The 123,426-nt window shown below is 45.0% G+C and overlaps 4 protein-coding genes across 4 annotated transcripts in view; 3 read left to right on the top strand and 1 right to left on the bottom strand.

The window, feature by feature from the left end:
• Positions 1-3,872: 3,872 nt before the first annotated feature.
• LOC129707305 (deoxynucleoside triphosphate triphosphohydrolase SAMHD1-like) lies at positions 3,873-47,606 on the bottom strand. The gene is made up of 19 exons (XM_055652242.1): positions 47,384-47,606; positions 47,027-47,157; positions 46,406-46,478; positions 42,561-42,635; positions 39,086-39,599; positions 35,669-35,738; positions 31,844-32,004; positions 29,955-30,070; positions 29,276-29,343; positions 25,274-25,441; positions 23,125-23,225; positions 20,998-21,106; positions 18,668-18,759; positions 17,075-17,190; positions 15,731-15,870; positions 12,850-12,942; positions 12,327-12,431; positions 10,978-11,115; positions 3,873-8,721 (listed from the first exon to the last, which is right to left on the bottom strand). The coding sequence occupies exons 5-19, from the start codon at positions 39,235-39,237 to the stop codon at positions 8,572-8,574; spliced, it is 1,779 nt and encodes a 592-aa protein (XP_055508217.1). The 5' UTR covers positions 39,238-39,599; positions 42,561-42,635; positions 46,406-46,478; positions 47,027-47,157; positions 47,384-47,606; the 3' UTR covers positions 3,873-8,571.
• A 131-nt stretch (positions 47,607-47,737) lies between these two features.
• On the top strand, positions 47,738-78,405 carry gss (glutathione synthetase). The gene is made up of 13 exons (XM_055652240.1): positions 47,738-47,942; positions 59,673-59,807; positions 61,095-61,240; positions 61,962-62,037; positions 62,827-62,966; positions 65,047-65,163; positions 66,566-66,646; positions 68,307-68,384; positions 70,114-70,183; positions 71,497-71,691; positions 75,629-75,710; positions 76,916-77,105; positions 78,047-78,405. Exons 1-13 carry the CDS (start codon positions 47,856-47,858, stop codon positions 78,168-78,170), a joined length of 1,521 nt encoding a protein of 506 aa, XP_055508215.1. The 5' UTR covers positions 47,738-47,855; the 3' UTR covers positions 78,171-78,405.
• A 9,290-nt stretch (positions 78,406-87,695) lies between these two features.
• Positions 87,696-115,024, top strand: LOC129707584 (glutathione synthetase-like). The gene is made up of 14 exons (XM_055652732.1): positions 87,696-87,725; positions 93,380-93,520; positions 94,245-94,376; positions 95,273-95,418; positions 97,666-97,741; positions 98,814-98,953; positions 99,347-99,463; positions 101,324-101,404; positions 103,019-103,096; positions 104,585-104,654; positions 106,421-106,615; positions 110,240-110,321; positions 110,541-110,730; positions 112,399-115,024. The coding sequence occupies exons 1-14, from the start codon at positions 87,696-87,698 to the stop codon at positions 112,520-112,522; spliced, it is 1,602 nt and encodes a 533-aa protein (XP_055508707.1). The 3' UTR covers positions 112,523-115,024.
• A 3,733-nt stretch (positions 115,025-118,757) lies between these two features.
• LOC129707300 (E3 ubiquitin-protein ligase Itchy-like) overlaps positions 118,758-123,426 on the top strand; it is an 82,887-nt gene continuing 78,218 nt past the window's right edge. Inside the window, exon 1 of the mRNA XM_055652238.1 lies at positions 118,758-118,921. The gene's annotated coding sequence lies outside the window, so the exon portion shown is untranslated. The remainder of the gene's footprint in view (positions 118,922-123,426) is intronic.

The following is a 123,426-nucleotide window of genomic DNA, read 5'->3' as shown; positions in this document are numbered from 1 at the left end:
TGGAAAAGCAGGAAGGCATGTGATGGGGGGTGAAAAGAGAGGGGGGAGGGGGGGGGAGGCCGCCCAAAACTCACAGGTGGGGGGAGGGGGGTGATGAGAAGAGGGGAGGAGGAGGAGGAAACGGGACAGATTTGGGAGGGAACAAGAGCAGGGTAGGGGGTGAGAGAGGGGGAGATGGGGAGAGAGATGTGGGGGAGGGGGGATGTGGAGGGAGGGATTGGGAGAGGGGTGGGGGGAGAGAGGGGGAAAGAGTGGGAAGGGAGAGTGGAGGGGGAAGGGGGAGACAGGGAAGAGTGGGGAGGGAGTAGGAGAGGGGTAGGGGGAGTGATGGAAGAGGGACAGAGGGGTAGGAGGAAGGGGGTGGGTGGAGAGAGAGAGAGAAGGGGTGGGGTAGAGAGGGAAGGGGGGTGGGGTGGGGGAGAGTGGGATGGGTGGGAGAGGGGGAGAGGGAGAGGGGTGAGGAGAGCAAAACATAGAAATTAAGTGCAGTAGTAGGCCATTCAGCCCTTTGAGCCTGCACCTCCATTCAATATGATCATGGCTGATCATCCAACTCAGTAACCTGTACCTGCCTTCTCTCCATACCCCCTGATCCCTTTAGCCACAAGGGCCACATCTAACTCCCTCTTAAATCTAGCCAATGAACTGGCCTCAACTACCTTCTGTGGCGGAGAATTCCAGAGATTCACCTCTCTCTGTGTGAAACATGTTTTTCTCATCTCTGTCCTAAAGGATTTCCACCTTATCTTTAAACTGTGACCCCTTGTTCTGGACTTCCCCAACATCTGGAACAATCTTCCTGCATCTAGCCTGTCCAACCCCTTAAGAATTTTTTACGTTTCCATAAGATCTGCCCTCAATCTTCTAAATTCTAGCGAGTACAAGCCGAGTCTTGTCTTTCTTCATACGAAAGTCCTGACATCCCAGAATAAGTTTGGTGAACCTTCTCTGTACTCCCTCTATGGCAAGAATGTCTTTGAGCATTGGACATTGTGACATCACATGATGGAACGTTCAGCGGGTGCTGGTGCTCCTGCAAAGGCATATGTAAATGATTCCATACCGATTGGACATATGTGAACATTGGGCATTGTGACATCACACGATGGAACGTTCACCAGGGACTGGGGCTGATTCTATGGGTGAGATGCCAGTTTTTCTTTTTGAAATATTGGGAGGGGGGGGGGGAGAAGGATTTGATTAAAAATGTCTACATAAATACGACAAAATGTAATCTGGAGTTTCTATAAGATCCTCCCTCAATCTTCTAAAATCTAGCGAGTACAAGCCGAGTCTATCCAGTCTTTCTTCATATGAAAGTCCTGACATCTCAGGAATCAGTCTGGTGAACCTTAACCATATAACCATATAACATTTACAGCACGGAAACAGGCCATCTTGACCCTTCTAGTCCGTGCCGAACACGTATTCTCCCATAGTCCCATATACCTGCGCTCAGACCATAACCTTCCATTCCTTTCCCGTCCATATAACTATCCAATTTATTTTTAAATTATAAAAACGAACATGCCTCCACCACCTTCACTGGAAGCTCATTCCACACCGCTACCACTCTCTGAGTAAAGAAGTTCCCCCTCATGTTACCCCTAAACCTCTGTCCCTTAATTCTCAAGTCATGTCCCCTTGTTTGCATCTTCCCTCCTCTCAGTGGGAAAAGCTTATCCACGTCAATTCTGTCTATCCCTCTCATCATTTTAAAGACCTCTATCAAGTCCCCCCTTAACCTTCTGCGCTCCAAAGAATAAAGCCCTAACTTGTTCAACCTTTCTCTGTAACTTAGTTGCTGAAACCCAGGCAACATTCTAGTAAATCTCCTCTGTACTCTCTCTATTTTGTTGACATGGCAGAGGGAGAGGGGTGAGGAGAGGGACACATAGAAACATAGAAATTAAGTGCAGGAGTAGGCCATTCGGCCCTTCGAGTCTGCACCGCCATTCAATATGATCACGGCTGATCATCCAACTCAGTATCCCGTAACTGCCTTCTCTCCATACCCCCTGATCCCTTTAGCCGCAAGGGCCGCATCTAACTCCCTCTTAAATATAGCCAATGAACTGGCCTCAACTACCTTCTGTGGCAGAGAGTTCCAGAGATTCACCACTCTCTGTGTGAAAAATGTTCTTCTCATGTCAGAATGACAGTTAGTGAAGAATTTGAATAATCGCTGAGCGTTCTCTATGGCAACAATGTATTTGAGCATTGGGCATTGTGACATCACACGATGGAACGTTCACTGGGGCTGTGGCTCCTGCAAAGGCATATGTAAATGAATCCATTCCGATTGGCCATCTGTGAGCATCGGGCATTGTGACATCACACGATGGAACGTTCACAGGGGGCTGCTTGTGTGGGTTAGAATCCAGTTTCTTTTTGAAATATTGAGGTGGTGGGGGGGGGGGGGGGGGGGTGTAGGATTTGATTAAAAAAGTGTACCTAAACACGACGAAATGTAATGAGGAGCGGATACTTAGAAAGAAAAGCGAAATCTCTACCGAAATGGAAAAGACGTCGGCGATTCTGGGTCCGGTTTCGGAGTTGCGGAGCATCAAAGGAAGAAACGCGGCCGGAAAGCCGTACATGCAAATGGATCCATTCCGATTGGACGTCCGCGAGCATCGGGCATTGTGACATCGCACGGCGGGAACGAATCGAAAGGCAGGAAGGGATCCGTACTGCAGGCAGGCGGACGGATTTGACTTTTATATAATAGATAGATATGATATGATGATAGATAGATAGATAGATATGTATATATATATACATCTATATCACATTTTGTACATAAATTGGTCATCAAAACTAAGAAACTGAGCCATCTTCAATTTGGCAACATACTGTCTCATCGGTCATCTATGTCACTCAGATCCATAAGGTAATATACAATTTAGATCACATACAGTGTCCACTCAGATGGTGCAGTATTCTACTACATGATCAGTGAATGAAGTGGAAATGGTGTTTACAATTTTATTGTTTCATGTGGTATTCATCAACATAGAATGGAATAATAAATACGTGCACTTACTGTGCCAACCAGGTCTGTGTGTGACAACTGTCACACAAAATGTATTAGTGTATTCTGATGCCATTTTAGGAAACTTGCCATCAATGTGCTATCTTTTCTTATATTTGTTGTTGATACTATGTTAGTCATGAACCCAATAAAGTGCTTGATAAGGAATTTGAAATTTGACCCATGTCATTTTTGTGTGTAACTTTGTAAATATATATATATGTGCATATATTTATATGTATATAATTATAAATATAATTGCCTTTATGGTTTATGTACATCATCTGACAAATAAGATAAAGAGAAAAATAGTATTGCTTTAAATCAAAGTTGCTTCTGATCCATGAGAAGGAACTTTATCTATTCATTTCTAACTTGCCTCTCACGCAGGCACACACACAAACACACATTCATATATTTATATATGTTAAATTTAATTTTGTGCGCAGTGTGTGTTAAAGCAATACAATAGAAACTGCACGATACAGTGCAAGGGAAACCGCAAAGGAGGGGGCTGGGGAGGAAGGATGGGAGGGAAATGGGCAAAAACAGGGGGAAACATTTACAATAAAATTAACTAAAATATGTGAAGTGATAGATGAGCTAAATCACACACTGAAGAAGGGTTTCAGCCCAAAATGTTGCCTATTTCCTTCGCTCCATAGATGCTGCTGCACCCACTGAGTTTCCCCAGCACTTTTGTCTACCTTTGATTTTCCAGCATCTGCAGTTCCTTCTTAAACACGGATTATTCCAAAGTTGGTAGAGCAAGCTATAGGATCTTTGGATTACACTGCGAGAGGCATAACGGAAGTCGCGTTTTGCATTGACAATGGTGGCCGTGACGCTCCGTTAAGTACTACATCTCAGTACGTTGGATTACGTAGGATTGGAGTATCTTGCTCCGCTCTATGATCTTTGGTTAGCAGCGGCCCTGGGGCCTTGTGCAGTGGGAGAGTGGGCACTGGGCTGGGAACGGCCGGGGCGCAACTGCAGGGCCGGGGCCTTGTGGGTGTCAATAAGCGTTTTAAAGCAAGTAGAGGGAGTGTGAGCCCTGGTGATCAGAGGGGAGAGTCTCTGTAAGTGTGAGTAAAGGTGATGGGACGTCCGTGAGTGTGAGCAGTGAGCAGTGAGTGGGTTCTCTGTGTGTATGTGAGCAGTGAGGGGGTTCTCTGTGTGTATGTGAGCAGTGAGGGAGTCCCTGTGTGAGAAAAGGTAAGGAGGGGAGGTCCCTGTGAGTGTGAGCAGTGAAGGATTCCCTGTGAGTGGGGGAGACCCTGCGAGAAATTAAGGGTAAACAGGCAAGAAAACTGTCATTGCAAGATACAATTATCAAAACAAATCTGCATAAAGCTGCCCCTTTTACACCCGCCAGTGGCGTTGCACCTTGCAATCCTTCCAGGAGGCGATGCCCCATCTCTCTTCCTCTTTTTTTCAGTTTATTCCTCTCTCATGCCTGAAGATAGATCAGCCACGATTGAATGGCAGAGTAGACTCGATGGGCTGAATGGCCTAACTCTGCTCCTATGACATGAATATATCGAATGACTCAACCTTCACAGATGTCAAGGTAAAGAACGCCAGACATTAATGATGGTCAAGAGGGGAAAAATAAATTCCAGTATTCTGTCCTTTGTAACGGAGCACTTAGTCTGATTGTGTTAAGGAACTTTTAATGTAATCACTGCTATAATGCAAATATCCCAGATAAATTGCACACAATAAGTTCTCAAAATGACATGGTTATGAGCAGATAAATGCAATTTTATTGATATTCCACAACCTTTCACGATATCTGCATACAGTTTAAGTAAGAAAAGATTACCATATTGCATTGTGACAAATAAAATGCCATAAACTATTAAATGACCCCGCAAACCTCAGTCAAATAAAGTACTCCAGAGGGAGTAGAACATAAAGTGTTGGAGTAACTCAGCGGGTCAGACAGCATCTTTGGAGAACATGGACTTTGGGTCGGGACCACGGTGTAAGTCGGGACCCTTCTTCAGACTGATTGTCAGTCATAGGGAGGAGGAAACTGAGAGTTGGGGGCAAAAGAAAGCCTGGCAAGTTATAAGTTTGAGTTTAGTTTATTGTCATGTGTACCATAGGTACAAGTGAGGGGAGAATGCAGAAATAATGAACTGCAGATGCTGGTTTATACACAAAGTGCTGGAGTAACTCAGCAGGTCAGACAGCATCTCTAGAGAACACAGGTAAGTGACGTTTCAGGTTCAGACCCTTGAGACTGTTGGGGGGCGGGGGAGAAAGCTGAAAAAGGAGAGAGGTAGGAAAAAGCCTGGCAGGTAATAGATCTGTGGGGGCAGAGTTAGTATGTAGATGGTTGGAACAAAGGCCAGAGATAAGAACAGAAGGCATGAGACAGGTTTGAAGAGTTGCAGATGGTGAAGCCAGAGGGATGAAAGTAGCAGAGGAGGGATGGGTGCAAGAAATAAGACAGTGAAGGGGAGAAGGAAGGGAAGATGTTACTTAAAGTTGGAGAATTCAATGTTCATACCATTAGGTTGTAAGCTACCCAGGTGAGGGAAGTTTGTTTGGTAGCTGGATGGTGTAAGTGACAAAGGCAAGAGATGAAAAGAAGACAAAGGTGTCAGATAAGGAATGAAGAAGAGTGTAAAGGCAGAGGGTGGATTGGGTGGAGGGGCATGGGGGCAGTGAAGAAGGGGACTCCAGAAAACAGGACTGATGGATGTCATCCAAGGTCGATCAGGATATATTTCCCACTGTTCCACAAAATGAAGGAAAGAAAATAAAGCATTCAGTTGTACAATGGTAAAACCTTGTACATCGTACAGACAACCCTCATTATAGCGGACCACAGGGGAGGAGAATGCTGTCCATTATTGCCGATTGTCCTCTATAACTAAGTAAGGGATTTGCTGTAAAACAGCAAGTTGTTTTCAAATACAAAGTTCTTTTTAACAGCTAAAAATATATTTTAGTTACTGCAAGGTAAAAATACAAAAGGCTGGTTGAAGCAATTGCTTGTCAATGTTATCTCACACTGTAACTGGCAGCCTGTGTTCCTACAGAGACAGTGGTATCTGATTACTGTGGGGACACTCCGTCCACTATAACTAAAATAAGTTATAAAGATAGTCACAAAATGCTGGAGTAACTCAGCGGGTCAGGCTATGTAAAGGTCTAAAGAGGACAGAAGGCCATCCGGGGAGGTCCAAGAGGAAGGGGACCAGTGAAGACAGAAAAATGAGTCGTCACTGGGTGGTGAGGACTCTTTTGCACAGAAAAAGGTACGGAGGCAGAGGAAGAAAATCAATATGTTATGGAAGACCTGTGGAGTTATAAAGAGATCAGTAATAACAAGGGTAAATGGGACCCTCCCTGAGATATCCCGACAATGCAAATATATGTACACAAGGTTTCAACCAGAGATATTACTTCCCCATCCCCTGCAATAAACTGAGACAGGCAGAGTAAACACACTGTTGCATCTCTCTCGCTGAACCTCCTCGATAAAAGCCAACTTCAGCTGGTTTTCACAAACTAGAAGAACACCTTTGTTTGAGTAAATAGTTATATAGTGCATTTAAAATCCTCAGGCAATTTGAGGAGGGGGTAGAACCTCAGCAAGTACCAGAGCATGTGCTCTTTAGGGAATCACGTGCTCCACATGGTTTTATCCAGTGAGCCAGTATAGTGTACAAACCTAACGTGCTAACATTCATTCCACCCACAGAGTTCTTGCACTAGTCAGTCAAAACATTCTCCTTTCTCCCACTTGGAACCAGGTTTAAACAAAACATTTTGATTGCAAGACGCAGCGTGGATATAGGCCCTTTGGCCCACCGAGTCCACAATGATCACATATTCACACTCGTTCTATGTTATCCCACTTTTCCATCCACTTCCTACACACCAGGGATAATTAACTTTCCAACCGACTGCCATGCTGAATCTCCAAACTAAACTAAAATAAAGACACATTGAATAAAAAAACCTCCATTATTGATCAGGAATCAATAGTTGGACACCCTGCAAGCATTGATCTTGTTCCAACTATCAGTTTGGATCAAAACAAAAGTGGGAGGAGAAAAATAAATGTAGTTCAATTTTCAACCGATTGAAATTGTATAAAAGCCATGTTTTAAAATACTTACAATTTTCAACCCTACACTTAGGGTGAAGCAATTTGCATAAAATATGTTTAGTGCACTGACTTCTTTATTGCAAAGTCAGCATATTAAAAATGCCCCGAGTACACCATGTCATGCTAAAAGTAGGTCTTTCCACCTAATATCATAAAAAAGTGGCATAGCAAAACGGAGCCCTGAAAGTGATTGTTTAATCAAACCTTGATTCTATCTATCTGCCCTGACTCATGTAGTGTGATTCAAATGGACACACAGCACCAAGTAGGATAGTGACAAGACCTGCCGCAGTAGAGAGGTATCTAATGCTAGGATCTGGACCACCATTACTGGTCCCAGTCTCCCACAGCAACATTCATGTATTAGGCAGCAGCAAGTCAACTATACTGGGGAAACCCCACTGCAATCAGCCTCTCTCTATTTGGGTCTTTATCCTGCACTGTAGACAAAGGTGATTTCCCCCAACATTTCTGTTGAGTTGAATATTGTTTTAAGTTTGTATTAATATATAGGCACCTCACGCTTTAAGCATGATTGATTTATGGGTTTTTGAAATAACGTGCTAGTGTCCTTAATACCAAAGCTTGGTTTACACACTGGTATTTTTGGAATAATGCACCTCAAATTTACTGCTGACCGTGTAGTCGAGTATATGTTTCATTTATGTGTCTTTGAATTACACGCTGCTTTTCAAGCACATATTCCCCACATAAATTGCGAGGTGCCTGTATGTTAAACTGTGGACTGAAGTAATAATATTTTAAGCAGCATTACATTCATGGTACCAACCATAATCCCTCGAAGCAATAAAGTGTATAGTTACAAGCATATATGTCCATCACACTCGCACAACTTTTTTTCCATGATAAAAAGGCAAAACGGTGACGTGTTCCTTCCCAGCCTGTAAAGGCATTATTCCTGCAAGCAGGAATCACTGGGCATAGTGATCCTTTGTAGAAATTCAAAGCTCATTGCCTCGATGTAACACATACAGTCCTGTTCCTGTGTTTTAGTTGCCATTTGGCCAGAGGTATCCAGAGTCATTACAATCAGAGTTGGGTAAAATGAAGCTTTATCCTTTGGTGTGAGCACAATTCGCACTCTTCCAACATTTGTGTGGAAGATCTTTCAGATAAATCTAGCTACGTGGCTTCAAACTTGTCAGGTGCCGATTGGGAAAAAAAGTCAATCATTCAATAACTCGTTTCAAAAAAACGAATCCATTCTTCTCTACCGACCAAGACATTTAGACTTGGATTTCTTTGCATGAAGACTGCTTTTCTCCATTCAAGCAAGAGTTTGGGAAACTGCTAATTGGAAAAAAACCAAGGAAGCTAGGAGATTATACCATCGCAGGGACTGCAAGGAGAAAAAAGATCCAGGATTCACAGAAAATTCCCACGTTTCCTACTGAAAAAGCTTTGTCTTGGATTTATAGCTGTTTGCCCGACGAGAAGACTGAAGCTCTTCTCTGGGATTGGAGTCATCGCTGTCACTATTGCCGCTGTTCCATTCAGACTTTAGTGGTGTCAGCTCAGGGGCAACAATATCCCCATCCTGTAGGTAGGAACAAACATACACTGGTTCACCACCATGTAGGAGGGATAGGAAAATCATTATCAGCCTATTTAAAATTAATACGTTAAATGGCTAGAGAAAAACTTCTTCTTCTTGCGTATGGCGTGCACAGCCTAAAGTTGTCGGACAACTTGTTCTATTTGATCTTATTTGATTGTGCACGCCGGGTTGATTGCATTTGTCGAAACAGGGCGAACCACGTGAAGGTTGCAATCTCCCACCCCAGAAAAATTTCAAAATGTATGAAACTACAGATGCCGATTTACAAAAGGACCCAAAGTGCCAGAGTAACTCAGTGGGTCAGGCAGCATCTCTGGAGAACATGGACAGTTGAAATTTTGGGTCAGGCCTCTTCTTCCATGTGCCTTATGAGTTAACAACAGAGCCAATCTGGAATAAATGAGTGTGCCTTTAAATATTTCTATGTAGATACAAGGAGCTGAAGAAGCTGGTGTACAAAAATGACACAATGTGCTGGAGGTGCAGCAGGTCAGGCAGCATCTCTGGAGAGCATGAATAGGTGATGTTTTGGTTCAGGACCCACTGATTGTGGGAGGTCGGGGGGGGGGGGGGGGAAAGAAAGCTGTGAGGAGAAGAAAGGCTGGGCAAAACAGCAGGTAATAGGTGAACACAGGTGAAGGGGAAGTTTCACAGGAAGATGGTTGAAACATTGAATTCTCCAATTTTAGGTAACCTCTAACGAGCCCCCACTCCTTCCTTTCTCCCCCACACTACACCCCTCCCCCTCATCCCCTCCCAAGTGCCCTTCCTGAACTCGCACCTATTTCTCCACTTCCACCCATATTCCTTCCTCTGGCTTCACAATTCGCATCTCTTCAATCCTTCTGTCTCACACCTGTTGTATTCTCTGGCCTTTGCTCGGAACATATGCCTATCAAATAACCCCCTCACCTATGTCCACCAATTACCTGCCACGCTTTATCCTGTCCCCCCTCTCTCCTAGTTTTCTCACACCCCCCCGCCACTAATGTACGAAGAAGGCCCCGACCCGAAACGTCGCCTATACATGTTCTACAGAGATGCTGCCGGACCCGCTGAGTTACTCCAGCACTTTGTCTCCTTTTTTTGATAGAGAAAAACTTCCTTTCCTGTCACACATCGTTAAAACCCACGCCCATGTCATCCATCAACCATGGTCCGATCCAACCTAGACACAAGGAACTGCAGATGTGCTGGAGTGACTCAGCGGGTCAGGCAGCATCTCAGGAAGACATGGGTAGGCAAATTTTGAAGAAGGGCCCTGATCCGAAAAGTCACCTATGTTCCACCAACAGAATATTTGTCCTTTATGGAATTACATTATTAGGACTCAGCACAGACTTGATGGATCTGCGATCTCTAACAATTTTATGATTCCTGTATGAAGGCAATGAGGAACTGGTTCTTATCAACAACGTTATTGGTGGAAGCAGATTTGATAGTGACGATTAAGTGGCATTTAGACAGGCACATGAACAGAAGTGATGGAGGGAATGCAGAAATAAAGAAATGCAGATGCTGATTTACCCCAAAGATAGATGCAAATGTATAAGGAATGGAGGCACATGGGTCAGGAATGGAAGGATATGGATCACGTGCAGGCAGATGGGATTAGTTTAAATTGGCATCTTGTTCGGCACAGATTGAAGAGTTAGTTATTAATTGATTGTTGTCATATTTAAGCTTTCCTGTTGTAAAAGGCCAATTGTAATGCATGATGGGATTTGGACAACTTCCATTGTGACAAGGGTTTTTTTTTTAACTTCCAAGGTGAAATGTTTGCAGCTCTCTTGCAAGGTTTTTTATGTAAGTTGAAGAGGTTAATCAGATAAGAAGGGGCCCAGAGGATTCCATTGGGTGGCTAGCTTTTGGCAGAGTGAAAAACAACTCCATATTTGGAGGTGGATGATGGTTTTTGTATATTACATCGTGCATTTGATTTTATTTCAGTATGTATATAAACTTGCTTGTTCTGGTATTCCTTTGTGTGTGCTGCTGGAGATTCAGACGTGAAACTGTTGCCTCTGAGTCTCTCAGTCCACACCCGTCAGACGTTAAATTAAAGCTTTGTATGGTCTTAAGAATTTGTACTTTGTCTATCTTTTAAGTGAATATTTTCACAGACACGGTGGGCCAAACAGCATGTTACTGTGCAGTAATGTCCCAGGAGCACAACACAGCCAAGGAAAGATGCAGAAACTGTTACTGCAAATGGAAGCATCATCCTCTCCCTACCCTTGGTTTGGTAAAGTCCCTGTTGATGCACCACTGGACAAAGAGCTTCTGGGCGGCCTGCACACTCTGGTCGTCGGTCTTCTTGCAGTAGACTTGGATCAGTTGCTCTGTGAATCTCACCGGGAGCATCTGAGATACCTGGAGGTGGACAATAAAATTATTTTTGCATAGATCACACATGCACGAGTTGCCATATTTTGGCACTATTTACTAAAAGTCCAAAGTCCAGTCCACTCGCCTGGTGTACCAGAGCGGTTACCGAACCAGGCAAGCCCCAGGCTGCTGCAGTGCCTCATCCTGCCGGGTCGTCCTAACAACCCACAACCACAAGGAGACAAACAGTGCGAGCAATGTAGATGGCCATTCATCCCCTCGCGCCATCTGCACAACTTAATAAGTTTGTGGCTGATTTGTTGTAACTTCACAATTTAACGTAACAAGTATCTATCTACACCTCTCTGCTCTCATGTTAACTAATGACCAGGTGACCATTTTATATTAATACCCTTGAAGATAAGATTTATACAAGGAAACCATAATTCTAGATTCTCCCAAAAGAAACATTATCAACATCAATCCTGCCAATATCATGCATGTTCTGAAGAGTTTCAGAGGGACACAAAGTACTGGAGTAACTCAGCAGGTCAGGCAATATCTCTGGAGAACATGGATGGGTGACGTTTTGAGTCGAGACCCTTCTAGTTTCTGTAGAGTTCCTCTTACTCTAAGCTCCAATAGATACAAGTCCAGCCTCTCTAACCTCTCCTGCAAAGACGACCAAATCATAACAGGCCCTCTACCCCATTGGACTAAGGTCCAGTTCCAAGTCACACCGAGGTGATAGTTGGATCCCAGCTTAGACCTTGACAGTAGGCATGGTAACCAAACCCAAAGCAAAGGGCAAGGCAGTGATGGGCGCCCTTGGCAGCCTCTGAGCAACACAGTCAGTTGAGGGCGGCACGGTGTTGCAGAGGTTGAATTGCTGCCTTACAGCACCAGAGACCCGGGTTCGATCCTGGCTACGGGTGCTGTCTGTATGGAGTTTGCACATTCTCACTGTGACCACGTGGGTTTTCTCCAGGTGCTCCCGTTTCCTCCCACACTCCAAAGCCATGTGGGTTTGTAGGATAATTGGCGTCCATAATTTACCCACAGTGGGTAGGACATCGAACGGGCAATTGTTGGTCAGCGTGGACTCGATGAGCCAAAGGACCTGTTGCAACAGCGTATCTCTAAAATTAAACATTAAAGTTATATCCCCAGTGTTGGCCCATGCACAGCTTGAGGGAGATGTTTACGTACAGCTTCAGATAAAAGATATGTTTCCACCTCAGGCCTGGAAAACGTACCTGGCCCTTGCGGATTTTGATGGCCAAGTTGGGATCACTCTTGCAGTAGAACCGCATCTTGTTAATGGGATTCTTCTCCTTCATGCCGTAGTCCATACGCACCACCTAGAGTGCAGAATATTAAATACATTCATTAGTCGGGAAATCATGACCCACTATCATTTGGATATTTTCCGTTATATTTTCCTTTTCTCCAGAGATGCTGCCTGACCCGCTGAGTTACTCCAGCATTTTGTGTCTATCTTCCATTTATATATACACGTTCGTTATTGCCGATCGTCGCACATAACCGAGAGGGGTGTAAAGTTTAACCCAAGGCCGGGAGGGAAGAAACACGGTGTGAAGAGAGAAGGGGTGAGGGTGGGGTTAAACCAGCAGGATTTTGCAGGCCGGTGCCGCCTTTGTGTTGCTCGCTCTCTCCCCTCCCGCAAACGGTAACTCCCACCATGTGGCACCAGCTCAATGAGACTATCTGCCACTGTAGGGAGGAGGTCCCTCCACATGCTAAACATCCATTACTCACATTTACAATAAAATCTTCTGCACAGAGTTGAACGTCCAGAGGTGTCGATGGGAAAGCTGCAGCCACCTCATCAGACAACTCCTCAAACTCTTCCTGAAACAAAAAGCATATTGAAGTTGTCAATGAAATGTGGTAAATGGGAAATTATCCATTTTGATACAAAAAGTGGGCTATCTATCTAGATATACAACTAAGACTCTCATCTTTTTTGTTTGTTTGATTTTATGGATGCGTGTGTGTGATTTCCCAAAACACAGCTAAAACGGTACACAATAACGCTACAGTTTTTGGCCCACCGTACTTACCATTGTCCTGGGGTGTGCATTAGCCAAGTTTCGTTCAGGTTTATGTTATATTTTACAAGTTATTGACATTTTAAACTTTACCAAAACCCACTTTACAAAAGCACTTTTCCACTTGCCCTGACCTCCCTGCACGTCAGCTGCGTTCGACGTCACAATGGGATCCTGAATTTCATTTGCATTTTTAAAAAATTGCGATTTTCATTGACATTGATTTTATTCTAAAGAAAACTCAGTTTTAATCAAGTTCCGTTTTCATTGACAGCTAACATTGTGTTTAGGTTATTTTATAGAGAAAACGCGATTTCATTGAGAATTTCCATGAAAAAAAAAATTGTAATTGCGATTTTCATTGCGGGGGGTGGGGGTGGGATAGGGGGGAGGCATCATTTAAAAAAAAAAACATGGAGATTTTCATCGTCGGGGGCGGGGGGGGGGGTAGGATAGGGGGGGAAGTGAGGAGCATTTTTTTTTGCGGTACTTGCCTGGACTCACAACGGGGACCCAACGGCTCCACGGGTAAGTTTCCCTCTACTTTACAAACGCCCCACGGGTCCTCTATTCACTTTATTAACTTTAACTTAATTTCAGCCGTCAATGGCACAACTTTGAACGCAGCAGCCGTGCACACGCAGTTTGGTGGAATATTGCGTTGGGGGAGCGGGCCCGAACAGGTCCGCACTTGGTCTAGTCGTTTTTAAAATGGTGACAGACTGTGTTTAATGTTGATGTTCAAAGGCTCCTAGTTGTCCTTGCACACAAGTCACTGAGAGTTAATGCGAAGGTACAAAATAATGTCTTGACCATCATCATGTTCATATGTTGCCACTGTGAAGGGCCTTGATGTAACTGCATCCGAAGTACAGCAAATATTCACCATATTGGGTGCAGGGATGGTAGAAACATTAAATTCAATTGAAAGATAGGGCGTGGAAACAGGCCCTTAGTCAGACACAGTGGACAAAGGTACTTTGGCCCAACTTGCCAACATTGACCAACATGCCCCATCTACACTAGTCCCACCTGCCCGCACTTGACCCATATCCCTCTAAACCCGTCCTATCTATGTACGTGTCCAAGTGTGTCAAACATTACAACAGTACCTGCCTGCTTCAACTACCTCCTCTGGCAGCTCATTCCCATACACCCACCATCCTTTGTGTCAATAAAGTTACCCCTCAGGTTTGATAAATCTCTCCCACCTCACCTTAATCTGGTTCTCGATTCCCCTACTCTGGGCAAAAGACTATGCATTTACCTGATCTATTCCCCTCATGATTTTGAACACCTTTATAAGATCACCCGTTATCCCCTACACAAGGAATAAAGCCCTAGCCTGCTCAACCTCTCCTTCAGCTCAGTCCCTCGGGTTCTGGCAACATCCTCGTAAATCTTCTCTGCACCCTTTCCAGCTTGAAAGCATATTTCCCAAAACATGATGCCAGAAACCCTTCTACCCACCGAGTCCACACAAACCATCGATCACCCATTCTACACCCATATTCTTTATGTTTGGATGAATAAGAGGTCAGATTAAAACCCACAAAGTTCTAACAGGCCGGATGGAGGAACAATGTTGCGTCCAGTTGAAGAATCGAGTGGGGCTACAGATTCAGGATAAGTGGGAAGGTATTTGACTGAAATTTCTTTGCTCAGAGAGGATGAATCTGTGGAATTCGCCAAACTGATCAGACACTCAGCCATCGTTCATTCACAACAAAGGTTTGCTGGGCATTGAGTGAAGGAAAAATGTGCTCAGGTAGAAGATCCGCCATGATCTTGAAGAGGAAAGGAGACTCAAAGACTATGCCTGATTACTATGTTATCTTGTTTAAGCAGACAGGCGAGGAGTATAAACACTGGCACAGGCTAGTTGTGTAAATGACCCATTCCTCAACTTTTACCTGCCCTGCGTTATATGTAGTTTAGTTTAGAGACATAGCTTGGGCGCTTCAGCCCACGCTGACCATTGATCACACAAGAGCTGGAGTAACTCAGCGGGTAAGGAGAATCTCTGGAGAATGTATATAGGTGACGTTTCGAGATGATTCTTCAGACTCACCGTTCACATGAAGTCAGTTTTATATAATTAGTCATAGTTACGCAGCGTGTAAACAGGCCCTTCGGCCCTGCTTGCCTTATAAACAGGCCCTTCAGCCCATATCCCTCTAAACCAATCCTATCCATGTACCTGTTCCAACTGTTCTTTTAAACATTGCGATAGCACCTGCCTCAACTACTTCTTCCATCAGCTTGTTTCATACACCTGTGTGATAATGTTACCCCTCAGGCTCCTATAAAATCTATCCCCCCTCACCTTAAACCTGTGTCCTAGATCTAGTCAAACTAGTTCACAATTATCCCACTTTCTCATCCACTCCCTAAATACAAGGGGCAATTTTACAGAGGCTGATTAACCTGCAAACCTGCACATTTTCGGGGTGTGAGGGGAAACCGGAGCACCCGACAGAAACACACGCAGTGTCAGGGAGAACATACAAACTCCACATAGGCAGCACTTGAAGTCAGGATTGAACCCAGGTCTCAACACATGCCACTGTGTTGTCCTGTTTGATTACCGGATCAATTTTCGTCCCTGGTGCAGGCTGCGTCTCCCCGATCCATTTGTACAACTTGCGGCAAATGATGTTATTCAAAATCTCTCGTGCTTTTTGTAGCTCAGGCTTGGAAGAATTCAGAATCTGTTCAAAGATATTGTCTGGAAAAACAATAATCCAAGGTCACAGAAATAAAATAAAACTAACACGCTAAGATATGAGAGGATATTTATTCGTGGGAGAGTCTAGGACCAGAGCACAGCCTCAGAACACAAAGATGTATCTTTCGAAGATGGTGGATGGGTGATGGGGGTCCCTCTTCAAACAAGTCTGAAGAAGGGTCTCGATCCGAAAAGTTATCAATTCCTTTTCTCCAGAGATGCTGCCTGTCCCGCTGAGTTACTCCAGCATTTTGTGTCTATCTTTGGTGTAAACCAACATCTACAGTTCCTTCCTCTACACAGGGTGATGCTCCAAATTTGTAAAACCTTGGTCAGACCTCAGCCGGAGTAACAGGTGCAGTTCTGGCCATTGTGGGCTGAAGAGCTGTTCCTCTGCTGCATTGACCTTCGTTCAACATGCACTCCACCAGGGGCGCCACACGATTGGCAGCCCCGCCAATAGTCTGCCTGTTTTTTTTAGTGCGTTTTAAAAGTCTGTGTAAATGTTCTCCGGTTTGTTTTATGTGGGGGAAGGGGTTCGGGGGAAACTTTTTTTCAGTTTCTTACCTTGCCAGAGATGCGATTTTGTTTCCGGATCGCATCTCCGGTCGCTCTGCGGCCTACCATCGATGGAGCTGGAGATCTCCTCGGACTGACCTTGTGCCCCACCGCGGGGCGTGGACTTAACATCGGAGTTGATCCCTAGCCTGGGATCGCTTCAACCACGGCCTGCAGATCTTACCATCGAGAGCTCGCAGTCTCGGGAGAGGCTAGTCGGGAGCTCCAACAACGCAGAGGCTCGACCAGCCCCGACGTGGGGTTTGATCGCCTGGCGCGGGGGAAGCTGACATCCCCCCCCGATGCAGGAGCTGATCGCCCCGATTCGGAGGAACAAAACGCCGCTGGCTACGGGAGTCAAGATCGTCCCGTCAACGGAGGGCTCGAGGCCCCGGATCGCAGGAGAACAATGAAGGGAAGAGATTTGAACCTCTTTTTCGGCTTCCATCACAGTGAGGAATGTGGAGGAGTCACTGTGGTGGATGTTTATGTTAAAATGTATTTTGTGTGTTCCGTTGCTTTTTATTTGTATGACTGACTTGGCAAATGAAATTCCTCGTATGTTGCAAAACATACTTGGCTAATAAAGTAATATTGTGTTTGTGAAGAGTAGACTTAGGTCGGACTGAATGACAAGAGTGTTCACCTGTGAGCTTGGTGTAGGCCTCCATGTCTTCGATCGACTCGGAGATGGTGTACTTTTCTTTATTTTTTCCAACGATCTGGATGTGTGGATCTGCCAGCACCAGGGCTTCAGTGATCCTGACGGAGTAAACATGTTCAGAAACATGTCAGCACTTGTCTGAACCAAGTGGCACAGAGACGCAGCTGGCAGAGCCGCTTGCTCACAGCGCTAGGGACCGTGGGTCATTCCCGACCGCAGATGCTGTCTGCATAGAGTTTGCATGTTCTCCCTGTGACCGCAAGTTTCCTCCCACATCCCAAAGGCATGCGGGTTTGTCAGTTAATTGGCCTCTAAATTGCCCCCCAGTATGCAGGGATGAATGGAGGAGTGGGACAACATGGGGATTAGCTTTTTGTTGCATGCTATCCAGTCACAGATTATGTGAGTGGGTGATCGATGGTTGCCGTGGACTTGGTGAGCCTATTTTCATGCTGCATCTTCCGCTCAAACATTGTTGCCCGCACTACTTCTTCACAACAACTTGACAGGGAAAACACTGGAAACAGATCTGCATTGGTTTCAACACCCTTGGGACAGGGCAAAGGAAGTTTAAAAGAAACATTATTAGGCTCAAGACCTGAGCAAAGGGTCGATGCAATGTAAACACGTCACGGTCCGGTAACATGAGGGTGCGACTGAAATATTAGTTTGTTTTATTGTCACATGTATCGAGGTACAGTGATAATGTTTTTTGTTGCGTGCTATCCAGTCAGTAGAAAGACTAGGCATGATTACAATCAAGCCGTCCACAGCGTATAGATACAGGATGAAGGGAATAATGGTCAGTGCAGGATAAAGTCCAATAATGTCATATTAATGATTGTCTGAGGGTCTTCTATGAGGTAGATGGTATATCAGGTCTGCTCTCTAGTTGGTGATAGTATGGCTCAGTTGCCTGATAACAGCTGGGGAGAAACAGTCCCTGAATCTGGAGGTGTGCGTTTTCACACCTCCATGCCTCTTGCCTGATGGGAGGAGAGAAGCGGGAGTGACCGTGGTGAGACTGGCACTTGATTATGCTGGTGGCCTTGCTGAGGTAGCATGAAGTGTGAATGGAGTTGATGGAAGGGAGGTTGGTTTGCATGATGGTCTGGGCTACGTCCACAATATCCGTAATACTTCACACACATCAGTTGCTTGCAGAAACATTTGTGGAGGTGGAGGGGTTTAAGGTTGAGGATGTGTGGAAGGGTGCAAGGTAATAATATGGAGAAAGGGGCAGCATGGTGGCACAGTAGTAGAGTTGCTGCCTTACAGCGCCAGAGACCCAGGTTCGATCCTGACTATTGGTGATTGACTGAACGGAGATTGTACAGTCTCCCCGTGACCTGCGTGGGTTTGCTCCAGGATCTCCAGTTTCCTCCTACACGCCAAAGATGAATGTTGGAAGGTTAATTAGCTTGGTATCATTGTAAATTGTCTCTAGTGTGTACATGACAGTGTACGTGTGTGGGGAACGCTGGTCAGCATGGACTCGGTGGGCCGAAGTGCCTGTTTCTGTGCAGTAACACTAAACTGAAGGCTCCTTACCAGCCATACTGCAGGAGTACTCACATGCTCTCAATAATGTTAACCACTCGGTGTTGATAGGCCCTGCGGTGTAGCGTGTTGCGTGTGTGAAACATGTTGTACAGGTCACCAACCTCCTGTGGACAGAAAACGAGAGGTCACTTCTCCCTCCTCACACTGCACGTCAGGAACAGCAGTTCTGAAGCACGGAGTGATTCAGTTGATGGGGCAGAGCGATGTTTCAGAATAAGGAGGCAGTGGCGCAGCGGTAGAGTTGCTGCCTTGTAGCATCAGAGATCCAGTCTCGATCTTATTATGGGTGCTGCCTGTAAGGAGCTTGTACATTCTCCCTGTGGCCGTGTGGAATTTCCAAGGGAGCTCCTGCTTCCTTCCACACTACAAAGATTTGTTGGTTAATTTACTTTGGTAAAGATTGTAAATTGTACCTTGTGTGTGGATAATGCTAGTGTATAAGATGATCATTAGTTGGCAGGGATTCAGTGGGCCCAAGGGCCTGTTTCTGGTGCTTGACTGCAAGGAGTTTGTATGTTCTCCAAGTGTCTTCCGTGGGTTTGCCCAAAGTAAACTAAGTACAATAAACCCTCATTATAACAGGCCATGTGGTGGGGAGGTGAAATGGGTTCTGTTATTGCTGATTGTTCAAAGGTTATTTTGGCAATAGAGAGGTCAGATGGCTGTTCTATCTGTCCCTCTCAATCCTATTCTCCTCCCTTCGCCCCATAGCCCTTGACACCCTTACTAATCAACAGTCTATCAACACAGCAACTGTCTGCTGTATCAAAGGAAAGGATTACTAAGAGTGACATTGCATTAGTATTAAAAATAGAATGGCAGATGCTGGTTACAAAGTGCTGGAGCAACATCCTTTCTCGGTCTGGAACTGGGCCTGGGATCCAGGTGAGTTGCAACCAGGAGGGTAGAGGCAAGGATCGGCGGAGTCAATGGTCGCCAGAGCTTAGGTAAGGGTTGGCGGTGGTGGTGGGAAGCGTGGCCTAGAGGGGGCTGTGTGGGCCAGCGGTGATGGCAGTGGGTCCTGCCTGGAAGCAGCTACAACCGAAAACTGTGATAAAGATATCCGTAATAAAGAGGGTTTACTGTACTGACCTACGAGATATTCACTGATCACAAAGCAACAGCACAGTGGAGGCCGTCTAGCGCATCAGAGGCGTCAATACCTCGGCATGGACACGGTGGGCCAAAGGGCCTGTCTCCATGTTGTATTTCAAAACTAAATTTAACAATGACTCGTTCTGAACTGTCCTTGCCTGTATGCCCAGCTTCAGCTTACAAAACTCCAGTGTGCCCGTTAATGCTGACAAGATTACTATCTGTTGGTTTTATAGAACTACAAGGATGCCTGTGGTCTTTGGATTTGGATGCATCAATGGAAAAATGTCCTTGATTCATCGACTGGGGAACCTGCTTCAGACCTCACTGGTCTTTTAGAAATTCAATTATAAAAGAGATGAAAAAGTTTAACTTAAGACGATGTAACTCAATTGCATGAATAGGAGGATGGGCAATTAGTGACCGAGGCAGTCTAGTCCTTGTATGAAGGGCGCAGAACATCTCCAAAAGCAAATGGAGATAAAAATCTTGGAATGGTTGCAGTTATGTGTTAGGTGGAGGTATTGATGCCTCTGATGCACTAAACCGTGCTGAGAGGCAGCAGCTCCACACGCTGCATCACTCTGCTGCGCTTTTGCTGGTCGTTTCCTCAGAGGACAGAAAACAGAGGAGAGAAGTTCTGAAGGCCGCTTCATGAACTAGAAGGCAAGACACAAAATGCTGGTGTAACTCAGTGGCAGCATCTCTGGAGAAAAGGAATAGGTGACGTTTGGGTCAAGACCCTTCTTTAGACTGAGAGTCGGGGAAACTAGAGGTATGAAAAGGTTCAGAACAAATCAGAGCAGGCTCTGATGACCAAATGAAGGTGGAGCCCACAATGATCCATTCTAAGCTGTGGAAGGGGAGATCACAAAGGGATACGAACAGTGAAACTAGCTGGAAGACTGGGATGAGGGAGGGAATGCAAGGGTTACTTGAAATTAAATAAATCAACATTCACACCGCTGGGCTGTAAGCTGCCCAAGCAAAATACGAGGTGCTGTTCCTCCCATTAGCGTGTGGCCTCACTCTGACAGTAGAAGAGGCTCAGGACAGGTCAGTACGGAAAAGAAGTTAAAATGTTTGGCAACCTAGGGATTGCTTATGCCAAGATGGGCCGAGCGTAGGTGTTCAGCGAAACAATCACCTTGTCTGCTCTTGGTCTCGCCGATATACAGATCAAAATCAAGCAGGGCTTCTCAAAAACACATTCAAGAAACTCCTCGGCTTCTCACAACATTCATCACCTTATCTCGAGTGCAAATGCGCTTCATGTCGCCGACTTCACAAACTCGAGCGAACTTAAGGAAGCGTTCAAAGTCAAAGTTGTTCCGGATCCCCAGGTGGTGACAGTCCCTTCAGAAACAAGAGCAGACATCAATGGCAATTTCCGGCAGCCAGCGTTAAAGCATTTTCATGTCCGACTGATCACTCACACGGAACGTGCCCCGCTGCTGAGATCTATGGGCTCACATCTCAATGTTTTAAAGTCCCTGGCGAGGATTAGGCAATCAACTCCTGATCAGTGACGAGTTAACTTCACTAGACTCGATACAGATACAGAATTTGTCATTTTAATTGGGGAAAACTGTCAATAGATTGACATTACTTAAAATCAGAGTGCAATAGCCAATCTGAAGAATGGTCCTGGCCCGAAACATTTCCTGTCCATTCCCTCCACATACTGCGTGGCCTGCTAAGTTCTTCCAGCATGTGTTTTTGCTTGTGATAGGCAGGCAACACATTCAAGGTAGCGTGTGGGTGAGGGAGAGAAGCACATACACTCAGCAGTACAGCACAGGAACGGGCCCTTCGGCCCACAATGTTTGTGCCAAACATAATGCCACGTTAAACTGATCTCATCCGTCTGCACACAACCCATATCCCTCTACTCCCTGTACTTCCATGTGCCAACCATTGGTTGGCGGGGACGTTGAGTTAAAAGACCTGTTTCCACGCTGTATCTCTAAATTAAACTAAAACTAAACTATCTGCCTCCAACATGAATGAATGAATGAATGAATGCATGATTGAATGCATGAATGAATGATGAATGAATGAATGAATGCATGAATTTCTTTATTGTCATTGCACATGGTACAACGAAATTTAAAATCAATCCCACGGTGCGATTCACAAGAGCAGTTTAAATATACAAGATAAGGTAAAAATACATACATATAATAAAAAAATTACAGATAAATTACAATAGCAGCTGAGGTAGAGCCATTCAGTTGAATGTGAGTGTTATTTCTTATTTTGCATTATTAAGTTCACGTATGGCTATGGGGTAGAAGCTGTCTCTGAGTGTTTTTTGCGAGTTTTGAAAGACCTGTACCGTCTGCCAGAGGGCAGCAGGTGGAACAGGTTGTGTCCAGGGTGGGAAGTGTCCTTTAGGATGTTGGCTGTCCTGCCAAGGCAGCGAGAGCTGAAGATGTCCTTCAGGGAGGGCAGTGGGCAGCCAGTGATTTTTTGTGCGGTGTTGATGACCCTTTGAAGGGCTCTCCTGTCCGCTGCAGAGCAGCTGGCATACCCTTGGCATCACCCCTGGCAATGGGTTCCAGACCCCCAACATTCTATGTAACAAAAAAAACCTGCCCCGCACATCTCCATTAAACTTTTCCCAGTTCACATGATAACCTTCCTGTGTTGGACACTCTCAACCTGGGAACAAGGTTTTGACTGTCTACCCTAACTATGCCTCTCAGAATTTTATATCCTTCTACCAAGTCTCACTACAAGCCCTGACGTTCCAGATGTCGATCGGTTCAGTTCTCAAACAGATCGCTTTCATCAGAAGCAGTCGTCAAGGTCCCAGCGAGCCGCACGCGGCAGAAGGTCCCAGCAATCTGTGGCTACACCCTGACTGCAAGCCTGGCATGCCCGTGGTGTAACCAGGAACCCACCTGTAGTGGGAGCTTTGTCTGAGGCTCGTCTCATGCTCGCCCCGGAGAACTGGGAATTGGAGGGAGGGTGGACGGAGTCGGCAAAGGCAGTGGATGCTGGACGTAGGGACAGTAAGAATCAGAGGTTCTTACCTTCCGCCCTCTCGAGGTCGACTGCAATAGGCAGCCACGGGGCACGAAAGCTCCAGGTGTCCAGGCGAGGGGCAATGGTTCACAGATGATGGAATAGAGGCAATGGGCCTTTATGGCCAGCTGCAGCTGGGACGTTGAAAATGGTGCCAAAACCTGATGACTATTGCATATGGACTCTGCCATTTTCCATGCATTCTGTACTTAAGCAGGGATTGCGTGTACCTTGGTACATGGGGTAATAAAGAACAATCGGTTTAAACAAATGTCCCAGGAGAGCTCCGACTGAGAAAAGTCATGGATCAAGGAACGTCTAATCAAGATCACGCACACACTTACCTGGCAAAGTAATCCCACTTATCGACATCAATCCCGCTTCTCTTATTGGCAACGATTTCATACAGAAAGCCTTTCTCCTGAGTACGGCCCTTGTATGGCCACTGAAAAGGTGAGATAGCAAAGTTTACTTTGGGGTTTAGAGATACAGCACGGAAACAGGCCCTTCGGCCCACACCGACCTACAATCTGCTCAAACACTAGCACGATCGTACACGCTGGGGACATCTTACAATTTTACCGAAGCCAATTAACCTACAAACCTGTACATCTTTAGAGTGTGGGAGGAAGCCAGAGCACATGGAGAAAATCCATGTGGTCACAGGGAGAACGTACAAAGTACGTACAGGCAGCACCCAAGGTCAGATCGAACCCGGGTCTCTGGGGGCTGTGAGGCAGCAACTTTACCGCTGCGCCACTGTGCCGTCCTAAAATCCACAGATAAAGGATACATTCAATGCAAAGATATAACACTGAAGCTCGATTAAAGTTCAGAGGTCCAAACTCTGTGCAGAAAGCACCCATAATCATGATCAAGCCTGGGTCTCTCGCGCCATAAGCCAGCAACTTTACCACTGTGCCGCCCTAAGTCCGTGATAGACACAGAGTGGAGAAATAGGGAACAGATGATGCTAACTTACAAAAACATAAAAACACCTGGATGAAAATCTGTCGTATCACCCGTTTGATTCCAGGTACATCACCGAGATTGACCCATAAATATCCCCTAAGTGCAGAGACAAACAAGGACAACCGATAGTGCCAGCATTGGCAACGACAGCAGCATCATGTGAATGAATAAAAGCAACGAGGGTTCAAAAATCCAGCTCCAGCGCTGTGCCGCCACCGAAGCCGAGGTGCTGGGCGCTCCACGCCCGCTGGTAGGCCACGAGGACGGGTCGACGGGGCAGCCCGGAGAAAAAGCTGCCTCACCGACCAGGTAGGGACCTAGAAATATTGTTACCCCCTACCCCCCACATTAAAAAGTAATTTCTCCCACAGACAAGGCACAGGACTCAGTAAAACTGCAAAAAAAAAGTGAATTAAACGGACGGCTGCTGGTTAGCAGCCGCTCCCCAAGATGGCTCCTCCTACACTTGGCTCGGCTGACCCTACTACACCGCCAGGATAACGGGCCTTCATGGGTAGGTTAAGAGCTCTACACCTAGACCAACTGGGACTTGAAATGGCAGCAAATCTGAGACTCTGTATACTGTCTCAGTTTACGATCACTTCTACTGTATGCGAGATTGTTATCTAAGATGCATCTAAATGCTTATGTATAGTGATAATTGTACTGAACTATGTACAAAAATGAATTTCACTGTTCCACAGTACATTTCACGCTATCTCGGCAAGGCCACCAGCATAATCAAGGATGGGTCTCACTCCGGACACTTCCTTTTCTCCCCCTCTCCCATCAGACAAAAGGCACATAAATACAAGAGGTACAGAAAACGCACACCTCCAGATTCAGGGATCATTTCTTTCCAGCTGTTATCAGGCAACTGAACCATCCTATCAACTACTAGAGAGCGGTCCTGATCTCCCATCTACCTCATTGGAGACCCTAAGACTATCTTTAACTGGAATTTACTGGACTTTATCTTGCACTTAACTTTATTCCCTTTATCATGTATCTGCACACTGTGGACGACTCGATTGTAATCATATATAGTTTTTCCGTTGACTGGATAGCATGCCACATAAGCTTTTCACTGTACCTCCGTACACGTGACAATAAAGTAAACGTGATGAATAGGGAACCATTGCTCCAGTGTAAAACAGAAAATATTGCACTAAAATGTTCCAGTTTTTATTCCCCTCCCTTGGATCAACAGTATCAGTTTAGTTTTTGGAACTACAGCAGGGATACAGGCATTTTGGCCCACTGAATCCACGCCAACCAGCGATCCCCACACACTAACACTATCCTACACTAGGGACAATTTACAATTTTACCAATCCAATTAGCATACAAACCTGCATGTCATTGGAGTGTGGGAGGAAACTGGAGCAATTGGGGCAAACCCACACAGGTCACAGGGAGAACGTACAAACTACGTACAGACTGCACCCGTAGTCAGGATCGAACCCGGGTCTCTAGCGCTGCAAGGCAGCAACTCTACAACTGCGCCACTGTATCACTTACCGCTTCAGAACCGTCACCAGCTGCATTTCCTTTTGTTGGTCGGCCTTGGATCTGTTCTTTTATAAACTCCACGTCTTCTGGTAACACCAAGCCATAGCTCAATAGCACAACTTCCAGCCCGTTGGTGTTGATCAAGTGGTCAAACATGGCCAACGAAGCATCTTCATGCTGCACCAAGTTAAAGTTTAGTTTAGAAGCTCAATTCAGAGAAGGGAATGAAACATCATTCAATGCACATTAGTAGCAATTAAAGTTTAGGCAAAGTGCTGGAGGAACAGCGGTTCAGGCAACATGTGTAGAGGGAATGGACAGACAACATTTTGGGTCAGGACCCTTCTTCAGGCCGATCAAGACCATTGATCGAGGGTGCAAAGCAACATACACAGATTTAACGAGTGCAAACTGCTTTAGTCAGTCATACAGCACAGGAACAGGCCCTTCAGCTCAACTTGCCTACGACCAAGACCCACTGGTCCCACCTGGCTGTATTTGGCCCACATCCCATTAAAGAGAGAGAAAGAGAGAGAGAGAGAGAGAGAGGGAGAGAGAGAGAGAGAGAGAAAAAAAAGGAGAGAGTAAAAGAGAGAAAAAAAGTGTGTGTGTGGGTGCATACGCACATCTTCGCGAAAAAACGTGGTAATGGTAAAATTTTTTACATATTCCGGTAGATTTTTCCCGTGGATTCAAAACTCGCCTTATCTCAAAATTACGTGCTTTATTTCTCGGGTCATTACTGAACAAATCTGACCAAACTTTGAATTTAAAACCCACTGTTTTTCGCTGACGTCACTTTGGGTCTGCTCCGTGCGCCCTTCTTCCATGCGCTGCGAGTGACACCCCCCCCCCTCCCCGACCCCTCCCCCACCAGTTATTCAAAAGACTCGGCTTCTATGTGTGGGGTGGTTAGTGTGTATGTGTGTGGGGGGTGGTTATTTTGTGTGACGCCGCAGCCCCCCCCCCCACCGGGACCCAACGGGTCCCACTTGGTCTAGTCTATATTACTAAAAGTCTGTTCTTGACCGGTTTTGGCGATCTGTGCTGCGATTTCCGAAAGAACGCCGCCACCTACGGCCGTCATTTTTGGCCACCTCGCTCAGAGCCCCCATCCGCCGCATGTGTGCCGAGGATTTTTCCAGTCGATGAAAAATGACAGAGATATTAATGATTTTACAAAATTCCCCATTCTCTCTGCTGCCCCCGCTGGCGGCAGGGGGGATGGACTATAAAACCAGGAAGTGGTGTGCCTCAATTGGTCTGCAAGCTGGAGGAAGGCAGAGGGTCACGTTTCTCCGAGCTGTGAATAACACTGAACACATGGCCACACAACTGTGAGTAAGTACCCTTAATATGGTTTGAAAATGAAAATATGGTTAAAGTAAAAAAGCACTGCCTGCAAATGGTTGTTTGGGGGGTTTGGGTTGAAATAAAAAGGCACTCACTCTTCCCCCCCCCCCCCTCTCCCCCTTTTTCTCCCCCTCGTCCCCTCCCCCACCGTCCCTCCCCTAAAACCCCCCTCCCTTCCACACACCCCTACCCTTCCCTCCACCCCCTTCCCCTACCTCACCCCCCCCCTCACCACACCCCCTCTCCTCCCTCCCGTCCTCAACCTCCTCTCCTCTCCCCTCCTCTTTTCTCCCACTCCTCCCCTCCCCCACCATCTCCCTCCCCTAAACCCCCCTCCCCTCCACACACCCCTACCCCCTTCCCCCCTCCAACTCTCCCCCCCCCCCTCACCTCTCCCCCCCTCCTCCCCTCAAACCCCCTCCCTTCCACACACCCCTACCCTCCACCCCCTCCCTGCTCCCCACCTCTCCCCCTCCCCTCACCTCCCTCTCAGCACACCCCCTCACTCCCCCCCTCCCCCCCCCCCCCCCCTTTTCTCCAACTCCTCCCCTCCATCGCCTCCCCCACAATCCCTCCCCTAAACCCCCCCACCCTCCACACACCCCTACCCCCTTCCCCCACCCCCCCCCTCCCCACCTCACCCCCTCTCAGCACACCCCCTCACTCCCCCCTCCCCTCTTTTTATCCCACTCCTCCCCTTCATCCCCTCCCCCACTGTCCCTCCCCTAAACCCCCCCTCCCCTCCACACCCCTACCCCCTTCCCTCCACCCTCCCTGCTCCCCACCTCCCCTCTCCCCCTCACTCTCTCTCTCCCCTCCACCCCCACATTTCCCCTCTCACCCACCCTCCCTCTTCTCCTCCTCGCCACCCCCTCTCCCTCTTGCCCCTCTCTCTGTGTCTCTGCCCCATCTCTCTCTGCACTCACTCTCTACCCCTCCTCCCCTCTCTAGATGTGACTGCAAGTTGGGGGCTATGCGTCAGTAGATAGGGTGGTTATGGGGTAAAAGGAGCAAATTAATATTAATATATCAAGGAGGGTAATTAGCGTGGGTGCGGGGGGATAGTTAGTGTGTGAGACGCTGCATGCCGCCTCCCCCCCCCCACAACCGCACGTTGGGGGAACAGACCCAACGAGTCTGCACTTGGTCTAGTATTATACTAAACCTGTTCTCTTTGTTCTCAACATTCTAAATTTCCGTGTGTATGCAGGGTTGTGGTGACTTTCTTTTAATCTCCTTAATTCGTACCTTCTTCCAAAACACTTGGCCACAGCCTTCCCATTTTCACACATGCTACTCCCATTTTTTCCCTCGACGGGATGAATATCCCGTCGCGTTTCCACTTATATTTCCAAATGTTTTTTAAGTTTTAATCGTTTATTTCAAAAAATTAACTTATTTTCAGTGGGAGACTCTCGCAGCACTCTCCATTGAATCTCATGGACGTCCAATCACAATGGATCTCATTTACATATGACATCACAGTAGGACAGGGGTGGGAGATTGCAACCAAAGATGGTGGAAATGACGTTCCGTTGCGTACTACACGTCAGTCCATTGGATTTTGCAGGATTGGTCTATCTTGGTCCTCTAGTATCTTGGATTGCAACCTTCACGTGTTCCACGAATGCCGCGCCCCCCTCACCCCCACCCCTCAATCTCTACCCCCTTCATCCTCTTCCTCTCTAACCGCGCATGCGCAGTTGGGGGCTAGCGCGAGTGGATAGGGTGGGGGAAATCGGGGAAAAGGAGCAACTGAATAATATTAATATATCATGGGGGGGGGTTAGTGTGTGGGGGGGGGGGGGGTAGTGTGTGTGTGTGTGTGTGTGGGTTAGTGTGCGTGTGTGACGACACAGGCCGCCCCCACCCCAACCGCGCATTGAGGGGACGGGACCCAACGGGTCCCACTTGGTCTAGTCATGTCATAAAAGTTTTGTGATAGGAGTAGAATACTGCCAGTCGGCCCAACAAGTCCACTTCGCCATTCAATCATGGCTGATCTACTGTATCTCTCCCTCCAAACCCCATTCTCCTGCCTTATCCCCACAACCTCTGACACCTGCACTAATCAAGAATCTATCTGCCTTATAAATATCCATTGACTTGGCCCCCACAGCCGTCTGCGGCAAAGAATTCCACAGATTCACCACCCTCTGACCAAAGACATTTCTCCTCACCACCTTTAATTCTGAGGCTTGGACCTCTAATCTTAGACTCTCCCACTAGTGGAAACTACCTATACACATCCACTCTATCCAAGCCTTTCACTATTCAGTATGTTTCAATGAGGTCCTCCCTCATTCTTCTAAAATCCAGCGAGTTCAGTCCCTGTGCCGATAAACTCTCATCATAGGTTAACCTACTAATTACTGGGATAATTCTTGTAAACCTCCTCTGGACCCTCTCCAGGGCCAGCACATCCTTCCTTAGATATGGTGCCCAAAATTGCGCACAATATTCAAAATGCGGCCTGACCAGCGCCTTATAGAGCTTCAGCATTACATCCCTGTTTTCGTATACAAGCACTCTTTAAATAAATGCTAGCATTGAGTTTGCTTTCTTTACTACCATCGCTGGAGATGGGATCACTGCATGCGCCCATTGCCACGTTTCACGTAACACGCACCCGTAAACGGAGCCTGCAGATTGCATTACCTTCCAATTACCTTTCCTCCTCTGAGGAATAAATTTTCCATCAAACAGGTGTGAGAAAGGCCCATGACCTGGAGAACACAAAGAAAAGTCAATGTTGAAGGAAGGAACTGCAGATATTGATTTAAACCGAAGATAGACACAAAATGCTGGAGTAACTCTATGGGACAGAGAGATAGAGCGAATGGGTGATGTTTCGGGTTGAGACCTTTCAGACTTCTGAAGAAAGGTCTCAACCCGAAACGTCACCCATTCCTTCTATCCAGAAATGCTGCCCGTCCTGCAGAGTTACTCCAACATTTTGTCTAAAGGTCAATGTTGAGATGGAAAGAAACTTGAATCAGTAGAAGGAGCAGAATTTAAAATGTCATCTCCTCCAACAGTACAGCCCGCCCTCAACAATGCACAGGGATGAGAGTCCAGGTCACTGTGTCAGGTAACTAGGCCTGGTTGTGCATCATTTTGCCTGGAATACCATAAGCTGTATACTGGATTTGAGGTCTTTCCCTTCATAAGTTCAAGGAACAGCATTCGGCCTTTCAGTCCATCAAGTCTACTCCGCCATTCAATCATGGCTGATCTCTCTTTCCCTCTCAACCTCACTCTCCTGCCTCCTCCCCATAACCCAGACACCCTTACTAATCACCCTTATTTCTCTTGCGCTAAAGAGCCACTCCCTCACCTAGATCGTGGCAGAGTCCGGCGATCTGAACACACAGGATGTCTCGATGGTTAATCTGAAGTTCTGGTTGCCGACCACAGAGTGCTTTGACCAGCTGTCCTGCCAGGTGTGCCACACTGCGGGACAAAGACACAACTATAGAATAAAGACACACAAGCTTTTATTCATCAACAACCTTCAAATGTAGATTTTCAAAAAATTGATCCCTCCGTTCAGGTTTATTATTGTCACGTGTTCAATCGTCCTGCAAAAAGCCTCTGTTTGCATACAATTAAATCAGATGATATTGTGAATAAATATGCATAGGGGGTGGCACAGCTGGAAAAGCATTGCACTCTGGATGAATAAATACTCTCAGATAGGAAAGATAGTGCAAGCAATACACGCCACATTCCACAATACCTCACCTGAATGTTTCCACTCTAACTTTTTTTAGTTTAGTTTGGAGATACAGTGCGAAAAAGGCCCTTCGGCCCAACGGGTCCAAGCCGACCAGCGATCACCCCGCATATTAACACTACCCTACTAGGGACAACTTTTACATTTACCAAGTCAATTAACCTACAAACCTGTACGTCTCTGGAGTGTGGGAGGAAACTGACGATCTCGGAGAAAACCCACGCAGGTCACATAACAACTTCGTACAGACAGCACCCGCAGTCGGGATCGAACCCGGGTCCGGCGCTGCATTCGCCGTAAGGCAGCAACTCTACCCCTGCGCCACCGTGACCGCCCCACTCTGATAAGAGTTGGGATGCTTTGCAGAAGAGCAATAAAGCTCTGCACCAGGGGAGGTTTAAAGGAGTAGCCTAAGATGACAAAAGGGCAATAAAACTGGAGAAGCTGTGGGAGACAATGCTAGATCTTTGCAACTTGGCACACGAAGAGAGAGCCATTAACCTTAGATCAAAGGAATCCACACACTCAGAGGTGAGGTGAGACAAAGAGTTCTTGAAAAGGACCAGAGAATGAGAATTTTATAGCAAGATAAAACACTCAGGTTGCAGACATAAGGTTGCAGACAGATCAGATATATTGGAACAAATAGGTCACAATGCAAGTTAAAATACATGTTGAATGAGACGGTGGAAGGTGGCTGACCCGCAAACTGGAGGAAGAACACCTCATATTCCTTATGAGCACTTTAGCTAGCTTACAACGGAATAAACATTGAAGTCTCCAATTTTAGGTAACCTCAAACCAACTCCCTCCACACCCCTCTCCTTCCTACCCCGCACCCCTCTCCTTCCTCCCCCACACACCTTCTTCACCTCCCACCACCCCCACCCCACCTGGACTACCACCTATTTCAAGGCCCTTGTATTGTGTTTGATTTATATTAACCATCTGTTGTTGAATAAGATTAACATAAGCAAAAGTATGTTATGAATGACTAATGAAACCAATGTAGTTAATAGAATATTTTCGTAGAGTGGTATCTAACAAAAGTTGTTTACTGCACAGTATAACTGTCGGCTAATTCTGTTGTGAAGTCAGAGAATTGGTGAGCAGTTTACTGCAGCTATCTCTCCATGATATCATGCAGTAAAATCTCGAAGCAAATCTGCAAAGACTCCACTTTTCATTGTCCATTAATTTCCCTCTAAATTAATTTCTTCACACTGCAGGTGCTGTCTGTACGGAGTTTGTAGGTTTCCCAATGGCCGCGCGGGTTTTCACCAAGTGCCCCGGTTTCCTCCCACTTCCCAAAGACATGTGTGTTTGTAGGATAATTGGCTTTCAGTCTGATGAAGGGTTCCGATCCAAAATGCCTCCTAATCTTTATCTCCAGAGATGCTGCCTGACCCAGCTTTTGTGTCTATCTTCCATATAAACCAGCATCTGCAGTTCCTTCCTACACATTCCAGAATTGCTCGCCTGGTCCTTACCCGATGGAGTGCTCAAAGCGGTTGTGGGAAGCCCCAGGGTAGACAAAGTAGACCCCTCCGAGCTGCTTAATGAAGCGGAGCCTCTGGAACTGCGGGGTGTCAATGATGCGGACGAGCAATGGGTGCATCTCAATGTGGCCGTGAATCGGATCGTTGAACACCTGCAGGGAAGTCAATGCTCTCTGTTAATCTTTTTAAGTGATCTGTAAGAGTCATTGTCTCAGAAAGATAGCCAGCATCATCAGAGGCCCACACCACCGTGGCCCATTTCACTCCTGCCATCGGAGTACAGGAGCCTGAAAACTGCAACGTCCAGGTTCAGGAGAAGCTTCTTCCCTGCAACCATCAGGCTTTTAAACACTACAACCTCCAAATAAGCTTCAAACTACATAGACTTGGGGGCATTGTTTTTGACTTAGCAGTATTAGTTATTATGGTGTTTACAAAGTTCTATATTTAAATATCCAATATAGACACAAGGTGCTGGAGTAACTCAGCGGGTCAGGCAGCATCTTCTAGGCTGTGGGCCGAGGAACTTTTTCGTTTAGTTTCGTGACCCAACTCACAGAACTACCTGAATTTTTAATATATTGTGTAAAAATATTATATAAATCATACCTGAAAATCGTCAAGAACAAAACCTGCCAATTTTTAAGAAATATGCTAAACAACTCAAATTTTCTGAGTAGTAATTGCCCAATCAATGCATGTTTGCCATTGAGGTCAGACGCAAATTGGTCAATCTCGCACTTTGTTTTATGGTCGCTAGGCAGCGAGGACACTGGGATAATGGCTGCCTCCTCATTACATCACTAGCAATAGCAAGGTTTCCAAGCATAAAGGTAATGCTAACCTTGCTGATAATTTCGTTTTTCATTTGATTTATCTTTATAATGCGTACTGGTAAATAAAAACGATAAATAACAAACGTAGAGCTATGGTTAGGATTAGGGTCTGTCTGTCTGGCCGGTGGTGAGCGTTGGGCTGGGCCTCCGGGAAGTGAGTGTTGGGCCGGGCCTCCGGTTAGTGCTGCTAGGAGTCGGTCGGGCTGTCGGCCGGCCGGTGTTGCAGCAAGCGAGCGGGCGGTCTGATGGAGTCGGCGCTATCTGGGTGCTGAAGGCGGCCCGGGCAACGTGCAAGGCAGTGCTGCCCCCCTCCATCGCCACCGCATGCTTGCCGAGATGGACGCGCTGCGGGGCCACAGTACGGAGCACGCAGCCGGTCCCAAAGCGACTCCATCTCCAGCCTTGGGCAGCTCTGGGAGGGGGGCGAGTTAGGGTTAGGCATTTTTCTGCCTTAGCCTTCCCCCACCCTGGCACTGCCCCAGTCCCACTATGGCCGTGACCCCCACTCTGCACACCGGCAGTCAGTGGAGTTCATTAAACGGGGAAACCTCGAACTGCCCTGACCTATTAATTAGGCTGGTTCAGGAGCAGGACCTCTGCGGCAGTCTCATTAAAAAAAAACTTACAATTATATTAATTATATTATTTTTATAGAATACAATTATACATAATTATATATGATTATAGTCATATTCACAAGATATCAAGTCAAGTCAAGTTTATTTGTCACATACACATACGAGATATGTAGTGAAATGAAAGTGGCAATGCTCGCGGACTTTTGTGCAAAAGACAAACAACCAAACAAACTATAAACACAATCATAACACACATATTCTTTTACATAATAAATAATGGAAGGAAAAACGTTCAGTAGAGTTAGTCCCTGGTGAGATAGGCGTTTACAGTCCGAATGGCCTCTGGGGAGAAACTCCTTCTCAACCTCTCCGTTCTCACTGCATGGCAACGGAGGCGTTTGCCTACCGTAGCAGCTGGAACAGTCCGTTGCAGGGGTGGAAGGGGTCTCTCATGATATTGTTGGCTCTGGAGTTGCACCTCCTGATGTATAGTTCCTGCAGGGGGGGGGCAAGTGAAATTCCCATAGTGCGTTCGACCGAACGCACTACTCTCTGCAGAGCCTTCTTGTCCTTGGCAGAGCAATTCCCAAACCAGATGGTAATGTTCCCGGACAAGATGTTTTCCACCGCCGCTGCGTAGAAGCACTGGAGGATCCTCGGAGACACTCTGAATTTCCTCAATTGCCTGAGGTGGTAAAGGCGCTGCTTTGCTTTTGCTCACGAGTGCTGAGGCGTGTGATGCCCATGTCATATCCTCGGAGATGTGGACTCCCAGATATTTAAAACAGTTCACCCTATCCACAGGATCCCCATTTATCCTCAATGGAGTGTACGTCCTCGGATGATGTGCCCTCCTAAAGTCCATGATCAGCTCCTTCGTTTTTGATGTTCAAGAGGAGGCTGTTATCCTGGCACCAGAGTGCTAGATCAGCCACCTCCTCCTGGTAGGCCTTCTCGTCGTTGTCTGAGATCAGGCCCACCACCACAGTGTCATCAGCAAACTTAATTAATGAGTTGAAGCTGAACCTAGCCACACAGTCGATGTATTCCCTCCCATCTTGACTACCTGGGGCCTGGTACATATATCTGGTATAATAATATAGTTTAAATAGACTGCAACAGGGAAATAGGCTCCCCATGGTGTAATATGGGCATTGGACACTAGATGGCGGTTACTTTTCCGATTTCATTTTCTAATTAGTTTAATTAATTAATGTACAACTTTTGGCACTGGCGAGTTATGACTTCCTTCTCAATTATATTTAATCTAAATCTGTGCAAAATTTAATGTCGTTCTGAAACGTGGGTCACGAAAATGGATTTCTAGACAGATTTTTGATGCTCGGCCCACAGCCTATTTGGTGAAAACGGATGGACGATGTTTCAGGTCCAGCACCTTCTTTGATATAAACAAACATCTACAGTTTGACCAGGCCCAAGAGCAAACCAATCCCCTCCTCACCTAAGCCTATGAACCTTTACCTTCTACCCCCTTCCCCCACATTGTGTTTATGTTTCCCATTAAATAAATCTAGGTAATTTATCATTCTCCACGCGCTGCCTTTCACACTGGGTTTTTCCCCATCATTTTCCTTTTTTTTGCTCTATCATGACTTCTAAGAGAGAGAAAGGTTCCACATTCCAGAATGAATGGTTCCAATCAGAAATGTCGCCTGCCCATTCACTCCTTAGATGCTGCCTGACCCGCTGAATTTGTTCAGCATGCCATGTTTTGTTCTACATTTTTCTTTCATTCTTCTTACCGTGAAGCAAAGTTTTTATTTTCTGTTCCCTTATCAATGACACCTTCACCATTGAACCCCCTTCATTTATTAAGATGGCGTCCAATTCATATGCCCAACCCCCTTTTCTGGGGAGCCGTGAGCCCCTGCCTTTGCCAGGAGCTCGAACCTCACTAGATTAATTGCAGTCTAACAATCCCTCATTCATGTATGGACACCCACCTTTTAAAAAATTCTAAAGTTCTTTAGACTTTAGATATGATGTGGAAGCAGCCCCTTTGGCCCATCGAGACCATGCTGACCAGCGATCACCTCGTGCATTTGCACTATCTTACACACTAGCGACAATTTACAGGTTTATTCACCATAGCCAATTAACCTGCAAACCTCTGCGTCTTTGGAGTGTGGGAGCACCCGGAGAAAGCCCACCCAGTCACGGAGAAAATAAAAACTCCATGCAGACAGCACCTGTAATCAGGATCAAACCCAGGTCCCTGGCGCTGCAAGGCAACAACTCTACTGCCTTGCAACTGTCACATGGGTGGGGTCACAGGATATTTGAAGGCTCTGCACGCCATCAATTCTCCAGAGGCTGCGCCCACGTGATAATCAACCAAAACCCAATGATGGTTTAATGCCCTGTCAGGAGCATCATCTTACCTTTGCGTCAATAGGGTTCTGCCGGAGCGTATTAATGCACTTGATCAGTTTTAATCGGTCTCCCAGGATGCTAGATCGAAAATAAAGTAGCAATAACAGTTACCTCCCAGGCAATGCAAAGACTCAGATATACTACAGACTACATCCCTCACCATCCATTTGGATCAGCAGCACCATTATAAAGCTGGCAAAGCCACCGTCTCACTGCTCCCGGTTCAATCCCAAACTCTGATGCTACGTGGAGGTTGCACATTACCTGTGACCACATGGGCTTCATCCAGTTGCTCTAATTTCCTCCCACACCCCCAAGACACACAGGTTGGTAGATCAGGTGGCTACTGTAAAGTTGATGGGAAAGTAGGTTGCTTAACGATTGGTGTAAATGTGTGCTTGATAGTCAGCACAACTAAGTGCCCAATGTGCCCGTTTTCACGACAAGACCATTGTTTCTTAGCTCCCTCTGCACCCCTCTAGTAACTGGTTATGGAATCTAAGCACACCAGACTTTGAACCATTGGCAATCATTTTGCTATTTAAGTTATTAAATAACTTCTGATGCACAAGTTTACAGCAAAAAGGTCAGTAAATATTAATTCCACTTGCTAACATGACTCCCATCTCAATATTATAAACAATAGATAATAAGTGCAGGAGTAGGCCATTCGGCCCTTCGAAACCAGCACCACCATTCAACTGTGATCATGGTTGATCATCCACAATCAGTACCCCGTTCCTGCCTCCTCCCCATATCCCCATATTCCGCTACCTTTAAGAGCCCTATGTAGCTCTCTCTTGAAAGTATCCAGAGAACCTGCCTCCACCGCCCTCTGAGGCAGAGAATTCCACAGGCTCACAACTCTCTGTGAGAAAAAGTGTTTCCTCGTCTCCGTTCTAAATGGCTTGCCCCTTATTCTTAAACTGTGGACCGTGGTTCTGGACTCCCCCAACATCGGGAACATGTTTCCTGCCTCTAGCGTGTCCAAACCCTTAACAATCTTATATGTTTCAATAAGATCCCTCTCACCCTTCTAAACTCCAGAGGGTACAAGTCCAGATGCTCCATTCTCTCAGCATATGACAGTCCCGCCATCCCGGGAATTAACCTTGTAAACCTACGCTGCACCCCCTCAATAGCAAGAATGTCCTTCCTCAAATTAGGGGACCAAAACTGCACACAATACTCCAGGTGTGGTCTCACTAGGGCTCTGTACAACTGCAGAAGGACCTCTTTGCTCCTATACTAGACTCCTCTTGTTATAAAGGCCAACATGCCATTCGCTTTCTTCACTACCTGCTGAACCTGCATGCTTACTTTCATAGACTGATGAACAAGGACCCCCAGATCGCGTTGTACTTCCCCTTTTTCCAACGACGCCATTTAGATAGCAATTTGCCTTCTTGTTTTTGCTACCAAAGTGGATAATCTCACATTTATCCACATTAAACTTCATCTGCCATGCATCTGCCCACTCCCCCAACCTGTCCAAATCACCCTGCATTCTCATAGCATCCTCCTCACAGTTCACACTGCCACCCAGCTTTGTGTCATCTGCAAATTTGCTAATGTTACTTTGAATCGCTTCATCCAAATCATTGATGAATTTTGTAAATAGCTACGGTCCCAGCACCGAGCCTTGCGTTACAGTACTAGTCACGGCCTGCCATTCTGAAAGGGACCCGTTAATCCCCACTCTGTTTCCTGTCTGCCAACCAATTTTCTATCCATGTGTTGCACTCTACCCCCAATACCATGTGCCTTAATTTTGCCCACTAATCTCCTATGTGGAACCTTATCAAATGCTTTCTGAAAGTCCAGGTACTCTACATCCACTGGCTCTCCCTTGTCTGTTTTCTGATGGAGGAGCTGCACCTCATATTTCACTTGGGCAACTTACAACCCAGCGGTATAAATACTGACTCCTCTAACTTCAAGTAACCCTTGCTTTCCCTTTCCGACCAATCTGACTGTCCCGATTAAATTTTATGTAGGAAGGAACTGCAGATGCTGGTTTAAACCGAAGACAGGCATAAAAAGCTGGAGTAACTCAGCTGGACAGGCAGCATCTCCGCAGTGGGGCAGGCAGCATGGATAAGAAGGAATGTGTGATGTTTCGGGTAGAGACCCTTCTTCAGACAGAGTCAGGGGAGAGGGAGACACAGATATGGAAGGGTAAGATGTGAAAATGAGACATCAAAGGGACGAAGTTCAAGGAAAATGTAGAATAGATCATTGTTAGCTGGGGAAAGATGACAAAGCATACACAGATAAAATTTAATATCTCGACCTGAAACGTCACCCATTCCTTCTTATCCATGCTGCCTGTCCCGCTGAGTTACTCCAGCATTTTGTATCTATCTTCGGTGTAAACCAGCATCTGCAGTTCCTTCCTACACTTTCGGGAACCTCTTTGCTGTCCCCAAAGGCCCGAGCCAAAAGTTTTGCTTACCTCACACCCGCCTTTTCTAAATCACGTTGTGTCAACATTGGCAAGACATCGCCCGAAAGCTGTGCATCTGATGAGAGGATTCACAGGAAAATGAAAGTGAAAGCAATATCCAAATTATAAGTTAAGAAGGAACTGCAGATGCTGGAAAATCGAAGGAAAATCGGGCTGAAACCCTTCTTCAGACTGAAGGCCGAACCCCTTCTTCAATTTTCAGTCTGAAGAAGGGTTTCAGCCCGAAACGTTGCCTATTTCCTTCGCTCCATAGATGCTGCTGCACCCGCTGAGTTTCTCCAGCATTTTTGTGTACATCCAAATAAGAATCATGTCCAAGCCAAATAGCCCAGGCAAATATTCCAAACACCCTGTTGATTAGTGGGGATAGCATGGAGGACATTACATTTTCAACACTGAGAATTTAAGTGGTAAATTTAATGGTAAACTTTTCAACCTATATCTCCAGTTCTGAAACCCGGTAGTAAACCATTTGTTACCGGGGCGACGCCGTTTCGGCTGCTCACAAAACACCGATATAACACACTAATATTAGACTCGCCACATTTAATATCGAGGCTTTTGATGAAAATGAAAGGTGTCCCGGAATGATCAATGGGATGAGAAAGGTTTGCGTGCCTCGCCGTGGCATTCCCCAACACAAGATCTTTAATACCAACAAACGTGCAAGGCATTGTACCGAAACGTAAAGGATGTTTCCAAGTGCTTCCCTTTGCCATGTGTTTGAACTCTTCCGATGAAAATTGCAGGGAAAGGTTGGAATGAACAGTAATAACAAGGAACTGCGGATGTTGGTTTATACCAAAGATAGAGAGCAAAGTCAGACAGCATCGCTGGAGAAAACATGAATAGCTCCAGCTCCCTCAGCCCCCCCCCCCCCCCCCAAAAAAAAAAACAAGCCGGGAAGGGTTTGCACGGTTCTCTGGTTCCATACTTGCCTCTAAATAACTGCTCTAACTTTCCCAAGCCGTGCATCCGCAGGAAGCGGCAAACATCTTCTACGTCCCATTCCTGGTAATTCGATTTACTGGACTGCAAAACTCCCCGCTTGGGGCTGCCTCTGTCAGGGCTGGAGGATCTCCGTCTCTTGCTGCTTTCGCCCTTGTTCATCTTGCTCTGAATCTCCGCTGCAAAAGCTACCAGAGCTGCGCTCGCTGGCCGCCTGTGAATGACAGTTGTGGAAAGTCCCGGGAATTCGGGCCCCGCTCGCTGTCAATCAAACCCAGACACCTCCCATTTAAAGGCACAATGTACCCTTTGCAAAAGCACTCGACAAAAGGCCAGAGTTCAGCACTTCATAAACCTGCTGTTCAAGTTCAAGTTCAAGTGAGTTGTTGAGGCGGAAGGATTGTAGGGTATATTTCCATCTTCCTTTTTCTTATTTCTCTTCTTTCTGCTCGCGCTTCTTTGGTAGTTTAGGGGTCTTTTCTTTCCTTTCTTTTTCTTTTTTTTCCATTCTTTGCTTTTTTTCTCTTTTTAAAAAAAATCAGGTATTAATGTTAAAAATGCTGTACGAAAATTGTATAACTTTCATGTCAATTAATTTATTCTTGTACAATGGCTTCTAATAAAATTAATTCAACAAAAAACAAACTGTTCGATGGTGGAAGAATTTTTTTCTTTTGGGACCAACACTCCCCTCGCTCTTCGCCAGCCTTTGGAGATTACTTCCTTTTCCCACGCAACCCTCATGTTCCTCCAGAGGAATTTCAGAATATCTGGGGCATTCTTGTAGACACAGTACGGAACACCATTAGGGCCTGGTGCAAAGGCCGTTCTTGCCTTCCTCACTACTTCTTTTACATCACTCAGCTGGAGGGGGCTGATGTCAAATTGATGTTGTGGGGGTGAGATTGGTGGGATGTGAGCGGGGACAAAAATCAGTTCAACTTTTAACTCATCAGTGTGGATGGTTCTGATGTGTCTTTCAACTTCCTTTTTTGACGCTTTCAGGGATCCGCTTTTTTCTTTCGTGAGAATGCCTTTCACAAACTTAAAGGAATCTTTGTAGAAGTAGTCTGTTCTTGCTTTTTCCTTCTTTTAGCGCCGTTTCGTTAAATTCTCTGCTCAGCACAGCTTCGCGAGCCTCTGTTTTAGGTCCTTTTGAAGGCGATTGATGCCCTCCCCTTCTTCTGCTGTTGATAATGTAGCGAGTCTTTTAATGCAACATTTATGCTTTAAATTGGATTAGGTATGAATAATGTTAGGCTGAATTACATTCCCAAGTAGAGCCAGGCTCTGATCAACAGGTGCAGAACATGAATGACTATATTCATGTATGGAACTCAGATTATAATTCATGCTGTTATGCATATATATATATATAGAGAGAGAAAAACACAGTGAAACAAGGCAAGTTGTACTTCCATCACTGTTCTGCACAAATAAATCAATCAATCTTACCTTTTGACTATAGAAACAAGACAAAATTAAGATATATATGTAAAACATATATATGGAAACAGGCCCTTCAACCCACCAAGTCCACACCGACCAGCAATCTATCATATACCAGTTCCATCCATCACGCCAGGGACAATTTACAGAAGCGAATTAACCTACAAACCTGCACTTCTTTTGGATGTGGGAGAAACCGTAATATCCTGAGAAAACCCATGTGGTAGTAAGGCAGCAGCCCTACCGCTGCGCCACCGTGCAACCCCATTAAATTATTTTTTCTGTAATATATTTATTATGGTGTCACACCAATAAAGATGAACACATGATCTGATTTCTGCCCTTAGTTGGACAACACACATCTCCAGTCATTGTGTTTTATGGCTGGTTTTCAACCTCTTCAGTCTGAAGGTCTCGACCTGAAATATCACCCTTTTTTCTCTCCAGAGATGCTGCCTGTCCTGCTGAGTTTTTTTTAGTTTTTAGTGTCTATCTTCAGTTTAAACCAGCATCTGCAGTTCCTTCCTACATTATTTGTTAAGCAAAACAGGTCAATTTCTCATAATATTATTCACCTCAACTAAGTATTTTCTTCACCTCCGTTGCTGCAGAGAATACAATCCCAGTTTATCAAATCTTTCTTCAAAATGAATAAACAATTTCAGCCCTGCCAACATCTTCATAAATCGCCCCTGGATCCTCTCCAGAGCAATTGCACCCTTTCTACAATGTGTCATAGTCTTACAGCATGGAAACAGGCCCGTCATCCCAACTTGTTCATGCAGATCAAGATGCCCCATCTAAAATTGTCCCATTTATCCCTATTTGCCCCATATCCAATTAAACCTTGTGTGTGCCAATGTGTGTGTCAGTGAAGCGGCGACAACATCCGGAGTGAGCGGAGACTTGGCGATGCCCTCTAGTTCTTGAATCACATATCCCGGGAAAAAGACCATGCATTCACCTTATATTCCCCTCATAGTTTTTACTCACATCTAAAGCATGTTTTCCTTTATTTTGAGCTTCCAGCACCTGCAATTTTTGAGCGTGAGAAATTTGTGATCAGCGTGACAATTTTGTGAAATGCGTGAGAGTTGGCAGCCCTGCTTATAATGCACACATTTTATGCAAGTTCCAATTGTTTGGACAAAAATCACTTATTACTGCTTTATAACAGTTGTTACTTTAAGACCATTTCAGAAATTATGGCAGTCAACTTAATGATGTTTTGAATTTAATGATGTTTTAAATGTAATGATATTTTGAATTGCAAGATTAGTTGTGCTGTTGGACAATTGTTTACCATAGAATTAATGATGCTTTGGAAAATAGCAGTTTGTTTTGAATTCCTGATGTTTTGAAGAACACTCTGATAAGGATACATTTAATATGGATCTACAAGCAAGTATGTTTAAAGAACAGCCACAGGAGGGCGCAGAGGCGCCAGATTCGAGAAGATGGGGGAAAACGACCATCGCAGAGGCACCTGCTATCACTATCTTATCAGCCTCCACCACATCTGGCAATGAGTTCCAGACCCCACCACTCACAGTGTTAAAACAACTTGCCCTGCACATTTCTGTTAGACTTCCCCCTCTAACCCTATAGCTATGCCCTATACTGTTAGACATTTCCATCCAGGGAAAAAAGGTTCTGATTGTCTACGCCTCTCATATTTTTAGATAACATAGACCCTCCTTCAGTTCCTTGTGTCTTCATTCTCTGCCACTGATGTTGCCTGATCAACTGAATGCTTCTCTTTCATAGTCGTAGAATCATAGTGTTACACGGCACGGAAATGGGGCCTTTGGCTGAACGCCCATGCCGACTAACATGCCCTGTCTATGCTAGTCCTACCTGCCCACATTTGGCACAGATCCTAAATCTATAGAGAGAGATTTCTAGGATCTAGAGTTTTTTTAAGAAATGAAGCGAAATGGCTATAGTTTGAAGGGTGTGTAAAAGTGGACGTGTCATATGATTATTAGCTCTCATCTGACAGATCAAGCAAAACACAAAGTGCTGGAGTAACTCACCAGTTCATGCAGTATCGCTGGAAAACATGGATAGGTGATGTTTCAGGTCTGGACCCTTCTTCAGACATTCTGGTGCTAGAGGAGAAAGTTGGAAGAGAGGTGACAGCGGAACAATTGCTGGCAAGTGATAGGGGTTTTTGCAGAAACAAAGAATTGCCAGATGCTGGTTCATGCAAAAGGACACACAGTGCTGGAGTAACTCAGCAGGTCAGGCAACATCTCTGGAGAACATGGACAGGTGACATTTCAAGATAAAGTCCAGGAAAGTCTGATTAAAGATAACCCAAGGGTCTCCAATGAGGTAGATGGGAGGTCAGGACCATTGTATAGTTGATGATAGGATCGTTCAGTTGCTTGATAACAGTTGGTGGGAAGAAACCGTCCTCAAATCTGGAGGTAAGCGTTCTTAAACCTCTGTACCTCTTGCCTGATGAGGGAGGGAGATGAGGGAGTGACTAGGTTGTGACTCGTCCTTGATTATGATGGTGATCTTGCCAAGGCAACCGGTCTGCTTCCTATTGAAGATAGACACAAAACACTGGAGTAACTTAGCAGGACAGGCAGCATCTCTGGAGAGAAGGAATGGGTGATGTTTCGGGTTGCGAACCCTTCTTCACACTGACCTGAAACATCTCCCATTCTTTCTCTCCAGCTGAGTTACTCCAGTTTTTTGTGTTTATCTTCGGTGTATACCAGCATCTGCAGTTCCTTCCTACACATTTGGCCTGTTCCCAACCATTCAGTACATTTCACACCTATTTATCTACATTAATCTGTTGCCATCTCATGTTGTCTTTGTTGCATCAGTGTTTCTCAATTCAGAGTTTCAACACGTCTCTCAAGCTGTTTGATCTAGATTCCTGCCAACTTAGCACATTGTCTTCTCTGACCCCAACTTGTCCCATTTATGATAGTTTGGTCAGATATCCCAGAATGTATTTCATAAGTCTTAGGAGCAGAATTACGCCCTCAGCCCATCGAGTCTACTCCGCCATTCAATCACGGCTGGTCAATCTTTCCCTCTTAACCCTATTCTCCTGCCTTCTCCCCATAACCTTTGACACCCTTACTAATAAAGATCTTTGAATCTTCACTTTTAAAATACCAAATGACGGCCTCCACAGCCGTCTGTTGCAATAAAGAATAGAATAGAATAGTTTCTTTATTGTCATTGTAACATGAACCATGTACAACGAAATTTAAAATGTCAGCCAGTCAGTGCAGCATTCAAACATTTCTAAAAGCTAATGATACATACAAGGTAAAATATTAAAGATAAACAACTAAATAAATATCACGGACAAAGCACGCATACACACCCAACCCTCCATCCTTCTGTCGATTCCACAGTTACCACAGTCCCTTAGTCTGTATCGCCCCTGCGTTCCTTGGCGGCTACATTTAGTGCTTTTATAGCAGTGGGGTAAAAACTGTTTTTTAGTCTATTTGTCCTTGTCCTTGTAGATCTGGGCGTTGTCAATGGCCCTCTGGAGCGCTTTCCTCTGAGCCGCTGTGCAGCTGGTGTACCACACGCATACACAGTATGTTAGTATGCTCTCAATGGAGCACCGATAAAAGGACAGCAGCAGTCTCTGAGTGATGTTATTCTTCCTGAGCACCCTCAGGAAGTGCAGTCTCTGCTGGACCTTTTTCAGCAGCGCAGTGGTGTTCACGCTCCACGTCAGGTCCTCCTCAATATGGATTCCCAGGAAGCGGAAATCCGCCACCCTCTCTACACAGTCCCCTCTGATAGTCAATGGTACCATGTCCGTTTTGTTCTTCCTGAAGTCTATTATTACTTCCTTTGTCTTTAAGGTGTTGAGGAGCAGGTTATTTTCTTCACACCACACTGTCAGCTGCTCCACCTCATCCAGGTAGGCGTACTCGTCCCCCCCGGAGATGAGTCCCACCACCGATTAAATTCTACAGATTCACCATCCTGGACGAAAGAAATTCCTCCGCACGTCCATTCCAAAGATACATACCTTTCTTCTGAGGCTGTGTCCTCCAGTCCTAGATTCTCCCACTCGTGGAAACATCCTCTCCACACCCACCCTATTCAGGCCTTTCACTATTCGGTAAGTGGCATGGTCACATTATATGGATGTCTGTCCCAGTACTGCACAAATAGGCAGAGTAAGACACAGAGTGCTAGAATAACTCATTGGGTCAGGCAGCATCTCAGGTAGACGTGGATAGGTGATATTTTGGGTCGGGGCCCTTCTTCAAACAGCTGGAGGGCATATGTGAGTTTTACATTAATACTTCTACCTGTTTTCAAAGTCTTCTAGCTTTCTTTACCCCTCACCGCTGCAATCAGTCTGAAGAAGATGATATGATATGATATGCCATTTATTGTCACTATACATGTACAGTGAAACTGAAAGCTGCTCGTACTCAGTACATACATACAATTTAGCACAAAAAAAACAAGAAACAGAAAAAACAAAAAACAGAAGGGAGATGGGAGATGGGGGGGGGGGGGGGAATAGGTGCACAAATTCTGCGGCGCTACATACATATATACATATATACAGATGGAAGTCCGTGTTGGGCGGTGTAGTCAGTGCATGTGTGAATTTGAATTTATAGTAGATATAATTCTCGGAAAGCAACTATTCCTGAGTCTGTTTGTCCTGGATTTGATGCACCTATAGCGCCTTCCAGAGGGCAGCAGGTCGAACAGTCCAAACGCAGGATGGGAGCTGTCTTTGATGATCTTCTTTGCCCTGCTAAGGCAGCGGGAGGTGTAGATGTCCATCAGGGAGGGGAGAGGGCAGCCAATGATCCTCTGCGCTGTCCTGGTTACCCTCTGAAGCCTCTCCCTGTCTGCCATGGTGCAGCTGCCATACCATGCTGTAATGCAGTATGTCAGCAGGCTCTCGATGGACGAGCGGTAGAAGGTCAGCAGTAGGTTAGAGTCCAGGTTGTGCTTCCTGAGGACCCTCAGGAAGTGCAGCCACTGCTGAGCCTTCTTGATGACCGCTGTCGTGTTGTCCGTCCAGGAGATGTCAGCAGCGATATGGACGCCGAGAAACCGGAAGGTGTTGACCCTCTCCACACACTCGCCGTTGATGTGTAGGGGGGCTAAGTCGGTGCTGTGCCTCCTGAAGTCGACAATGAGCTCTTTTGTTTTCCTGGTGTTCAGAGCCAGATTGTTTTCTGAGCACCAGGTTGTCAACTTCAGGACTTCCTCTCTGTAGGCTGCCTCGTCTCCCTTCGAAATAAGTCCGACCACAGTAGTGTCGTCAGCAAATTTGACGATGCGGTTGTTGTTGTGGGCCGGACTACAGTCATAGGTGTAGAGACAGTATAAGAGGGGGCTTAGCACACAGCCCTGTGGGGAACCGGTGCTCAACCTGCGAGTGGAGGAGAGGTGGGGGCCGAGTCTCACAGTCTGGGGCCGGTTGGTGAGGAAATCCTTTATCCAGGCACATGTGACAGTGGGGAGGCCGAGAGTTTACCAATGAGAATGTCCGGAATGATTGTATTAAAGGCTGAACTAAAATCCACAAAGAGCATCCGGTCCAGATCCAAAATATCACATATCCATGTTCTCTAGAGGTGCGGTCTGACTCACTGAGTTACTGCATGATTTGCTGCCTTTCCTTTACGTTAATACTCCTCACTTGTTCCTATACCTTCTCCTTCACCTCCAACCAGGGACCCCAGTAGCCCTTCCAGGTGAGACCGAGGTTCACATGCACCTCCTCTCACCTCACCTAATGCATTTGGAGCTCCCGATGTGGCTTCCTTTGCATTGGCGTGACTTTGCTGAGGTAGGATTAGTGCTGTGCAGGTCGGTTCACACACCTGATGATTGCAAGAAAGCAGCTGTGCCTTACCTGATGCTGAGGCTTCTGTACCTCCTGCCCAACGGTAGCAGCAAGATGAGGGCATGGCAAAGATAGTGGGTTCCTTGATGATAGATGACACATTTGTGAGATACTTTTGATGCCATTGCATCAGTATAACATCACTTCCAGGAGACAGAAAGGGTTTTAATGACATAAAAACAAGAAGTGGTAGAAATACTCCACAGGTCAGACAGTATACGTGGAGAAATAAGTATTTCAGGTCCATGACATAATATCAAGTCAAAAGTGTTTGTCATATAGAACAAAATAAGAAATTTCCCACAATTTCTGCCTTGACATTTGGAGGGGTATATGATCCGACATGCCCACACTTGGCCCATAACCCTCTAAACCTGTTCTATCCATATATCTAACCAAATGTCTCTTGAACATTATGATAGATCCTGTCTCAACTACCTCCTCCAGCACTTCATTCCATACACCCACCACCCTTTGTGTAAAAAAGTTACGCCTCAGGTTCCAATTAAATCCTTCTCCGCCTCACAACCCTGTATCTGGTTTTCAATTCCCCTACTCTGGGCAAAAGACTCTGTGCATTTCCGCTATCTATTTCTCCCATTACCTTGTACACGTATATACAACCCATACCTTTGCACTCCAAGCTCCATAGATAAAGGATATAGCATTTAACACAAGATATAAAGTCTTGTTGAAGTCCAAAGGTCTACAGGTACTGTAGGCACAGTACAGATAGATAAATGCTTCTTCAGACTGACAATCTGGGGAGAGGAAGACAGAGATAAGAAAGGGTAAAGTGTAAAAACGAGACATTAAAAGAGATGGAAGACAAGGAAAATGTAGAATAGATCATTGTTAGCTGGGAGAAGTTGAGAACGAAGCAGAGATAAAATGTAATCGGGAACAGTCAAACAGGTCAGAGAACTAGGATTGTGGAGGGATGGGGAGGGAGGGAAAGCAAGGGTTACTTGAAGTCAATGGTCATACCGCTGAGGTGTAAGCTGCCCAAGCGAAATATGAGGTGCTGTTCCTCCAATTTGCGCTGGGCCTAACTCTGACAATGGGGGAGGCCCAGGCCAGAAAAATGGAATTGTGACTAAAAGCGTTACTGGGTATATCTTCACGGTGGGGGATGGGGGGGGGCAACATAACTTCCCTCACAGCCCCATGGTCTTTGCTCAGCCCATTCACCGGCCGGCGGGTCACGTGCCCCACCGCCAAGCCCCGCCCCTTCCTTCTGACTTTGCAGCGCGGTCGCCATGACAACCGGCGCGTCAACCCGCCCCCGGCCAGTCTAGGCGCGCCCAGTGGCTGGACCGGCTGTCAATCAACAACAGGCGGAGAGAAGGCGGGCTCTTTGCTCTGCCGCAGGACCTGGAGAGTGGCGCTGAACGCAGACGGCGGGAGTGAGAGTGGCACCGGCACTGGCACCACTACCACTCGCAGCAGCGACAGCAGGATGCACAGCCAGGTACACAGCCGGATTCACAGCCAGGTACACAGCCGGCTGCCCAGCCTCAGCGTGCCCAAGCGAACCGAGAGCGAGGTAAGTGTCTGCCACTGCACCTTACTCCTTACTCACCTTTAATAGTTAAAAGTGCCCCCAAAAAACGAGGAGTTTAAAGTGACCCCCAAAGACGAGGTTTGCTAGAGAAGGTCAGATGTCGAGGAGTAAGAGTGAGGGAGGAAAGGGACTGTCAGTGTTTAGGCCCTGCTTCAGGGCAGGCAATCTGTGGCGAAGGTACACTTTGGTACACAGGGCCCACTGCCCAGTTCCCGCCCAGTGCAAGGTTCAACCTGGTACCTCCAGCCGAGATTGTCACAATGCAAACCTCTCAATGCATGCGATTGCTGTTAAAACAACTGCCTGTGTTAATCACAGTAACTCAGTCCATTACTCCCCCCCCGATGATTTATGTTTTTAATTCCGTATTACTATGCTTGTTTGGAATTTCCTGTTTAAATAAGCAACGCAGAAGCTATTCAGAGGAAGTTGTCCAAAGTTTAATTTTCTTCAAGCCAGCTAGTTATTTAAATATGTAGGACGGAACTGCAGATACTGATTCACCCCGAAGTTCTGGAGTGATTTAGCGGGTCAGGCAGCATCTGTGGGGGGAAAGGAATAAATAGGTGACGTTTCTAGTCGAGACCCTTCTTCAGACTGATTGGCACGGGAGCGGGAAAATAGAGGTTCAACCTATTCTATTCTACCAGAGATGCTGCCTGACCCGCTGAGTTACTCCAGTATTTTATGTCTATCAAAGATATTTAAATAAATGTTTAAGAAGCCAGAGAGATTACAATCCCACTCCAGCCTTAATGTGGAATAGGGGGTTTCACATAAAGTCAAAGGGCGTGATGCACGGTGTATCTCAATCCTTCTGGAGTACAAGGCACCTTCCGGCATATGCTAGTAACACACGAAACACGTACGATCTTACCTGTTAAAAACCACCAAAATGGTCAATTTTTGCACTGTAAAAATTTGTGGAAATGGGGATAACCGTGAGAGAAAACCACCAAAATCACTGCTGCTCATTGACTTGCGAGAGAGCAGTATGCCAGCCTGTACACACATGACTGTGTGGCTAGGTTCACTTCCAATTCAATAATTAAGTTTGCTGATGACACTGTGGTGGTGGGCCTGATCTCAGACAATGATGAGAGGGCCTACCGGGAGGAGGTGGCTGATCTAGCACTCTGGTGCCAGGAGAACAGCCTCCTCTTGAACATCAAAAAAACGAAGGAGCTGATCATGGACTTTAGGAGGGCACATCATCCGAGGACGTACACTCCATTGAGTATAAATGGGGATCCTGTGGATAGGGTGAACTGTTTTAAATATCTGGGAGTCCACATCTCTGAGGATATGACATGGTCATCACACGCCTCAGCACTGGTGAGTAAGGCAAGGCAGCGCCTTTACCACCTCAGGCAATTGAGGAAATTCAGAGTGTCTCTGAGGATCCTCCAGTGCTTCTACGCAGCGGCGGTGGAAAGCATCTTGTCCGGGAACATTACCATCTGGTTCGGGAATTGCTCTGCCAAGGACAAGAAGGCTCTGCAGAGAGTAGTGCGCTTGGCCGAACGCACTATGGGAACTTCACTCACCCCCCTGCAGGAACTATACAACAGGAGGTGCAACTCCAGAGCAAACAAAATCATGAGAGACCTCTTCCACCCCTGCAACAGACTGTTCCAGCCGCTACGGTCAGGCAAACGCCTCCGTTGCCATGCAGTGAGAACGGAGAGGTTGAGAAGGAGTTTCTTCCCAGAGGCAATTCGGACTGTAAACGCCTTTCTCACCAGGGACTAACTGTACAGAACGTTTTTCCTTCTATTATTTATTATGTAAAATAATATGTGTGTTATGATTGTGTTTATAATTTGTTTAGTTGTTTTGTTGTTCCGCGAGCATTGCCACTTTCATTTCACTGCGCATCTCGTATGTGTATGTGACAAATAAACTTGACTTGACTTGACTTGACTTGATTGAGGGCTCAACCCACAACTGCCCGCGGCTGGAGGGTGACTGAGCGCTCCAGGTGTAAGCGGGCGAAGGGGCGGATCCCTCGGGACAGCCCCCACTCTCCTCCCGGGGTTAGCGTTGTCCGGCCGCGGCCGCACTGTGACAGGCTGTGGGTCGGCAGCACCCACACACACGGGGCCGGGTGGAGTGGGGCCGCGACTCCAGGCAGCGGACACATGAAGCCATAAACATGGCAACGTCTGCTGCAGCAGAGTTGGGGACAGTCTGGTTCCTCCGCCCACTCAGAGTCACTGACCGCGCTGCACCGACACCGGGCACTGACCCCCACACTGGGGTGTTTCCCCAGACCCCGACCCACACACGACACACGGGGTGATTTCCCCCCCCCCCCCCCCCCCCCCCCTCCACCATAAGGGGTGATTCAGACCCCCGACCCACACACGGGGTGATTCACTCCCCCGACCCTCGGACCCCCACCACCATACGGGGTGACTCACCCCCGGACCCCCACCACCACATGGGGTGATTCACCCCATGACCCCCACACCGGGTGATTCACCCCACGACCCAATCATCGGGTGATTCACCCGACCCCCACATGGGGGGACAGACGGCCCGGGATCCATGAGTGTGGAACCTGGCAGCATGGAGTCCGGATGCTGTCTGTACAGAGTTTGCACATTCTCCTTGTGAACGCGAGGGTTTTCTCTGGCTGCTCCGGTTTCCTTCCATATTCCAAAGGCGTGCAGATTTGTAGGTTAATTGGCTTCAGTAAAATTGCCCTTAGTGTGTATGGGGTGAACTAGTGTACGGGGTGATTGTTGATCTGCACAGACTTGATAGGCCAAAGGGCCTGTTTCCACACTGTATCTTTAAACTAAACTAAACTAAGATAAGGTAGACAGTCAGAACCATTTTTCCAGGTTGGAGAAATCAAATACTAAGGGCAAAGGTTTAAAGTAAAAGTTTGAAGGAGATGTGGGGCGTAGGTTTTTTACACAGAGGGTGGTGAGTACCTGGAACACACTGCCAGGAGGCAGATGCGGCAGTGGCATTTAAGAAGCTTTTGGAAAGGCAGATGCAGGGGATGGCTTTTGGGCTATGGATTATTTACAGGTACAGTGCCCTCCATAATGTTTGGTTCAAAGACCCATCATTTATTTATTTGCCTCCGTACTCCACAATTTGAGATTCGTAATAGAAAAAAAATCACATGTGGTTAAAGTGCACATTGTCAGATTTTAATAAAGGCCATTTTTATACTTTTTGGATTCACCATGAAGAAAATACAGCAGTGCTTGTACATAGTCCCCCAAAACCAAATTAGGTTGCTGGCGATATGGATGCCAAGGACCATCTCTCCATCAACTCTGTTGAGAAGGACAGGGTTGTGTCAGCGATATGGATCATGTGACATATGAGAGGAGCATTAGTATAACCTGGCAGCATGGACATTGGGGGCCGAAGGCCTTTCCTGCGTTGTGTTATTCCTGCCCTTTGCTTTGTACTACTGATGTCAACAACCAATAGAGGACTTTTTTTCAGTCTTGCTGACTCTGGATGCATTACTCTAGGAATCCCCCTGCAATACTACAGCTGCATTCTTCCCACCACCCTAATAGAAATGTATAACATTATTAGAGGCTTGGTACGGTAGACAGTCAGATCCTTTTATTTTCCCCAAGGTGGAAATGTCAAAGAATAGCTTGGAGGTGAGAGAGGCAAAGTTTAAAGGAGATGTGCTAAGCAATTTTTGTTACATAGTCGGTGTCTGGAACATGTTTCCAGTGGTAGAGGTGGAGGCAGATACAAAGGTGGTGTTTAAGTGACTTTTGGACAGCGATATGGATCATGTGACATTAGAGGAGATTAGTTTAACCTGGCATCATGTTCAGCATGGACATTGGGGGCCGAAGGGCCTTTCCTGCGTTGTGTTATTCCTGTACGTTCTCTAAGTAACCCATGAATTAAACGTGTTTCAGTATCAAAATTTCGGAAAAAAACGCTTATACTTAAATTCTGGAAAAATGCGCCGACACCACACAATTTTGTACTTTTATGCACCATATCACTTGTTGTCAAGGTCCTCTTTGTTTTGTACTTTCTGACATAAGGAATCCCATTCATTCTGTACTAGCTCTTGCATATGAGGGCAAGTCATAGCATGTGAGATTTGATGCAAAATTGAATGGAATTTCAGAACACATACACTTATGTTCTGCAAGACGTTTGAAAGTTGAAGGACGGGAGAGGAGAGGGACGGCTGATGGGACCTGTGAAAACAGGTCAGGTTGCACCTGTGATAGACACAAATTGCTGGAGTAACTCAGCGGGTCAGTTCTTAAGACTGAAGAAGTGTTTTCTCCAGAGATGCTGCCTGACCCCGCTGAGTTACCCATGCACTTTGTGTTCCTTGTTTAAAGGTTTAAACTGGTAACATTATAGGAGGAAGAAACTATGCCGCAAGACTGTTGTGAACTTGCAGTTGTCTCCCTCTTCAGAAATGAAGGCAACAAAAAGGACACTGGCAATTATGGAGGTATCTCTCACTTATCCACTGTCGTGAAGATTCTTATACTGGTCATCCTCGACCACCTGATTAGTTGTGTCTCGGAGTGGGAGATTGCAACCTTCAACGTGGTCCACCCTGTTTCAACAAATGCAATCAACCTGGCGTGCACAAATGGAAGATCAATCAGAAAAAGTTGTTTTACAACTTTAGGCTGTGCACGCCATACGCAAGAAGAAGAAACTGTGTCTCAGGGGAATCTCTGCCGGAGGCTTAGTTTGGTCTTCACGAAACTAATAATATATATTTATGAAGGACAGGACCAACCTGTTCAACCGCCCTTCATGTGCCATCCTTCGTAATAGCATTTGGAGGCCAAAACTGAGTGCAATACTTGGGGTTCATTTTTCCCACCACCATAAAGGTCTTTCCAGTGTGACGGGTTAAGGAGAAATGCATTGGTCAGCAATGCATTAGACTCTATTCGATGTTTTTTTACTTTAGAGATACAGCGCAGAAACAGGCCCTTTGGGCCATCGAGTCTGTGCCGACCAGTGCACTAGCACTATCCTACACATGAGGGGCAATTTACAATTTTTACCAAAGCCAATTAACCTACAAACTTGCTCGTCTTTGATGTGGGGGAGGAAACCAGAACATCCGGGAAAACCACTTGGTCACACAGAGAATGTACAAACTCTGTACAGACAGCACCCGTAATCAGGAATGAACCTGGGTCTCTGGCGCTGTAAGGCAGCAACTCTACTGCTGCACGACTGTATCGCCCTAGGAAAGGTTGTAGGGCTTGGCCTGGCGATGATGTCGGTGTCTTCCACTGCTGCTCTTTGCTGATGTAGGTTGTGTCTGATCCGTGCACTCGTTTGATCTCTGGGGGTTCTCTCGGTAATGTCTGGTTCATGAGAAAACCTCTCTTGGGGTTAACCACAACATGCAGGCTAAAGAAATAGCAGCCTTTTGTACTCTTGGGACGTGTTCTCTCTAACCATCTTTCGGGTTGTTACCTGCCGCTTATTCCGAGCATTTTCTCCCTTTTGTCTCAAAGGTATGGCATCTGCAGCTCTCCACTCACTTTCTGCAAAGTCATGGTGAGTTTCTTGGCTCGGCGATGCTGCACTGTGAAGCTCACACTGAGTGCACATGTTCAGACTCGTCCTTTGTGTGATTGGTGTGAAGGGATGCAATGTCGAGGGATAGACTTTAGAGATACAGCATGGAAACTGGTCCTTCGGCCCATCAGGTCTGCATTGACCAGCGATCACCCTGTACACTAGCCCTATCCTACACACTAGGGACAATTTAACAATATTTACCAAAGCCAATTAGCCTGCAAATCTGCACATCTTCGGAATGTGGGAGGAAACCAGCGCAGCCGGAGAAAACCCAAGCTGTCACAAGGAGAATGTGCAAACTCAGTATTGGCAGCAGTTACAGTCAGGATTGAACTTGGGTTTCTGGTGCTGCGTGGCAGCAACTCTACTATTTTGCCCCTAATTGGCATCTAAAGAGAGCTGTATAGGAAGGAACTGTAGATGCTGGTTTACACTGAAGATAGGCACAAAATGCTGGAGTAACTCAGCGGGACAGGCAGCATCACTGGAGAGAAGGAATGGGTGATGCTTTGGGTTGAGACCCTTCTTCAGACTAGAAAAGGGGTTTTGACCCGAAACGTCACACAGTCGGGTTGAGTTTACTACCATATGCATGAGCACGGTGAGGTACATGTGCAATGAAGATCTTGCTTCCAGCAGCATCACCGGTGCAGATTCCGGCAAACACAGAAAAACAATTACACTAAACCCTTATTATAACGGATTTTGGTTATAGCGGGCAGATGGACCGACCTTCACTGCCGACACCACGTTGGAGAGGGTCCGGATGGAACTTATGAGAATGCTCCCAGGAGGAAAACATAGAATGATTGGGTTAACATATGAGGAGCGTTTGTCGATTCTGGGCCTGTAGCTGCTGGCCTTTAGAAGGATAAGGGGGACTTAATTGAAACTTACTGAATAATGAAAGGCCTGGATAGAGTGGATGTGGATAAGATGTTTCGACTAATGGGAGAGTCTCGGACCAAAGGCCATAGCTTCAAATTAAAAGGACAAAACTTTTGGAAAGGAGATGAAGAGGAATTTCTTTAGTCGGAGGATGGTGAATCTGTGGAATTCAGTGCCATAGAAAGCTGCAGAGGTCATCAATGGATATTTTAAGGTGGAGATTGACAGATTGTTGATTAATAAGGATGTCAGGGAGAAGGCAAGATAATGAATTGAGAGGGAAAGCTAGATCAGCCATGATTGAATTGCTGAGTAGACTTGATGGTCCGAATGGCCAGATCCTGCTCCTTATGAACTTATGAAGATAAAAATATCTCCAACAGGGCTTTGGTAATCACCTCCCTTGCTTCCATTAGCATCCTCGAATAGACCCAGTCAGGCCCAATAGACACTTCCATTCTAGTTCATGCTAATATCTCTGACATTCCTTCTTTCCCTTGCGTACTCCAGAATATTCTGGGTTCCTCTCCATTTACTCACCTGCCTCCAACACTCTGCTCTCTGGTGAATACTGATGGGAAGTTTTAATTTGGGGTTTTGCTCATATAATTTGGCTCCATGCAAAGATTATTATTTTGGCTATTCATTCCTTCACTACCCTCTTCAAATATACTTATAAAAGGTCATAAAGTGAAAGAGTAACTCAGTGGGTCAGGCAACATCTCTGGAGAAAATGGATAGGTGACATTTTGGGTCGGGGCCCTTCTTCAGAAGAAACGGCCCACAGGGAAGAGTTGGTCGCAGATGGCATCAAGCTTTGAGTGACGTAACCCCAAAAGTCACCTATTCATGTTCCCCAGAGATGCTGCCTGACCTGCTGGGTTACTCCAGTACTTTCTGTCTCTTTTTGGAAACCAGCATATGTAATTCCTTGTGTCTCTACTTATAAAGGATTATGGGATTCTTCTAAATCCTACTTGCCAGTGAAATTTCGTTGCCACTTTTAACTCTGCTTATTTCTTAAATTCTCTCAATTTCCACTTTATGTTGCAGAGGATTCATTCAATGTATAAATTTCAAATACGCATCATGCAGAGCTGCCAAGTAGTACAGGTTTTCCGTATTTTGTACGTAAATGCGATAAGAATACAGATGTACGGTTTTGTGTTGTTAAATATGGATTTTTTAGAAGTCCGTATTTAACAACGCAAAATCGACCATAGATAATTGTAACAATGAGGTGCAGCGGGGCAGGTGGGAGTGGCCGGGATCGGCCCGACTTCTTGTTTCGTTGCCACGCCACTCGCCAATGGTGGCCCAGTGGGGTTGACTTAGGATCTTGCTGCTTGGAAAATGCAGGGATGTGGGGGGTCATGCTATACCTCTGTGGGTGCCGCCTGGTCCGCTGAGTTCCTCCAGCAATCTGTGTTTTTTGTTTGGCTCTGGAGTTGAAGGTGGATACAGGGGGGCTGGAGTGGCTCTGCGGGATGGGCAGCGGCTGTGGGGAGAGGGAATGGGTGGTGTTTCGGGTCGAGACCGTTCTTCAGACAATCACAAGTACTCTCACCGATGAGAGTTCAGATCAGTCTGAAGAAGGGTATCGACCCAAAACATCACCCATTCCCTCTCTCCAGAGATGCTGCCTCACCCGCTGAGTTACTCCAGCTTTTTGTCTAACATCAATTTCAGAGTTAAATAAAAAACAGAGTGCTGGAGGAACTCAGCGGGCTAGGCGGCATCTGTGGAGGGAATGGATTAGGAATTGTATCGGGCCAGGGTACTTCTTCAATAGGAAGGAACTCCAGATCAGGCACGATATTCTTCCAATTTAAATCCCATTTGTTTTCCTATTTGTCCATTTTTTGTGCCTGATTATTTGGCGGCCAATCAACTGTTGGCTCTAAGGGGGTTGCGTCCAATCACCGACCAGCTTCCCTTAAAATTCCCATCTAATCAACAAATCGATCTCCTCCCGTCCAATCAGCTGCTGTCTCCAAGGGCGTTGTGTCCAATCACATAATGCGCTTGTCACTCGGCGGCCAATCACACGCAATCTCTGAGGGGCGTTGCGACCAATCACCGACGAGCTTCCCTTACTGAAGCAGACGATGGCTGCAGCCAACACAGAGCGAGAGAGAGATACAAGAAGGCAGCTATGACATATAATACACAATAAACTGTTTGACAAATACACAACAAACAAGTTATGCAATCTTGTACTCTTACATGAGTATGAACGCACATAAAAAAATAATTTCAGCAAAATAGCCCCGGGTAAAAGTACTGATTTCCTCAGCAAAATACTGATTTTCAGGTACTAGAATACTCAAATGCTATGACAAAACTTGGCAGCTCTGATCATGTGCATCTTTCGCTTCCTTGGTCCTTTCTTAACTAAGTTTCCCCAAAATTGCCATTTCACCTCTTGCCCATGGCAGGAACTCTGAACTCTTGCCTTTAAGCCCTCCCACTTATCCAATATTGTTTTCTCTTTTGGAGCTGCTCCCAAGCTATTTTTGACAGCTCAATTTCTACACTATAGAAATCTGCCTATACTGGGCCCTGGGGCCTTTCATGAATTGGATTGGGAATACTTTATTGTCACATTTAACTAGGCACAGTGAGATTATTTGCCTGCATACACAATGTATACAAATATCAGCCACCTACGGCGCTGATGAGGTTACAAAGCACGCCGGGTCCCCATTGTCCATTGTTCTCCTCTCAGTTCCCTCACGGAGGCCCCTCACTTCGCGTCCTCCATTGTTCTTCCCCCTCCCTCACGGCGGTCCTCCACGTTCTCATCGACCGTCGACTATGGGTCGAGCCACGAGGCATCGCCTCTGCCACGAGGCTTCACCACCACGGAGACCCCAGCATCGCGAGGCTTCACTGCCGCAGTTGCCGTTGCCGAGGTCACCACTGTCGACACCCTACTTCACCCCTCCATGAAGTGGGGAGCCGCACGATTGGCTGCCCCACCAACAATCTGTCTGTTTTTTGGTCTTTTTTAAAATGTTTAATGTGTGTTAAAAGTCTGTAAATAGTCTCCGGTTTGTTTTATTTGGGAGGGAGGGGGAGGGAGTGGTGGTCGGGGGAAACTTTTTTTCAGTTTCTTACCTTGCCGGAGATGCGATTATTTTCCAGATCGCATCTCCGGTCGCTCTGAGGCCCACCATCGATGGAGCTGGAGGCCCCCTCGGACTGACTTTGTGCCCCAACGCGGGGAATGGACTTAACATCAGAGCCGATCACTTGCCTGGGATCACTCTAACTGCGGCCTGCGGACGTTACATCGAGAGCTCTCACTCGGGAGAGGCTAGACGGGTGCTCCAACGGCACAGAGGCTCGACCAGCCCCGACAAGGGGTCTGGTCATCCGGTGCGGGGGAGCTGATTGCCCCGATGCGGAGGGACAAAACGCCGCCGGCTACGGGAGGCAAGATCATCCCGTCAACAGAAGGCTTGAGGCCCCCGACCACAGGAGTGCATAGAAGGGATGAAATTTGAACTTTTTTTCGCCTTCCATCACAGTGAGGAATGTGGAGGAGTCACTGTGGTGGATGTTTATGTTAAAATGTATTTTGTGTGTTCCGTTGCTTTTTATTTGTATGACTGACTTGGCAAATTAAGTTGCAAAACATACTTGGCTAATAAAGTATTATTGTCTGAAGAAGGGTTTCGGCCCGAAACGTTGCCTATTTCCTTCGCTCCATAGATGCTGCTGCACCCGCTGAGTTTCTCCAGCTTTTTTGTGTAACCTTCGATTCTCCAGCATCTGCAGTTCCTTCTTCAACAAAGTATTATTGTGATTGTGGTGCTGTCAGCCGCCAAACCCTTTTTCCGTGACTTGCTTGAAGCTTATTAAAATCTGTTCACCATTCCTCCACAGGCACTTCTATCAATTTCCCATCCTTATTGCCTAATGCAGGATCACTACAGCATTAATATTTCCTAACAGGAAATATTAGGTGATGTGCTGAAAGGACTCGATATACTGCTTCGAAAAACGGGTTAGGGGAGACTGAGCAGAGGGCATGGATTTAAGGTGAGGGGAAAGGTTCAAAAAGGGACTTTAGGGGCAAATTTTGATTGAATGCTTTATTGTCACATGTTGCAAGTGACAGGGAAATTCTTTGCCTTGCATACCCAAGGTATACAAAGAGTTGCCACATAAAATGCACCAACAAAGTTACAATGTATCCCGCGCCAGGTCCTCTTTTGTTCTCCCCCACCCACCTCCCCCTCCCATACTGAACACTGGAAGAAAGAAATTTGACTGTACCTAGGTACATGTCACAATAATGTAAGATTGATCCATAATTTTAGATGTACAGCGTAGAAACTGGCCTCTTGGACCACCGCCAACCATCAATCACCCGTGCACGACTTCCTTGTTATCCTACGCAACAGGACAGATTTATGGGGGCCAATTAACCTACAAACCTGGATATGGGGGGAAAACTGGAGCACTTGCAGAAAACCCACACGGTCACAGGGAGAACGTACAAGCAGTACCTGTAATCAGGATCTGTGAGGCAGCAGCTCCACCGCTGCGCCACTGTGCTTCCCCAGCAGAGGGGAAATGTGACCAACTCTTGGTCAGAGTTGTGCAGAATCATATTCCTGGATAAATTCATTTTGTTTAGTTTATTGCCACATGTATCGAGGTACAGTGAAAAGTTTTTGTTACATGCTAACCAGTCAGCGGAAAGAAAATGCATTGATTACAATTAAGCCATCTACAGTGTACAGATACATGATAAAGGGAATAACATTTAAGGCAAGATAAACTCCAGTAAAGTCTGATTAAAGATAGTCCGAGGGACTCCAATGATGTAGATAGTAGCCCAGGACTGTTCTCCAGTTGTTAGTAGGAGCTTTCAGTTACCTGATAACAGCGGGGAAGAAACTGTCCCTGAATATGGAGGTATGCGTTTTCACACTTCTGCACCTCTTGTCAGAGGGGAGAAAGGCGAATGTCCGGGGTGCGACGTCCTTGATTATGCTGGTGGCCTTGCCGAAGCGGTGTGAAGTATAGATGGAGTCAATGGAAGTGAGTTTGGTTTGCCTGATGGTCTGGACAGCATCCACAATTCCCAGCAATTTCTCACGGTCTTAGATGGAACTGATCCTGAACCATGCTGTGATGTATCCCGATTAAACAGATTTGGCAGAGGTGGTGGTGGGAATATGAAAGGAGCAATAATTCTGATATCTAGGTGTATATTAGCTTTAAGCTTCCTCTGTTGTTCCACAGATTTTGATCCCAGTTGTACCAGATGAAGTTCTACTGAACAGTAATCTCATCCAGCACTTAGCGCTTAATGCCAAAGATGCAGCTCTCCTTAATGGCGTGCTTATGAGGACCAAAGAAGATCCAAATTCCAGTGAGGTCAGTGCTGGTGAAAGTGGCCTTTTATTTTGGGCGGTATGACTTTACATTTTACTTTAAACTTTAGAGATACAGCCTGGAAACAGGCCCTTTGGCCCACCACGTCGGCACCAACCAGCAAATCACCCATACACTAGCACTAATAAAGACAATTGTTTAAATGGGGTAAGGGGATTAGGGGTTCAATGGCTTCAGACTTGGAATAACCTATTTTGGGGGTGGGGGGGGGGGGAGAGAATAGAAGGCCTTTTCAGTAGAAATTATTTTTATTACTGCAAGGTACAATTACTAGATGCTGTATGTTATATTATTTAACAGAGTATTGTTGCAGAAGTGTCAAAAGAAACAATTGCTTGTCAATTTTAAAGGCCACCTGTTGCAAAACTGACAGATTGTGTTGAGAAACAATGGTGCCTGAATACCGAGGGCATGGTACATGGAAACAGGTTTTTTGCCCTAATACTGTTTAAACTCAAGATAGCTTTTTCTCGGTCTGAAGAAGAGTTTCGGACTTTTTTTCAGTCTGAAGAAGGGTTTTGGCCCGAAACGTTACCTATTTCCTTCGCTCCATAGATGCTGCTGCACCCGCTGAGTTTCTCCAGCATTTTTGTGTACCATAGCTTTTTTTCTGGTTGTTAATCTCCAAAGTAACCTTTGAGAAGTTCACTCGATTCGAATCACGATTGTGTTACGATATGATACTGCGGAGTTCTGTGCTGCAACTTGGTGGAACCAGTTTGTTGCTGAAGGTGCTCCTCAGGTTGACTAGTGTGTCATGGAGGGGGTGAGCTGTATTGTCCAAGATGCTCTGCAGTTTGAGGAGCATCCTCCCCTCCAAGACCACCTCCTATGAATCCAATTCCACCCCCAGGACGGAGCCTGCCTTCCTGATGAGTTTGTTAATCCTATTGGCGTCCGCGGCCTTTGTCCTGCTGCCCCAGCACACGACAGCGAAGAAGATGGTACTGGCTACCACTGATTGGTAGAACACCCGCAGCATCTTGATGAAGGGGCGGATACTTCTCAAAACGTACAGCCGGCTCTGTCCCTTTTTGTACAGGGTCTCAGTGTTGCTGGACCAGTCCAGTTTACTGTCCAGGAGCGCTGTTTTAAGCAATGTTATAAGTAGTTTGACCTTGGTGATAGTGTTCCTTAATTCATCACTTGTATTGTATTGTGCAACTGTGCGTTATGCAGAGCTGCCTGTATTAGATTTTGCCTCTAAAGTTGATAACTCCAGTGTCTCACATACTGAGTTGAATGGATCTTACACTTTTTCCCTTCTAGATAATCAGCTATGCTCCCTTCACCCTGTTCCCATCGCCGGTACCAACAAGACTCTTCAACCAGGCATTTGAGGTCCAGCAAGACTTCAACTTGCTGGTTGATAAAATCAGCATGGATTCCGAATTTCTGAAAAATTCGTTAGCAAGGTAAGATTCGGGCATTGTGACTTACGACCTCTTTCCACCATCCCCACCTATCTACTCACTGTAAATGGCACAATTGTAATCATGTCTTGTCTTTCCACTGACTGGATAGCACGCAACATACGCTTTTCACTGTACCTCAGTGCATGTGAGAATAAACTAAACGGAACTATCATTTACCAGGTTTTGTTCCAACCCTCTTTTTCAGTGCTCTCCGCCAAGGGGTCACAGTTTAAGGATAAGGGGGAAGTCTTTTTGGACTGAGATGAACAATTTTTTTTCCCCTATAAAACTGTGGAATTCTCTGCCACAGAAAGTAGTTGAGGCCAGTTCATTGGCTATATTTAAGAGGGAGTTAGATGTGGCCCTTGTGGCTAAAGGGATCAGGGGGTATGGAGAGAAGGCAGGTACAGGATACCGAGTTGGATGATCAGCCATGATCATATTGAATGGCGGTGCAGGCTCGAAGGGCCGAATGGCCTACTCCTGCACCTATTTTCTATGTTTCTACTATCAGTCTGAGGAAGGGTCCCAACCTGAAACGTCGCCTATCCATTCTCTCCACAGATACTGCCTGACTCACTGCGTTCTCCGGTACTTTTTTTTTCTGCTCCAGATCTGCAGTTTCCAGATTCCAGATCTGCAGTTTCTTGTGCCTCTCTTTGTTTTGTTTGTTTAACTACTGCAATCATATCAAATATGTTTTCCTTGCTGTCACTTCTAGCACAGCAGAAGCTGATGAATTTACAGCTCGCCTGTTCAACATCTACACTCAGGTGCTTGATGAAGGCATTGCCCAGGTAATGGATTGTGCTTTGTACTGTTAAATTCATGTTCTAGGAGCAGAATTCGGCAATTCGGTTTGCTTCGCCTTTATAACCATGGCTAATAATCATGACTAAACTATCTTTCTCTCTTCCCTTCCCCTTCCTTCTCCCCATAACCCTTGACACCCGTACTTATCAAGAATCTGTCCATCTCCACCTTAAAATTATCCATCGACTTGGCCTCCGCAGCCGTTTGTGGCTATGAATTCCACAGATTCACCACCGTCTGACTCCTTTCCTTTCTAAAGGTGCGTTCTTTTATTTTGAGGCTATGGCCTCTGGTCCTAGACTCTCCCTCTAGTGGAAACATCCTCTCCGCAACCACTCTATCCAGGCCTTTCACTATTCGGTAAGTTTCAATGAGGTTGCCCCTCATCCTTCTAAACTCCAGTGAGTACAGGCCCAGTGCCATCAAACGCTCATCACATGTTAACCCAATCATCCCTGGGATTATTTCTCGTAAACCTCCTCTCCACCCTCTCCCATACTATCACATCCTTCCTCGGATATGGGGCCCAAAGCATTACTGGATTAAAGTTCAGTTCCCACCGTATGAAGTGCTGCCCCTGATCATGACAAGGTGGAAGAACAGTTCAGTTCTCTCAATTCTCAAAGAACATTTGATTTCTGAAATAATTACCACTTTCTTAAATCCTACACACGGGAAATGAGGTATGGAAATGCATTGCATGGAAAGTGCTTGACCTCTTGCTTTTGTGTAAATTAAAGTCTGATCTTTTTTTATTCATTTCCCTTGTTCAGTCTATTACGTTGGGAGTGAACAGATCAGATTACATGTTTGACAAAAGACCCAAGCTGATTGCTACTTTGAAGCAGGTTGAGATTAACACCATTGCTGCCAGTTTTGCAGGATTGGCTGCCAGAGTCCCAGAAGTGCATCGGTAAGATTCCACATGGATGACTTCTGCCAATTTAATTGATGTTGGTCTTCCCTTTTTGTGTCCGGGCTCACTGTCTCCTCCCCGCTTGCATCCATCCTGGAACTCACCGCTCATAACAACTTGGGCATGGATGGACATGGTGCCTCTTACAAGTGGGCTCAGTAGACTAATTCTGTACAATTTTCTAATTGGAGATGTGTTTGGGTAAGGCCATGCTCTACTGGACTGTTTCTAAGTTTGCAAGAAAATAATTTTATTGTGCATTTCCACTTTGCCCATGTGACAATAAAAGCTCCATTGAGCTATTATTTAATACCGTGGATGTTTCCACCAGTGGGAGAATCTAACTGATGGAATAACAGTCTCGGAATAAAAGGATCCACCTTTAGAATGGAGATGAGGAGGAATTCCTTTAGCCAGAGGAATCGGTGGATTTCATTGCCACAGAGGGATTTTGTTTGGAGATACAGCGTGGAAACAGGCCCTTCGGCCAACCTTTTCCGGGCCGACCAGTGATAATCCTGTACATAAACACTATCCTACACACTAGGGGCAATTTACAGAAGCCAATTAACTTACAAGCATGTACGCCTTTGGAGTGTGGGAGGAAACCAGACCAGCCAGAGGAAACCCACGCAGTCACAGGGAAAATGTTCAAATTCCATACCAGCACCTGTAATCGGGATCGATCCCAGATCTCTGGTGCTATAAGGTGGCAGCTCTACTGCTGTGTCACTCGCTGTAGAGGACATGTCATTTGGGTATTTTTCAAGCAAAAATTCATACGTTCTTTATTAGTAGGGGTGTCAAAGGTTATGGGAGAAGGTAGGAGAATGGGGTTGAGATGGGGGAAAAATAGATTGGCTGTGATTGAATGGCAGGGCAGACCTGAAGGGGTTAATGGCGTAATTCTGCTGCAATGTCTTATGATCTAATACCTGGATCTTTCTATTGACAAGCACTTTGCAGAATTCATGATTTGGCTTCAACAAGATCCCAAACCACCCTAGCAGTGGTCAGACTGGAAGATTGGCCTGGTCAGTTTCATGTTTAGTTGTGCAGTGGCGTAGTTAGTCGAGTCTCCAGCTTCCCGGCTTCGTCCCTGGCCTTGGGTGCTGTCTGTCTGCAGTTCCTGTGATCTTCCTGTGATCATGTGGGTTTTCTCCTGGTGCTCTATTTTCCTCCCCCATCTCAAAGATGTGCAGGGTTGGTATGTTAACTGGCCCTCTGCAAATTGGCCCTAGTGTGTATGTCACTGGATGTATGTGGCTGGAGTTGATGTGAATGGAATAGATCGGGATTAGAATAGGATTGACATAAATGGTCAGTGTGGACCCATGTAGATCCAAAGGACCTGTCACATGTCTGTTTGTCTTTGCGATTTACTTTAGAGAGACCATGCAGAAACGGCCCACCGAGTCCGTGCTGACCAGCAATTCCTATACACTAGCACTATCCTGCACACTATGGACAATTTACAATTTTTATCAAAGACAATTAACCTCAAACTGTACGTCATTGGAGTGTGGGAGGAAACTCACACGACCACGTGGAGAACATAAACTCCTTACAAACAACGCCCATAGTCATGATCGAACCCGGGTCTCTGGCGTTGTAAGGCTGCAACACTACCGCTGTGCCACCGTGCCACCCCCCCCCTTTCCCCCCCCCCATTGTGTCGCCTCTGAAAGATTTGTGTGCATAAACAAGATTTTTGAATCCTTTTAACACTGTGCTGGCTAATTTCATGTGTACTTACAGTGCCCTCCATAATGTTTGGGTCAAAGACATTTACATTGCATTGCAGTGTCCCAAACATTATGGTGCCCTGTAATGGAGGGACCCTGGATAAACACGGCTGTACTTTCTACATGGTGAAATCAAAATGTGTAAAAATGGCCTTTATTAAAATCTGACAATGTGCACTTTAACCACATGTGATATTTTCTATTACAAATCTCAAATTGTGGAGTACAGAGGCAAATAAATAAATGATGGGTCTTTGTCCCAAACATTATGGAGGGTACTGTATGCTTTTAAACACATAAGCAGTGTCTATATATTTCTAATTTTCACGTAGGCAGGTAATGAATGTCTGGGGAAAACCTGATGAAGCAGCAAAGATCATGAGTAACAAAGCAGTGAAAGGAATTTGCAAAGGCATCGCAAGAGCCTGGCACTTGTACGGGTCACCAGAGTAAGTACTATTCAACAGCATATGAAAATAAAAAGAACTGTAGATGTTGTGAAATCTGACCTAAAATGCTCAACAGTTCAGGCAGCATCTGTGCCTTTAGACTTGAGATAGTGTGGAAACAGCCCCTTTGTACCACCCAGTCCGCATGAACCAGCAATCACCTAAGCATACGTGACAATAAAAAACCCATTGAACCCCGTACACCAGCACTATCCTATGCACACAGGAAAATTTACAATTTTACTGAAGCCAGTTAATCTACAAACCTGTATGTGTGTGGGAGGAAACCGGAGCACCCAGTGAAAACCCACGTAATCACAGGGAGAATGTACAAACTCACCATACAGACAGCATCCATAGTCAGGATTGAACCTGGGTTTCTGGCGCTGTAAGCCAGCAGCTCTACCACTGTGCCACCCTTTCGGGCAATGCTATACAAATTCCAGGCGAAGGACCCTTGATCCGTATGAGAGATTTAAATGCGCCATTCAAACTTGCAGCCTATGTGCTAATATGCGCCATTCAAACTTGCACTACAATTGTGTGTGCAGAGGCCACACATGTTTTCCAAGTAGAATTAGAGCATTCAGTAAATGGAGTCCATTCTGCCATTCAATCATGGTGGATCTCTGCCTCCTAATCCCATTTTGCTGCCTTCTCCCCATAACCCTTGACACTTGTTCTAATCAAGAATTTGTCTATCCCTGCCTTAAAAATACCCACTGACTTGGCCTCCACAGCCCTCTGGCAATGAGTTCCACAGATTAACTACCCTCTGACTAAAGAAGTTCTTCCTCGCCTCCTTTCTAAAAGTGCGCCCTTTAATTGGGAGAGTTCTAGACTCTCCCGCCGGTGGAAACGTCCTTTCCACGTCCACTCTATCTATGCCTTTTATTTTTCTGTAAGTTTCAATGAGGTCCCCCCTCAACCTTCTAAATTCCAGTGAGTAGAGGCCCAGTGCTGTCAAACACTCATCATAGGCAAACCCACTCATTCCTGGAAATCTCCTCTGGACCCTCTCCAGAGCCAGCACATCCTTCCTTAGAAATGGGGCCCAAATTTGCTCGCAGTACTCGAAATGTGAGTGCATTGTCCACACACAATGGTGATAAAAAAAACAAGAAATTAATAATCCAATCTATAAATAAATACCATTTAACTTGATCACGACCAGTCGGCTGCCATAGCTCTAGCTTCCTCTTCAGATCCCATTTTCAATTTAAAAACCTGTGGATTGGCTGGTGCAAGTCGTTTAATACAGGTGATTTTGTTTTCCGTAACGGTACACACTGGTGTTACTCAAAGTTAAACTAGATCGATGTGTAGCATCCCGTGAACTGTTGTATACATACTGACACCAATTTGTCTACAAAAAAGCACTAACCTTTTGTGTTGAATACAGCGCAGCAGTTCTCTTCCTGGTTGAGAAGATCTCGAGGAATATTTTTGACCAGCGTTGCTTGGAAATGGAGCTTTGGAAAAAGTATGTGTCCATGAGGTTGAAGTGTTGGTTCATCTATTTTTTTAAATCCAAATTGTACTCGTTGTATGACACAGCCATCATGAGATAAAGGACCTGATCCTGTGCTGCATTGTTCAATGTGTAGCTATGGACGTGTCTCATGCTGCTAATGTCCTGTGCCATCGTAGATCTGAAGGAGTGTCTCAACCCGTAACATCACCTATCCATGTTGTCCTGAGATATCCACTGACCCGCTGAGTTGCTCCAGCACGCAGTGTTTTTTTTTCTTTGGTAAACCGGCGTCTGAATTTCCTTGTTTTTACGGTGTCCTGCACACTCCTCACGCTCATTTGATGGCCTGTACTTGATGGAGTTTAGAAGAATGAAGAGGGACCTCATTGAAACTTAATGAATAATGAAGGGCCTGGTTAGAGTGGATGTGGAGAGAATGTTTCCACTAGTGGGAGGGTCTAGAACCGGATGGCATAACCTCAGAATATAAGGATGTATGTTTAGAAAGGAAATTAGGAAGAATTTCTATAGACAGAGGGTGGTGAATCTGAAATACATTGCCACAGACAGCTGTGGAGGCCATTCGGTGTTTTTAATGTAAGATTGACAGATTCTTGATTAGTAAGGATGTCAAGGGTTATGGGGAGAAGACGGGAGAATGGGGTTGAGAGGGAAAGATAGAACAGCCATGATTGACGGGGGGAGTAGACTCAATAGGTTAAATGGCCTAATTCTGCTCCTATGATTTATGAACTCCAAATAAAACTAAATTGATCTGCTGATTACTATCTGCATGTAATATTGAACCCTCCATTCCCTGTATGTTCAGATGCCGACCTAAAGCCTCTTAAATGCCACTCTTGTATCTGTTTCCACCACCACCCCTGGCAGCATGAAACTTTAGTTTTGTTTATTATTGTCCAGTGAAAAGCTGTTGTTTGCATGCTATCCAGTCAAAGAAAAGACGATACACGAGTACAGTCAAGCCGTTCACGGTGTGCAGATAAAGGGCATAAGGTTTAGTGCAAGATATAGTCTGATTAAATATGGTTTAAAAGTCTCCAAGGAGGTGTGATAGGAAGTCTGGACCGCTCTCCAGCTGGTGAGAGGACTGTTCAGTTGCCTGACAACAGCGGGGGAATAAATTGTCCCTGAATCTGTCGGAATGTGTATTCAAACTTCTGTACCTCTTGCCTGATGGGAGCGGGGAGAAGAGGAAGCGACCGGGGTGAGACTGGTCTTTGATTATGTTGGTGGACTTGCTGAGGCAACGTGAACAAACTTGTCTTGCACATCTCCTTTTAAACTTTTCCCCCTCTGACCTTAAAGCTATGCCCTCTAGTATTTGACATTTCCGCTGTGGGGACGAAAATGTTCTGACTATTCACCCTATCTCAGGCTCTTATAATTGTATAAAGTGAATGTGTTTTGGGGCTGAGTGCTTTTGGGGTTAAGCACTATCAGCGCACTAATGGCCTGACAACCAAAGAGATACACAAATCTGGCAACTTTTAAAGCATGGGAAAATAATTAAATGTAAATTCAGCCCTAACACCTCATGAGTCTCTGGTTTCATTTTTGTGATAGTTCATTGCTTTGCGTTTACTTTGTGTTATTTTCCACTTATCTGCTGTTAAACAATTGATACTTTCATTGTTTTTTGTGGCAGGAATGTGCGTGTGATAAGGAGGCAAATGTATGAAATATATGAGAGAGGGCTCTTGGATGACAACAAAAAACTTTTTGTGTGAGTTTTATTTTTAATGTGAGTTTTCTTTTCCCTCTCGCTGATTGTGAAGCTGAGGATTTTGACTAGTTGACATGAGTTGCTGAATAAAAATAGGACACAAAGAGCTTTAGTAACCCAGTAACCCACGAAGTGCTGGTGTAATCCAAAATGTCACCCATCATTGTTCTCCAGACATGCTGCCTGACCCGCTGAGATACTCCTTTTTTTTGTAGACCAGTTTCTGCAGTTGCTTCTTTCTAAACTTTAAAAAGATAATTGACTTCAGTTTTAATTCTTTCGAAAGGTTGTAGATGGTGATGGTGGCATTCTCTGGTAGAGTGGAGAAGATTGAGAAGTTCCCCAATTAATCCAGTTTAGTGTCATAGAGTCGTGCGGCATGGAAACGGGCTCGTTGGCACAACTTGCCTATGCCAACCATCATGCCCCATCTACATGTCCAACCTACTCCCGTTAGGCCTGTATTCCAAGTTTAGTAATTTCACTACTTTCAGTGACTCGCCGATCTTGCGTACATACGTTGTACCTCCAATACTCCGGTCACTGCACCTTCCCTGCGTATATTCAGACAGCGCCAGAGACCTGGGTTCTATCCTGACTAACAGTGCTATCTCTATGGAGTTTGCACGTTCTCCGTGGGTTTCCTCTGGGTGCTCCAGTTTCCTCCCACATTCCAAAGACGTACAGGTTTGTAGATTATTTGGCTGCTGTAAATTGTCCCCAGTGTGTAGGATAGAACTATTGTACGGGCGATTGGTGTTCGGTGTGGAGATGGTGGGCGGTGTGGAGTTGCTGTATCTCTAAACTAAGTTGCTGAGGGTTCCCTTTCCTTTGCTCTTTAAAATCGCTGGCTAAAATAACAGTTGTTCAAAAGGCGACCACAAACCCCATCATATGTCCCACTGCAACTCGAGCTAATGATAACATACTGTTTTAACTAACATGCTGTCTGATGGATCCTGTTGGGACCCTTCTTCAAACTGTGGGGTATGAATCAGTCTGCAGAAGGGTTCTGACCTCAGCCTCTCCTATTCATGCTCTTCAGAGATGCTGCCCAACAGGCGGAGTTACTCCCAACACTTTGCGTCTTTTTTGGAAACCAGCAACTGCAGTTCCTTGTTTCTATAATTTTAATTAATTTGCTTGCTTTCTCCGTTAAGAGACAAATTCCATATATGGATTACGTTCATATTTTATAAGACTGCATGTGTGTCTGTACCATGTACAAAATGCGTTGCCGTTACTTGTCAAAGCCAATCTGACAGCACCTCCCAAATATGCGATGGTGGGAGCAAACGCGCATGAACACCACCACCTCCAGGGCCCCGTCCATGCTGCGCACCCGCTTGAGATGGAAATGCATCTCTGTTCCTTCATGGACACTGAGTCTAAAATTCTACCCATAGCCCAGTGGGAGCAGCTCACCAGGAGCCCTGCAGCTGGTCGCCACATTCTCCCACTACATTCTCAAGGACAATGGGGAGTGGGCAAATAAAGCGCAGTCTTGCCAGGGATACCCCGACGCTGAAAACTTTCCAGTACTTGTAATTAACAGTGACCTGACAGCTGCCTGACTAATCCGAAAATGTCAGGAAAAACTCAGCAGGTCAAACAGCTTCAGTGGAAAGAGAAACTTCACATATTTCAGTGAAGGCCATTCTGTTGATTTTTTTTTTGTTGACTTTAAAATTAGTTTAGTAACATCTATCCATGTTGTGTTGATGTTTAGAGATGGAAATGAAATTGCCGTTGCCTACTTTCGTACTGGATACAGTCCAGATGATTACCTTTGTGAAGAGGTTGGTGTGTGTTTAGTTTTAAACTTCCGATTCTGATTCATTTATAACAAGACCTTTAGATATTGTTGATCTGGAGGAAACCCACGCAGACACAGGAAGCATGTGCAAACTCTGTCCAGCCAGCACACCAGGTCAGGATTAAGATGGGTCTCTGGTGCTGTAAAGCAATGCCACTGCCAACCGCGAGTATTTTTTTCAAATCTCTAGTTATTCAAAGTAACTTTCAAAGGGGAATTGGATGGAGGTGGAAGAGTAAAAGCCTGCGCAACCAAATGTTTTTGGTTCTTTTAAATAATGGTGATGTAGCTGGCTGTGATAAACCTTTATGTTGTAGGTTTAGAAATATACACGTCATTTAATGAAATGTAAATATGTGGAAGATGAAATGAAACCAGTTCCCACCTCGTCCTGAGAGAAAATATTAATTGATGTATTTCTGTAGTACCATTCTCATCCTTTGCAGACATCTGAAAGGACCTTACTGCTTTGCACAGCATACGTAAACAATTGTAATAATGTCCCGATAATCTGTTTAATTGTCAAGGTGTAGAAATCAAGGGCAAGGAGAATCATGCAAAAGGTGTATACCATATTAGTCAGGCTGCAGCATTAATTTCATATTCAGGCACTCCCCGACAGGTAATGGTTGCGTTCCGTGAATCCTTCTGTAAGTCAGATTTTATGTAAGTTGCAATCCGCATCTCCATCCCCTGCCCAAAATAACTCGCTGGGAGTATAAACTTTCAGTGACATTCTGCAGAGCCCGGCCTTCTGGGTAAGCACTGCCGCCATTGTCGGCTTGAATTCTGTCTCGTCATTGGGGCACTTTCTGCTGCACAGGCCTTCTGTGTAACAGTGACCAACATGGACCATCTACACTAGTCCCACTTGCTTGCGTTTGGCCCATACCCCTCTAAACCTATCCTATCTGCTTGTCTAAATGTTTTTTAAATGTTGCGATAATACCTGCATCAACTACCTCCGGCAGCACGTCACATACACCCAGCACCCTTTGTGTGTAAAGAACAAAGTAACCCCTCGGGTTCCTGTTAAATCTTTCCCCTCTCACCTTAAACCTATGTCCTCAGGTTATTGATTTCACGTACTCTGGGGAAGAGACTCTGTGTGTTTACCCATCTACATGATTTTGTAAATCCGAGTAAAATCGCCCCTCATCCTCCTGTGCTCCAAGGAATAGAGTCATGGACCTATTCAACCTTTCCCTATAGCTCAGGCCCTCAAGTCGTGGCAACATTGTTGTAAATCTTCTCTGCACCCTTTTTGATATAATGTCTGTTTAACCTTTATTTTAGTGCTGGATTGCACGACTGATGATTGAACGTTCCATGGCAATTAAATGCCCAAATATCGCCACCCACCTTGTGGGAACTAAGAAGATTCAACAGGAATTGGTGCGTGAAGGAGTCCTTGAGAAGTTTCTGCCAGAGGACCCGGCTGCTGTTGAAAGAATCCGTTCAACTTTTGTGGGCCTCTACAGCATTGATGAGGTAGAGAAATAATGCTATTTCTGTTTTTACTACAAATCCTTTTTATCAGGATCCTTTTTATAGTCTTTCAGCAAATTGGGTAGATCAGACCTTATGTAATCAATGTTCCACATTATGAATGTGTAGGAAGGAACTCCAGATGCTGGTTTAAACTGAAGATAGACACAAAAAAGCTTGAGTAGCTCAGTGGGCCAGGCAGCATCTCTGAAGAAAACGAATAGGTGACGTTTGGGTCAAAACCCATCTGCAGATTGAGAGTCTGTGGAAAGCAAAAAGAGAGATATAGATGGCACATAGGAACATAGAAAATAGGTGCAGGTGTAGGCCATTCGGCCCTTCAAGCCTGCACCTCCATTCGATATGATCATGGCTGATCATCCAACTTAGTATCCCATCCCTGCCTTCTCTCCATACCCCCTGATCCCTTTAGCCACAAGGCCCTCCCTCTTAAATATAGACAATGAACTGGCCTCAACTACCTTCTGTGGCAGAGAATTCCACAGATTCACCACTCTCTGTGTAAAAAATGATTTTCTCATCGCGGTCCTAAAAGACATCCCTCTTATCCTTAAACTGTGACCCCTAGATCTGGACTTCCCTAACATCGGGAATAATCTTCCTGCATCTAGCCTGTCCAACCCCTTAATACCCTCCATAATGTTTGTGACAAACGCCCATCATTTATTTATTTGCCTCTCTACTCCACAATTTGAGAATTGTAATAGAAAAAAATCACGTAGTTAAAGTGCACATTGTCAGATTTTATTAAAGGGTATTTTTATACATTTTGGTTTCACCATGTAGAAATTACAACTGTGTTTATACATAGACCCCCCCATTTCAGGGCACCATAATGTTTGTGGCACATGGCTTCACATGCATTTGTAATTGCTCATGGGTGTTTAAATGCCTCCTCAATGCAGGTATAAGAGAGCTCTCAGCACCAAGTCTTTCCTTCAGTCTTTCCATCACCTTTGGAAACTTTTATTGCTGTTTATCAACTTGAGGACCAAAGTTGTGCCAATGAAAGTCAAATAAGCCATTGTGAGGCTGAGAAACAAGAATAAAACTGTTAGAGACATCAGCCGAACCTTAGGCTTACCAAAATGAATTGTTTTGGAACATCATTAAGAAGAAAGAGAGCACTGGTGAGCTTACTAATCACAAAGGGACTGGCAGGCCAAGGAAGGCCTCCACAGCTGATGACAGAAGAATTAACTCTATAATAAAGAAAAATCCCCAAACACCTGTCCGACAGACCAGAAACACTCTTCAGGAGTCAGGTGTGGATTTGTGAATGACCACTGTCCGCAGAAGACTTCATGAACAGAAATACAGAGGCTACACTGCAAGATGCAAACCACTGGTTAACTGCAAAAATAGGATGGCCAGGTTACAGTTTGCCAAGAAGTACTTGAAAGGACAACCATAGTTCTGGAATAAGGTCTTGTGGACAGATGAGATGAAGATTAACTTGTATCAGAGTGATGGCAAGAGCAAAGTATGGAGGAGAGAAGGAACTGCCCAAGACCCAAAGCATTACCACCTCTTCTGTGATACACGGTGGTGGGGGTGTTATGGCGTGGGCATGTATGGCTGCTGAAGGTTCTGACTCACTTATCTTTTTGATGATACAACTGCTGATGATAGTAGCATAATGAATTCTGAAGTGTATAGACACGTCCTATCTGCTCAATTTCAAACAAATGCCTCAAAACTCATTGGCCGGCGGTGCATTCTACAGCACGACAATGATCCCAAACATACTGCTAAAGCAACAAAGGAGTTTTTCAAAGCTAAAAAATGGTCAATTCTTGAGTGGCCAAGTCAATCACCCGATCTGAACCCAATTGAGAATGCCTTTTATATGCTGAAGAGAAAACTGAAGGGGACTAGTCCGCAAAACAAGCATAAGCTAAAGATGGCTGCAATAGAAACCTGGCAGAGCATCACCAGAGAAGACACCCAGCTACAGGTGATGTCCATGAATCGCAGACTTCAAGCAGTCATTGCATGCAAAGGATATGCAACAAAGTACTAAACATGACTACTTTCATTTACATGACATTGCTGTGTCCCAAACATTATGATGCCCTGAAATGGGGGACCAAATGAAACCAAAATGCATAAAAATGGCCTTTATTAAAATCTGACAATGTGCACTTTAACCAGATGTGATTTTTATTCTATGACAAATCTCAAATTGTGGAGTGGAGAGACAAATAAATAAATGATGGGTCTTTGGCCTAAACATTATGGAGGGCACTGTGGAACAAATGAATGAAAGATATTCAAAATACAACGATGATCAAGGAAAGTTGGAACTCCCAATTGTTAATTGTTTGGCAATGGGGTAGGTGATTAATACAAGTAATACAGACCGTTAAACTCAACAAGACGATAGTCGGGTGGGAACGGGACGGCGAGAGTGGTTGTGGCAAGCGGAAGATCACAAAGGCCAAATCGGACTGAACAAACAAGTTCATCGAAATGTTTTGGTGATCACCTTCGTTCAGTCTGCCTCGGCCTACATGATCTCACAGTTGCCAAAGACTTTTTAACGCTCCTTCCCATACTGACCTTTCTGTCCTGGGCCTACTCGATTGTCAAGAGTGAAGCCAAAAGCGAATTGGAGGGACAGCATCTCGTTTTTCGTTTTGGGCAGCTTACAACCCAGCGGTATACTTTTTGCTTTCTCTAACTTCAAGTAACGCTTGCATTTCACCTCCCCGTCCTTCCCACACCTTAGTCTTCATACTAGTTTCACGGTCATCCTGTTGAGTTTCTCTCTCAGTATAACTCGTTATCACCTATCCCACAGCCAACAATGGACCAATGTGGGCCCCACATTTTCTTGATCATCATTGCTTTTTGCATATCTTTCACTCATTTGTTCTGCATACTTTCTATATCTCTCGTTTTCCTTTCTCCTGACTCTGTCGGAAGAAGGGTCTTGACTATTCATAATAAAAAATATATACAAACTTTGGAGAATGAAGGGTGAACATCCTATGCAGATTAAAATTGAAAGGACACAAAGTGCTGGAGTAACTTGGCAAGTCTTTGGGTCTGATGAAGGGTCTCGACCTGAAATGCCACCAATCTATGTTCTCCAGAGATGCTGCCTGACCCACTAAGTCGCACCAGCACTTTGTGTTCATCTGCAGACTTAAAATGATGTAGCTTCAAAATGGTAGGAGGCATCTCATCTTAACTGAACAACGCATGCATGCTGCAATTGGATGTGTGCACTGCAGTTTTACAAGGGAGAACAGAATCACTGGTGTTGCCACTTGTGAGCTTATGAGCCTTGATAACACATTATCAATTTTGTGTGTAAACGACTGCAGAGACATGGCACCAGAAGGTGGCAGTGGATCCGCACAAAATAACAATGTACTGATAAGTTGAGGTGGGAACATTTGCAAATTTGTTCTCCTGGAGCAGTACCAGAGTCGTGGACACAGGTCTCCCAAACCTCCCTCCCATGGGGGGAGGGAGGTTTGGGAGACCTGTGTCCACGATGTGAGTCGTGTTCATAAGGAGAATTAAAATTTACTGAAGATAGACGCAAAAAACAGGAGTAACTCGGCGGGACAGGCAGCATCTCTGAAGAGAAGGAATGGGTGAAGTTTCAGGTAGAGATCCTTCTTTAGGGGAGGAGAGTCAGGGGAGAGGGAAATGAGAGATGTGCATGGTGATGTAGAGAGATAGAGAACAAATGAATGAAAGATATGCAAAAAAAAGTCTCGACCCGAAACGTCACCCATTCCATCCCTCCAGAGATGCTGCCTGTCCCGCTGAGTTACTCCAGCTAGTTGTGTCTGCCGTTTAAACCAGCATTTGCAGTTCCTTCCTACACATGAAAATTGACTGATTTGTCAGTGGTAACCTTGTGAAGTTTTTAATAAATTAGATCAAACCTTTTCTGTCACAGGGTCCTGAGGGCGATGAAATAATAGCAAAGGCACTGGCGGACCCAGAATCCTATGTGTTGAAACCACAGCGAGAGGGAGGAGGTAAGATGTAACCTTCAGGTCAAGAGTGTTTTATTGTCAAATGTCCCCAAAAGGAACAATGACATTCTTACTTGTAGTGCACAACAGATGTGTGAACATAATACACTATAAAACCAATAATCATTTTTGTGTGCGTGTGCACATGCATACATACACACATGTATACACAGCATTGTCAAAATAATCCTCACAAGTCTATGTAGTTTGCAGCTATGCAGTCACCGAACTACATGACTCTAAGATAGACACAAAATGCTGGAGTAAGTCAGCGGGTCAGGCAGCATCTCTGGAGAAAAGGAATAGGTGATGTTTCGGGTCGAGACCCGTTTTCAGACAGAGTCAGGGGAGAGGGAAACGAGAGATAGTCATGGTGATAAATGAATGAAAGATATGCAACAAAGTAACAAGTGTATAGGAAACAGTCGATTGTTGGCTGTGGGCAAGGTGACAACGAGTTGTATAGATAATGAAACGCAATAGGACAACAGGGAAACGGATACGACGACTAGACTGGGGGAGGGACGGAGAGAGAGGGGCGCAAAGGTTACTTGAAGTTAGAGCGATCAATATTCATACTGCTGGGTTGAGAGCTTCCCATGCGAAATATGAGGTGCTGGTCATCCAATTTGTATTTTGCAGTTCTCTTTGTAAATTGGAAGACAGGATTTTCTCCTTGTCCTCCGAACTTTCACATAGCACAGACAATGTGTATTGGTTCAGAATCGTCATCAGCATCCAAATCTTTTCATATCATATCACTCTGTGGATGGGAAGCAAAGGAGAATTTTCACTGGAGATGCAAGAAACTGCAGATGCTAAAACCTTGAGTAAAAAACAGTGCAGGAGGAGTTTCAGCATTGTCGTGTTGTCAGATTGTGGGGTCAGGCAAATCTGTGGAGGGAAACGGACAGGTGACCTTTTGGGTAAAGACCCTCCTTCAGACTGATCTGTTCAGTCCTCTGAAGGAATCCCACCTGAAACATCTATGCTTTTCCCTCCACGGATGCAGCCTGCCCTTCTGAGTTTTCCCAGCACTTTTCTTTCTCACAAAGGATTTTCACTCCATGATATCACTCTAGTTTAACAAGAGCATTGGCCTCTATTTTGGTGCTAGTAGGCGATAGTATAAACCCAGTGGGCCTCCTTGCAATCTGCTGGATCTGTAATAGTGTGCATTAAACTCTTACCATTTGTGTTGCTGCTAGGAAACAACATTTTTGGTGACGAACTCAGACAAGTCCTGGGGGGTATTAAAGATAAAGCTTCGAGATCAGCCTATATCCTGATGGACCGCATCAAACCACAGGTGGTAAAGAACTACCTGCTGCAGTCTGGGGCAGCTGTGAAACTGTCTGAATGCGTAGTTGAGTTGGGAGTATTTGGTGTCTACATCAGGTAAGGAGAGTCCCTGGACCCTTTGAGCTCATTCTCACCACATTATCCTTTCTGCTGAAGCAGTTGACTGTGTCATAGGGTCACAGAGTATGGAAACAGGCCCTTCAGCCCAACTGGCCCGCACTGACCAAAATGTCCCATCTAAACTAGTCCTACCTGCCTGTGTTTGTCCCATGTCCCTCTAAACCTGTTCTACCCATGTACCTATCCAAATGTTTCCTAAACATTGCGATAATACCTGCCTTAACTTCCCCCTCTGGCAGCTCGTTCCACACACCCACTGCCATTTGTTTGTATGTAAAAGTTACCCCTGTTCCTATTAAATCTTCCTCCTCCTCTCCCCCCGCCCCCACTCCTCACCTTAAACCCATGACATCTGGCGCTCAATTCCACTACTCTGGGTGTTTGCCTAATCTATTCCTCTCGTGATTTTGTGTAGCTCTAGAAGATCACCTCATCCTCCTGATTAACATGGTCCAGTTAATGTTTCTATGACCTGACTGAGTAACTCTGCTGCAATGCAGTGTGTGAAATACAGATCCACCACTGATTTTCTGGCATTCTTGGTTCCAGACGCGTTTTGCTCAACCAACAGAGGTCACGGTCTCCGTGAGGAATCCACCGGTACTGGAACAGACCGCAAAGTCGGCCGCGGCAGTCAGCGTTGGGAACGGATCTGCCGGCTACAGTGGGGCTGGAGTTCCTGAGCCCTGACCGCAAGGGGCAAACTCACCCCGCCAATCGACCGCCTGGCCTGGCCTAGGCGCCACATTTTTTTGTGGGGATTTTGAGTGCGCTCTCATAATTTATCCGGATTAAAGGAGGTGCCAGACCACCAGTTGCCAGAAAATCAGTGGTGGACCTGTAGTGAAATGTTTCATAGTGTGGATTGGTGAGCACTGGTGCTTGTTAATGTTGACTCTTGTGTTTCACTCTTGTAGGAATTGTAATCGACTGTCCATGAACTTGGCTGCCGGGCACCTACTTCGCACGAAGAGGACGGAGTTTGCAGATGGAGGGGTGTCTGCTGGAGTGGCTGTTCTCGATACGCCTTATCTCATCTGACCCACAAGTGGCTCGAAATGCATGCAGGTTGCTGCATTACTGCTGTAGAAATTCAGCCAGAACATTTACACTCTCTCCTTAGGCTGGAGAGAGGGCAGTACTGATGAACAAAGATCTTATAGCATAAGATCTTTGCTGGTGAAGGCTCTTGACTCATTATTTAATGAAGGATTCAAAATCTTAGTTTTAAATAAAACAGACCAAGCGAATGACTCAATCCAAATATGAAGTAAAATGTCTCTGGTTGTTTAAAGCACTGGCGGTATCTGAAAGAAGCAAAATGTTACTGGGCAGTAATGAGATTTGTATATTGATACATTGATATGCCATTGGGCTTTCTCGTGTGTTTCACATGTTGCAGTTGTCAGCTGTGGACCAGTGGGTCTGAATCTTGCCTCTGCTTTAAAACAAGTCTGTGTTCAGGTCTCTCTCCAGAACCTTAGGCATCAAGATCTCGGCAGGTGGTCCCAGTGCAGTACTGAGGGAGTGCTGCCCAACTGCAATTGTATTTCGTACAAAATGTCCAACTACTGTCCAAGATGAACATACAGAATTCCAATGTTCAATGACATTCAATGATACTTAATGGTCATAGGTTGTTATGTTCAGTGAAATGTTTTGTTTTGCATACAGCCCAGTAAAATCGTTGCATACAGCCCGGTAAAAGCCCTGTATGATTTTACCGGGCTGTATGCAAAACAAAACATTTCACTGAACACAACAACCTATGACCATTAAGTATCATTGAATGTCATTGAACATTGGAATTCTGTATGTTCATCTACAGCAGACCTCACCTAGGCAGTACACGGTGTTGCCACGATTCGGCGTGACAAAGTTACAAAAGTTCACTGAAAAGTCTGATCTACCGCCTGCTACTGCATGTGACAGCCAACCCCCGACCCCCGGCAGGGTCCCCCTTCATTCTCGGCATGCCACTGTTGCAAAAAAAGACAGGAGATGGGATTTCACTACAAGCCAATTTACCATGTGATCAACATTTATGAGACGATATCAATGTGAGAGAGCCCACAGTGTGTGAAAATTGATGACTGCATTTCACAGATTGCAATCAATCTTAGGTGGTCAAAACTATAAGTTATAGTGTCATTTCGCACAGAACAATAATACTTATTCATTCCACTTTGGATTGTTATTATTGAATCTACTTCCCACCATTTTCCTGGCTTGTGTTCCTGTAGATGAACTATTCACGTGGAGTCCAGGGTTTACTTTCAGAACAATTTATTTGCTTATAATTTAGCCAACTTGTGTGACGTGTGTCCTGGTACAGATGTGCACGGCCACACTATACTCCACCTTATGCAGAGTGGCACGGCATGGAGAGTTGGTGCCTCACAGTGTCAGAGACCCGGGTTCGATCCTGACTACTTGTGCTGTCTGTACGGTGTTTTTATGTTCTCTGTGTGACCGCGTGGGTTTTCTCTGGGTGCTCCGGTTTTCTCCCTAATTCCAAATACGTGCAGGTTTGTAGGTTAATTGCCTTCTGCAAATTGTCCCTAGTATGCAAGATAAATTGCTGGTCGGCCCGGACTCGGTGGGCCTGTTTCCACTCTGTATCTCTAAAACGCAAAAACTTAAACCATTACCCCTCTTCCGGAGTCTGCAGTGGTTGCTAGGCAGCATCCAGGAGTGGACTTGCATAAGGTCACATTATTTACATCCAGTCACTGAGACCTGGTATAATCCAGTATCAACCAGGATTCAGTGAGGCCCCACACCCAGACTTGAGGATCATCTTGTATCTTGGCTGATCTGCCTTGGATCATTGTGTCTCTTTGCAGTTCCACATTACAATTAAATATTTTTTATTTAACTCTTCTCAATATCTTTGCCAACTAGCCTACATTTTCAATCATAGCTGACAGATCGTTCCACTTGTAGAGGTATCAGAGGTAGCCATGGAAGAGGATACAATTATGGCTTTCAAAAGGGGTTGGAGGGGTATGGGTCAAATGCAGGCAAATGGGACTAGCCCAGAATGCCAACAGGTCGTTTTGGACATGGTGGGCCAAAGGTCCTGTTTTGTGCTCAATGCACAAAATAGCTGTTGCATAGTTCAATGATTCTGTGACTATAGTTTGGGCAAGAAAGGTCTCCTAAATCAGACGGACATTGTTCTTGGGGTAGCTGTCTAAGGGTAGAGTGGCTGGTAAATCTGGCATCAGAGAGCCATAACTAAACTGGATCCAGGTAAACATCCGGAAGACAAGATGCCATGAGAGATTTGGGTTAGTTTTAATACAATATCTCACCAGAGTACCATGTCACAAGTGAGGTAAGAGAAAGCTGCTCATGTCAGCACAACTAGAACCCAGGCTGCCAATAATATGTAATGGAGGGACCTTGGGATGGATCTGAGAAGTGCAGTTTAGACCTTTGGCCACCATTGTGTGGCACATTAGAGTTTAATCATGATGGAATGTGATAGAGATTTTATTTTCAATAAAAGGATTTCGAATCTCCATGCAATTCCATGAAAGATTGTTTTAATATCATTTGATTTACTATTCCAAGATGTATCATTACACTTCACGAAGTGCTTAACTGGCGAGGAAGCCTGCAGGCCATGAAAATAGTCATAATGATGTAGGTGGGAAGTGATTGAACTGATCCAGTGGAGGGTTTGAATAGGTGTAGACAGAAAAAAGGGGAACGCCTGACAGCTTATGCCAGCAGATTTTGGGTACAAGACGACAGTAGAAGGGCATGCGAAAGCTTTGGCCCAGGTGACCCGACACACACAGAAGCATAGGTATTGTGACGTTTGATACGGGCTTCGGAAAAGGAGGTTAGAGAAACTGCAAAGTTTAAAATGGAGGGAAGAATGAATCGTATTAAAACCCAGGACATAGGTCCAGTTTGGGAAAATGATGGAAGGAGAAGAGGAAGAGGCGGCAATGGTTACTGGGGTCCACCACCCCTGTACAGATCCCTGGCAGGGAGGGGAGAAAACCAATTTCAGAGAGCCGTTTGGAATAAGGATCCAAGATATCAGACTCAGTGTTACAATTGTGGTCGAGAGGGACACTATGTTAGAGATTGTCGAGAGCCTCACTCGAGTTCGCGAGAGCAGGGGCTTGGCACAGAATATCAACATTTATCACTAAAAGGACCCAGATAGTTGGAGTTTTGTCTGATGTGGGGTTGTTTCACTTTTAACATGATGAATAATTGATTAATCAATAATTTCCAGCATTCCTCTGCTTTAAAGTGTTAAAGTCAAACACTTTCATTAAAGGTTGCATAATTTTGTTCTTGTATTGTTAACTGCTTAACCCCTTAGGAGGTAATGTTGCCTTAAGAAGTTGTGTGTGAGTCCCATCCATCCTTTTGTTTTGTTTATTTGTTGGATTACATGTTGGAAGTTTTCACTGTGGAAATTAACTTTATTCTAAGTTTTCCAGTTATGTTGAAGATTCTAAAGAAAGAGAAGTGTAAACATCGAGATTTGTTTTTATATTATCTATATCACTAAAAGTCTGATCTTGACCACTTCCTGTTGTTCGGTATATTGATTTTAGAAAAAACGCTGCCATTTATGGCTGTGATATTTGGCCATCTTACTCAGAGTCCCCCTCCGCTGCGCAGGACAATAGGATTTTTCCCATCAATGGAAAAATAAAAGAGTTATCAGTGTTTAAAAAATGTTGAGATTCTCTCTCCTGAAGGCCACGCCCCTTCAGGATGGACGATAAAACCCGGAAGTGTTGAATGCCTCAGTCAGTCTCTGCAAGATGGGGGAGCAAGAGGGTCACGTCTCTCAGTCTGAGCTGTGAATAACACTGAACACATGTCTACTAAACAGTGAGTGGGGTTTTACTGACCTTGAGTGCCCTTGATGTGCTTTGAAAATGAAAATGGGGTTGGTTTGAAAAAGCACAGCAAATGGTTGGTGGTGTTTGGTTTGAAATAAAGCACAGCAAATGGTTGGTGGTGCTTGGTTTGAAATAAAGCACAACTACCAGATAGATTGAGTGCTCAGAATGCTGAGCTAGTAGCAGTAACCTATATGGTCATCCACCCTGACAAGTTTCTCCAACAGTCAACATATACTCAGACAGCGTGTATGTATGTAACAGCCCAACTGATTTTTGCTACTATGGCAAGCGAGAGGGGTTTTATGTCAGCAAACGGTAAAATGTTATTATCTGCATCTCTTTCTTCAAATGCATCAATCAGTAAGTTCAAGGAGGAGAATATGGTATCATTAAAATAAAAGCACGCTATAAATTTTCCCCTGCAGTGAACATACGAGCAGATGAATTGGCAAAGATAGGTGTCCAAGAAGGAGAGGTATGGCAACCACCAAAAGGTGAACAGTTGGATGCAGTCGTATTCAATCAGACTCAGATTGAAGATCTGATACAGGCTCAGACCACAGACAATAAACTAAAACGAATCCGAGACGGAATTTACCCAGTATCACATGACAACTATGATAGAAGCAGACGATATGTGGTACCCATCTGAGATCGTAATTAAATAATTATTTGATAATGCCACGATGTTCAGGGACACCAAGGGGTTGAAGCAAGCACTGAGTGAATTAAAATCTTGTGTTGGTGACTAAGTATGGATAATGACATAAACCACTATGGGGATAACTGTTTGGTGTGTGCCCAGAATAACCCAGATCACTGCTAACGAAGGAGAATTTACCAGACCAGTGAATGGTCCCTGGACAAACTTACAGGTAGATTATATTGGCTCTCTGCCAACATGCAAGGGGGAATGTAAGTACATCTTGGTAACCATTGACACATGTACCTAATGTGTTGAAGCTTTTCCTATCAGGAATGACACAGCTAAGACCACGGGTGATATACTGATACGGCAGATATTTACCAAATGCGGATTTCCACGCAGCATTGCGACAGACCAAGGCACCCATTTTACTGCCCATGTCATGCAGAATGTAATGTGCTTATTGGGAATAAACCAGACACTCCACCTAGCATACCATCTGCAGTCAAATGGTTTAATTGAAAGAATGAATAGAACCCTGAAACAATGATTCAGAAAATTGACCCAACAGTACGATTCTATGTGAAATGGATAGTACCATGAATCAATTAAAATCATTCAGTGAACAGAATAACTGCCAGTACCACATCCTGGTGGATCCATGTGAGGCATCGTCTCTGACTCCCATCCATCACAAGCAAAAAAATAAAGTCAAGACGTATTAAAATACTGGCTTATTGGCCTGTACCAGGAACTCTAAATAAGAGCAGATGTTACTTGTGTTTTGCAGATAATTGATGTTTTGCAAAGTGAAATAATTGATTGCGGTGATAACAGAGGGGATACCGATCAGCATTGGAACAGATCATGATGTCGGTCTGATGTATAATCTTACTGAGGCATTGTGCCTCAGAGGTTAGACCATGCCATCATATTCTGGTATAAATATTATATATGGTAAATGCACAAATAAAGATAGAATCCAGTGTGTGAAGGGTCCAAAGCTGGGTCGGCAATGGTGGAGGGAAGATTGGATTGTGTCCCAATACAAAAAAGGGACCACAAAATGGATATCGCAGGTATACAGTTGCCAGAATGGTGTTCAATTCCAATGTGAGATATATATATTGGATTGACACAAACATTGCTTGAGCAAGAAGCAGGGGAAAACAAAATAAAAAAGTAGCTTGGAGCTAAGACCTGTATGAGAAGAGGTATAATTAATGATGTAGGCACAGCTTACAGTGCTGGAATGTCCAATGCCAATGCCCTTGATCTGCAAAATCTAGATAGCAAGCTGAGAGACTTAACTCAGCATGTCAAGCAAGTTTTGGCAAAATTGAATAATAAGCTAGGATCGGAAGGGACTATACAGAGGGAAATTCGGCAAAGGAACAAGTGGTCAAAGTTCTAGATAGGCTTGTAAAAACAATGAATTAGATCATAAGGGAAAAGACTGAAGATAAGACGAGCTCTCACAAAAGAGGATCCTGTGTAGTATCTATGGGAATTGGATGCGAGAACAAATGAGAGAAATCTTGACCAGGTCAGCCAAGTGATGAACAATTAGGGACTTTAACCAACCGAGAAATACATCCGAGGATACCAGGGAGTCAATGCCACCAATTAACTGAAGTCTGGTTCAAGGAAAATTGTGGGAGAGCTGCTAGTAAAGCTTTGGGAATGATACTGGGACTTCTGATGATCCCTCAGGATAAACGTGGGCTGGACGTTTACCAAGTACAAAATATAAGCATCATTAGGCAAGGGATATGTCTAGGACATTTAGATGGTCTGTCTTATGCCATAGTAAATACAGAGGGATTTGTAGGTACAGCCCTGACTAAATGCCAACACACTGACGGGATTGTTGTCCATTCCCTATATATTGTGTGTGTGTGTGTGTGTGTGTGTATGTATGTATATGTGTGTATGTATGTATATGTATGTATAACCATTTCTTTAAAGGAATATCAGTATGGTGTTCAGACTTGCACTATTACCAATACAACCTTCAGTATTAACCCGCAAATACCCGTCAGAATTGGTAAAATCAAGTTGATTGATACACATAAATGTAAAGAAATCACAATGGAAGTAACTGAGGGAATAAAAGAAGATTCAGGCAAATGCTTCCATAATATATATTACTGAAGTTAGACTCCTGCCTGAGAATTTACAATGCTTTAAGAAACAGTAAATTAATACCCATAGTACATTCATTAAGGTCATCCAGCACACTGGAGAAATTGAGATGAATATTTAAAAAAATTAAAGAAACCAGCTGGTGGGATGATATTTGGAACTGGGGTGCAAATGTGCAAACTCACCCGTGGGCAGGCATTGCCTCCCACATTGCTATCATTGGGATGGGTTTAATTTTAATATATGAAACGTATGTATTGATGATGTTTAAACTTGAAAAGTGGGAATAGAGAGAAACTTAATCAAAAATCAGAAAGGACAAATGTTAGAGAACAAGTAAGAACTGACAAATTATAGGCAACAAGCCGGGTCGGACATGTATACGTAGATAAGGTAAAAGATTAGGGAAATAATGCTTTAAGAGTAGCGTGATGCTCTTAATTACTATTTGCATGGCTATGCTTTGTAGATAATTGTAACATGGCTCAGATATTTACATGTACGAGATGAATTATGGCCAAGGTTCAGTGTGAACCAATTCGCTAGACACTCAATGAGTCAAAGAGGGATATATATCCTGGGACTGGATGTCAAGTATCCCAACAGGCTTTGGGAGGATGCTACTAGCGAGAGACAGACAGAGCTAAATGCTGGTGCCAGGAGAACAAAGGAGCACAGTGAAAATAGTCACGTCATTGACATCTGGTGGGAGCCGAGTTGAAGGTAACTTCACAGCTCGGGCAGTACGGCCTTGAGAAGATAAAGTGCCTGGAACTATAACTATAAATAACTATAATGAGAAGGAGATAGGAACAGGCAACATAATTAAGAACTCCCTAGCCTGATAAGGAATAAAGATGTGTTTAGTTTATTCAGCCCTTGGAGGAGTAACAGCTTGAAATGATTGACTGTAAAGCCATGAGAGCCTCGGGTTAGAACAAAGGTTTCCTTTCGAAGATGGAAGGGAAATTAGCATAAAAGAAGGGCGGTGCGAGACATCGACAGTGACAACCTGGGAACAACCATCACAAGAAGGAGGGAACCGAAGTTCGAAGCTCAGAGAAGACTACCCCCTACCAACAGAGTGAATCTGGCCAATTCATTCATACGAGTAATATTTGACTCCAAGTCATGCGTTTTGTGATTTAGTTTAAGAAGTGATGTTGAACTAGCAAAGTAAATGAGAAGTTATTAGAAGTCAATTGTTTGCATGCATGTTTAAAGTTACTCGAGTGTTAATAAAGATTAAGTTGTATTGAACTAAACTAAACCTTGGTTTAGAGTCTTTTGTTCGACACGTCAGTTGATACCCTATAGAGGTAATAGGGTCAACAAATACTAAACATGACAACTTTCATTTGCATGACATTGCTGTGACCCAAACATTATGGTGCCCTGAAATGGGGGGGGGGACTATGTTTAAACACTGCTGGAATTTCTACATGGTGAAACCAAAATGTGTAAAAATGGCCTTTATTAAAATCTGACAATGGGCACTTAACCACATGTGATATTTTCCATTACAAATCTCAAATTGTGGAGTACAGAGGCAAATAAATAAATGATGGGTCTTTGTCCCAAACATTATGGAGGGCTCAGTATATGTTGCCCAATGTCTATAGCAGCTTATGCTGATTTAGTTTAGTTTATTATTGTCACATGTACCGAGGTACAGTGACAAGCTTTTTGTTGTATGCTTTCCAGTCAGTGAATCAAGATGCCGACAGTGTCCAAGTGTACGTTTAGTGTAAGATAAAAGAGTTGGAATGTTTAAGAAAGAACTGCAGATGCTGGAAAAATCGAAGGTAGACAAAAATGCTGGAGAAACTCAGCGGGTGAGGCAGCATTTATGGAGCAAAGGAATAGGAGACGTTTCGGGTCAAGACCCTTCTTCAGACTGATGTGGGGATGGGGGGGGGGGGGGGGGGAAGAAGAAAGGAAGAGGCGCAGACGGTATCTTGGGAGAACTGGGAAGGGGAGGGGATGGAGGGAGAATGCAAGGACTACCTGAAATTGGAGGTCAATGTTCGTACCGCTGGGGTGTAAACTGCCCAAGTGGAATATGAGGTGCTGTTTCTCCAATTTGCGGTGGGACTCACTCTGGCCATGGAGGAGGCCCAGGACAGAAAGGTCGGATTTGGAATGGGAAGGGGAAGTTGAAATGCTGAGCCACCGGGAGATCAGGTTGGTTAATGTGAACCGAGCGGAAGTGTTAGGCGAAGTGATCGCCAACCCTACGCTTGGTCTCACCGATGTAAAGCAACTCATGCCTAGAGCAGCCGATGCAATAGATGAGGTTGGGGGAGATACAGGTGAACCTCTGCGGCACCTGGAAAGACTGCTTGGGTTCTTGGATGGAGTCAAGGGGGGAGGTAAAGCGACAAGTGTAGTGTTTCCTGCGGTTGCAAGGAAAAGTACCGGGGGGAGGGGGTGGTTTGGGTGAGAAAGGACGAATTGACCAGGGAGTTATGGAGGGAGCGGTCTCTGCGGAAAGCCGAAAGGGGTGGAGATGGGAAGATGTGGCCAGTGGTGGGATCCCGTTGGAGGTGGCGAAAATGTCGGAGGATTATCTATTGTATGTGAAGGCTGGTGGGGTGGAAGGTGAGGACAAGGGGGACTCTGCCCTTGTTACGAGTTGGGGGATGGGGAGTGAGAGCAGAGCTACGGGATATAGAGGAGAACCTGGTGAGAGCCTCATCTATAGTCAAAGAGGGGAACCCCCATTCCCGAAAGAATGAGGACATCTCCGATGCCCTGGTTTGGAACACCTCATCCTGAGTGCAGATGTGGCATAGATGGAGGAATTGAGAGTAGGGGATAGAGTCCTTACAGGAAGCAGGGCGGGAAGAAGTATAGTCCAGTTATGCATGGGAGTCAGTGGGTTCGTAGTAGATGTCGGATAGTTGGAAGGTCGTCAATGAGGTAGGTAGAAATTGTAACTTAAAATAAATAACTATAGAAATGGTTTAAACATGTCAGAGTCAGAGTCAGAGTCAGAGTCAGAGTCAGAGTGTCAGAGTCAATTTAATTGTCATTTGGACCCCTGGAGGTCCATTTCTGATCTATTAAAAATGGGCGAAAGGGAGCTCTGTCAGTAAAATACTATGTGTGTGCATTTGTGTCGCGAGTGTGATCTATATCGGTGAGACTAAGCGAAGGTTGGGCGATCGTTTCGCCGAACACCTCCGCTCGGTCCGCAATAACCAAGCTGACCTCCCGGTGGCTCAGCACTTCAACTCCCCCTCCCACTCCGCCTCCGACCTCTCTCTCCTGGGTCTCCTCCATGGCCACAGCGAGCAGCACCGGAAATTGGAGGAACAGCACCTCATATTCCGTTTGGGGAGTCTGCACCCTGGGGGCATGAACATCGAATTCTCCCAATTTTGTTAGTCCTTGCTGTCTCCTCCCCTTCCTCAGCTCCCCTGCTGTCTCCTCCCACCCTCCAGCCTTCTGTCTACTCCTCCTTTTCCCTTTCTTGTCCCCACCCACCCCCACCCCCGATCAGTCTGAAGAAGGGTTTCGGCCCGAAACGTTGCCTATTTCCTTCACTCCATAGATGCTGCTGCACCCGCTGAGTTTCTCCAGCTTTTCTGTGTAACCTTCGATTCTCCAGCATCTGCAGTTCCCTCTTAAACAACTATTTTATTTGTTCTCTCTCATGCCAGTTGAGTCACAATCCGGGCGGTGGCACAGAGAGAGAGGTGTGGTGCTGTAAAACTGGGCCCCGCGCATACCGAGCCTAGTGTTGTTTTTGTCCTCTCTTAGAAACATAGAAAATAGGTGCAGGAGTAGGCCATTCAGCCCTTCGAGCCTGCACCGCCATTCAATATGATCATGGCTGATCATCCAACTCGGTATCCTGTACCTGCCTCCTCTCCATACCCCCTGATCCCTTTAGCCACAAAAGCCACATCTAACTCCCTCTTAAATATAGCCAATGAACTGGCCTCAATTACCTTCTGCGGCAGAGAATTCCAGAGATTCACCACTCTCTGAAAAATGAAATACGAGAATTTTCCCGAACAGCCTGTGACCCATAGCGCTGTGGCCATAGTCCTATATTTAGACTGAGAGTCGGGGGAGAGGGAAACGAGAGATATAGATACATGATGTAGAGAGAAATAGAACAAAGGAATGAAAGAAATGCAAAAAAAGTAACAATAATCTTGGAAACGCTCCATTGTTAGTTGTAGACTAGACGGGGGAAAGATAGACGAGAGATTATAGATGGTGATATAGAGAGATATAGAACAATAACAATATGAATTCAATATTTAAACCATTGGGTTTTAAGCTGCCCAAGCGAAATATGAGATGCTGTTCTAGCTCCCAGTTCTTGAGCTTGGGTTCAGTTCAGCTGCTCAGTTGAGCACTAGCACCAAATTTGATTACAGTGTAACAAATCTTCCAAAGATAGTCACTCTGAAGTGTGTGCCATGATTGACCATGGGGATGCTGAACATTTCGTTAAATGATCTCCGCTGGGCCATTAACACAGGTCCTGGATGTTTCTGCTCAAGTGAGATAACACAGAACTAGCGTGATCGATGGTCCTGTTTCCATGCTGCATCTCTAAATTAAATTAGCGCAGCACAGTAGTGCAGGGGTAGAGTTGCTGCTTTACCGTGCCAGAGACCTGGGTTCGATCCTCACAGCAAGTGCTGTCTGTACAGAGTTTGCACATTCTCCCTGTGACCATGTGGGCTTCCTCCTGGTGCTCCGGTTTCCTCCCACATTCCAGAGATGTGCAGGCTTGTAGGTTAATTGACTTCTGCAAATGTCCCTCATGCACAGAATAGAAGTAGTGTACGGGTGGGTGATTGTTGGTCGGTATTGACTCTGGGCCTAAGGGCCTGTTTCCATGCTGTTATTATCTTTAAACCAAACTACACTAAACTGCACAAGTAAAGAATGTTCCTGCTGGAGGGTAACATTGCCCTTCCCCATTTTGTTCTGCAACACGAGTCCCGTCCAAATAAAAAGCCACTTGGTCAGAGTTTTGAAAAATCATATTCCTGAATCTTCGTCTTCTTATCGAGTCCACACACAAGATTAGAAGCTGTTCAGCCAGAGCTGGACACACGTCTCGACATCTGCATACAATGGTGTCTGTCTTCTTACAGACAGATCCTAGATCGTACAGGCAGATCTTAACACAGCGTGTGTGCGTGTTGCATGTGGAGTTCTCATCAGCGCATTAGCGGACTGCTTGAATCAGTCAGGAGCAGCGAGGAATATCAATGGAAAAAATCGACTTGGTGAGTCCCCCCCCCCCCTCCCCCCACCCTTCCTCTTTTGCAGTGATTACATGTCTACTCTATAGGCACATAAAGATAGGGTTATTTGGTGTTATTGCTGTTTGACTGGCAGTCATATTATGCTTTATAATTTGTAGTTACATTTCATGTATAACACTGAAGATATGTACATGGTTCCTATATTGGATTAGTTTACTTATTCAGGGTTGTTGTTTTTTTCCTCTCTCTTTCTCTTTTGAAAAAGCCCCCTGTTACCATCTGCTAGCTGCCAGCCCACTCGGTCACTTCATCCCAGGCCTGCACCATACCCACACCGCCGCGGCTCGACACCTTTTGCCCATTATTTGAGAGTGAGAATGTTGGCAGCCCGAGGTTGAGGCCATGCCCAGGAACAGTCACGGTAGCGCAGCGGTAGAGTTGCTGCCTTACAGCGAAAGCAGCGCCGGAGACCCGGGCTCGATCCACGCCGACGGGTTATGTCAGTACGGAGTTTATACGCTCTCCCCGTGACCTGCGTGGGTTTTCTCCGAGATCTTCGGTTTCCTCCCACACTCGAAGACGTACAGGTTTGTAGATTTATTGGCTTGGTAAATGTAAAAATTGTCCTTGGTGGATGCAGGATCGTGTTAATGTGCGGGAATCGCTGGTCGCCACGGACCCGGTATCTCTAAACTAAACAGGGAACCTTGTGGAGACGGCCTGACAGCCAGCACCCGCCCAGAACAAGGTGCACCCTAATATCTCCAAGCCCAGGTGGCCACACCACAAAACTATGTGTGCGTGCAGTTGCTTTTAAGACAATTGCCTGTGTTAATTGCTATAGCATGGACGATTATTTAATTGGATATCGATTTTTTTATTTGGTAACGCAGAGGCCTTTCAACGTGGTCAAACCAGTTATGTACTTCAATGTATGAATGTTTAAGAATCCAGGGAGAATCTCTCACCAGCTATTTTGTATTATCAAAGCAGAAAGCTGAAAATAATCACATGATGTCATACAAGAATTTTCCCGAACAGTCTGTGACCCATAACGCTGTGGCCAGTGGCGCTATATTTAACCCCCATAGCACTGCAACCGACAGCTCTTTGTTTAAATTCCCACGTGTTGTCAACTTTGCTCGCTAAACTGCGGCAAAGCTGTGTGTATTACCATTACGCTCCAAATCCGTAGCGCTGTGTATTGCTTTCCGCACCAGTCTGCAGCTGATAGTGCTTTGTTCCCAAGGGAGGAGAGAACTTACTGGCGGCTTTAATAATGGCTGATTTCTCACCTGTATAAAGGCAGGCGCCAGTAAGCCATGTTAGTTCATGTACGAGAGGGGTTCACCGACTGGCTGAGTCACGATCAGAGCCGAGGACGGAGACAGAGAGAGAGCGAGAGAGGGAGAGGTGTGCTGCTGTAAAACTGACGCCACGCATACCAAGACACTATTTTATTTGTTCTCTCTCATGCCAGTTGAGTCACAATCCGGGCGGTGGCACAGAGAGAGAGGTGTGGTGCTGTAAAACTGGGCCCCGCGCATACCGAGCCTAGTGTTGTTTTTGTCCTCTCTTAGAAACATAGAAAATAGGTGCAGGAGTAGGCCATTCAGCCCTTCGAGCCTGCACCGCCATTCAATATGATCATGGCTGATCATCCAACTCGGTATCCTGTACCTGCCTCCTCTCCATACCCCCTGATCCCTTTAGCCACAAAAGCCACATCTAACTCCCTCTTAAATATAGCCAATGAACTGGCCTCAATTACCTTCTGCGGCAGAGAATTCCAGAGATTCACCACTCTCTGAAAAATGAAATACGAGAATTTTCCCGAACAGCCTGTGACCCATAGCGCTGTGGCCATAGTCCTATATTTAGACTGAGAGTCGGGGGAGAGGGAAACGAGAGATATAGATACATGATGTAGAGAGAAATAGAACAAAGGAATGAAAGAAATGCAAAAAAAGTAACAATAATCTTGGAAACGCTCCATTGTTAGTTGTAGACTAGACGGGGGAAAGATAGACGAGAGATTATAGATGGTGATATAGAGAGATATAGAACAATAACAATATGAATTCAATATTTAAACCATTGGGTTTTAAGCTGCCCAAGCGAAATATGAGATGCTGTTCTAGCTCCCAGTTCTTGAGCTTGGGTTCAGTTCAGCTGCTCAGTTGAGCACTAGCACCAAATTTGATTACAGTGTAACAAATCTTCCAAAGATAGTCACTCTGAAGTGTGTGCCATGATTGACCATGGGGATGCTGAACATTTCGTTAAATGATCTCCGCTGGGCCATTAACACAGGTCCTGGATGTTTCTGCTCAAGTGAGATAACACAGAACTAGCGTGATCGATGGTCCTGTTTCCATGCTGCATCTCTAAATTAAATTAGCGCAGCACAGTAGTGCAGCGGTAGAGTTGCTGCTTTACCGTGCCAGAGACCTGGGTTCGATCCTCGCAGCAAGTGCTGTCTGTACAGAGTTTGCACATTCTCCCTGTGACCATGTGGGCTTCCTCCTGGTGCTCCGGTTTCCTCCCACATTCCAGAGATGTGCAGGCTTGTAGGTTAATTGACTTCTGCAAATGTCCCTCATGCACAGAATAGAAGTAGTGTACGGGTGGGTGATTGTTGGTCGGTATTGACTCTGGGCCTAAGGGCCTGTTTCCATGCTGTTATTATCTTTAAACCAAACTACACTAAACTGCACAAGTAAAGAATGTTCCTGCTGGAGGATAACATTGCCCTTCCCCATTTTGTTCTGCAACACGAGTCCCGTCCAAATAAAAAGCCACTTGGTCAGAGTTTTGAAAAATCATATTCCTGAATCTTCGTCTTCTTATCGAGTCCACACACAAGATTAGAAGCTGTTCAGCCAGAGCTGGACACACGTCTCGACATCTGCATACAATGGTGTCTGTCTTCTTACAGACAGATCCTAGATCGTACAGGCAGATCTTAACACAGCGTGTGTGCGTGTTGCATGTGGAGTTCTCATCAGCGCATTAACGGACTGCTTGAATCAGTCAGGAGCAGCGAGGAATATCAATGGAAAAAATCGACTTGGTGAGTCCCCCCCCCCCCCTCCCCCCACCCTTCCTCTTTTGCAGTGATTACATGTCTACTCTATAGGCACATAAAGATAGGGTTATTTGGTGTTATTGCTGTTTGACTGGCAGTCATATTATGCTTTATAATTTGTAGTTACATTTCATGTATAACACTGAAGATATGTACATGGTTCCTATATTGGATTAGTTTACTTATTCAGGGTTGTTGTTTTTTTCCTCTCTCTTTCTCTTTTGAAAAAGCCCCCTGTTACCATCTGCTAGCTGCCAGCCCCCTCGGTCACTTCATCCCAGGCCTGCACCATACCCACACCGCCGCGGCACGACACCTTTTGCCCATTATTTGAGAGTGAGAATGTTGGCAGCCCGAGGTTGAGGCCATGCCCAGGAACAGTCACAGTCACGGTAGCGCAGCGGTAGAGTTGCTGCCTTACAGCGAAAGCAGCGCCGGAGACCCGGGCTCGATCCACGCCGACGGGTTATGTCAGTACGGAGTTTATACGCTCTCCCCGTGACCTGCGTGGGTTTTCTCCGAGATCTTCGGTTTCCTCCCACACTCGAAGACGTACAGGTTTGTAGATTTATTGGCTTGGTAAATGTAAAAATTGTCCTTGGTGGATGCAGGATTGTGTTAATGTGCGGGAATCGCTGGTCGCCACGGACCCGGTATCTCTAAACTAAACAGGGAACCTTGTGGAGACGGCCTGACAGGCAGCACCCGCCCAGAACAAGGTGCACCCTAATATCTCCAAGCCCAGGTGGCCACATCACAAATAACATTGCCCTTCCCCATTTTGTTCTGCAACACGAGTCCCGTCCAAATAAAAAGCCACTTGGTCAGAGTTTTGAAAAATCATATTCCTGAATCTTCGTCTTCTTATCGAGTCCACACACCAGATTAGAAGCTGTTCAGCCAGAGCTGGACACACGTCTCGACATCTGCATACAATGGTGTCTGTCTTCTTATTCTTGTGCGTGGTGGTGGAAAGATTGGTGAAAACAGGGCCGCGACGTGAATGCTCTTTCCTTGATCCCATATTCCTGGATAAATTCAGCAGAGGTGCTGGTGGTAAGATGGAAGGAGCAATAATTTGGATGTATCTGTTCTAAGATTTTTCTGTTGTCACAGGAGCTTGTGATCCCGGATGATGAAGTCCTGCAGAACAGTAGTCTCATCCAGCGCCTGACAGCTGCAGCCAAAGATGCAGCTCTCCTTCAGGGGGTCCTTATGAGGACAAAGGAAGATCCAAACAGCAGTGAGGTCAGTTCTGGTGAGAGTGGACTTTTAATTTGGGCAGTCCGTTGAAACTCGTGGTCAAATTTGCAATCAATCCTACATATATTCTCGCTAAATTGCTCCTGTTAACTTATACGGTACGATCATCATAATCATAATCACAATCGTAATTTATTAGCCAAGTATGTTTTGCAACATATGAGCAAAGGGGGGGGGGGGAGGGGGGTCAGTCCACCCCACAACAGAATAGGGAGGAGTTGTACAGTTTGAAAGCCACAGGGAAGAAGGATCTCCGCGGTCTGTACTGCATCTTGGTGGGACCAGTCTGTTGCTGAAGGTACTCCTCAGGCTGACTCATGGGTCAAGGAGGAGGTGAACTGTATTGTCCAAGATTCTTCGCAGTGTGAGGAGCATCCTCCCCTCCACTTATCTCCTACAAAGCCACAGAGTCCCACAGCTACCTCGACTCCGCCTCATCTTTCAAGGGGACTGTCCCTTGCTCTCAACTGCTCTATCTTTACCACACCTGCTCCCAAGTTGAGGCTTTCCACTCTGGGACATCTGTAAGTCATCTTTCTTCAGTAAAGTTGTTTTCCCCTCACTGCTATTTTCTTATGGATTTCAGCATGAAGTCCCTCCTTTTTAAAAATTCTTTATCTGTAGAAATATACTATATTTAAGGCACAATTAAAATGCAACTTGTTTAAATATTTAGGAACTAGGTTTACTTCCAATGTATTGTCTCCTAATCATGAGACACTAACTGAAAGACCTGAAGTATGCTTCCATCACTTCCAAATTTTGATTTCCAGTATTTGTAAATGTCCTTTCGTTGGACTCTGTACTAGATTATATTGTATTGCTGATAGCTTTAGTCTCATATACCTATTGTAATGGATCTTTCACCTCTTCCCTTCTAGACGATCAACTATGCTCCCTTCACCCTGTTCCCATCACCAGTACCAACAAGACTCTTCACCCAGGCATTTGAGGTCCAGCAAGACTTCAACGTGCTAGTTGATAAAATCAGCATGGATTCAGAATTTCTAAAACAAGCACTAGCAAGGTGAGACTCTGACGATGGGATATACAAAAAAAAACGGGCCCTCCAATGTAAAGAGGGGGTTGCATTCACAGAAATCTGTCCTCATCGCCATTTTCTGTAATGTGAAATCACGTCATCGGTTCATGCGTCAAGAGACACGTTGAATAAAATATAAAGGTTGCGGTGGTTTTTCCACATTCATTCTGAGAGAGAAAATTTAATTTCACATGTGGAATTTCTGCCCGGTGATGTGTGAAATCTATTCGAGAAAATTTCTGTCACCTAAGCGGCTGTTGTGCAGGAGTTGCCTATGCAGTTGTACAAAGTACTTTGTGTATCTGCTGCCTGGACTCTCTCTTGTTTTGCATTGGATGTTGCAGGTTTGTCCTGCGTTCTCTACTCCTCTCTTCCATGTTCACTTGCTTTGTTGCTCTTGTCCCCTGGAGCCTTTTTAAACGGTCATAGGAATTGTTGTTGCAGGTTTAAACTTATCTTGACAGGGTGGGCATTTCGGAAATGCATCCTGAAACTGCTGGAGATTTTCTCAACGACAAGAGTAATTTCTGACTCTAGAATAAATAAATGAACACGGGAAGAAGTAGAACCTTGTTAACCGCTCCCCACCTTCCTAACCAACCATACTTTGATTTTTTTTCAAAACCCCTGTGGACAGTCCCATTCCTAAATCAAATTTTCTCCAAGGCTGAGATATTTAAACTCCTGGCCCTCCCATGTATCCATAATTTAATTCCCTTCCTCCATTGTAGTTGCCGTGCAAAGGGCTTGAAATGTACAAATTCCTCCTTTGTCTGAGCTTTTGGTCATTCATCCATCTTATGTGGTTCAGTGTCAATTTTTGGGACACAACAGCAAAGAGCCTTGATGTGTTTTCTACATATAAGTGAAAGTAACTATTTTTAAGTGGTAACGGTAGCGGGAGACGGGTCAAGGAAAGAGCGTTCACGTCGCGGCGGTGTTTTCGTTAATCTTTCCAACACCACGCACAAGAAGCGCGAGACAGACACCATTGTATGCAGATTCCGAGAAGTGTGTTCAGCTCCACCTGAACAATTATTCTTGGGTGTGGACTCGACAAGAAGAAGAAGAAGAAGAAACGGGAGGCATGAGAGACAGAATCTGGAACAAAACACTTAGTGCTTGAGGAATTCGGTGGGTCAGGCAGCATCTGTGGAGGAAAATGGAAAGATTACATTTTGGGTTGGGGCCCTTCTTCAAACTGATGGAATAGAGGAGAGATAGCCGGTAGAAAGAGGGGAGGGGAAGCACAGGGCAAGGACTAGTGATAGTTGGAGCCAGGTGAGGAGGGTTGATCGGCAGAATGGTCAACTGGGAAAAGGGGAGGGGGGTAGAGATAGTACAATGGCTCAGGTTTGACTAGACAAATAGGTGGAAATGATGGAACCTGAGAAGGAAGGAAGGTGGGGAGTGAAATGTAGAACCAGAGGGAGGAGTGGAGGGTGGAAGGGAACGTTAGGGTGGGCATAGGGAAAGAACAGGAAGGGATGTGAGAACAGCTTCCTGGAAATACCAAGGCTTGGGCTAATTGAAGTCCAGAAGAATGAGGGGTGGCTGTATTGAGATTCCAGATCATTGTTACACACGTGCTGATGGTAGATGCTAAACAAAAACAGAAAATGGGGAAATTCGCAGCCGTTCAGACTGCATCTGTGGGATGAGAAATGGTCAATATATGACATTGAGAAATGTTTGTCAGAACTGGGAAGGAGACGAAGGAAGCTTGCAGACACAAGCAGCTGCAGATGCTGCAATCTTGAGCAAAACACAGAGTGCTGCATGAGCTAGGCAGGCCAGGCAGTGTTTGAAGAGAGAATAGACAGACACCACAGGTTGGGACATCATCTCTCGAAATGTCATCTATTCCTTTTCTCCAGAGGTGCAACCTGATCCGCTGAGTTACTCCAGCACTCTGTGTCTATATTTATATAACCCATGGTACACAAAAATGCTGGAGAAACTCAGCGGGTACAGCAGCATCTATGGAGCGAAGGAAATAGGTAACATTTCAGGCCGAAACCCTTTTTCAGACTGAACTTTAAATAACCCATGCTGTCTTGAGCTTCCTGTTAGCAAGATCGTAAAAACATTGCTGAAATGTGTATGGAATTGGGCCTGTGGGTGAAGGAATGAACTGTGTCTAACGTATTACATTAAATGTAATTGAACTTTGTTTTGGTTGTTTAATTGCTGCAGTCTTATCAAATATGTTTTTGGTGCTGCCTTTTCCAGTACTATAGAAGCAGATGGATTTACAGCTCGCCTGTTCAGCATCCACAGTCAGGTGCTTGAAGAAGGAATTACCCAGGTAATGGATTACGTTTTAGCCGTTTCGGAGAGGACCTTCTCGAAAAAACATCCAATCATTTTATATCCGTCAAAAATGATAACATTTGGTGCAAAAAACACCATGAGTAAGAGTGTGATGAAGTACTGTTGATCTGCAGGGATAGCCTCAAGCAATGTTTTAAAAATAAATTGGATAGGCATATGGATGAGAAGGGAATGGAGGGTTATGGTATGAGTGCAGGCAGGTGGGACTAAGGGGAAAATAAATTTGTTCGGCACGGACTTGTAGGGCCGAGATGGCCTGTTTCCGTGCTGTAATTGTTATATGGGTTATATGGTTAATGTTAATAGGCACAAGCATAGGCTGGAAGAAATCAGCAGATCAGGCAGCATCTGTGGTGGGCAATTAATTAATTAATGGACAGGTAACTTGTGTCAGAACCTTTCTTCAGGCCTGGGAGGGAGGTTGCTGGAAGAAAGATGTGAGGGGAAGAGTTTTTGTCCCACCCCTTTCTCTCATCTCTTTCCATCAGTAGCAGGATAATCATTCCAGATGATTTGAGTTCCTCCGGAGGTTAGTTATTTTGCTTCAGAATCCAGCACGTGGCCTTTTGTGTCTCGAATTCATACTTCAAATTGGTGACCTTGTAGCGGCTCCTAGTGGTTAAGCTGTGCATGCAGAACCCTCGTCAGAAGTCGGGACTGTCACGTGACAGGGATTTTCACGGGGTTTTTAGAGTTAGTAAGTTTGTTCAGCAGCCTAGTGCTCTTTGCAACGACAAGAGCTAAGTGCTCGTGTCGTTCAAGTTAGACATAAATGCTGGAGAAACTCAGCGGGTGAGCGGGTCTATTTGTTCAGCATCTGCAGTTCTTTCTTAAACGTGTAGTTCAAGCAACGTTTTGTTAATAAAACCATTTGCTTTTCCCGCTTGGTCTCGCTACAACCTCCTCTATACATGCAACTGCAACTTCAGCTGATTTTCAAAAGCGAGTGCACTGTCTTAAAACCTGCACACCGGGAAATGTTTCATCTGGTAACGCTTTTGCATAAACTTGAGTCCAATCATTTTAATTTTATTCCCCTCGTTCAGCCTATAACTCTGGGTGTGAACCGATCAGACTACATGTTTGACAAGAGACACAGTGAGAGTGCCACTCTGAAACAGGTGGAGATTAACACCATCGCTGCCGGCTTGGCAGGGCTGGCTTCCAGGATCCCTGAAGTCCATCGGTAAGATTCGGCATTAGGCGGTTTCTGTCCATTGAGTTCATGTTGTGTCCAGGGTCATGGTCTGCTCCTCCCATGTAGCATCGGTCAATATGGGGCATGCAATTCGGGAGCGACACCTATCCCCATAATATTTCCTGATCAGAGACCTGTCCAAGTGTCTTTTCAATGTTGTTATGGTACCTGCCTCAACTACCACCTCTGGCAACTCGTTCCATGTATCCTCCGAGTGAAAATGTTGTGCCTCAGGTCCTATTAAATCGTTGACCTCTCACCTTAAACCTTTGTCCTCGGGTTCTGGATTACACTACCCAAGTAAAAGTCTGCGTGAATTCAGCCTATCTATTCCACTTGTGATTTGATGCAATTTAATTTATCCTCCTATATTTCACATAGGCATGTATTTAATGTCTGGGGAAAACCTGACAAAGCGGCAAAGATCCTGAATAACAAAGCAGTGGAAGGAATTTGCAAAGGCATCACTAAAGCATGGCAATTGTATGGGTCACATGAGTGAGTACCGTTCAACAGTAAATGGAAATCAAAATATCGCAGATACTGAGAAATCTGAGCTAAATACTCAACACGTCAAGTAACATCAGTGCAAAGGGAAATCAAGTGGGCATTCCAGATGAAGGGCCCTTCATCAGAACTGGGTATGGTAAACAAACCTGAAGCCTGTTTCTTATAATCCTGAAAGATAGACACAAAATGCTGGAGTAACTCAGCAGGACAGGCAGCATCACTGGCTAGAAGAAATAGGTGATATTTCGGATGGAGACTCTTCTTCAGACGGAAGGGTCTCGACCCGAAACGCCACCCATTCCTTCTCTCTAGAGATGCTGTCTGGATGTTGAGGTACTCTAGCATTTTGTATCTACAGTTTCTTCAGTGTGAACCAGCATCTGTAGTTCCTTCCTGCACATTTCATTATCATTGGTTTCATTTAGTTATTGTCATATCTCCTGCACTCCAGGGAAACAGTGTTACCCTAACCAATTTATTGTTAGAATTTAACCCCTTCAGTCCCAGCAAAGTCCTTTTGAATCTCTCCTGCACTCTCTCTTGCTTAATGACATCTGTCCTATAGTATGACGACCAGAACTGCCTACAAAATTCCAGATGTGGTCTTGTAACAATGAGTTGCATAACTGCAACCCAACTCTTGTACTCAATGCCCCATCCAATGAAGGAAAACGTGCCACATGTTTCCTTCACCACTTTGTCTCTGCCTTCTCTCTCTTGTCATTTACTGTACATACCTTAGTTGATGCTTAGTTTACTGAATTGTCAGTGAAAAGCTTTTTGGTGCATGCTATCCAGACAGTGAAAGCACTATGCATGATTACAATCGATTCATCCACACTACGTATACAGGATAATGGGTATAACGTTTAGTGAAAGATATAGTCCTGTAAAGTCCAATTAAAGATGGTTTCAATGTCTCCAATGATATAGATATAGATATAGATATGATAGATAGATAGATATGCCATTTATTGTCACTATACATGTACAGTGAAAATGAAAACTGCTCGTACTCAGTGCATACATACAATTTAGCACAAAAAACAAGAAACAGAAAAAAAAACAAAACAGAAGGGAGAAGGGGGGGGGGGGGGGGGGGGGGTGGGGGGGGGGGAATAGGTGCACAATTTCTGCGGCGCTACATACATATATACATATATACAGATGGACGTCCGTGTTGGGCAGTGAAGTCAGTGCATGTGTGAATTAGAATTAATAGTAGTTATAATTCTCGGAAAGCAACTATTCCTGAGTCTATTTGTCCTGGATTTGATGCACCTATAGCGCCTTCCAGAGGGCAGCAGGTCGAACAGTCCAAACGCAGGATGGGAGCTGTCTTTAATGATATTCTTTGCCCTGCCAAGGCAGCGGGAGGTGTAGATGTCCATCAGGGAGGGGAGAGGGCAGCCAATGATCCTCTGCGCTGTCCTAGTTACCCTCTGAAGCCTCTCCCTGTCTGCCATGGTGCAGCTGCCATACCATGCTGTAATGCAGTATGTCAGCAGGCTCTCGATGGACGAGCGGTAGAAGGTCAGCAGCAGGTTAGAGTCCAGGTTGTGCTTCCTGAGAACCCTACACTACAATGTGGTAGATAGGAGGTCAGGACCGCACTCTAGTTGGTGAGAGGATGGTTCATATGCCTGATAACTGGGAAGAAACGGTCCCTGAATCTGGAGGTGTGTGTTTTTGAACCTCTGTACCTCTTGCCTGATGGGAGAGGGGAGAAGAGGGTAGATTATTTGTGCAGAGGCCACACCCAATAACATTAAGTATCACATGAATGAGGAAAACCCATGGCGGGGATTGTATAATGCTGACCAGCAGTATTTTGTGCTTTGCATTCAGGGCAGTGGTTCTCTTCCTGGTTGAGAGAATCTCGAAGAATATATTTGACCAACGCTGTTTGGAAATGAACCTTTGGAACAGGTTTGTGTCTGCAGTTTGAGGTTATCAGTTAGTGTATTTTCTGTGTGTGGCTCATTGTTATGTTTACTTATTGGTTGGTGTCGTTCTCCATCTTGGTTAATGAGTTCCTCACCTTGTTGATCTGAATCTCGGCACTGTGGCGCAAGGAGACGGCACAGTGGCGCAGCAGTAGAGTTGCTGCCTCACAGCGCCAGAGACCCGGGTTCGATCCTGACTGTGGGTGCTGCCTGTCCGGAGTTTGTACAGTTTCCCCGTGACCGTGTCAATTTTCCCCAGGTGCTCCGGCTTCCTCTCACACTCCAAACACGTGCGGACTTGGAGGTTAATTGGCTTTGATAAAAATTGTAAATTGTCCTTAGTGTGTGCCACACTAATGGGGCAGCACGGACTTGGTGGGCCGAAGGGCCCTTTTCTGCACTGTATCTCTAAACTAAACAAAAAATCTCAGCACAGACGAGTTTTAAACAAGCCAAACCTTGTGAACCATGTTAGATAATCCAACATATAACCATATAACAATTACAGCACGGAAAACAGGCCATCTTGGCCCTTCAAGTCCGTGCCGAATACTTATTTTCCCCTAGTCCCATCTCCCTGCACTCAGACCATAACCCTCCATTTCTTTCCCGTCCATATACCTATCCAATTTATTTTTAAATGATAAAATCGAACCTGCCTCCACCACTTCCACTGGAAGCTCATTCCACACAGCTACCACTCTCTGAGTAAAGAAATTCCCCCTCATGTTACCCCTAAACTTTTGTCCCTTAATTCTCAAGTCATGTCCTCTTGTTTGAATCGTCCCTACTCTCAATGAGAAAAGCTTATCCATGTCAACTCTGTCTATCCCTCTCATCATTTTAAAGACTTCTATCAAGTCCCCCGTTAACCATCTGCGCTCCAAAGAATAAAGACCTATTCTTGATTTTATTTTTTGCTCTGTTGGTGTGCGCAACGTTTTGGAACTAATGGTTGCACAATTAGTGGTGGCACATTGAAAGCAAAGCTAGAGAAGTGGATTCAAATCCCATCATAGCAGAAGGAGATGTTAAATTCATAATTAATTATAGTCTGAGAGTCATACAACACTGAAACGTACCCTTCAGTACAACTTCCCCGTGCCCACCAAGATGGCCCATCTACACGAGTCCCACATAAGACACAAAGTGTTGGAGTAACACTGGCAGCATCTCTGGAGAACATGGATGGGTGATGTTTTGGATCGGGACCCTTCTTCAGGCTGATTCACACCCCACAATCAGTCTGAAGAAGGGTCCTGCATGCATCGTCAACTATCCATGTTCTCTAGACACTGGTTTACTCCAGCACTTTGGTTCCTGTACTCTAGAATGTTCGGTAATGGTGTATACCATGTTACTAATGTCCTGTACACATCCTTGCATTCCAAATGCATTTTTGTACTGAGGGAGTCCCAGTCACTGTCAGACATGACAAACAAAAATATAGAATTTGTGCTAAAGGAAAGTATAGGGACAAACATAAAGTGTAAAGTCAACTCTGTGTCTTTCTGCTTTTTTAATTTAGTCTGTGCTTTAGGAGTGTCATTTCTGTGTGATGTTGGGCTCTTGATATTTTCATTACTTTCTATGACAGGAATCTTCGTGTGATAAGGAGACAAATGCTTGAAATATATGAGCGAGGGACCTTGGACGACAGCAAAAGACTTCTCGTGTGAGTTTCTGCCTAGTTGACACTAGTTGCCTGAATAACCGTAACAAGATGGTTGACCAGTTTTAAATGTTGTAGATGATAACTGAGTTGTACCTTGTTAGAGTGGAGAGGATTGAGAAGTTCCCCAATCAATCCGGGATGATTTCACTGCTTTCAATGACTCAGTGCAGTGGTCTTGTGTACATACATTGTACTTTCCAATCCTTCAGTCACTGCACATATCCCAACTTTTATTGAGGACTTTAGACTTACAGAGTGGAAACAGGCCCTCGGCCCACGAGTCACTACCGACCAGCGATCACACTAGCACTATCCAATACACTAGGGACAATTTACAGAAGCCAATTAACCTACAAACCCGTACGTCTTTGAAATGTGGGAGGAAACCGGAGCACACAGAGAAAACCCACAGTGATAACGAACAAACAGCACCCGTGGTCAGGTCTCTGGCGCTGTAAGACAACAACTCTATCGCTGCACCACCGTGCTGCCCTAAAGTTGTTTTAGATTCTGTTTTGCTTGCTCTTTCAAATGACACTAGCAAAATGAATCATTTGTACAATTGCAAAACAGTTATATGCTCCACTGCATCTCTAACTAATGACTAACATACAAATGCAAGTCAACATTGTTTATTAAATTGGCCTTCTTTCTATGTAAAGATACACATTCCACATTTGGATTATGTTAATTTCCCTATTTTATAAGACAACACATGAGTCTGCAGCATGCATGAAATGCGTTGCAGTTACGTGTCAAGGCTACTCTAACAGCACCTCCCAAGCAACCAACAAGGACAGCAAATGCACGGGAATACACCACCTGGATGGCACCAGAGCCAGGCGACTCTTTGTGTGCTGGTCACAGAAGTGGATCTGCAATCACGCATTACAATCGCAACACCCTTTTACACCTCTACTCCAACAGCAGCGTTTCTTACTTTAACTAAGCTCCCTTTATCATGTATCTGTAAACTTTGGATGGCTCGATTGTAATCGCACATCATCTTTTCCATTTACTGGTTAGCACGCGACAAAGGCTTTTCACTGTACCTCAGTACACGTGACAATAAATTAAACTCCAGGGCCCCGTCCATGCTTGAGATGGAAATGCATCGCCGTTCCTTCATGGTCACTGGGTCTAAAATTCTACCCATAGCCCAGTGGGAGCAGCTCACCAGGAGCCCTGCAGCAGGTCGCCACATTCTCCCACTACATTCTCGAGGACAATGGGGAGTGGGCAAATAAAGGGTGGTCTTGCCAGGGATACCCCGACGCTGAAAACTTTCCAGTACTTGTAGTTAACAGTGACCTGACAGTTGCCTGACTAACTCTATAATCCAAAAATGTCAGGAAGAACTCAGCAGGTCAAACAGCTTCAGTGGAAAGAGAAGCTTCTCATATTTCAGTGATTCAAGTGATTTTCATTGATTTTAAATTTAGTTTTGGTAAATGTTATAACGTCTGTCCATGTTGTGTTGATGTTTAGAGATGGATATGAAGTTGCTGTTGTCTACTTTCGTACTGGATACAGTCCAGATGATTACCTTAATGAAGAGGTTGGTGCGTTTATTTTTAAACTTCCCACCAATGCATATTTATTTATAACAAGACCTGTAGTCATTGCTGTCCTTTTAAACTCATTTTCAATTTGTTGCCCCTCATCGGAACATAGAACAGTACAGCACAGTAACGATACCCTTTGGCCCACGATGTCTGTGCCGAAACACCATCCCCGGCAGCACATTCCTGCTACCTAATAGTAAAGATAGACACAAAAAGCTGGAGTAACTCAGCAGGACAGGCAGCCTCTCTGGTGAGAAGGCATGGGTGACGTTTCGGGTCGAGGCCCCTCTTCAGACTGGTGAGGAAAGGTCTCAACCCAAAACGTCACCTATTCCTTCCCTTTAGAGATGCTGCCTGTCCCGCTGAGTTACTCCAGCTTTTTGTGTCTATCTTCGGTTTAATCCAGCATCTGCAGTTCCTTCCTACACATTCGTGAGTGATATTCTTGCACTAGCTTGTCAATGTGGTCAAGCTGTTGGCTGCATTTAGTACAAGCTTGGGCAAGTGTGTGGCATCCACACAACCGCCAATGTGACTGCTTCACTGAAATTGTTACAGGATGCTGAATCAGAAACTCTCGGCACATTTAAACTTTGTGTAGCCCTGTCCTGCAGGGTTGCAGACCCAGGGCTGGCAGGTGGGTTCAACCTGGGTAGCTCTTTCCTAACCAGGCTGGTCTAAGGGGGCTGCTTCTTCATTGATTTTAATTGAGGGATTTTTCTTTGGGGGGTGGGGGGTGGAGATGCCAGACATGTGTCATTTGCTCTTCTAATCAGTGCCTTTTTGTGTTTGTGCCACTGAGTAACATACTCAGAATTGTGGCCGTGTGAAAATTGGCTCATAGAACCCCATAGTAACCGGTATCTGCATCTACGTTTTGATCCAGTGGATGGTGGCAACGTTGAAATGCAAATACTTTAAAGAGATAGTATGGAAATAGGCCATTCTGCCCGCTGAGTCCACGCCCACCATCGATCACCATTTCACAGTGGCGCTATATCTGGATCTGGATGCAGTTCGCTGAAAGGCTCTAGGTAGACCATCACTCAGCACTGGACAATTTTTACATTTTTATCAAGCCAATTAGCCTACAAACCTGTACGTCTTTGGACTGTGGGAGGAAACCGAAGATCTCGGAGAAAACCCACGCAGATCACGGGGAGAACGTCCGAACTCCATACAGACAGCATCCGTAGTCAGGATCGAACCTGGGTCTCTGGCGCTGCATTCTGCTGTAAGGCAGCAACTCTACTGTAGACTGCGCCACTATTGTCCCACTCCTTTTTCGGGGCAGTTTACAGAGGGCCAATTATCCGACAAACCCACACGCCTTTGGGATGTGGGGGAAAACCGGAGCACCCAGTGGACACTTGGACAGCACCAGAGGTCCGGAACGAACCCAGGTGTCTGGAACTGAGAGGCAGCAGCTCTATCAGCTATTCCACTGTGCTGCCCATTTCAGAAAAGTCGTGCAACCATTTTAAGTGATTCTTGATTAGTTCTTTGATTAGTACGGGGGTCGGGGGATATGGGGAGAAGGCAGGAGAATGGGGTTAGATCAGCCATGATTGAATGGCGGAGTAGACTTGATGAGCCAAATGGCCTAATTCTGCTCCTATCACATGTGACCTCATGATTAAGGATAATGGGAATTGTAAACTATGAACAGTGGCAAGAGGGAGTGAAGAGTAAGTTTAGAACTGCTATCCAATAATTGACATCTATTTAACATGGTATAATGTATCCGTTTTTACTTTAGTGCTGGATTGCACGACTGATGATTGAGCGTTCCATGGCAATTAAATGCCCAAATATCGCCACCCATCTTGTGGGAACCAAGAAGATTCAACAGGAATTGGCGCGTGAAGGAGTCCTTGAGAACTACCTGTCAGACGACCCGGCTGCTGTTGAACGAATCCGTGCAACTTTTGTGGGCCTCTACAGCATTGACGAGGTAAGCTACTCTAGATAATGGCTGTATTGATAAGGCACCAGAAGGTGGCAATGCATCCCATAAAAAAACATAACACTGAACTATAAAATTGTTGTGGGAACATTTACCAATGGTCAAGAATCAAGAATGTTTTGGACCTGCTAGAGGCAGGAAACATGTTCCCGATGTTGGGGGAGTCCAGAACCAGGGGCCACGGTTTAAGAATAAGGGTAAGCCATTTAGAACAAAGACAAGGAAACACTTTTTCTCACAGAGAGTTGTGAGTCTGTGGAATTCTCTGCCTCGGAGGGCGGTGGAGGACGGTTCTCTGGATACTTTCAAGAGAGAGCTCCATAGGACTCTTAAAGGTAGCGGAATATGGGGATATGGGGAGGAGGCAGGAACGGGGACTGATTGGGGATGATCAACCATGATCACAGTGAATGGTGGTGCTGGTTTCGAAGGGCCGAATGGCCTACTCCTGCACCTATTATCTATTGTTTATAATATTGAGATTGTAGTCATGTTAGCAAGTGGAATTAATATTTACTGATCTTTTTCCTGTAAACTTGTGCATCAGAAGTTATTTAATAACTTAAATAGCAATGTTACAACATTTTTAGATTTAGAAAATCAAGTCTGCAATTTATCCCATCAGATAGAGCATAAAAATAAGTTTAATTTGACACCTAATTCACTTTCATATCTTCAGTATTAAAAAAGGTTATGGCCATTTTCATACTCGGAAATTAGCATCTTGTTCCCTATTGCTTTTCCATTGACTTAACACAAAAGCTGTGATCGAGGACAGTCAAAAACCCATAACTTTCTTAAAAATCAAGAGAACTGAATGACATTTTCAATTATTATGGATTGAAGCATTCTGAAACAAATATAAAACATCTTACTTGGATGACCTGAAATTAAAGCATATAATTAGTTAATTACCTAATTGTAGCTAATTACAAAATTGACCGTTGTGACAGAAATAGTAATAAACACCCAGACTGCCTTGAAAATTCAAAAATGTGATATTCTCAAGATCAGAACTTTAATATTATTGTATTAATATGCTGTAAGTATGTAACAGATAGGTAAATAAATTACAATTTCTAGCAATAGACCAAGTCTTTATGGAGAAGATCAGTTGCTAGCTGGTACATTGGCATATCATAATCAGTAGCATCATCATCAGTTCCAGAGGATTGGCGGGTAGCAAACGTAACCCCACTTTTTAAGAAGGGAGGGAGAGAGAAAACGGGGAATTACAGACCAGTTAGCCTAACATCGGTAGTGGGGAAACTGCTAGAGTCAGTTATTAAAGATGGGATAGCAGCACATTTAGAAAGTGGTGAAATCATTGGACAAAGTCAGCATGGATTTACGAAGGTAAATCATGTCTGACGAATCTTATAGAATTTTTCGAGGATGTAACTAGTAGCGTGGATAGGGGAGAACCAGTGGATGTGGTGTATCTGGACTTCCAGAAGGCTTTCGACAAGGTCCCACATAAGAGATTAGTATACAAACTTAAAGCACATGGCATTGGGGGTTCAGTATTGATGTGGATAGAGAACTGGCTGGCAAACAGGAAGCAAAGAGTAGGAGTAAACGGGTCCTTTTCACAATGGCAGGCAGTGACTAGTGGGGTACCGCAAGGCTCAGTACTGGGACCCCAGCTATTTACAATATATATTAATGATCTGGATGAGGGAATTGAAGGCAATATCTCCAAGTTTGCGGATGACACTAAGCTGGGGGGCAGTGTTAGGTGTGAGGAGGATGCTAGGAGACTGCAAGGTGACTTGGATAGGCTGGGTGAGTGGGCAAATGTTTGGCAGATGCAGTTTAATGTGGATAAATGTGAGGTTATCCATTTTGGTGGCAAAAAACGGGAAAGCAGATTATTATCTAAACGGTGGCCGATTGGGAAAGGGGGAGATGCAGCGAGACCTGGGTGTCATGGTACACCAGTCATTGAAGGTAGGCATGCAGGTGCAGCAGGCAGTAAAGAAAGCGAATGGCATGTTGGCTTTCATAGCAAGAGGATTTGAGTATAGGAGCAGGGAGGTTCTACTGCAGTTGTATAGGGTCTTGGTGAGACCACACCTGGAGTATTGCGTGCAGTTTTGGTCTCCAAATCTGAGGAAGGACATTATTGCCATAGAGGGAGTGCAGAGAAGGTTCACCAGACTGATTCCTGGGATGTCAGGACTGTCTTATGAAGAAAGACTGGATAGACTTGGTTTATACTCTCTAGAGTTTAGGAGATTGAGAGGGGATCTTATAGGAACTTACAAAATTCTTAAGGGGTTGGACAGGCTAGATGCAGGAAGATTGTTTCCGATGTTGGGGAAGTCCAGGACAAGGGGTCACAGCTTAAGGATACGGGGGAAATCCTTTAAAACCGAGATGAGGAGAACTTTTTTCACACAGAGAGTGGTGAATCTCTGGAACTCTCTGCCACAGAGGGTAGTTGAGGCCAGTTCATTGGCTATATTTAAGAGGGAGTTAGATGTGGCCCTTGTGGCCAAGGGGATCAGAGGGTATGGAGAAAAGGCAGGTACGGGATACTGAGTTGGATGATCAACCATGATCATATTAAATGGCGGTGCAGGCTCGAAGGGCCGAATGGCCTACTCCTGCACCTAATTTCTATGTTTCTATCATACTCCTCAGATTGTAACCAATAAGCAACTCTGTACACCTTGTTTTTCCTCAACTTTTCAATGTTGGCATTGTAAACTACAGGTTTTTGCTCTTCAAACCACACATGACATGCCTTTCTGCCCATCACTTTCCCACTAACAATGTCCTGTAGATTACATTTCTTAAGAAAATTATTTTTTTTAAATAGCCCAAGTATCCAAATAACAAACTAATCCCATTCACACAAGAATTCACAATATAACATGATTTTTAAATCTCACTGTCATGAATTTATATCCCAGATGGAAGGAATTTAATGTTTAATTCCCATAAATTAATCAAGAAACATCCATCCAAAATATAATCAAATTATTGATTTTTGCACAATACATGTGACTCAAACTGTTGTGAATATTTAGTTTAAAAATAATGACCATGGAGAGAGAGAATGGACACAAAATTTAGACAATTTAGACGGCTTATCTGCAAAAAAAAAGGGCATTTTAATCATCTTGCTTCTGGAACGCGATCGATTGGAACGTTGCATTTGCAGTGAATTTGAACCCCATATCGGCAGGAAAAACACTGCCGGTTCGTATGGGGCCCAAATTTTCGCCTGTAGAGGATTGATTAAAGTCATCCCAAGAAGCAAGTTTATATGTAAAATAAACGATTTTTATCCCGTATGTTTTGTCCCGTATGTGAGACCCGTACGTTGCAGGCGTTGATGGCGTTAGAAGTCGCTTTTTATTTTAATATAATCATTAAATTGTCTCGCGATTAAAAAAAATAATCAGGAATGGAAGTCCAGCCCAAAATTGGCCTTGGACATACGGTAGAAAACTGGATTTTAATCCCCCCCCCCCCCCCCCCCCCCCCCCCCCCCCCCCCCCCCCCCCACCAAAGGCACCAAAGTTACCAGTGGTAGAACTTCAGCGCTGATGAAGGTAAGTATTGTAACATTGCTAACTTAAACTAAAATTCTCTCTGTGGCAGGGTCCTGAGGGCGATGAAATAATAGCTAAAGCACTGGAGGACCCAGGAGCCTATGTGCTGAAACCACAGCGAGAGGGAGGAGGTAAGATGGTGCTTTCTCTTTGTAAATTGAAGAAAGAGGTTTCCTCTAAATTTCACATGAACTAGAGTCCCTCCTCAAGCTGGGGTACTGTTTGATTCACCACTACCCCATTGGGGACAGTGGACTTTGTCTATGAAACTGAAAGGGAATAGAAGCAGTTTCGGGACAAGACCCTTCTTCAGACATGTGTTTAACTCGCACTATTTGTGTTGCTGTTAGGAAACAACATTTTTGATGAAGAACTCGCGCATGTTCTGGGGCATATTAAAGGTGATTCACAGAGATCAGCCTATATCCTGATGGACCGCTTCAAACCACAGGTGGTGAAAAATTACTTGCTGCACCCTGGGGCGGCTGTGGAACTGTTGGAATGTACACCTGAGTTGGGAATGTTTGGTGTCTATATCAGGTAAGGAGAGGCCTTGGATACTTGCTGTCATTTTGGTCTGTTCTCACCTCATTCTGCTGAAGCATTTGATTCAGGTGCAGCGTAGCCTGGGAATAAAGTTTCACTCTTGGACTAATTCCCCAGCAGAGATCCAAGTGAGATCCTGACTTACTGAATTAAGGTAGCACGTGGTGGTGGAAGCACACTATTCAGCCTGGAGATCTATGACCAGTGGAGTTCCGCAGAGATCTGTGCTGGGACCTCTGGTGTTTGCGAATTCTATAAATGATTTGGACATAAACATAGACGGGTTGGTTAGCTAGTTTGCATTTGACACTGAGATCTCTGGGGTCGTGGACCATGAGGAAGGCTGTCGCATTATATAGCGGGTTATTAATCAGCTACAGAAATAGGCAGAGAAATGGCAAGAGTCAGGAAGACATGATGCAACTTTATAGGACTTTGGTTAGGTCGCATTTGGAGCATTGCATGCAATTCTCGTCACCCCATGACAGGAAGGATGTGGACGTTATGGAAAGGGTCAGGAGGTTTACCAGAATTGCCAGATTAGACGATGGTTGCCACAGGGAGATGTTGGACAGACTTGGATTGTTTTCTCCGGAATGACAGAAGTGTGTGGAGATGTGGCAGAGGTTTATAAAATTATGAGAGGCACAGATAGGGTAAACAATTAGAACCTATTCCCTGGGACGGTAAATGCAAATATTGGAAGGCATACTTTTAATGTGACAGGCAATGTTTAAAGGAGATGTGCAGGACAAGTTATTTTACACAGAGGATAGTGGGTGCCTAGAACGCACTGCAAAGCAGATATGATGGTGTCATTTAAGAGACATTTAGATTGGCGTATGTATAGGCAGGAATAAAGGGACATGGATTATGTGCAGACACATGGGAGTTGGGCATGGCATCATGTTTGATAAAGAAATGATGGGCTGAAGGACCTGTTTCTGTCCTGTATGGTTATATGTGCTATGCTGCAACACAGTAAATGCTCTGTGTATTTGAAGGCAGGAAGGAGGTCTCACAGCATTTACTAATCTGGTTGTCTAATGACATTATCATGATGTACTAGCATCTTTCAGGCAATGATAATCCTTAACAGTTTACTGAGTCCACAGGGCAGGATTGGGATGGTGGATAAATGCTGGCATTGGCAACAACATCCCCATCCCACGAAAGATTAAACAAAAAGACTCGAGGCGAGTTATCTTGGAATCGCAACAACGATTCCTTTTGGCTGCCAAAAAATGGTAACCTAGCAAAGAAAATAACCAAAAATAAAGCAGATGTAATATAAAAGGAACTGCAGACGTTGGTTTATAACAAAGAAAGACATACAACCCAAAATGTCACCTATCCAGACATGCAACCTGGCCCGCTGAGTTACTCATTTTGTGTGTGTCTTCAAAAATAAAGCAGAACTCAGTATCTGGGGAGAGAACATGGAATGTAGAACTGAACAGCATGGGAACAGACCCTTCAGCCCACTATGGCTGTGCCCAACATGATTCCAACAAAAACTAATCTGCACTTAATCCAGTTAATGTTTCAATGACCTGACTGGGTAACTGGAGGAGGAGTGGGTGGAAATACTGTGCGTGTAATAGTGTGGATTGGTGAGCACTAGTGCTTGTGAATGTTGACCCTTGTGTTTCTCTCTTGTAGGAATTGTAATCGACTGTCCATGAACATGTGTGCCGGGCACCTACTTCGCACGAAGAGCATGAAGTTTGCAGATGGAGTGGTATCTGATGGAGTGGTTGCTCTCGATACGCCTTATCTCGTCTGATCCACAAGTGGCTCAAAATGCATGCAGGGTGGTGCTTTACTGCTATAGAAATTCATCCAGATCTCTCCCACCTCTTTCTGGTCTAGAGCGAGGGCAGTAGGAGTGATGTCTCTTGATTAATTATATAATAACAAATTCAAAATCTTAGATAGACACAAAGTGCTGGAGTCACTCAGTGGGTCAGGCAGCATCTCTGGAGAAAATGGATAGGTGAATGTTCTGGGTTGGCACCCCACTACAATCAGATTGAACAAGGGTCCCAACATGAAACGTCACCTATTCCTTTTCTCCAGAGATACTGCCTGACCCGCTGAGTTACTCCAGCACTTTGTGTCTATCTCAGATCAGAACTATTGATTGTTAAACATTTTGGAAATTTTTGAGTCTCATGAAATTCAGAACTCTTCCACTAAATCGGCCATTGATCTGGACATGTGAAGAGGCTGTAGAATTCACAAATCTCTTTATTTGTAAATTCTCCAGCCTCTTCAAACGTCCAGCGTAGAGAGGATGCCCACGTGGACGCTCTCACTTGCTAGCTCCCGTTCCTTATTAGGGACAATGGTTGTTGTGTTTCAAGTACATATTTATTTTAATTTCAGCACCCATTTTAAAATATTTTGAACATCTGGCTTTTAAACATCTGGCTATATCATATGTCATCTATGTCATACCAAACTCCTATACATATTAACAAAAAGTGCTGGAGCAACTCAGCAGTTCAGGTAGCATCTCTGGAGAACATGGATAAGAAATGTTTCGGGTCTGGAGAAGGGACTTGACCCGAAAAGTCACCCAGCCATGTTTTCCAGAGATGCTGACTGACCCGCTGAGTTACTCCAGCATTTTGCGTCATACCCTGGCAGGTGGAGGCTTAAGCACAAATGAGTTTCAAAGAGCCTTTTTCTTTACTTTTCAGATCGAATGGTTCAAACATCACGTATGTCCGTGATTTCAGATCTATTTGTCTCCTATTTCAGGTTCTGGTGTCAGATAAAAGCAGCTTTTCATTCAATTCAACAAAGTGGTGAAGAATTTCCAAGCTACAGCTCCCATATGCAGCAGCGTGATCCGCACAAGGCTAGTGGAAGATTAGAAATATCACTTCAACCAACTAGTTGTCCCATTTGACTGCTGACTTGTAGACCCCGTGGACAAACGTTTTAAGAAGAACGGGTATTTTGGCAGATTTGTAAACTAGAATTGTATGTGTTCCAGCAACTGGATGCACAGTGGCGCAGCGGTAGAGTTGCTGCCTTACAGCGCCAGAAACCCAGGTTCCACGGGTGCTGTCTGTCCAGTTTGTACATTCTCCCTGTGACTGCATGGGTTTTCTCCGGGTGCGCTAGTTTTCTCCACACCACAAAGACTTGCCAGTTTGTAGGTTAATTGGCATCGGTAACAACTGTAAAGTGTCCCTAGTGTGTAGGATAGTGCTAGCGTGCGGGGTGATCGCTGGTTGGTGCGGACTTGGTGGGCCGAAGGACCTGTTTCCACGCTGTATCTCTAGAGTCTAAATTGGCTGTGCTGTGCCTCAGCACATTGCAGACGACTGCAAACATGGATAGGAGACATTTCAGGTTGGAACCTTTCTTCAGACTGATTGAAGTGGGGGTGGGAAATCATTCTGGAAGAGAGTTGGGGACAGGACAAAGTCTGGCAAATGAGAGGTGGGGACAGTTGAGGGGGAGTTTTGATTGGCAGGTGGTTGGTCAAAGGCTGGAGGTGAAAAGACAAAAGGACGTGAAAGAAGGAAAGAGGCGTGAAATGTGAAGGGAGAAATGGGTGCGCATACAGGTGTGGTACAGGGAAGAGAGGGGATGGGGGGATATATTCTTAAATCACTCATCGATTTTTAAAACTCAATTCCTCTTCTCTTCCTCGTGTTATTGGTAGCCTGGTTTCTTAATCTGTTAACATGAGCAGCCCTACTCTGTTGGTTCACTCGAGGAGCAGTTATATGTTGATAGGGACTGTCATATGTTGATAGGGACTGTCATATGTTGATAGGGACTGTCATATGTTGATAGGGACTGTCATATGTTGATAGGGACTGTTATTTGTTGATAGGGACTGTCATATGTTGATAGGGACTGTCATATGTTGATAGGGACTGTCATATGTTGATAGAATGGAGCGGCTTGGCTTGTATACTCTGGAATTTAGAAGGATGAGAGGGGATCTTATAGAAACATATAAGATTATTGAAACATAAGGTTATTGTCTACTGTCTATTGATAAGATATTGCATAAAAGCCAAACCTATTCTCTCAGGACTTTGCCTGGAAACCAATTCAGTTCTGACTCTCCGATGTTCGATTTGCCAGTGCACAACAGCCAGCCCGAGAGCATGTAGTGATTCAAGTTCCACCTGAAACATCACCAATCCTTTTTTCTCCAGCGATGCTACCTCACCTGCTGAATTACTCCAGCACTTCATGTCTATCTTTGGTATAAACCAGCATCTGCAGTTCTTTGTTTCCACCCCAATAATCTGGCTCGGGGTACCTTCTTCCACCCCTACCTTTCTTGCCCAAACTATTAAGGTAATTAGGTTATTTTAGTGTATAAAAACATTTGGAAATGGAATTGTTTAATTTTTCTGACGTGTGTCACAAATTATTCAAAGTTTTCATGTGCTGTGATCTGCTTTCCTGTGTACTTTGTAATAGACCAAGGTTCTATGTGGTAATAAAGTTTTCTAACACACATCTTGTTTCATCCTCCATTTATGTTTCAAATCAATGTTTTGTTTATAGCGTTATTGAGAGCTTGAAAGTACGGGTAGGAAAGAACTGCAGAGGTTGGTTTAAATCGAAGTTGGACACAAAATGCTGGAGTAACTCAGCGGGACTGGCAGCATCTCTGGAGAGAAGGAATGGGTGACTTTTCAGGTTGAGACCCTTCTGGAAAGCACTTTGGGATACCCTGGGATATTGAAATAAAGGAAAGCTAGTTCTCGCATCTACTTTGTGCACAAGCTGGGTTGTGGCCAGTTTCCTGCTGAGTAGTGCACTACTGGGGTGGAAAATGTACTTTGAACAGTGCAGCACAGGAACAGGCCCTTTGGCCTACAATGTCTGTACCAAACATGATGCCAAGACCAGGGAAAGACACAAAGTGCTGGAGTAACTCAGCGGGTCAAGCAGTATCCCTGGATTCAGATTCAGATTCAGATTCAATTTTAATTGTCATTGTCAGTGTACAGTACAGAGACAACGAGATGCATTAAGGAGCTAGAGAGCATGGATAGGTGATGCTTTGGGTCAGAGCCCTTTTTTAGATACATTCATATTGTCCGGGGATGGTGCCCGACCCACTGAGTTACTTCAGTACTTTGTCTCTCTTCGTGGTAAACCAGTATCTGCAGTCCCTTGTTTCTATATTATGCCATGAAAAACTCTTATTTACACATGATCTATATCCCTCTATATCCATTTGACTTTTTAAAAGTGTCTTAAACGCCACTATTATATCTACCTAGAAACATAGAAACATAGAAATTAGGTGCAGGAGTAGGCCATTCGGCCCTTCGAGCCTGCACCGCCATTCAATATGATCATGGCTGATCATCCAACTCAGTATCCCCGTACCTGCCTTCTCTCCATACCCCCTGATCCCCTTAGCCACAAGGGCCACATCTAACTCCCTCTTAAATATAGCCAATGAAGTGGCCTCAACTACCCTCTGTGGCAGAGAGTTCCAGAGATTCACCACTCTCTGCGTGAAAAAAGTTCTTCTCATCTCGGTTTTAAAGGATTTCCCCTTTATCCTTAAGCTGTGACCCCTTGTCCTGGAGCTGTGACCCCTTGTCCTGGAACAAACATTGTCCTGGAACAATAGTACCTCCACCACCACCCTTGATACCGAGTTCCAGGAACTCACCACCCTGTGAGAAAACACTTTCTCCTGCATATTTCCCTTAAATGGATTTATGAATGTTGCTAGGTGGACAAAAATGCTGAAGAAACTCAGTGGGTGAGGCAGCATCTATGGAGCGAAGGAAATAGGTGACGTTTTGTGTCAAGACCCTTCTTCAGTCTGACTAGTACTGTTTCTATTTAGTACTTGTTTCTGTAATAAGGTTAGAAATAATTTATTTCTGCATTGTGGTGTTCTGCCCAAATGGACGAGTGTGGTGAATTCACATAGTGCTCTATTAACATTTTTTTTCTGCAATTGTGATCTATTCCATTGCATCAAAACACAATTGGTTGGAGGTTGCCTAAAAACTGATCTCTCATCCCTGCTCCTATTACATATAAAGCCGAGAAACTGAGCAAATTAGGGTGTCTCAGCGCAGCATGTGTGTGATAAAATCTCGCCCCTATTATATGCAGCATTGGAAGGAGAATATGTGGGGAGGATCAACTGTTTCAATCTGTCTCAACCAAAAACTATGTATTTTATGAAAGTGTCCTATGCTTAATAACGGTACCATTTTAAAAAATACATTTTTTGCTGTCAGTCTTGATCTTTGCAAAGTTGCAGGTGACTTGTGATTGTCGACAGATTGTAGTCGGTTTAATTATTTTTTTCTTCCTGATCCATTGATTTCCTTCAGTTCTTGTCACCCAGTTACAGAACAACAAGGATGATTGGTTTCTGGAAGGTGTTGCCAGAGGAAGCTGAAAAGTTGGGTAAATCATAACATTTAAAAGATAGTTAGACAGGTTCATGGTTATGAATCTGGTGCCCACCAGCTTCAAGAATAGTTTCTTCCCAACAGTCACTTGAACACTACAAAACGCTAACCTCAAGTTCTGTGGACTGTCTTTGATTGCACTAAGGACGTTAGGGTTCTTGTTGCACTAGTATTGTGCTTAGTACGTTATTGATTTTTTTTTTGTTTATTACATTATCTATGTGTAGTGTATTTACAGACATGTTCTGCTGCTGCAAGTAAGAATTTTGTTGTTCCGATGACAGTATATATGACCATCGAACACTCTTGACATATGAAATCTTGCAGGATATTGGCCAATGCAGGCAAATGGGACCAGGTCAGGAAGGCACTTTGGGTAGCATGGACCAGTTGAGCTGAAGGGCTACACCTTGTTATGGATCTCTAAAGGTTTCTGACCCAAGGAGTGAGCCCGTAGAAGAGAGGTATTGCCTCAAGCACCCTCAAGGTCGGCTGCAGGAGGTGCCTCTGGGATTCTCTGGGGTGGAACCCTCTCCAAGACAGACGTGAAACTCACCGTTTGACCTGTTTTTACAAAATGTTAAATGGTCAGCTCGACATAGATTACAAGACCTACACCAAACCCAAACCAAGACCTACACCAAACCCAAACCAATTAGGAGCAGACGAGGGCATTCGATCCAAATTGTGATCCCAGCTACAAAGACAGATGTGTACAGCAATTCGTTCTTCTCTCACACAATTAAAGTTGCCCAACCAGATGCAACTAAATTTAAAGTAGCTCTTTCTTCTCAATAACCCTTTCTGGCATAAGTCCTCCCTCCACCACCTCCAGTTTAAATTCCATTTGGAATATTTTGGAGGACCAAGAAACCAAGAACCAAGAAAGGTGGTCGGGCAAGGAGAGGGCAATGGAGGATGACCTGTGGCAGCTTGGGCCTCACCTGGGCTTATCTCGATCAGGGGCACTCTGGTACATTGGACCATACTGTTTATTTTTGTAAAAGACGCCAAGAGATAGCGACTCTTGCGTTCCCCGTTAATTTACGAACACTTTGACTGCAAGCAGAGACTACAGGAGCTCCTCTCATATCTTATCAACAACGTACCTCGGTGACTGCAATCACCACCCCCCCCCCCCCCCCCCCCCCCCCCCCCCCCCCCCCCCGGACACTTATTATTATTATTATTATTATTATTATTTATTCAAATCGTTTGCTATGTCGCTCTTCCAGGGAGATGCTAAATGCATTTCGTTGTCTCTGTACTGTACACTGACAATGACAATTAAAATTGAATCTGAATCTGAATCTGAATCTGATCTTGGTATCTTTGACTGCAAGTGTCACAGATGGCAAAAAACGTTGAATGACGTGTACACTAGCCAATAGGTGCGCAGGGCAGGCGGGGCATCTAGGGAGCCAATAGCGCTGTGGCGGGGGCGGGACTCAGTCGACGAGGCGGGTCACGTGAGCGGGTACGTCAAGAGCAGGAGAGCGTCAACTCTGAGTGACGTGTGCGTTGGCCAATGAAACAGCGGGGAAGGTGGGGCGGCTGGGGAGCCAATAGCGCTGTGGCGGGGGCGGGACTCTGTCGACGAGGCGGGTCACGTGAGCGGGCACTGCAAGATGGCGGCGGTGGAAGGAGAAAGTTGGCGGCGGTGAAGGGTCGGTGTGACCGAGTGTGTGGCGGGAGGCGGACGCTCACTTCCCGGGCCCCTCGGAGAGCGGCGTGAAGTCCCGCCGTCAGTCCAGGTAATGGCGCCTGTGATCGGCTCCGTGTTTGTGACGCGGTGGATCCGGGGGGGGAGGGGACCTGTTGGTGGGGCGGCCGGGAGTGGCAGCGCTGGCGGACCCCCCCCCCCCCCCCCCCGGTATCGGTGTCCTTCCCAGTTCCCATCCCATGAGCTTACCCCCCCCCCCCCCCTTCCCACACCGCGGGCTCGCTCACCCCCTTTACAACCTCACGGCTTCCCCTTCCCTCACCATGGGAAACACAATAAAACACTATTGACAGGTATCAACCCCATGGGTGGGAACCCCCTTCCCACAGGCTCCCACCTTCTCCCTTCCCCGACTTTCCTACTTTCCCTCAATCCATGTCTTCACCCACCTTCCCCCCCCCCCCCCCCCTCTCCACCTTCCCCCCACCCACCCACCCCTCTCTCCCCCTCCCACCATCCTCACCCCCCTCACCCCTCCCCCCCCCCCCACCCCCCACCTCCTCTACTTTCCCCCACTCCAGGAAATGCCCCAACGGATCGGGCAACTTGTGACGTATGTTGACGGCTGGTATTCCCCCGTCCTGTTTACTTATTGTTAGTTAAGAAATGTGAGCTTGTTTCAGGTCAACTCTTGGCTTTGGTTCTAACCTTTAATCTGAGTTTGTCGGTCAAGTTATTGTTGTAAGATCCACATCAGAAACTTCCCAACCAAGAACAGATCCCCAGACACATTTCTTGACAGTTTTAAGGTCTAAAGTTCATTGGTGAGAACAATCTGATGCGTTCTTTGAATGGCTTTTTGAGATATCATAGCTTTGTAGAATCATTATGGCGAACGAGAAGCAAATTTTGGCTCGTTATGTTCATGTCACCTGTGGACCTGGATATGATTTTCTCCCAGTTGTCTACCCTGTTACCTTTTTTCAACCCAACCTTCTTTTACGTTTATTGCCAAAAGTATCAAGATACAGTGAAAAGCTTTTTACATGCTATCCAAACAGATCATACATCGATTCAATCAGATCAAACTCAAGTACAATAGGTACAAAAGCAGAAGATGCAGTGTGCAGAATATAGTTCTCAGCATTGTAGTGAGCATTGTGGGGAGTGTTGTGGAATAGAGGGATCTACGTGTGCAGGTGCATAGTACCTTCAGGGTGATGTCACATGTAGATAGGGTGGTCAGCAAGGTTTTTGTCGCATAGACCATCATCAGTCGGAGTATAGAAGTTGGGAGGTCATGTTACAGTTATAAAAGACGTTGGTGAGGCCACATTTAGAATATTATGCTCAAATTTGGTCACCATGTTATTGAAAAAATGTTGTCAAGCTTGAAAGGGTTCAGAGATTATTTGCCGGGATGTTGCCAAGACTCGAGGGACTGAGCTAGAGTGAGAGGTTTCTCACTCTAGCTAGGATCATGAGAAGAATAGATTAGGACCACACACACAGTCTTTTGCCCAGAGTAGAGGAATTGAGAACCAGAGGATATTGGTCTAAGGTGAGGGGAGAAGGATTTAATAAGAACCTGATGGGTAACATTTTTACACAAGGGGTGGTGGGTGTATGGTACAAGCTGCTTGAGGAGGTAGTTGAGGCAGGTAGTATTGCAACATTTAAGAAATGTTTAGGCAGTTACATGAATAGAATAGGTTTAGAGGGATATGGGTCAAAAGAAAGCAGTTGTGACAAGTGTAGATGGGGCATGTGAGTCAGTGCGGGCATGTTTGACCGTGGGCCTGTTTTACACTATATGACTCTAGTGAGCTCCAAGATAATTACCATATGTTTTTCTTCTACAAAAGTTCATAGTGACTTTTGTGTATCATTCTGAATCTCTGTCCCCTGGTCCTTTGGAAGAGCTTTATTCTGTTCACCCTGTCTCGACCTGTCATGATCGTGTATATACCTCTGTCAAATCCATTTTTGATCCTCTATCATCCAAGAAGAGCAACTCCGGGTTCTTCAGTCAAACCTTGTAGTTAAAAGGTACACAAAATTGCTGGAGAAACTCAGTGGGTGCAGCAGCATCTACGGAGCGAAGAAAATAGGCGACGTTTCGGGCTGAAACCCTTCTTAAGACTGATGGGGGGTGGGAGGGGAGAAGGAAGGAAAAAGGGGAGGAGCCCGAGGGCGGGGGGATGGGAGGAGACAGCTCGAGGGTTAAGGAAGGGGAGGAGACAGCAAGGGCTAGCAAAATTGGGAGAATTCAACATTCATGCCATTCATGTAATTAAAAGCCTTGTTTCTGGGTAAATTTTGAATGGGTCAGATTTGAAACTTTCTGATTTATTTAAAGGGCTTTACCTATACTCCACGCATACCAGTTTTCATCTGATGATGCTTCTGCGTTGGAAAGTTCTGCTGCAATAACAATGATACCATTACAAATTAATATAATTAAATGGTAAATTTATCATGTGATATATTTCGTCAATGACTGAAGAAGACACAAATTGCTGGAGTAATTCAATGGGTCAGACATCATCTCTACGTAACGTGGAAGCCTACCCATATTCTCCAGAGATATGCTGCTTGACCCACTGAGTTACCCGAGTACTTAGTGTGTTTCTTTGCATCTGCAATTCCATCCACCGAAAACTTAATTTAGTATGGAAACATGCTCACTATTTCAAAATGCTTTAGGCCATAAATGGTTATCCTTTTCTGTTTTGGAATTAGGGAGGTGTAGTCTTAGATAGACACAACAAGTTGGAGTAACTCATTGGGCCAGATGAGTTCCTATTCCTTTTCTCCAGTCTGACCTGCTGGGTTACTTCAGGTTTTTGTGTCTATCTTTGTTTTAAATCAGCATCTGCAGTTGTTTCCTACACATATGTTCATAGTCTTGTGTAGGAAGGAACAGCAGATGCTGGCATAAAACAAATATTATACAGAAATATAATATGACAAGGAAAGGTGGAGCCCATAATGGTCCATTATTGGTAGGTGATAACGAGTTATACAGAAAGTGAAACTTAAGAAGACAACAGTGAAACTAGTAAGATGACTAGGGTGGGGAAGGGATGGAAAGAGGGCGTGCAGGGGTTACTTGAAGTTAGAGAAACCAATATTCATACCGCTGGATTGTAAGCTGCCCAAGTGAAATCAGTTGCTCAAATTTGCATTTGGCCTCACTGACAATGGATGAGACCCAGGACAGAAAGGTCAGAAGGGGAGTTAAAGAGTTTGGCATTAAGTTCATAGTCTTATTGTTAGATTGAAGATAGACACATGATGCTAGAATAACTCAGTGGGACAAGTAGCATCTCTGGAGAAAAGGAATAGATTATGTTTTGGCTCTAGAACCTTCTTTAAACTAAACTACATCTGAAGAAGGGTCTCGACCCAAAATGTCACCTACTCATTTTCTCCAGAGATGCTGTCTGACTCACTGAGTTACTCTAGCATTTTGTGTCTATCTTCGGTGTAAACCAGCATTTACAGTTCCTTCCTACACGTCTTATTGGTAGAGTTTCAGTCCGAAATTGGAATTCAGATTTAATACTTAAGGTCTTTGTTTTGAATCGGTCTTGTTTTAAGGGTGCCCTAAAACATTTTTTTAGCTGATGAATGCCTTTTGAAATACAGTGGCTGGCTTGTAGACAATTATCTTGCTCGATTCCAGATTAGCAATTGAGAGAAAAAAGACAAAGAGCAACTCGGCAGGTCAGGCAGCATCCGTGGAGAACATGGATGTGACGTTTCTGGTCGGAACCATTTTACTTACATAAAAAGACAGTGCTGGAGTAACTCAGCGGGTCAGGCAGCATCCCTGGAGTAGCAATTGTGAGGATCTATTTTGGTGCCATTTTGAGGACACATAAAACACTGGGAGAACCCTACCACAGCACCCTATTGTTTTGAAATCGAGCCTTAGCTCTTTCTATCTGACTGAACGTGTAAACACAGCTACTACTTTGTGTTTCATCTGCAAGACAATGCTTCATTGTCACAGTCTTGTTTCTCCAAAATGACTGTATAAATTAATTTGTTTTTATTGTAACCCCATCTCCTTGGTTTTTGAATATGTTCTGTAACTGGCTAAGGAATTAGCACATTTTCAAATGCAACTATTGTGAAAAAAATAATTTAGTTTTTAAACTTTTATTTCTGGATTGGAAACATAATCCCATAGTTTAAATCATTTTATCGTGTATCTGTTCACTATGGATGGCTCGATTGTAATCCTGTATAATCTTTCCGGTGACTGGATAGCAAGCATTTTAAACCATTTCACTGTGCATGACAATAAACTAAGTATATTAGACTTAATGAGCCAAATGTTGTCCGTAACAGTTCTACAAATCCAACGATCCATTGACATTGGTATCAGTGCATCCAGGTAAAAATTGCCATAGGTATTAATGTTCAGTTGATGAGATATTTTAAAGTTGCAGCTCTTGTAATGACCAGTGTTTATGATTGGCTTTTTTTCTGTCAACAAAGTATTCGGTGTGTATCTTTAAATCTTTAAAAGAAAATTGCAGATGCTGGTCTGAAACAAAAACAGAAAATGCTGGAGACACTCTGCAG

Source organism: Leucoraja erinacea, chromosome 21 (genome assembly GCF_028641065.1).
Source record: "Leucoraja erinacea ecotype New England chromosome 21, Leri_hhj_1, whole genome shotgun sequence".
Lineage (NCBI taxonomy): Eukaryota > Metazoa > Chordata > Chondrichthyes > Rajiformes > Rajidae > Leucoraja > Leucoraja erinaceus.
This window is presented reverse-complemented; position numbering and strand designations above follow the sequence as displayed.

What these genes read in the sequence shown, in the direction of transcription:
- gss (XM_055652240.1), top strand. Translation starts at nt 47,856, where the DNA reads ATGCACAGCCAGGTACACAGCCGGATTCACAGCCAGGTACACAGCCGG. An exon ending in CTGAAAAATTCGTTAGCAAG is followed by an intron (nt 61,241 to 61,961) that starts GTAAGATTCGGG and finishes TGTCACTTCTAG; the next exon opens with CACAGCAGAAGCTGATGAAT. An exon ending in GCCTCTACAGCATTGATGAG is followed by an intron (nt 71,692 to 75,628) that starts GTAGAGAAATAA and finishes TTTCTGTCACAG; the next exon opens with GGTCCTGAGGGCGATGAAAT.
- LOC129707305 (XM_055652242.1), bottom strand. Translation starts at nt 39,237, where the DNA reads ATGAACAAGGGCGAAAGCAGCAAGAGACGGAGATCCTCCAGCCCTGAC. An exon ending in GTTAACATTATTGAGAGCAT is followed by an intron (nt 17,191 to 18,667) that starts GTGAGTACTCCT and finishes TTACTCCGTCAG; the next exon opens with GATCACTGAAGCCCTGGTGC. An exon ending in CAGAAGATTTTATTGTAAAT is followed by an intron (nt 12,432 to 12,849) that starts GTGAGTAATGGA and finishes TCTGCACTCTAG; the next exon opens with GTGGTGCGTATGGACTACGG.
- LOC129707584 (XM_055652732.1), top strand. Translation starts at nt 87,696, where the DNA reads ATGTCGGATAGTTGGAAGGTCGTCAATGAG. An exon ending in GTTGGAAGGTCGTCAATGAG is followed by an intron (nt 87,726 to 93,379) that starts GTAGGTAGAAAT and finishes ACCATCTGCTAG; the next exon opens with CTGCCAGCCCCCTCGGTCAC. An exon ending in ATGATTACCTTAATGAAGAG is followed by an intron (nt 104,655 to 106,420) that starts GTTGGTGCGTTT and finishes TTTTTACTTTAG; the next exon opens with TGCTGGATTGCACGACTGAT.